This window comes from Anopheles ziemanni, chromosome 2 (assembly GCF_943734765.1).
Source record: "Anopheles ziemanni chromosome 2, idAnoZiCoDA_A2_x.2, whole genome shotgun sequence".
Taxonomy (NCBI): domain Eukaryota; kingdom Metazoa; phylum Arthropoda; class Insecta; order Diptera; family Culicidae; genus Anopheles; species Anopheles ziemanni.
Window position 1 is genome coordinate 47,279,300 of NC_080705.1, and position 113,373 is coordinate 47,392,672.

General features: G+C 41.1%; 3 protein-coding genes across 3 annotated transcripts; 1 reads left to right on the top strand and 2 right to left on the bottom strand.

Annotated features, from left to right (window-relative positions):
• Nucleotides 1–3,895: 3,895 nt before the first annotated feature.
• Nucleotides 3,896–4,723, bottom strand: LOC131282423 (iron-sulfur cluster co-chaperone protein HscB). Its single transcript, XM_058311889.1, has 2 exons — nt 4,516–4,723; nt 3,896–4,455 (listed from the first exon to the last, which is right to left on the bottom strand). Exons 1-2 carry the CDS (start codon nt 4,684–4,686, stop codon nt 3,955–3,957), a joined length of 672 nt encoding a protein of 223 aa, XP_058167872.1. The 5' UTR covers nt 4,687–4,723; the 3' UTR covers nt 3,896–3,954.
• A 17,493-nt stretch (nt 4,724–22,216) lies between these two features.
• Nucleotides 22,217–25,383, top strand: LOC131282422 (potassium channel subfamily K member 10-like). Its single transcript, XM_058311888.1, has 5 exons — nt 22,217–22,391; nt 22,463–22,619; nt 22,719–22,815; nt 23,376–23,505; nt 24,140–25,383. Exons 1-5 carry the CDS (start codon nt 22,217–22,219, stop codon nt 24,859–24,861), a joined length of 1,281 nt encoding a protein of 426 aa, XP_058167871.1. The 3' UTR covers nt 24,862–25,383.
• Nucleotides 25,384–37,774: 12,391 nt separating this feature from the next.
• Nucleotides 37,775–111,175, bottom strand: LOC131293685 (potassium channel subfamily K member 16). The gene is made up of 9 exons (XM_058321760.1): nt 111,037–111,175; nt 68,759–68,906; nt 56,895–57,037; nt 53,385–53,486; nt 46,746–46,876; nt 39,818–39,954; nt 39,604–39,727; nt 37,972–38,079; nt 37,775–37,879 (listed from the first exon to the last, which is right to left on the bottom strand). Exons 1-9 carry the CDS (start codon nt 111,173–111,175, stop codon nt 37,775–37,777), a joined length of 1,137 nt encoding a protein of 378 aa, XP_058177743.1.
• Between the last annotated feature and the right edge of the window lie 2,198 nt (nt 111,176–113,373).

Here is a 113,373-nt window from a genome sequence, read left to right on the forward strand (position 1 = left end):
TCATCCAACAGTGTAGTGGAGATATTCTATAAGATACATTCTCAGGATTTCGAATAAATCCATTTTCTAATTGCTCTACACTGTTCATTTCTGTTGGTTTTGCACCATATATACAACATGTTTGCATAGACAGAGTGTCGGTTAAATATGCCAAAAATTTTCCATCAATTAAACTCGTGTAAAATGAATAGTTTACCGCCACATAACTTGTTTCATTTAGCTGAATTGTATAAGGAACTAACCTGGTTATTTGGGTTTTGCTTTCGTCTACTGTTTGTATAACTTTTTTTTTTTACTTTTTCGCAAACTCGATCACAATTGGCCTGCAAAACCTAACACTTTGGCGTTAATGCCGATACTAGTACATCACTGTCTGATGCAGTATTTTCTCCGAAACCATGAAGCGGTTCATTGTAAATGCTATGTCCACTAGATCCGTCAATGCCCCACGAGCACAATAATACGACGCTTAGTGAATCACACAAAGAAGATGAAAGGTGCCGCAAGATTTCTGCTTTTAGTATTTAAATTTGATTTCTGCATTTGTATATAATCTACACGCAGTGTGATTGATGCTTACGGTTTGATGCTTACTTTACTTTCAATGAACTCTAACGCATACCAAATATTTTCCTTGCAAGAAGCATTGTTTATCAAAACGTTTATGATATCAAAACGTATATGATATGTAAGGGTACAAACAGAACAAAGTGTTAGTAGGGGTACATTATTCTGAGCAATTTTTTGGATAAAAAGATGGATTTGTGAGCTGTAGAACAAGTAAAAGCGACCTGATACATTCAAAGCAAACCAAACCAAATTTCATTTTTTGCCAATAACTTGGTCTTTCACCTTTTACGTGATGTTCAACCACTACCCTGCTTCACATTTGTCATTGAATGAGAATTTCATATACAGCCGCTACCGGCCAGCTCTGTCGTACGCTCCTCGAACTTTGTCTTGTAGGCCCGATCGTTGGCTTCTGTGCCAATACGTTCAGCTTTCGCTCCAATTCACTCGTCTTGTTCGTTGTTGAACAAGGTGACTAAACCAAGCTAAACAACTGGCGAAGGTTTAAAGAGCATCGAAGTCAAGGTGTATAGTTTTGGTATCAAACAAATAAAAAATCAAAGACCGTCGTAATGGCAGTAGAATTGACCAAATTGTGTATTTGTTAAAGATTTTTTCAAGTGATTAATGATGCGTATGAAAATTATTACTTCGATCAATTCTACTGCCATTACGACGGCCATTATTTTTTTATTTTTTTGACACCAAAACTATACACCTTGACTTCGATGCTCTATAAACCTTCGCGAGTTGTTTAGCTTGGTTTAGTCACCTTGTTCAGCAACGAATAAGACGAGCGAATCGGAGCGAAAGCTGAACGTATTGGCACAGAAGCCAACGATCGGGCTTACAAGACAAAGTTCGAGGAGCGTACGACAGAGCTGGCCGGTAGCGGCTGTATTTCTTACCATACACAATGTTGCATATGGCATGATGGAGACGCCTAGTAGGTGATAAACTATAAGCTTCACATATAAAGTACAGAATAACGTAGAGATGCGCGCGTATGCGCAAAAAAAACTATCATTTATTGTTACAAAACATTCTAGACTATAAGTGGGTATGCATCATATTACAATCTTTCACAATCCTTAGCAATGGCGTAAGGTTAAAAACAGAAAATTGAAAAATTTTCCGGGAGTTTTGCGAAACAATGCTTAATATTTTTTGACATTCAATTTCAATTTACTCAAACAGTCAACAAATATAAAGCATGATAATATACCTTTCCAAAACTGTGCTTGAAATCCGATTCCGGCTATTATTATAGGAGTTACAGACCTTCAAAGTTGATGGATTTTTTTCAATTTTTCACGCAATATTTTCACAAATCTTGACTTTGACGGGCTGTTTCTCAGAACCTGGAAGAACAGAGGCTCTAGTTTTTGGGTCATTTCTTAGTTTCATCTTGTAGTTTAAGAAAACATGTTTCATTTTTCTGAAATCCAAAAATGAATTTTTGATTTTTATCCCGGCTTCGCTCCATCATGACCTGTTAGGGTCAATTTCACGAACCGAAGGAGCTCACTTTCATTAACGTTTTCAGAATAATCTTTCAGGAGCTCGATGCTCTCAACGTAGTTCGGTAGATCGATTGCTAAACCAGAAAAGGGCTTTACGATTTTTAACGCGAGATTCAAATCTAGTTTGGTTGCCATTTTTGGTTTTGTATCAGCAGTATCTGTAGGGCTTATCTTATTTTTTCTGGTTGTCTTTTTGGGTACACCAGTCTTTAGAATAGGGAATTTAGTGGAACTAGACATGTGCAGATGTAGTAGTGTAAAAAGTTATTTGTCTATGTAATTGTGAAAATAGGCCATGGAACGTACTAATATTCTTTTGTTAATTTCAGGGTTTTGTCTTTTTTTGTTTTTCGCACGCGGTACTCATAAAATTGTGCTCGCATAAAATTTAGCTTATAATTTATCTTAACACTTTCGACACGCGGTGTTTTATATCTTAACTAACACTCCTAACATACACTATTGAATTTTTCTTTGCCGATTTCGGATGATCTTTCTTTTGCACGCGGTACTCACAGATTGTGTGGTTGGTGTATTATATTGTCCTCGTAGCGGGAGCTGCTATCGGTTCGCCGTGATGGTCGGCTAGTTCATCGGTAACAGCCGGGGACTGCTTCTATCTGTGCGCCGGTTACTTCGACAAATCCATTATCCGCGTGTGGCACGTGTCGGTTTCTGGTCGCTAAGGTTGCCTACTCCTGGCAGGATCGCCATGTAATGATGGTGCCGAAATGCAGGTGTTGTTCGGTGTCCGGTCGGAGAAAGAAGAGACCCGACGGAATTTATTCTACCCTTTTTATAACTTTCCTTAATACTAATACTTAAACGCTAACTTAACACTAACCTACTACAATATGCAACTTACTATAAACTAAATGCTTGTCCACACTACAGATTATTAAAACCATAAAACACATAAAAAAGGCATTTTTCAGGTGAGCCAAAATAGCGACAAAAAGTGGACTTTTTGTCGCTATTTTGGCCCGCTTTGCTTCTATTTTGGACCACCTGAAAAATGCCTTTTCTATGTGTTTTATGGTTTTAATAATCTTAATAATAATTTATAATCTGCTATTTACTTTCACTTTTCGGATATTGATAATATTTCGGATATTGACTAAAAAATATGAATTTTAATGCATGCTTAGATAGCTACTCTACATTATCATACCCAGTTTATCGTGATATGATCGGTACAATTAATGCAACGATTTATTTTGTGGTGACCCTTCCCTAAGTGAGCCAAAATGGGCACTTTTACCCTACCAGTTTTGTTTTAGGTTTAAAGATTATTTTAATGTTGTTTGCCTTGGACAACTCTTCTATGGACATAACATCTTTTACTCAAAATCTACGAATTTTTTTGTATATCTGTGTGCATCCAACACGACGTCCAGACTACAGCGCGACGTCGCCAGACAGGCGCTGAACTTCATACAAAAAAAAACCTTGCGCGATTTGTGCGACATCACGGAAGGTTTTTATATATGGAATGCAGCGCCTGTCAGGCGACGTCGCGCTGTAGTCTGGACGTCGTGTAATGCAAGCTTGCTATCTTCTTTTTTTTTCTTCAGAGAGGATTTACTCCAGCACGACTATTGAATCCATCTTCCTGGGTCTTCGTAAGCTAGCTTGACCTACATAGACCTCTTTTGAGTTTAGGACCGGCTACTAAAGCCATATATACTAATTTTCTATTATTATCCTGATTTTCTGTTTGAGTCATAGTTTGACTGCGACCATGCGGCCAGGTTGACCCTACTTCTCGCTAACCTATTTCAGGAAGCCCGTGCACTGCTAACCACACTGCTGCGCTGTCAAACTGTGACTGAAGCTTACTATCAACAATGTAAACATTGCGCTAGGTAAGACTGAAGCGTAATTTCTTTTCTTTTATAGTCTCAACAATATTTTGTAAATATTTCAAACGAATGATAGCTTGTTTTGCAGCCTCCATATCTTTGACATCAAAAAACGTCTCAAGGGCTTCAGTTAATTCATCAATGTCTTGAGCAACATTGTTTCGTATTGTCTCCAGCTCATTCGTTGTTTCTGCTTCATCGACCGATTCATTGACCTCGATCATTTTCAAAAGAAACGCTTGGTCTATAGTCGAATTATCTTCAGAAATCACAATTCCGTTAAGTTTTAACAGATATTTGCCACGGTCTGTTGTTTTAGATAGTGTTTTAAAGGCTTTGTTGATAAGGGAGCTCCACTTTGATGCGAGATCCTTTTCTTTGTCAGATGTTTGGCTGAACTTATCCGGATGTACTGCGTTTTGCGCTAGATGAAAGTGCTGCGTAAGTTTTGGTAGATCGATTTTGAACTGTTTTCTCTGGTTCAGCAAATCAAAAAAATCCTAGAAATGAAAGGATGGTTAAGAACTATTGGTTACCTTTTTTAGTCCCATGTTACCCACTTCGTTCGCAGGAATATCACGTATTACACCACATGAAGCACAAAAAAAATTGTTACTGGTTTCACTATGATTGCACTTCCAACATCCTTTGAAACTGTTTGACAAAGTCCTTAAGTTAAACTTGTTTATAAGCTTCCAATGGGTAATATACTTTGGTATAGAAAACATCATGCACGTATTTATATTTTGGTTCGTAGAAGAAATGATTGAACTTAGCAATAGTGTTGGAAGAATCGGGATTCGGAAGATTCGAAGATTCGATCCCTACACGAATTTCAAAGATTCGAATACCAACTTGACTACCCAGCCTACCATTTGACCAAGATGATTAAATACTGAAGTAGTAGGTATTTTTTTAGAAAATGGCGACCGTGGCTTTTGACAGCATGGTGATAAACAGCATAGAATGTAAACAACTATGCGAGTAACGAGAAGGTACGTGAGGTGAAACTTCGATACATTTCGTTGAAAAATCGGTGACCCACTTCGGCCGACGGCTTCTTAAACATTTTCCATGCGAACAAAACGAAAGCAATTGAAGAATCGGTTTGTTTGGTTCTCGAGCGTTGTTGTTTGTTTATCTTCTAAGGACGATTTCCGGCAAATTTGAGTATCAGCATACTGTCAAATGCTATTTTTCGATTTTTTGCAGTGAAGACGTCAAAATGCTCTACATTCCGCTACCTTATATAGTGTGTATTTATCTTGATTTTGACAGCGTCCGGAACAACATGGTGTGCGAGAGTGCGTTCAACGCGACTGAATCACAACCTTTCCTTTTCACGCTGCTCTCGTTCAGAAGAACTGACGATCGGTATGCCGGACGGTGAGAATGTCAAACGAATGATTGTGAGATTGTGTTGGTTAACAACAATTTTTTTTCTATCAAAACAAAACAGACCAGTCTATTTTTGTGAACTAGAAAAATATTAAGTGTCTAAATTGTTCAATAATATCTTGTAGAACTTTATCCAACCGGCATCGACGTACGGGAAGTTTTATTTAAGATAATCTATATGATAAGTAGTCGTGCTGAATGTTAGCTACTTCTGGACACGGGAACCGGTAAGTTTGGCAACCGGCGCCGTCATCGATGGAAGTGACCAACAGCCTGCTTGTAGTACGATCCTTGTTGGCTTTTGTTGTAATGCCTATTAATATATTATTCCTCGTTGCTTGCTTTCAGTTAACGGACATTGTCACGGGAAGGTACGTTTTCAAGCTGACGGTCTACGATGGGCAAAGACTATCGGCAAGCGATACGGTTAGTATCATTGTCCGTCCTGATCCCTTGTTGATGAACCTGGGCGAAGTAACACAACCGAAGCAACCGTGTTGACCGCGACAGAGCTGGACCCGATTGAACTAAAGCTAATCCTGCTGATCGGAGACAATCTGGCAAAGCTTCACGTACGAGAGCTGAAGGTGGAACCACGCACGAGTCAGGTTGTGAAACGGTTAAACAACAAAATCGTAAAGGAGCTGCAGTGAAGGTGATTGTCGGACTTTTGATCGTCTTTTTCGCGCTGTTAAGTTAAATAAATAATTGAAATAATTTAGAAAATTGAAGGAATGCATCGGTCATTCCTTTACTTCATACTTAAATTTAACAATTCCTGTTGTAAATATATTTATACTTTAATATTTTAAGTATGTGTTGTAAATAAAAGAGAAATACGTACTCTGTTCTCTATTAGATTAATTGGTAAAAGAGTAAATGAGGCCCCGGCCGCCATGTTTTCTATCGTGGCTACACCTCTTGTGGACGTTTAAACTGAATGTATGCAATTGGTGATACATTAATTCGTTAAATTCAACCTACGAGTAAGTGAACCGTAGTGTGTACCATTAATTTCGGCTACGCAATCAACCTAGTAGTGCGGTATGAGGGGGGGCCACGGGCCCCCCTTATTTCTCAAAACTATAACTCGGGGTCCACACTACAGCGCGACGTTCCGTCACGAAACGCGACGTCGCCTGACAGGCGGCCGAACTCCATACAAAAAAAATGTCGCACAAATCGCGCTAGTGTAGAAGCAACGAAAAACGCGACGTCGCGCTAGCTCTTGTCAAATGTCAATTCGAAACGTACACAAACCGACAGCTGGGCAGAACGTTAACAAGCCGAAACACAAACGCGAACAAAACGAGCAATATTCTTCACGAAACATCGGATTTTTCGTTTTATCACTTATTTCTAGCCTTCACAAATGTAATTCAGTTATCAAACTCCGTTTTAATTGATATTTTTACCAAAGTTTTTTCGGGTGCCGAAACGTAAACAAACTGCTCTTCAACAAGTAGGAGATGATGTGGAAATAAATACTTCCTACGGCGGGCCAAAATATCGTCGTTGTTTGTTTAAGTTAGTTTTCTCAGTGAATTTCAAATGTGGAAGCGCCAAACTCACTCAGGGTGCATAAAATACGCAGCTAAACAAATATCATGCATTACTACCTCAAAATTCAAAAAAAAATTTTAGCCGAGTTTGCGCCCCAATGTGATACATGTGAGGTAGGGCGAAAAGCAATCGAGTAGACATGGAAAGATTAAACTGTAGCAAAGCAATCGAGTAGACATGGAAAGATTAAACATTAGGATATAGAAAGGAGTAACGAGCAGTAGTAGAGGCAGTTTTAAGTCAGAGTTTAAAGGAAGAGGTTTATAGAATAAAGAAGCTACACCTTTAAATCTTACATGAAGATAAGTTGAAGCAGGAGCGTGATCTATTGAGAAGCTCGGAAAAGGATCGGCTGGCGGAGAAAACGAAGCTGATTGAGTGTGTGCCGAAAATACAGTTTTTGGAAGAAAAGTTGAAGGACAGTCAGCAGAAACAGTGTCAGTTGAATGATCGCGTACGAGTGCTATCGTCAGAGAATGGGCGACTGGAGCGAGAATTGCACGAAGCTTTTGATAAGTTGGCGAAAGCGAAAGAAGCAAGCGATGATCATGAACAACAATTGTTCGGTGTTACCAAAAATTTTAATTTGTTGAAGGGAGCCTGCAACATAACGGGAGCTCAGCTAATTGAGATGGATTTCATCGAGAAAGAATCGATTCGCAACAAGAAGTGCCCTGAGCAGATTGAATTTCTCCGAAAGCGCCGTACTAAGAAGGATAACGAAGTATTAAAGACAAACGTCGGAGGACGGGAAGTAATAGTTACACCAAGGAGCTTAGAGAATGCTGAAGATGATGAGGATGAGGAGGAAAAAGACGAAGATGATGAGGGCTATGATAGTGATAAGGAGTCGAACGAATATGGCTCCGAGGAGGATATTGTTTCGGAAATTGCGAGTAGTCATAAGAACACGAGTGAAAAGGATGCACCGGCAATACAAAAGGAGCCGTGGCCTCCACCGACTAAGTACAAACTAGGAGATAGAGGAGTGATTCAAAGAACCCAGATCACTGTAGGTAAAAATCTTATAACCGATTTTGAGAAAGTTGAGAAAGTAAATTGTGAAGTGAGCAAAGCAAGGAAGCAAATGCAAGTCTTCCGGGACGGAAGAGATAAGTCAGGAAAGGCCGTGCGGGTAGGATAATGAGTAATGTTAATGGAATAGGGAAAGTATAGGTCTTCCGGGACGGAAGATATGTCAGGAAAGGCCGTGTGAGGTAGGGCGAAAAGCAATCGAGTAGACATGGAAAGATTAAACTGTAGCAAAGCAATCGAGTAGACATGGAAAGATTAAACAGTAGGATATAAAAAGGAGTAACGAGCAGTAGTAGAGGCAGTTTTAAGTCAGAGTTTAAAGGAAGAGGTTTATAGAATAAAGAAGCTACACCTTTAAATCTTACATACATATTTCCACATACTCTCCTGCCTCTGTCGCGCTTGCCTTGCGCGATTGTTTTGCCGAAACTGGGCTACTTTTGAAACGGGACGTCGCGCTGCAGTGTGGACCCCGAGTAACAAAAGGTTCATCCAGACCAAGGTGTATAAATTAGAAGGTGAAGTCGTCCAGTGTAAAATGACATTTCATGACTTGACATAACACTTCTGTGGTGTTCATATGGATTTTGAAGGGGGGTATCGGAAAAGGATTGGGCTTTTGACATAACTCTTCTCAAATATGGCACCCCTTCCAAAGCGACATAAAGTCACCTTCTATATTTATACACCTTGATCCAGACGACAGCAATGTTTCTCGGCACAGCACGACAGCAATGTTGACAGCGTTCCGTTTGGCATTCAACAAGGTAACGAAGCTAAGCTTTATCCTGTACGAACCTTAAGTAAATTATTAATTAAAACGAGTCAGTTTCATGTGGGCAAGTGTTGGTTCAGTTTTTCTATCATGCCACTAATTAAATTCACTTTTGTTATGTTAACTAATTACCATATGTTGTTACTTTCTATTGATACATATTTTACCAAGATAACTATATGCCATGAAAAATGTTTAGAAATCTTAAACATTGTTGGAAACATTGATGAACGTTGATTGCCATCGTATGGACAGAATCCGCCATTTTTGCTAGATATACTTTTATATCTTCCTTTCCTTTCGTTAACATACCCGGTTGACAGAAATTGACATTGTTGCTGGTACTATGTAGTTCCAGCAAGAGTCCCAGCAATCTGCCATGGAAAAACTTGCTGGTACTACATGACAGCTGCAAAAAATTTGAATTTTTGTCAACCGGGTAGGCCTGGTTGTCAAATTGTTCGCGCGAACAAGTTCGCAACGTCTACGGCTTGCTTAAGTGAATTGTTTATTTCTGACAGTTGTGACAAATTCCTTACAAGGTGTGTATATACAAGATATGCTTACACTCTAAATGTTGTTAAACGCGCCTACAGTACAGCCTTTTCTATGCATAGAGCAAGCTGATCGCCTCTGTGAACTCCGGTATAGGATCGTGTGAGCAGAGTATATAACCAGTAACGTCTTTTTCAAATGGGTGACTATTTATGTATGTGTACACAATTTGCATCTATCTCGGGGTCCACACTACAGCGCGACGTCGCCTGACAGGCGCTGAACTCCATACAAAAAAACCTTGCGCGATTTCGCGCCAATCGGATTTGTATGGAGTTCAGCGCCTGTCACGCGACGTCGCGCTGTAGTGTGGACCCCGGGTATGAAACCTGCAACAAACTGCCCAGCGAACGGCGGTACACTGAAAATCGAGCAGTTTTTTGCCTTTTTCTTTTGTACCCCCCGATTTCCGCTTAACGGGGGGTCGGATTACACGAACACAACATTGAGTCAGAGGTGGCACGCACACCAAGCGCGCCAGGCAAAAAAGAGCAAAAACATAGTTGCCCTCGTATTCCGCTCTCTACTATGCCCAGCCCCACTCTTTCTCCCAGCTCGTCTTCATTTCTCACCAATGCGTCTTTTTCTACTATTTTGTCGTCATGTTGTCTCGATAGGATAAGTCAGTGCAATAATCACTCTGGGCTATTTGTCAGTTGGCGATGCCCGAGGTTTAAAGCAGCCCGTAGACGTCACATAATTATCTGTGCAGATCTTTGACGACTACAGATTTCCTTTGTTCTCTCGTACCCATCGTCTGTCAAACATCCCTCCAGATATCCCGAATATCTCGAGGGATGTTGGAAAGAGCTAAGGAAAAGCTGTAGACGTCAAACATCAGTACAGATTAATATGTAACGTCTACGGCTTGCTTAACATCCAATATTAACCTACGAGGAATGGACATTGGTTTCCATGACGTTCCATTCTCTCTCCCATCACGGCGCACGACTTTGCTCCGCTCAGTTGTAAGCACGGATGGTTTCACTCACAGCTGTTCGACGTCAATGATATGAATGGTGTATGTGTTCGATGCATGCATGGGGATTGTTTTGATTGCGGAATGAAAATGCGTCAAGGTAATGGAATGAAATTGCATGCATGAAACTAAGTAATTTCTTTATTTGTCGTTTTACTTGTTCATTTTCATTGTTCTTCGTACGTTTTACTATAGAATTGCACGAATGAAATAACTACATTAAAAAAAGAAATAAAAATGTATGAATTGCAATGGGTTGAAATATGGTGGTAATGCGTTATCACATTAGCACAACAACCTCAATAATGCCGCTGTATGCATGTTGTACGGGTTGATTAAGGTAAATTCAATTTACGTATGCTCGTATCAGCTTGAGTAAAGGTTCATTGGATTTCGGTTCAAAGAAGTGAGCCAAAGCCTTTGGTTAATAATCGTCATTCACATTATTGAAACTAACAGAACCGTACGGCGATTGCTACCAATTTCTAACGCTTGTAAATCTGGAGACATTCACATTGCTCAGCAATCAGCTGTGCCAATAACATGGAAAAAAATCACAACACATACAAACAAACAAAGGTCCAATTAGAGTGAAAGAGATAGCACATTTGATGCACGCTCTTTTTGCACACAGCAGAAAGCATTAAAAGAGAATCTTCAACACGCATACAATGCACATGCCTTCCGCTTCACGCACACCATCAACCGGTTTTTATTCCGCGTTAACCACAAATGCATGACCCAATGAGGAAGAAAGAGTCAGGGCATAGCATCAATAGCAGCTATCTCGATCTTGTCCACAGTACAGGGTCGTCGCGATGGGATTCTCCCTACCCCTCGCCTGTAAAATGAACTGATTCGAGCAAAACCGTTCGCAGGGTGCCTTACGCTTCACGCACACCATCAACCGGTTTTTATTCCGCGTTAACCACAAATGCAAGACCCAATGAGGAAGACAGAGTCAGGGCATAGCATCAATAGCAGCTATCTTGTTCTTGTCCACAGTAGAGGGTCGCGGAGGTGATATTCTCCCTACCCCTCGCCTGTAAAATGAACTGATTCGAGCAAAACCGTTCACAGGGTGGCCTCGAATCTCACAAGCCCGTAATGAAGTTTAAAGGTGCAGATAAATGACAGCAACTTTCATGCAACAGAAACTTTCAGTCGTCTTCATTTCAGTGGACTGAAAGTTTCCGAACGCATCACGCATTTATTCGACTCACAACAAATTAACTGTCAACCGGCAATGATGAGTCAGTAAACAAATTATGTAGAATTGTAAATGAGCTGTTATTTCATCTCTAAAATTACTAATAATACTCATTTAACGTTGTGAATTATGCACGTAAACATAAATCGCTTAAAACGACTTTGTTTATTTCGTTTAACGTTCATTTTAAATGGTTTTATACTGTTGACGCCTTCCAAAGATGTCAGTTGCACGAGCTGTCAAGCATGAAACTTGCTGTGAAATAAATTTCTAGCCCGGCGACGTTAAGTGAAATTTTAGTTGCACAACTCAAATTATTTGTTTATTTCGCGTTTAGACGTGCTAAGTTGGGTTTCACATAAGTGAAATGAGTGTTTGACAGTTGCTGTTAAGTGAAAGTTGGAATAGTTTAAAACGCCTTTAAAAGGCCTTAAGAATCGTATATTCGAGTGTATAGAATCATTAACGAACTTCACAGATGCCCTGAAGGATTTCAAGATGTCATATTCCGGTTCCACGATTCGATAACGGAGTTCACAAAGGCGATCAACGCGTTAAAGTTTTCTCTATCCATTGAAAAGGGCTGTATATATTTCGTCATTTACGCCGATATCTCCCAGCAATCCGTAATAATCGAACTTTGTCATGAATGTTCCACTAGCTTCTTCTTCTTCTTCAATGGCCCGCTCGCAGTTGAGCACGTCGTGCTGACATGGCCTGGTCACCAATCGTTCTCCAGGTAGCTCGGTCCATGGCTGCAGCCCTCCAGGTAGCTCGGTCCATGGCTGCAGCCCTCCAACCCCGGTCGCATCCGATGTCTCGCAGGTTCTGCTCCACTTGGTCCATCCACCAAGCTCGCTGAGCTCCTCGTCGTCTCGTGCCGGGCGGGTCGCTGGTGAGCACCTTCTTGGTGGGGCATGAGTCCGGCATCCTCATGACATGCCCCAAGCAACGAATCCTGCCGGCCTTCGCCACCGTCAGGATGCCCGGCTCGCCATACAGCTCAGCTAACTCGTGGTTCATTCTTCTCCTTCACACGCTCTGCTCGCACACACCACCAAAGATAGACCGGAGCACGCGTCTATCGAAGACTGCGAGGGCGTTGGCGTCCTCCGTGAACAGAGTCCAGGATTCATGCCCATAGAGAACGACCGGTCTTATCAGCGTATGGTATATGACACATTTCGTGTGTGGGAGAAGCCATCTGGACCGCAGGAGTTTGTGGAGTCCATAGTAGGCACGATTCCCCTGAACAATGCGCCTCCGGATTTCGCAGCTCACGTTGTTGTCCGGAGTTACGACAGTGCCGAGGTAGCAAAACTCCTCTACTACCTCAAGTTCGTCGCCGTCCACTGATACACTGCTCCCCAGCCTGACTCTGTCACTGTCAGAGCCTCCGACGAGCAGGTACTTTGTTTTCGTCGCATTGATCATTAGTCCAATCCTTGCGGCCTCGCGTTGCAGTCGGATGTACGCCTCGCACACCGTCCTAGTGTTCCGCCCGATGATGTCGATATCATCCGCGAAGCCGAGGAATTGGAGAGAGCGGGTGAAAATCGTGCCACGGATGTCGAAGCCCGCGCTTCTCATGACACCTTCCAGAGCGATGTTGAATAGAAGGCAGGAGAGTCCATCACCTTGCCTCAGACCCCGGTGAGATTCGAACGGATCCGACAGCATGTTCGAAATCCTCACCTTACACTGCACCCCCTCCATTGTGGCCTCTAGCGGGCTCGCAGTCTTTGCGGGGTCATTCCGGTCAAACGGTATGACGGCGTGAACGCCTGAAATACTGGTCTCCTCGTGGCGCTACTGGACCCCCTGGAGACAGGGGTGACGAGCAGAGATCCGGGTGGGAGGGATATCCGCCCTCCCGTCCACTATCAGAGTGATGCCCTGATGGGCCAGGGTTATGGTAGTGTGCCGCAGACGGAACGGGCCTTGTAAGGTATCTTTAATCCTGGTTTTAGATATCTAGCCCTCTGGTCTATTTAGCCTCTCCGGAGGTTAGGATGGACCCTATGTCAGTGGACAGGACCGCGAAGACGTAGGGAGTGTTTCGGAAGGGATTCACTCTCCTGGAAGATTCACGAGAAGTCGCAGAGGTCGAAGTCAAGCTGTGCTCTGTTGCTCCCCGGGGCGCAGGACCTAGACCGATGCGCGGGCTACGAGTGGACGTCCGGTTACGAAGGAGTTGGTTCTCGTCCTGGTTCCAATCTCCTGGGGTTGCTGGTGGGCGAGTATAATGGGTGAGTCACCATCGAAAGTCTACCAGCAGCAGAACGGAAGGGTCGCTCGTGGCAAAGAGGGTGCAGGCGCGCAAGCGCACAGTGTGTGGATGACAGGCCGGCCTATGGGGCGACTTGACTGATGTCGATGAGGGATGCACCGGTGAGCGCTGGCACCAAGGTGGTACCTATGCGACGGTGGTCTTGTCAAACCAGAAACCGGTCTGTCAAGGGCCTGGCACAACAAGGCCAGCGGACGAGGGCAAGTCCGACTCTGAGGAGATAAGTGATTTTGCGGCTGGTTTCATCACAAGTAGGATCAAGACAAAGTACTCGATGTTTGTGAAGCTTTGGTGATGGAGGCGTCGGGGGTGTAACGCCTTCGCCTCCGATCGCCGATCAAGCCATCGCGGATCATCATCTTGGACAGCGGTCGAGTTCAGGGCCTGATACAATACCAAACAGGCCAAGGTGGATGGCAAGTAGACCAAGCGGCGGCTTGGTTTTGCGGGCCAGCGAGGAACATCAGAAGTGTCAGATACCGGAGACCCAGCACGTAGACAAGGCAGGAGCCTAGTTTTGCGGGCTGACGAATCCGGATGGTATCGGAACCGAGAGCAAGTCCATCTACGGGTTTTTAGGAGGCAGTGGTGTCAGATAAGTCAGCTGTCGGATCGATCTTCTGAGCCGCTTAAGTTGTACTGCACCGAGTCCGTTGCTTTAGGCTTGGGAAATAGCCCCTGGTAGTCAAGGTAGTACCTGTTACACTTTTAGTAACACGCGCTTTCACCCTTCAGGAGTTAGTTGCGTGCCACTGCGTCCGTAAACTGAGATTTTAACCTAGGGACAGATGCCTCTTCCGTCACTGCTTCTACCGTTTAGGTGTAGAGCGTGACGGAAGGCGAAGGGCAAGAGGAGGGAGTAATGTTGGTTATGGTCTCACGGGGCCACGCCAATGTGAACCCTTGTCCAAAAAAAAAAATTGTGGCCTCTAGCAGAAGAACCAGCTTCTCGGGAAAGCTGTACTGCCGCATGGTCTTCCATTGCTCCATCCTGTCTATGGTATCGTAGGCCGCCTTGAAGTCGTTGAAGAGGTGGTGCGTCGGGATCTGGAAGATCTGGTCGGTGGTGGATTTGCCTCCAACAAACCCAGGTTGGTAGCTTCCGACGAAATCTGTAGCAAGGGGCGCGAGTCTGCAGAAGAGTATCTGGGATAGGATTTTGTAGACGGCATTGAGGACTGTGATGGCTCGAAAGTTGGCACAGTCCATTCTGTCACCCTTCTTGTACACTGGGTGGATGACACCCAGCTTCCAGTCATCCGGTATCCTTTCCTGCTCCCAGATTTTCACAATTAGCTGGAGCATACTGACGGCAAGCTCTACCGAACCCATCTTGAATAGTTCTGCCACCAGCCCATCGCTGCCAGCTGCTTTGTTCTGTTTCAGCTGCTTGATGGCACTAGTGACTTCGTCCAAGGATGGTGGGAGCACCTCGTCATCTACCTCCTGGCTAATGTGCTGCTCAATTCTGCCTGCGCCGCTGCTGGACTCTCCCAATTCCGCTCCGTTCAGGTGCCCGTTGAAGTAGCACTTCCACCTTTCGATCACCTCTCGCTCGTCCGTAAGAATGTTGTCCTCCTCGTCACGACACATTGCGACATTTGGCGTGAAGCCGCCTTGTGTCTTCTTCAACATCCTGTAGAACTGGCGAGTTTCCCCCGACTGAGTTAGCTGCTGCATCAGTTGTTCATCCGACTCCTCGAAGCGGCGCTTCTTGCTCTCGAAGAGCCGGGTTTGCTGTGTCCTCAGTCGTTTGTAGTGTTCCACGTTCTGACGGGTTTCGCGCTGCAGCATTCGGGCGCGCGCTGCGTTCTTCTCGGATAGTGCCCGCCTGCACTCGTCATCGAACCACTCTTTCCTCTGGTTACGTGGCTTATGGCCCAGTGTCTGCTCGGCTGTGCTGCTGATGACTCGCTCCACCATACGCCAGTGGTCATCGAGGGACATCGTGGCGGTCGCGTTGTTGTCCGGTAGCGCTTCCCCAAGCGCTGACGCGTAGCCCTCGGCAACAGCAGGTATTCGCAGCCGATCCGTGTTTAGGCGTGGGGTAGGCCGGTGACTCAGTTAGTTGACAGCGCAGAGCTTCTGCCGTAGCTTCACCATAACCAGGAAGTGGTCCGAGTACGTACGTCGATGATGTCCGAGAAGTGCCTTCCGTCTATGAGAACGTGGTCTATTTGAGAATATGTCTGCTGTGGTGATCTCCAGGTGTAGCTGAAACGAGGTTTGTGCTGGAAGAAGGTGCTACGGATGTTCATGTGCTTGGTTGGTTAGCTGGTGGACACTAAAGCTACCAATCGTAGGTTTATAGACCTTCTCTCGCCCGACCTGAGCATTTAGGTCTCCGATGACGATCTTCACATCTTGTTGTGGGCAGCGGTCGTACTCCCTCTCGAGCTGCGTATAGAAGGCGTCCTTGTCGTCATCACTGCTCCCAAGGTGCGGGCTGTGCACATTAATAATACTCAGGTTGAAGAAACGTCCACGTATCCTCAACCTCCACATCCTGTCGTTGATCGGCCACCATCCGCTTCCTCATAGCACCCATAACAAGGAACGCCGTACCGAGCTCGTGCTTACAGTGACCGGCAGGAAAAAGTGCCCACTTCGAATTTTGTTGATTTTCGCTCAATATTTTTTTCTCAAACAAACTAAATATTCTGCAAGTATTTTTCGTATATTGATTTACATATTTCATATAAGATCCACTAATGAGTAAGCGAAAACAAACATATTTTGATTTTGAGAATAAAATAATAAAAAAAAGTATCTAAAAAAACAGTGACATGAAAAAGTGCCCACTTTGAAATTTCGAGTTTTGCATAAAGTTTTGCATTGAGAGCTAACCAATTTATTGCGTTTTAATATTTTTTAGGTTTGTTAGCACTATTTCTGACATTTATACACGTATGATCACGTTTTTAATTCATGTTTGGTTGTAAATATACAATTTGTTTATATTAGGTTTAGGTATCTCATTAATTTGAGTGTTACGAGAAATTAAATAGCATAAAATATTTCTTATGGCACTTATCTACATTAAAGTAACTTATTCAAAGCACGAAATCCACAACGCAGCGGAAGGAAAATTCATAGTTACATTTTAAACGCACCGATCGGTGGAGGATCGCCCTCGTAGAGGAGACAAGCCCGAAACAGATGCGCGCATGGACGCTAAAATAATTCGTGAGGACAAGAAAAATTCAAAAGTAACTGTCAGGGAGATCATGTAAATACTTCAGCCATCAGTTTTTGAATGAATTATCCGTCGCCGGCTTGTTGCATACGAGTTAAAGAGCAGATTTGATAGGAGGCGCCCTTATATCAGCAAGGCCAATAAGGCCAAGCGTCTTAAGCTCGCTGAGGAACATGCTGCTATGCCTCTAGAGTACTGGAAAACGGTTCTATGGTCTAACGAATCAAAATTTGAACGTTTTAATCGAAGATGGTATGAACGTATACAGTGCAGATCGAAGGAGGCACAATATGCCATGAAGGAGGCAATATGGTGGTCTGGGGTTGTTTTTCGTCCAGTGGAGTGGGGCGCCTTGGGAACATTAACGGTGTTAAGACTGCAGATTACAACATAAACATAAACATCCTGCAACAAAATCACTCACTCGGAGATTTCACTGATCCTGACGGGTCTTGAAGAGAAGTTCGTTCTCCCGGTGGGGGCAAGTTTGACGCAGCCCGGCGGGGCCAAGTTCGACGTCTTGTCGGACAAAACTGTTGAAATGGCCGCCTCAGAGTGCGGAGATTAATAATTTGTGGGCAATTCTCGATGCCAGGGTGGACAAAACTGATGTATCGAATAAAAACGACAATTTTGAAGCTCTAATGCGCGCATGAGAGGAATAAAATCTCCAAAAACTAAAAATCCTAGTAGAAAGTATGCCAAAACACCTTCAGCAGGTTCTAAAAGCTAAAAGAGAACACATAAAATATCAAAATGCATTTATAATTTCTTATTTTTATGTATAATAATGAATAACTGAAGTGGGCACTTTTTCATGTCACTGTTTTTTTAGATACTTTTTTTTATTATTTTTTTCTCAAAACCAAAATATGTTTGTTTTCGCTTACTCATTAGTGGATCTTATATGAAATATGTAAATCAATATACGAAAAATACTTGCAGAATATTTAGTTTGATTGAGAGAAAAATATTGAGCGAAAATCAACAAAATTCGAAGTGGGCACTTTTTCCTGCCGGTCACTGTATCTCCACCACTCTGGTAGATCATGCAATCGCTACGGTAGGGGCGCTCCGAGACTCCTTTCCAGCGAACCTCCTGAAATGCTACTATTTCAAAGCCGCGGGCTCTCACTTCTTCTGCGAGTATTCTGGTACTCGCGGGTGAGGTAACCTGCAGTTCCATGTACCGAGTTTCCAATCGTAGTCCTTTTTTCGTCGCGTAGGTCTGGCATGATTGGTCCAAATCGGATTCTCTTTTTGATGACTGTTCGTTGCGATTTTTACAGGCGGTGGCTTGCTAGGCCTCTCCCCCCGCCTCCTATCTCGTTGGTGGAACAACGCATCCTAGCTGTTTTACGTCCCGTAGGATGCCAGGACAGGGTGTACAGCCGCCCCTAACATGGGGAACAGACGCTGGTTCGAGCCGCTCCTAACATGAATAACAGACCCGCGGGGATGAACTACTAGCAAGTAGCAGTCCATTCCACTAGCATGATCTCCGAATAAGTACGTATCGATCACGTCTCGGATTAATAATGAACACAAAGCATAGAATTTCTGGATATAAACCATGTTACCTGGACTTTCCACATGGATTAGGCTTTCCACAAGATTGACAATACTCCTTGCTAATACTCCTCGTATTTAGCAAACTGCGATATCTAGCAGTTATTCTGGCATCTGCGCATGTTGTTGAACGCTAGAACTCTTCATGTTAATTTAAAAAAATAATTCCGGTTACAAGTTGAATGTAGTATTTCATAAAGATTGAGTTCTTTTCGTAAGTTTGCTCCAGCCTTATCCAAACCGCATTCATAAAATCAATTTGGGGTTAAAATAAAATCATCCGAAATTGGCTAGATAAATTAAATTAAATTTTATGTGTCTCGGTGACCCACAATAACTGTAAGGTTATGTTTGTTGTCATATAAACTTAGGAAGTAAAAGCTACTAAAATTCACTGATCTAGAGCAGATGGTATGAAAAAGAACAATAATCCCGTGTCATGGATAATGAAGCTATCTGACGAAGGAATGAAGCAATGTAAATTTTGCTGGAATGAGCGAAACTTTTTTCTCTTGCTTCACAATGTGTACCATTTTGTGTCATCGACCATGCGCATGAGCCAACGTTAACACCTTCCTAGCTGCTGAGGTGCAGCCCCTCTATTTTTTGCAAGGGAAACTGAATAGAATTGAGAAAAGTACTCTCAATCTCTCGAATAGGTCTCTTTCAGTAGTAAAGAATGTACAGTAATACGAGATGCGGGGTGGTCACTTTTCAACTCTCAAAATATTCTCTATGTAGGACAGATAAATTAGTAATTCGCGAGACTCCATGGAAAGGTAACGAAGAACTGCTCTGTAAAACAAGCTCAGCATTGATGCAAAGCGGTGTGTAGGTCCTTGGTATTGAGTTAACTCGGTAACGATATCCCTTTAGTTCGCTCCTTTTTGCCTACAGAGGTTGATGGTTGTATTGGTGGAAAAAAGATTCTTGGGTGTATGTGAAAAAGTAAACCAGGCATGTGTCCAACTGTTGATAAATTACAAACAAAATTGTGAATGCTTATTTATACAAATTTTATTGAAAATAAAAATGGAGCGCGTTGGTGGAATAATTGAAATTGGAATATTTTATGTGGCTTTTTGTAGTGAATTAATTGCGACGACTTTCAACCGTAGCATGAATTTATTTTCAAATCGGTTCAATTCCAATCGGATGTAGTAACGATAAAGTATCAGTGAATATTTTTATCGTTCAAATAACTGTGCTGACCCGATGGAACCGCAAACTGACCGCTTGAAAATTCCGTGATAAATGAAAAGCTCCAACCGTACAGCGTAATAGTTATAGCTATAGTATGAGCTATAGAAAAACAACAGTGTCACCGTGTTTTATTGACTATATTATCGCCGTGAAAAAAATATATTCTCATGGAAACACAGTGATGAATAAAGTGAAGTTTAAATATGTTCGTTTTAATCAATTTGTTTCAAATGCAGGTTAAACAATTTCTAAAATCATCTAAATAAGACTCCAACCCAAAGTTTTCCACAACAATTGAAGCAATCCCCTACATACTGCCAGTTCCACAGATCTTGCTTAAGAGCTGTGAGAATCAAACAAGGATACTGCTCTCTGACTTTCTGACAGCATCTTTGCAAAAACCCCGGAAGAAGGATCTCTCACGGTGCAGGCGTACTAAAACCATTTCCGTTGGAGAGATTTCCTAAACCTGAATCGAATTATGGTGGTCGGATGTTTTCAGTGGATTGGTGAACGAATAATTGGTGAACGAAATTTTGATTTCTTCCTTCTTGTCCATTGGTGAAAACATTAAAAGCAAATATGAAATAAATCGGGTTAAAAGAAAGCATATTTTGTTAATGATCGAACAGTGAAGAAACCAAAGAAAACGGGAATAAAACATAAAACGAACCTAGAAGGCTCCCGAGGTATGTTACTTATGTGTTTAATATAAATATTGTACGGAAATGTATCAATATGGCTTATCATAAGTACAACAGACATAGATTGACAATATGTAGAGAAAGCAGTATTATCAGTTTATTTTAACATAATATTGATTGATGGCAAATTAAACAAGTAATGGATTACTGCTGCTCTGGTTGAATTGCACATTGAAAAACTTTTAATTTGGTAAGCAGTACGTAAAACGGAGGCTCCTTTTATGGACGTTATTTTGCATGGTTGTGTAAGAGAACTCATATGTCTAAACCGTGTCTGTTGCGTTCTACTATTTTACGTATTAAAATATTAAGTAGTTTAAATTGATTGGGTCAAACAAAACACATCAGAAGTTCAAACAAATTTATATCTACCATTGCCTTCCATTCCATTTCTTTACTACAAGCAAGTTCTCTTTCCTTTTTTCGCTATCTCTTTCTCTTTTTAATTTAGTTTCTCCTTCTCTCTTTTACTGTATTTTACTCTCACTCTTTCTCTCCTTTCCCCTCCCTTTCATTCTTTATTGCATTCTTTGTATCTCTCTCTCTCTATTTCTCTCACTCGTTCTCTCTCTCTCTCTCTCAGTTGTCCTTTTCTCTTTTTTCTGGTCAAGTATTAATTATGCCAACGGTATTTTGGCAGTTCAACCTAGCTAGGACGCTGTGGTGCATCCGGTAATGCAGAAAATATTTGAGGTCATCATCATTTTTCTGTCGGGATCTGTAAGATTTCTCGCTGCTGTCCCATAAAAATGGTAAAAAACATTTTGAAAAATGGTTAGCCATTTTGAAAAATGGAGTTCGACACGGTCAGCATTTTTTCCCTTTTTTGTGTGTGTGTCGTTTACTTTTTGTATGAGACAATGTCGAGAAAACTGACCGATCCCAACGGAAAAATCATGATGAGCTCAATCTTCAACAATCAATTCAATACGTGGATAGCCGTGTCACCCAAATAGCGGGAGACAGCAACAATGCTCATCATTCTTTTACACTGGTATAGTTTTGAAACCAATTTTGAATTCCTTGTTATGACGTTTTAGACATTCATAAATGGTTGACTATTTATGTATGTATAAACAATTTGCATCTATGAAACCCACATCATACCAACCTCTAATCTGGTAATCATCTCATATTCGTTTAAGCATAATAAGTTTAGGCATCTCATATTCGAGTTTATAGAATCATAAACGAAGTTCACAAATGCAATGAAGGATTTCAAGATGCCATTTTTCGGTTTCACGATCCGATACCGGAGTTCACTGAGGCGATCAACTCGTTAAAGCTTGCTAAAAGGATGTTATAAAAATTATTTTTCATTCGTTGACAAAACAAAATTTTGGTCTATACCACGTTTGCAAACCAATATGCAGTATGAATGTCAGCTGTTATAAGCTGTTATGTTATGTTATGAAATTTTATGTCAGCAGCTCTGGTTGTTGTGGGTGGCTGCCCAACATTCCGAGACGTACGACGACATCACAAAATGGCTTGATGGAAAGATCGCTATTAATTTATGAAACAGATAAACATCAACATGATTTTCGATTTAAGCCAGCTATAACTGTAGTTAAAGAAACCCGAGTTTGATTCACAATTATAAACATTTTTTTAATTTTTACAAAGATGTACTAACAAACCAAGCATAATAAACCCCAATTCTATTCATTGCAGCTTCACGATGAGTTTGTGAATATAGCGAAATCATAAAAATTTAATCATTTATGGTCTAAAACTGTGGATTATCAGAGGAAATTTAGCATCTTCCAAGCACCAATTTCATAATGAACCCAAAATCACCACTGCAAGTACCAAATTTCATCGGAAGCGGAGTAAGCTCACGACCTCAGAGCCCGTCGTTGTGTTTTTCAACTGCGTCATCTAAAATAGATAAAACCGAAAACATTAACCTTTGTGGTTGTCAGCATGCGCCAAAATCTCAATGCGCATCTGCTTTTGGTAAGTAAATGCATGCTAAACGCAAAGCAATAAAATAAAGCAGGATTTGGTTTTCAATAATTTTCTTGCAGGCGTTTTAGTACTTGTGCTAGCATATACCGCTCTAGGCTCGGTCCTTTTTGTCACGCTTGAAGGAGAAACTGAAGATGGAGATATGATCGAGACGTCCGTTGCGGCTTCAAAGCCATATCCTAGACATGATTTAGTTAGTGCTGAAATGCGTCTCAAGTACGTTGAGGATCATCGTTTTCTTTTTTTTAAACTGACTAATCTATCACAAACCAACTGATAGAAATAAATATCCACATTTGTTACTATCCCTGCTAGGACCGTTGATCGATTGTGGTCCATCACTGAAGACTTGAATATACTTTATAAGGAAAATTGGACACGCTTAGCTGCACAAGAAGTATTGCATTTTCAGGTAAGATAATCTCAGAATGGGGGATCCGCGATAGTCGAACGGTAGCGCCGGTTAGAAAATCGGCCCATGAGCGCCTCGACGGCGTGAGTTCGAATCCCAACCGAGATCGGACCCTCCCCTACGAGAGGACTGATTATCCACCTACATAGGGTAAAAGTCTCGTAAGTCCTTAACGGGCTGGCATGACCCACTAGGTCGTTTACGCCAAGAAGAAGAAGAATCTCAGAATGATTATATTATGCACCAGAGTTGTTGGAAAGCGTCGTCACTATGATCTAATCTAACCAAAGTTTATCAATAATTAAATAGGATATTGCAAATTAATCAGTCTTTCACGTTTGTTTTTATAAGTAAGTAAGTTCAAACAATGCGAATGTGTCCAAACAATGCGAATGTGTCCAAATACTACTAATATTAATCGTTTCCAACCATGTCTCCGTTCTGCTTTTAAATATCCAATTATAATCTATGGGTTCTGGGGACCATAAAAAAGCACGTCTAAGACACGATGTTTTTTCATGAGGAATTTATTTTTTTCCTTTTAATTGATTTTTATACAGGATACAATCCTGCGAGCGGTACGAGCATCAAGGACACAGCAGGTTACTAATGTACAGCAACATGTTCGGCCTTACAAATGGACATACGCGTCTGCATTCCTCTATTCGTTGACCCTTATAACTACCATTGGTATGTAGAGTTTCAAATACTACTTCATTCATCCATGTAGCTAGATTTTGAAATATAAAATAACCAGAATTAACACATTTTCGAAACACAAGCTGAAACAAATTTGATTTTGGTTCAACAGTGACTAATCTTCATTGTAAAATGGTGATAAACACGGGTAAATAAATTTGCGATATCCATAAAAACTCCATTTAATTGCAGTATTGATTTGGAAAAACTAAAACAAAGTCATCGTATCCGCAAAAAGTAAATTACAAATTATATAATATGTTTTGGGGGTCCGCGACAGCCGAGCGGTAGCGCCGGTTAGAAAATCGGCCCATGAGCGCCGGGGCTCACCACCTCGACGGCGTGGGTTCGAATTCCAACCGAGACCGGACCCTCCCCTGTACGAGAGGACTGACTATCCACGTACAACAGGGAAACAAGTCTCGTAAGCCCTTAACGGGGGCAGGCATGACCAAGAGGTCGTTTACGCCAAGAAGAAGAAGATAATTTGTTTTGATGATCTGTCACTTGCCAATTTCGGCTGTTGCAAAAATAACAGATTTGTAAAAGTTCTAGAAGCACATTGGTTATTGAAATATAGTTATACTTTCCCTATTACTTACTCCAATTATTGTATATTTTTCAGGCTTTAGTGGCATTTCGCCGCGAACGCAATGGGGCAGAGTAGCGGCTCTGATTTATGCACTTTTCGGAATACCGATCATATTGCTATACCTATCTGCCATAGGCGAGGGTTTATCAAGTGGCATGCGATGCCTGTTTCGGCGTCTTCGTCCGTTCCGGTCAATGTCGACAAGTACCAACAATAGCAACAGCAGCAGCTCCAGCATCGGTAGTGTAAGTGTGCCTATGACCAGCAAAGCGAATGAACTGCAAAAGCGCTCACAACATCAAAACTACCAACGGAACTGGAGCCATGGTGGACCCTTGCACGACCCTTGCAACTACACGCTTAATTCGCATTTACGAAATGGTATTCCGGGGAGTAAGCAGACTCAATCCGTGGTACCCATATCAGTTTGCATCATGATACTGATCTGCTATGTTACGCTCGGGGCAGTGATATTCCACAAACTGCAGCCTTGGGGTGTTTTAGAGAGTCTGTACTTCTGTTTCACGTCTCTTGGCACCATCGGTTTCGGGGATCTCATGCCAAAGGGCACTGTTGCACAGTACGCGGCGTCGGCGTACATTATAATTGGAATGGCGGTCGTAGCAATGTGCTTCAGTCTCATCCAAACTGAACTCATCATTTGGCTTAAAAAATTCGCCATCCCAGAATCCCTTCCTTCTTCTACGGAGGACGTTGCTCTGGTCTCCGTGACAATGGGACCTGTTAAATCCTGACATCAACTCAATGACATCGTTCCGAACGAGTACAACTCACTTCCCCGCCGCTCCAACGCATTCCATCGCAACACCCCTGCGCGTAGATCGACCGGCATCATGGAAAATCATATAGAGTACTTTGTACCGCGGAGCGTAAGTGAGTTCAATCTCTCAGGCGTTGGTGATCTCGCACTACCCCCGCCAAAACGCAGCATTGTTACACAACACGCTGCAAGCTCGACCATGATTGCTGTTTCCAAACCTCGCGAAAAAATGGTGACGTTCGAAGACGAATCCAAGTGTCTACATGGTATCCCAACGACACCGAGAAAAACCAACCTACCTAGCGATGTGTTCATATGACGAGACGAACCTGTCAACGGTGAGACGTCCACATCACACCAGTACTCCAACGATGCGATCAAAGTTTGATGCAACATCAATGAGACCCGATTTCCACATCAACAAAAGCAATGCGACAGACCAACTTTCTCCTTCTGAAGAATCAAAATTGGTTTTTCAGATTAAAAATTGAAACCACGTTCTTTATCGTACACATACCAAGCATACACCGTGTAATATCTTGAGATAAAAAAATTACTTCACAACATTGTATTTTAAATAATGATTTCTGTCGAAGACATGTGTTGCCGTTTCGCCCAGAACACTTTTTGAAAAGAGGTAACAGTAATAAGTTCACTTCTAAACTAAGTAGAACAGTGCAACGAAGATGTATAGGTGTAGTAAAATCTTCAGGTTAAATACTTTGCGAATGACATCATTTCAAACACATTGTAGGTAGAAAATAAGCGAGTGAGAGATTTGTGAGCATAATTTTCAGAAGCAATGTGGGCTAACCAAAAGCTGAACAGTAATAAACTATCTATTGGTTTACTTGAGCCACCTTGTTTATAAGAAAGTCAAAACATTTGATTATTTTTCAATTTCATTTGATTTTAATTTAGAGAAAAATTATAATTTTAAAACTATGGTAAGTAATTGTCCAACTTGCACAAAAACTCAATTTCTATAGGACCATAGTGGTTAAAGTTAGCTGCGCTAGTTTCACAATAAATTATATTATTTTAACAACTTTTTCACAGCTTTTTTAAAGTCACCGTAGCGGATTTCTCAAAATATGGATGGAGACAGTAAAAAGAAAGCAGACCAATAATGAAAGAGTGTGATAACAATGCCCGTGCATTTTGATAGCTGACTATGACCACGTTTTTTTGATCTCGTGGTGCTGGCACACTTGAACACATAACTTGCTGGTCTGCTTCAGCTGTGTGCTATTTTCTTCCCAAGAGAGCACTGTGAGACAATGAGAGATCGCAACAGAATTGAGGGGATAATCACAAGTACCGGATGTACCTAAAAGGTATGGAATGGCTGAAACAAATGCCGCTGTGTGAACCGTTTGAATTGAATGTCTCGTTAAATTAAAGATTATGGTTATACTAGACAGGATGTAAAACATGAACTCCCTCATGCATTACTAGCATGAGTGTATGAAAATTCGACTACGCAATCAATATATGGGTGCGGTATTTCACAAATTTATAACAAACTCCCTTTTTAGGTAAACCTAGCGCAGTCTGCTCGCTACGCTCGCTGCTGGCGCGCTACCGTTTCATACTCATTTTTTCACCCCAACTCATTGGTTTATGATCTTGGTTAGTTTAACCGATTATTTCTAACCATTACAGCTTCTAACGGAAATTCTTCTACCTCTTCGTCTTGGCGTGAAGGACCTTGTTGGTAATGTAGTCCCCGTTAAGGGCTTACGAGGCTTTTACCCTATGTGTACGTGGATACTCTCGTACAGGAGCGAGTCCGATATCGGTTGGGATTCGAACCCACGCCGTCGAGGTGGTGAGCCCCGGTGCTCATGGGCCGATTTTCTAACCGGCGCTACCGCTTGGCTGTCGCAGACCCCCGAAAATTCGGAAAAGCAGAACGGAAATTCGAACGGTTCAAATATCCAATATGAATTAATGTGTCACCTATTGCATAACTTTCAGGTGCATGCGTTGAATAAATAAAATAAAAAGATAAATTGGTAAAAGAGTAAATGAGGCCCCGGGCTAGATTCTCCTCTTCCTGCTGGTTCACATTAAGCGCCTGAAGCTATGCAAAGCGCGACACATGCATTCGTTTCGAATTTTTGAACGCTAACGGTTCGCTTAAAAGACCATAACGGTTTAAACTAATCACGCAGTGGAGGTTGAATGCGGGTTAATATACTTTTACATGTTGAGTTACTAGTAAGTAAACTATACCACACATGATGAACAGCATGAAACAATGAGTTTAGCCGAAGAAATGAGTTTGTTATAGTTTTGAGAAATAAGGGGGGCCCGTGGGCGCCCCTCATACCGCACCCCTAGGTTGATTGCGTAGCCGAAATTTAACGAATTAATGTATCACCAATTGCATACATTCAGTTTAAACGTCCACAAGAGGTGTAGCCACGATCGAAAACATGGCGGCCGAGGCCTCATTTACTCTTTTACCGTTTCGACTTGCCTCCTTGGGTTAGTCGAAAAGTATCGTCTCATACCTTTTCCCGAATTTTTTTTTTTTTTTTTATTTACCGGGGAGTGTTTTCTGGTCCCTTGGCGTTGGAGGGGTGATCCATCTATGGAAGTCGAGGAGACCGTCGACTTAACCGACGGCGACGGCGGACCTTTCACCTTGGTAAAGGGTAAAGGTGACTCCGCGAAGCGTAAAGCTTCCCAGCCGTTGGGTGAGACGATATCCAAGAAAACGAGTGATGGCTCGTGTCCGGAGTCATGGCAGGGAGAATATTTGGTGTTCTTCATGCCTGGACGAAAGGCGTTAGATATATATCTCATATATACTAAATATACTAAATACTATATACCAAAAAGTAACAGTTTACGGATTTGGAAAAATCTTCAAAAATAGTGAAGTAATAGCGTTTTACAAGTAGGGGTCAAAATGACCCCTAAAAAGCATTCAAGGTATAGTCAAGTTGGTTCTCAGAACCGGTCGAACAGAAAAATCTGAAATTTTTGTTTTAGATATAGCTTAGAATTTTAAGAAAAGCCTTATTTTTTTTTTGTAAAAATTTTCAGCCGTTTTCGAGATATTAAAATCGAAAATTTCGTTGGGGTCAAAATGACCCAAATGGATTCTAGTGTTAAAAAACCTGGCTGCCTTTACCTTGCCCCTGATCCAAAGCGCTCTTAAGCAATGGGTGGAGCAATGGCCTGCTTTGAAGTCGTTGGTGCGTCTAGACGATTAAACTCTGAAATGACCAACATTCTCCAATGGAACTGCATTTTGTAGATTTTTTTAAGGATCTAGCATTTCAACATAACTGCGAAGTGTTTTCTCTCTCAGAAACTTGGCTTACCTCAGATATCACTTTAACACTCTGACGGCCGGCTACATCTATACACTGCGTCCCAAAATGATAGCCTCACCCAATTTTTTCGCTCATATGCTATTTTAAATGATCGCAAGGTAAAATAAACGACAGATACATATTCCTTAATCTAAAAGAAATGTGTTTCACTTCTAATTTATCAGAAAAAAAAAAATTAATAATTACATTTTGGTCAAAAATTTAAAAAATGGAGTGTCCCATAATGATAGTTTCACTTCAAAAATCATTCAAATTAACAAAGCAACCCAGTTCCTAGCTACGCTATCAGTTGCCAAAAGTATTGGAATTAGAAGCAGAAAACCACTCTAGGAACGAGAAAATTGTTTGCTTATCGCTTTAATGGCAAGTCAAATCATGAGATTGTTGTGCTAATAAATAGATTCACATACGTCATTAACGATTATGTAAAAGATTCCAGTTAATATGGGCTTCAGAAGTCTCCTGGTCGTCTTCAAAATCTTTCCTCGCGTGATAATCGGAGGATTTTTTAAGTTGCTTTCAATTCAACCAAAGGTTGCCGTAGGAGAAAAAACGATTTCTGGTTGAATGTACACAAAAATGCTGTGTTGTGAGCTTTGAACTCATGTTCTGATATTATAAGAGAGTCCATGGAGAAAGTTTCTGCCCTCAAACTTCACCAAAAAGTCGCTAGATTGGAGTTTGCTACAAAAAATATGACATGGAAGAATGAGTGGAGAAACGTAAGTTGTCCGTTTGCAGTCTTGTTCAGATTTTAAATCATTAATTTATGTTAGGTGGATTATATTGATGAAAAAAAGTGAAATATTGATGGATCGGATAGTTACATCCATTATTGGAGAGATTTGAGACGATAGCACGATTTTTCTATCGTCGCAATTTTGAAGGTGATTCGGTCATGTTTTGGGCTGCGTTAAGCGGCCATAGTAGAAGTGAATTGGCTCTTGTACCAAAACTCGTATGAACAGCGATATGTTTATCGACATCCTGGCGAATCATTTGAAGCCTTATCTGGAAAATCACAACACCCAACAGCTCATTTTTAAGCAAGAAAATGCTGCCGTACACGCACGCAAGATAACAAGAACTCACCTTGCACGGTCGGGTATCAAAACAATGTCTTAGCCAGCCGTTTCCCCAGACCTTAATCCAATGTGAAATGTTTGTGGAAGGCTAGTTCAAGAGATTTATGAAGATGGGAGACATTACGAGACCATATAGGAGCTTAAACTTGCTATCCGAACTGCTTGGCGTTCCTTATCAGTAAATACGTTAGAAAAATTATCGGAGAGCATACCATCAAGCATTTTCCAAGCAATAAACCGTAATAAAGAACCAACTGATAACTAAATCATGGCTTTTTAATCCATTGATGCTATTTTTGTTGATAATTTGATCAAAATCCTAAGTGAGGCTATCATTTTGGGACACCACTAATTTTAGTTTTTTGGACCGAAAGGGATTGTTCATTCGTTTTTTTCAACAATATTTATGCAAAGTAGTCAGTGTATACTTACAAATATTTGTGTATTTTTTGAAAAAAATGATATGCTCGGTATTCGCCCTGCACAGAAAAAACTAGGAGAGGCTATCATTTTGGGACGCAGTGTAGATGTAATGACTCCGTTTCAGTTTGCATCCGATCACATCATTTTGGTGTGCTGTCAACGCTGTCACCTGACACGCGCCACCGCTTACTGGATGTAAACAAATATCAAATGGAAAGTAAACAAATTCCACAGGGCGCGTTACTGTTCGTTCGTAAATTCTAATAAAGATGGAAAAAGAATTATCAAACAGTGCGGCCAGATACGGAGGAACTAGTGCAAACGCGCCTGTCGCAAAGCGTTGGCCGTCAAAGTGTTAACCTTCCAGGGATACAACCTAATACGTCAAGATCGTCACGCTACAGACAGGGCTAGGCGTGGAGGCAGAGTAATGATTGGTATCAGAGACTGTCACAGTTTTTGCCGATTACCCCTCCCCTCCCTCGATGTCATCGAATGTGTCGCAATTAAGACAAAGCTAGGAGATCTTGACTTTTCTATTGTTAGTATTTACATCCCCCCGGAAGCCAAGGCTGATACAAGCAAGATCAATAAGGGTCTCCAATTAATAGCAACGGCAATACCTCCGCCGTTTTTCATCCTAGGCGATTTCAATTGTCATGAAGTGGATTGGGGATGCACACGTGATGATAACTGCGTACCAATCATAAGGGACCTTTGCGACTATTATAGCTTGACAATCCTCAACTCCGGTGAGGCAACTAGGGTTTCAACACCTATGGCACGAGGAAGCGCAATCGATTTATCTCTATGCACGGGATCGCTTGCTCTGGATGTTTCGTGGAAGGTCATCCAGAATCCGAATGGCAGTGATCACCTACCGATAAAGATTGCGATCACTAATGGATTCAGCCCGGTGGATAGATCGGACGAATATGACTTGACCCGGAATATCAACTGGGCAAGGTACGGCGAGCTGATGTCAGCTTCGTTTTCTCTTGTAGAGCCTTTCTCTAATCCCTTAGAGGAGTATCAAAAACTCGTCAGCTCCATCTACGAGTGTGCCCTTGTAGCGCAGACAAGGATTCCCCACCAAAGGCGCAAATTCAAGAGACCTCTAACCCCCTGGTGGGACAAGGATTGCCAAGCTGCATTCACTGCAAAAGAAGAGGCATATGCCCTTTTTATTACCACTGGCTCCATGAATCTATTTGATAACTATAGAGCATTAGAGGAAAAGTGCAAGAACTTACTGAAGGCAAAAAAGAGAGGTGGGTGGCAGAGATACGTCAGTAACTTAACTCCTTCCACCTCTCTTAGCTCGCTTTGGAGCATGGCAAGAAGGATGCGAAATAGAAGCGCTACTAATGAGAGCGAAAGCCTTGATACGGACTGGCTGGAGCCTTTTGCACGTAAGGTTTGTCCTGACTTCGTTCCTGTGCCAAATTTTCTCCAATGCGCACCTGGCAGTGATCCTAACATGGATGCACCATTCACAATGTCTGAACTCTCACTAGCTCCTTATTCAGGCAAAAATTCCTCGCCGGGAATGGACCAGATTGGGAATAAATTGGTTCTCAATCTACCAGACGCGGTGCGGGAACGACTGTAGTGTTTATTCAATAACATGTTTGAGCACAACATCGTCCCTCCTGAATGGAGAGAAGTGAAAGTAATTTCTGCGTTGAAAAACGGCACACCTGCATTAAGGCACGACTCATATCGCCCAATTTCGATGATGTCCAGCCTGCGAAAATTACTCGAAAGGATGATTCTACGCCGCTTGGATAGTTGGTTAGAAACAAACAACCTCCTATCCGAAACACAATTCTGATTTCGCAAAAGCAAGGGCTCTAATGACTGCTTAGCTCTTCTTGTGACTGAGATTGAGTTGGCTCATTCTCGAGGCGAAATGATGGCCTCAATCTTCTTAGATATCAAGGGCGCTTTTGACGCAGTATGTGTAAATATACTGTGTGAAAAGTTAGAAAACGCGGGATTGGGACCGCGGTTAAACAACCTTCTTTTCAATGTTCTCTCGGAAAAGGTAAAGAATTTCGAACATGGTCAGACTAAAGTGCGTCTGACCAGCTACTTTGGACTTCCGCAAGGGTCCTGTTTGATCCCGTTATTGTACAATTTTTACGTGAGTGATATTGACTCATGCCTGGCGCCAAACTGTACCCTTAGACAACTAGCGGACGACGGTGTTGTTTCAGTCACAAGCAACAGCATCATCGGACTACAACGCCCTTTGCAAACCACGATGGATAATCTTGTCACGTGGGCTGACAACCTACGTATTGAGTTTTCTACTCAGAAAACGGAGATGCTTATTTTTTCCATTCACTACAACACGGCGGAAAATAGGCAAAAGAACCTAGTAAATCCCCAATTTGATGTCCATATCTATGGCACAAATATCAAAATTTCCAGCACGTTTAAATACCTAGGTGTGTGGTTTGATAGAAAGAATATGTGGAGAAGCCACATAGACTACCTCGCTCAAAAATGCACTAAAAGGATCAACTTCCTTCGAACGATTTCGGGGTTCTGGTGGGGGGCACACCCACATGATCTCCTGAGACTATACAAGACAACTGTACTGTCCGTCTTGGAATATGGGAGCATATGCTTCCACTGGGCGGCCAAGACGCATTTGATCAGACTAGAAAAGATCCAGTACAGATGTCTTAGACTCGCACTAGGGGCTATGAAATCCACTCATACCATGTCCCTAGAAGTGATGTCAGGAGTGATGCCGCTTAAACTTCGCTTCGAGCAACTTTCGCTTCGCCTTCTCATCCGTGCCTCAGTATCGAATCCGTTAGTGATTGACAACTTTAGCCGGCTGCTGGAGATGCGCTCAAAATGTAGGATAACAAAAACTTTTCATGACTACTTATCCCTACAGGTAGCCCCTAGTAAATTGTGACAATATCGTGGATGCAGACTCCCAGCATTTTTATGGAAAAGTATGGCCACCTAGACAACCAGTTCTACACCGATGATGTTGATTATCAGCGCGAGCCCTGCTGATCACTACCATGTTTTTACGGACAGCCTCAGCGCAGTGGAGGCCCTCAGGTCAGCGAAGGCTGCTAAGAGCCCCGATTATTTTATTAAGCAAATATTGGAATTGATGGCCTCATTGTTTGATAAATCATTCAGAGTATCTCTGATTTGGATCCCATCTCATTGTGGCATCACCGGCAACGAGAAAGCGGATGAGTTGGCCAAACGGGGGGCCTTATCAGACCTGTTTTTCGAGAGACGAATTCCCCCTCTCGAGTTCCTCCGTGTCCCACTACAGCTCTGTCTCTCACGATGGCAGGGCTTGTGGGATGCGGATGAGCTTGGTAGGTTCTTATATTCGATATCACCGCGGGTTTCCCTCCGACCCTGGTTCAAAGGCTTTTCTGTGGGTCGCTCGTTCATTCGCATGATGTCGAGGCTAATGTCAAACCATTATGCGTTGAATGCGCACCTACAGCGCATAGGAATAACTGATAGTAAAGCATGCAGCTGTGGCAACGGATTCCACAACATAGACCATCTCCTCTGGTCGTGCGTGGAGTTTGAAGCCGCCAGACCCGAACTATTTGCCGCAGTCCGAGCAGCAGGAAGAGTCCCTGTGACCCCCATCCGTGACATCTTGGGACAGAGAGATTACAAGTACGCATGGATCATATTCGCTTTCGCCAGGGAGTTTGGAAATCTCTCTGACCTTCTCCTCTACCTCCCCATATATCCCTTAGCCTCCCACGTCCTATCCATTCCTACTAGTATATGTTAATCCTTGCTCGTAGTCTCGTGTAATTAGCATATGTAGTTAATGTTATACGTCTTGTTCGGTAGGGCGGTTGCCAGGCCAAGTATCGGGCACTGAGCAACCGAGCAAGACAAGCAAGAATGCTGAAGAAGCATTAATACGACCTGTCCGTTCAAACTAAACTTAATAATAATAATTTGACAAGATTAATTAGAGTTTGCATTGTTGTATTGTTGTCCATTCTAATTGGATTTTGTGAAGAGCACAAGGTGTAGATAGGTAAAGCAAATGAATTGTAATTCTGCTTAACAATAACAATCTGCTCATTAATTTAGACGGATGTAAAATAAACAAATATTAAAAAGAAACACAAATAACTCAATTGCTTTTAGATCCATTGCTTCAGGATAGTTTGATGGTGATGATAATGGAAATGAAGAGCATGATGTAACTTAATCGATCTTGGATGCTGCTTGATCGATCACGAACGGTTCGATGACAGTTGACCAGTCGACCAAATTGCCGCTAGAGGGAAACTCCTGATAAGGATGAGAGAGTAAGGAGCAGTTGTTCTCACTCTACTATCTGGTATCTAGACAAGTTATTGAGGATGCACCAGGATGCACTGGTATCAGCTGATACAAGTCAACGACCTGTGACAAATCCGAATTAGTTGCTGGATTTGAGAACGACCGTTCTTTCGTTCTGCATTGCGAAAATTTTTAAACTTTGGATCTAGTAAAATTATTGTCAATTTAAATGCGGAGAACTTTTAACACAAAGCGGAAAAGAAAGCACGAATCGATGTAATGGCACTAGATTCGAAAAATTGTTAGATATTAGATTGCGTAGCACTTTAAGGTGTAAACTGAATTATGCTTAAATTCAAACAATTCGTTATTTATATTGAATCACCAACTGGTCATGCAGAAGAGCAGCCGATAGCACAACTGGAAAACACTTCGTTCCATGGGTAAATATAAACCATCAAATGACGATAGTCAATTCTACTTGCCTTCTTTCAGGAACAATTGCACCGTAAAAAGTTTGCTCATCAATTAGAATAATATGACATGACGCTTCCTTTCCTTTCACGCCACCGCACTATGGAGCGAAAAGAGCAAATTGTCGGGATAAAAATCGTATTCAAATGTTTTGCAATTTTTTCATTGTAATATCGTGTAATGCTATTATATAACACGAAATTATGGTATTTCTGGACAATCCCACCAGGTGGCGCTGCAAAAACTACATATTTTTGGATTTTTCTATGGGTGCATTATTCTTTCAATCTTTTTTTATATTAACTTAAAGATTTGTTTTTAGTTTGATATAAAACAAATTAAATTTACTACAAACTTTCATTCAAAATATTGTAATCTGAAAAATAATTGATATTTAAAGCTCTCATAAAAATGTCTTTAATATTGAATTTTCGTTACATTTTACGGACGTGTTCTCCTCTATCCCTTCTTTATATTTTATTTCTACCTTCTGCTGCTTCCTATCCAAAGGATCCCAATGGTGCTGGGGCATTTACAATGATTTCACCTACATGCGCAAGAACTTTATGGACAGTAGAAGGTATTTTGTACCAATTGTAATGATGTATGTAAAACATGTATGTGTATTTACAATGTAGACTAATAGTTTTTGGCTATTAAAATATTTCGAAACCTTTCTATAAGTTCTGTTTCTATATGTAAAATATCGCTCAATTTTTCTATTTTTGAAAAAGCCCGCAAACATTTCCCGTCGTACTATTTCCACCCATTTCCCTTGGTTCATCTACTTTAACACCAAATTCCTTGTACATCTTTTCCAATACAATTTTTTTATCGATCATTATACATGTTTTTATAATGTCATCTACTACATATTTTAGCTTTTTTTTATGTATGGAGTTCTGTGTACACTAAAAACTCGGTCAATACTGAACCGTCGCTTCTGAAACTTTTCACACATTTAGTTTAAGTACTGCAGATGTTGTTGAAGGTTTGTTTGATCACTATTTTTTGATAAAATCATCTAAATTTTACAATTTAAACTCCGTTTTACTAACACAAACAAAACAAGCATGTAAACAAATGTCAAGGTGTATCCATAGCTACAACAAGGTTTATAGATCACGGGGAAATTGTTGAAATATCAAACATTTTAAATATGCCGTTATTGTAACTATTAAATTAAATCGAACTTCCAAGTAAAGAGTAAAACCATAACTCTTTTCTCAACCTCTTCTTCACCGAGCGACGCCGGGGCGTCAAGCTAGTTATACATATTTTTATAAGCCTTCCGTTTTTTTAAATTTAATTCTGTACGAAATATGAGGTAAGCATTCGAAAAATATCATCGGACAGTGCAGTGTAGTAGTATATAAGCCATGAGATAAATTCTCAGGATTTGGAATAAATCCATTTTATAAGTGCTCTACACTGTTCATTTCTGTTGGTTGCACCATATATACAACATGTTTGCGTATACATAGTGTCGGTTAAATATGCCAAAATTTTTCCATCAATTCAACTCATGTAAAATGAATAATTTACCGTCACTGAATTGACACTAATGAACGAAAGACGGATAGGAGTTAATGCCGAAACTAGTAAATCACTGTCTGATGCAGTATTTTCTTCGGAACAATGAAACAGTTGATTGTAAATGCTGTGTCCACTAGATCTGTCAATGCCCCACGAGCGCAATAATACGACGCTTAGTGAATCTCACAAAGAAGATGAAAAGTGCCGCAAGATTTCTGCTTTTTGCATTTCAATTATTCTACACGCAGTGTGATTCACCAACTCTTGAAGATTAACTTCAACTTTTACAGGTAAGGGTACAAACAAAACAAAATGTTAGTGTAGGATACATTATTTACAGGAATTTTGGGTATAAAAAGATGGGTTTGAGAGCTGTAGTACAAGAAAAAGCGACCAAATACATTCAAAGCAAACCAAACCAAATTTCATTCTTTGCCATTGACTTGGCTTGTCTTTCTCCTTTTACGTGATGTTCAACCACTACCCTGCTTCACATTTTTACGATACGATCATCGACCTATATTTCATTGAATGAGAATTTCATATATTTCTTACCACACATGATGGCATATGGCATGATGGAGACGCCTAGTAGGTGATAAACTATAAGCTTCACATATAAAGTACAGAATAACGTAAAGATTCGCGCGTATGCGCAAAAACAAACTATCATTTATTGTTACAAAACATTCTAGACTATAAGTGGGTATGCCTCATTTTACAATCTTTCACAATCCTTAGCGATGGCGTAAGGTTAAAAACAGAAAATTGAAAAATTTTCCAGGAGTTTTGCGAAACAATGCTTAATATTTTGTGACATTCAATTTCAATTTACTTGAACTGTCAATACCTTTCCAAAACTGTGCTTGAAATTCGATTCCGGCCATTATTTTTGGAGTTACAGACCTTCAAAGTTGATGGATTTTTTTCAATTTTTCACGCAATATTTTCACAAATCTTGACTTTGACGGGCTGTTTCTCAGAACCTGGAAGAACAGAGGCTCTAGTTTTTGGGTCATTTCTTAGTTTCATCTTGTAGTTTAAGAAAACATATCTCATTTTTCTGAGATCCAAAAATGAATTTTTGATTTTTATCCCGGCTTCACTCCATCGTGCACTGGACACATGCGATTATAGGGTATGAAAGCCTGAATTCTTTTTGACAGGTTGAGGAGGGGAATTACACGATCACGCTGGCGATTACATTTCTTTTCCGTACCCTTAAGAACACCATATATCTACAGATGTCTTTATTTTACAGCGTTCATAAAAGCAACATTCAAGTCCAACAAACTTAAATCGTTTAAACTGAACGGAAGTAAAAATGATGAAGTTTCAACGGCGTTTTTAACCAACTAATAAGCGTTTGTGACGGCATACCTCAACAACACTAGAATGGAACATCAACAGCAGTCGATTTAGAAAACGACACCGACATCTGTTTTTCTGAAAAAAAAAAAATGTTTGATGTGGTTTGAAGATGTAATATCGCTGTGCTTAGGTAGAATGATTATGGAATTCATAATATTGTATTAAAATTACATAATTTTTAATTTTGTGTTTAAAGAATAACGGAATGTTCACATATTTTTCACAAATGTATAGATTACACATCTAACTGTACGATTGACATAAAAAGTGTCTTAACATGGTACGATTAACCAAGTTTTTCATTGTCTTTGATAGTTTAAACAGCTTAGGTCTAAAATTATTTAATCTACTGGCTTTCAGATTCATCAGTCGGCACTGGCACTGGTTTAGCACATTGAAAGCATCCTCTGACACATTTTTTCAAGGATCGTATTTTGTAGATGACCTGCTCCTGTAATGAAAATGTTATTCAATTAAAGAGGGTTTGGAGTTTCATAAACAGACTTCAGTTTGTACTCGTGTACAGTTTACAGCGTTACTTACTTGCATTAGATTAAAACACATAGCAATCAATGCCATCCCGAGCAGTAGATATACTGCACACAGTATAAAGCTGATTTCCATCTTGGTCTCACTTTTATTAGTTCGTAGCTATGAGTAGAACATAGTAGAATATAAGCAGAATATTAAAATAGGTCTTCAAACTCCGACTACATTCGGATTAGAATTCATTTAAATGGTGGATGGAGAATGGAGTGTTTCACGACGATAATATGCTCTGCATGGTAGTAGAAAATACAGTTTTAGTTGTTACAAGTTAACATTCCACACCATGCTGATTAGCAGAAACACAAGCAAAACAATTGGAGGCTTCTCACTTTTGTTTTCCGACGCTATGGATACGCGCAGAAAGAAACTTAGATGTAGTGTATAAAAAATTAAATGAAAAAAAAAATTTTCAAAACAAAAGATTTTTCTTAAACGTACTAAAAATAATGTATATTAAATGACATATGTGTTTATGGATCAGTTTTTCGTCTTTATCGTTATTCGCATTACATCAAGATTGCTCTCAGTTCGATCACCATCTACAATGCTAAGGGCAAGCGGATGGAATTTGTGCTGCTTTGCCCGCACGTTTGTTTCTACTTTCGTTGCGCGTCGTTTGTTTCCAGTGTACCTGCTTCGAAAACACGTTCTTACGTGTTTGTAAACTTTTATTCATATTTTCTTCTTCTTCTTGGCGTAACGATCTCTTGGTCATACCTGCCCGTTAAGGGCTTACGAGACTTGTTTCCCTGTTGTATAGTCAGTCCTCTCGTACAGGGGAGGGTCCCGGTTGGGATTCGAACCCACGCCGTCGAGGTGGTGAGCCCCGGCGCTCATGGGCCGATTTTCTAACCGGCGCTACCGCTCGGCTGTCGCGGACCACCAATTTTATTCATATACTTGACACTAATCGGTGATATTAAACCAAATTTTTGCTTATATTTAGTAATTAATTGTTGATCACTATCACTAATAATGCATATGCACATTGACCATCATTTAACACGTTAAGCGCTACGTCGGCCCCGTGGGGAAGAAGAAAGCGGCACAAGCGCGAGCTTGGAATTCTTCATGTTGAATTTTGAACCAATATGCTACAATGTTGCTTGATGTACCGCAAGTGATTTGAATTCATCTGTGTTCAGCGGAAGCATTTGTTGGGACAAGAATCGATAAGCAATCTTGAATGCGGTGGTAATCCGGGTTCAATGGAGAAATACGAATTAACAAGGCGACGTAGTACTAATTTGAGATTCAGGATAAGACAGTTACTAGTTGAAAAGAGGTGGAGTTAGAAACATGCCCAAAATAGTAAAAAGAGTGCACAAAATGTTAAAATCTCACCGAACTGGGCGAAATTGTTTGTACCGAATCATGCACCACACCTAAGCAATTCAGTTTTTTGTTTTAAAATTCAATGTTTAGCGTTTAAGCATACCTTGAACTTAAGTTACGCATTAAGGTGGTTAGTATATACGAAAATTTAAAAAATACTCCATGCACAGCAGATTTCACAGATTATGGTTTCATTCTTTTTTGTCAAAAGTAATGAGCAAAACTATGTTTGTATTTGTACAATTTTGAACCTAAATTGTATGTACTGATTTTTCATAAGTACCACCTTACCGACAAGCCGGGAACAATGTCACCAAAACCTATGCTGCTTAGTGATATAAAACAGAAATAACTTCCGTCCAGCAAATCCCAATTTTCCCAATCAGCAAACAGACTGGCCCCGAAAAAAATGTACCTTAAAATAGAAGTTTAAATTAATTCTTGCAACATATCTAAGCGCTCCAAACACAATTGAAATAGTATGTGGAAGGTGTAAGAAGCTTACCCTATCATTATCATTATGCAAATGGTTATTGGAACGGTGACGGTATTCGTTTCGGCAGTGATTTCCTCTTCAATATCTTCATCGACGTTGGATGTGGTAACTGTGTTGGTTTCAAATCCGTTGTCTCCAATATCCACCTATCATAACAAAGCACCCAAGAGAAAGAAGGACGAAAGTAAATATTGAAGTAAATTATTTGTTTAAATTATTTTCGCATGCAAATGGAATACAGATTTGTAGCATCTAATTTAATTAGAATATTCATTAGTTCTTAGCACAACATGTTCGAACACAAAAATGTATCATGACACTTTGTAATGTAATACATTACAAAAAAATTATATAATTTGTAAATAATAAAAATTCAAGTTTGTGTTTATCCAAAACCTTATTGATGACATATAAAAATATGGCATAACATAAATGAAAGGAAAACATAAAATACTTTTTGTAGACGTCGTAAAAAAGTTATGACGGTAAGTTGTAAGCTTATTTCAAGTTTTAGTTGATTTGTTTAACCTACACCTTGTCAACCAAAGTTACAAACGTTAACGTTCAAACGGGTAGTCCATTCATTTTGTATGAGAGATTCCGTTTTCCTGTACTTCAGAGTAAATATATTTTTATTGAGATGTCGGATCGATTTGAAATTTTTTATGAAGATACTTGAGGGTGTTTTCCAAAAAATTATATAATTTTATAATTTTTAAAACTCATTAAGTACATTAATTGGCAAAATCCCAAATGAGGCCCCCTAGTTGTCGCATCGTCGTCATTTTTTCCACGTTTGCGCCTGAAAGTTATGCAATAGGTGGCACATCAATTCAGTTTGAATATTTCAACCGTTGAATTTCCGTTAGAAGCTGTAATGATTTGAACTACAGTCAGTATCCGACTTACGCGGATAATGGGAACCAGAGAAATCCGCGTATCTCGAATATTGCTTGACACATAGGTTATACTAGGAGTTAAGATATCGAGGTCTTGTGTACATGTATCATAGAATATTCAAAATTTTACTTTGTCTATTAATATGAATGGAATGCAAGCGTATTCAAACAACAAAAATTGCAATAAACGAAATAAAATGCGTAAGTTATGTAAATGTGTAATTTACATATTTATTCGTGTGGTTGTACATCTCAAGAATTAACATCGATGTTATAAACCCAATCCAACTGTCCAATTTTGAAAACCGCGTATCTCCGAATCCGCGTATGTCGAGTACCGCGTATGTCGGATATCTACTGTAATCGGTTAAACTGGGCAAGATGGACATAATAAACCAATGAGTTGGACTGAAGAAATGAGTTTGAAACGGCGGCGCCCCCGCAGCGAGCGCAGCGAGCGGACTGCGCTAGGTCTACCGAAAAAGGGAGTTTGTTAAAAAATTGTGAAATAAGGTTGATTGCGTAGCCGAATTTTCATAAACTCATGCAAGTAATGCATGAGGGAGTTCATGTTGTACATCATTTCCAGGATAAAAATTCACACATTCAATTCAAACGGTTCACATAACGGCATTTGTTTCACCCATTGCATACCTTGTAGGTACATCCGCTAACAAATGGTGTAGCCACGACAGCGATTTCGGCTGGGGAGACTTCATTTGGGATTTTACCCATATCTTTGATCTTTGAAACTGAATTACTTGAAGTTTTCAGAAATTTATTTCCAACCCGGGCTCCCCTTATTTCACAAATGTATAACAAACTCCCTTTCTCAGTAGCCGTAGCGTCTACTCGCTGTGGGTGCTCCACCGTTTCATACTCATTTTTTTAGCGGATGGAATTTGTACTGCTTTGCGTCGTTTATTTCGAGTGTACCTGCTTCGAAAAAATGTCTTACGTGTTTATAAACTTTTAATCATATGTTTGACGCTAGTCGATACAATTGAACCAATTTTAGTTTATTATCAGAAAATTATTGCTGATCATAATCATAAATATCACATATACAAACTGACCGTCATTAAAACAATAAAATCCAAAAATTTCCAGTGAACGATTCATGGCTTCGTTTCCATTTTCAATTCGATTAATCAATTTATATGAGCGCAATAGTCCAGTTGGAGTCATTAGCATAAATTTCTTAAGCAGCTAAAATTGTACGTTCACTCAACCAATGGTAGTTTCGATGCTACGGGGCATAGTTCACATAACAATTTGTGATAAATCATTTTTAGTTGAAGCGAATTGGCAAATAGTGGGTAGCAATGCTACTCATATGCAAAGTCACATTTTCAATCAACACAATGCTTTATTGTAGGTCATTCAGTTTTTGATTCAAAATTTTCCTTGCAAAAACGATGTGAAATATCTTCGGTGATGTCATTTTTATACCTATCCCAAAATCAACGTGACTTTTTATGACTGACACATCGAAAAAATCGGTAAAAGAGTAAATGAGGCCCCGGCCGCCATGTTTTCGATCGTGGCTACACCTCTTGTGGACGTTTAAACTGAATGTATGCAATTGGTGATACATTAGTTCGTTAAATTCAACCTACGAGTATTTGAATCGTAGTGTGTACCGTTAATTTCGGCTACGCAATCAACCTAGCGGTGCGGTATGAGGGGGGCCCACTGGCCCTCTATATCTCAAAACTATACAAACTCTCTTTTTCGGTAGACCTAGCGCAGTCCGCTCGCTGCGCTCGCTGCGGGCGCGCCGTCGTTTCCAAATCATTTCTTCGGCTAAACTCATTGTTTCATGCTGTCCATCATGTGTGTTAAAATTTAGTTACTAATAACTTACAGTAACTTAACATGTAAAAGTATATTATCCCGCATTCAACCTCCACTGCGTGATTAGTTTAAACCGTTATGTTCTTTTAAGCGAACCGTTAGCGACCAAATATTTGAAAAGTATGCATGCGTCGCGCTTTGCATAGCTTCAGGCGCTTAATGTGAACCAGTAGGAAGAGGATAATCCACTATGGGGAAAAGGCGGACATTAAGCGATGGAGAGTATGATAAATTCAGTTACATTTCCTTGCAGTAGACAAGTTAACTAAGACCAATCCAAATTATTAGCCTTTTAGGACTAGTAGATTTCGAGAAATAATCTGTCAAAGTCATAAAAGTGATAAAAAATGGTCCGCGCTAGCGAACTTTTATTGCTTGCTTGATGGCAATCGTTTTACAAGTATTTAAACTATGACCATGATGTTTTATACATCGTTGGAAAGGTAATATGTTAAGCTTTCATAAAAAATATTTAATATGTACATTTACCATGTCTTACTCACTTTTGCTAAGTAAAACTGTGTGGCATTATGGAAAAAATACGCTTTTTCAACTTTGATAATGCAGCAAAAAAATGTTTCGATGTGTTCTGGTCTAATTAGCGTTTAGAAACATAGTTTTACTATTTTTAAAGTATTTAGCAAAGTTTCACCGCCGGCATGGACCCGGATCAACCCCAACCGTAATTTCGAAAAAAAACACTCTGCTAATCGTTCCTGGTCTCTATGAAAAAACAATGAAAACGATTTGAAAACAAAATGATCTAAACAGTCAAGTTCTTTATTCTACTATGTAAACACGCTTATCAGTCGGTTATCATAGCTGTCAAGCTATGTGTAATCATTTTTTTTATCAATGATCACGGAACAACAAGGCATGCGTTGTCCTATTTGTGGTGCAACTCCTGTTCAGATAAGTGATCTAACTTTGCTTGAAACAGGATTTACCCCACTACCTTCCGAATTATTGCATGGCATATCCCCACTACATTGCTGGTTGCGGTTTCTTCAGTGTTTATTAAATATTTCCTAAAGAGTACCATTTAAGAAATGGAGGATTACTCATGAGTACATCGCAGAATATGAAGCGCAGAAAAAAATAATTCGACAAAACCTCTACGATGCATTCGGTGTGAGACTTGACCAACCTCGAGCAGGATCGTCAGGAACAAGCACCTCAGGGAATGTTTGTCGTCGAATATTTTTCGACCCTGCACTTGCTAGTACTATTCTTAATGTCGATAAAGATGTGATAGAAAGGTTTAGGAATATATTGATAACCATAAGCAGCCAGAAAGTTATAAATACTGACAAATTTGACTCGTATTGCAAAGATACTTATCGTAAATTTTTGTCACTATATAGTTGGTTTAAAATACCGGCCACAGTACATAAAGTGTTGGCACACGCCCGGGATATTATATTGCAGACCCTTATTCCACTTGGGTGTTTAGGAGAAGAAGCATTAGAAGCGCGTCATAAATGTTTCTGGTCAGATAGGGCAGCACATGCAAGAATATCGTCTAGGGAGAATAACTTAGAAGATACCTTTATGCGGGCTATACACAGTAGTGATCCAATTCTAAGTTGGATTTCTTTAGGCTATAGACAACATAATACGAAAAAGCTTTGCTTTCCAGCCATCGTCACAGACCTTTTTTTACCATAGTGGACAAAGAAAATGAAGATATGTTAATTGACCATGTAATAAATAAAGTAGATCATATTAAAATAAGCTTAAATGACCAAGGAAATTGAATTGAATTAATAAATGTGATTTTTATGTTTTGTAATACACATTTGTAATTTGTTTTTATAAAGAGTTTTGAAAATTGCAGGTGATTATACATTTAAAAAATCACAGATTTCTTTGTATCAAAACTATGTGTACTGTACATTGCATACCTTCGGGCGCTCAAATATGATAAAAATCGAATAATTAATTATTTACACAAGCTAAAAGCTTGTAGAATGGTTACAATGATGGCTTTGAATAAGACACGTGCCTACAATAACAAAACACCGCGAAATGTCCACCGATTCTCGTTAAATCTAGTAATGTCCGCTTGTTCCATACAAGTTCCCCATAGTGTAATCTAGCCCGGGAATTCATTTACTCTTTTACCAAATAATCTTTCTATTAAGTATAGACACTTAAGTTATTGCAGTTCGTTCATAGATTCCAGTGATTATCATGTTTCAGCAATTGTAACTGCACATACTACTTGTTCTAAAGCAAAATGAAAACACATCTCTATGTTCATGTTTCGGGCATCCTTGCTTTTGCATAATCATTTCTCTGATGCATTTAAATTATATTCGAAGTAACTGCGAATCAATAATAATCTCGGAACAGAATCGCTGCTGCAAGTTAAAATCTTGTTTCTTGTTTTTTTGCCTGCTGTGAATTCTTCAACCATTCTTCAAATAAACTGAAAATTAAAATAAAAAAAAACTGTGAAATGCACAAACAACTTGCAAACTTGTTTGATAGATTTGTCTGAACTTAAATACTCAGTATTCATATGAGTTTAGCAACCAAGCTCTTTTCTGCCACTCAACAAAATACATTCAACACCTATCAGAACCAAATATACATGATCTAGGCGATCGCTTGTTGATTACCGAGATGAAATAATTCGATTATCTGTGAATTCTGACTAGTGGTTTGTCACAACTTTAATCGCTATGAGTAAGGAAGAAAAAATCATCCGAAAACTTCGTTAAGACAGGCCAAGCGGCTTCTTAGTTTTAGTTATAAATCGTGATTTTATTGTATTTTATTTGATTTGTGATTTTATTGTATGGAAAATGCTATTTTTACAAATTTCTATTTTTCGAATTTTCCTTAGGGAATTTAAAAGTTTTCTTTTCTTTAAACCTTCCATGAATAAAACCGAACAAATATTCCGATTACATCGTCAAGATTGGCTCAGCCGATTTTTAATTTTAGCGTTAAAAACAAACAAACACTCATTTTATAAGATTACATTTTTTTTTCGTAAAAAAGCCTTTACAGAGCTTCCTAGTTTGCTGGCTTTTCCTAGGGAATTTTTTAACTTTTCATTGTTGTTATTGGGAAAAAAAAAAAAAAAAATCATCAGAAGACTTCGTTGGGATAAGTCCATCCGTTAACCGTTTTCAAGTTTTCGTTAGAGAAGGTAAATTTTATTTTTCATGTGGAAAAATCCGTTTTTACCGAATTTTCTCATTTTTCGGCTTTTCCTTGGGAATTTTCAAATTCTCTTTTTTTCTAAACCTTCCTTGGGTAAAACGCAACGAATCATACAAAGACGTCATCAAGATTGCTCCAGCCGATTTTGAGTATTGGCATCACGAACAAGCAAACATTCATTTTATAGATATAGAGATTGTGGAAAACACCTTTAAGTATCTTCAGTGAAAATTTCATATCGATCCGACGTCTCAATAAAAAGATATTTGCTCTGAAGGGCAGGAAAATGGAATCTCCCATACAAAATGTATGAACTACTCGGGTAGTCCGGTTGAACAAATATCAACCAAAAAATGCAATTAAAAATTATTCAAATTCCTTTGAAACATTGTTTTTTTTTGGGAAAATGATAGGAAATGTGTTTTTCTATGCATTCTAAAAGTTTCATGTCGTTACGACAATCCAATCAAAAGTCCCACACAACACGAAGTCGTATTAAGTTGAATAAATTGAATCTCATATTAGTATATTTCGAATCGGAATCGCATTATGCATGGACAATATACGAGCAATGTATATTCTTTGTTGCATATGATGCCGATTAAGAATGTAATACGATTTTCTTTATGCATACGTATAGATATACGAGCAATGTACGGCTGATGTATATTGTAAGTCGTATATGATGCCGACTTAGAAAATATACGACTAAACATATACATTTTGAACAATGTACGGTTAGCGCCTCCACTTTTGTACGTATAGGCATTATTTTAGCATCATTTACGATTCAATCATATTGCATAGAGGTACGATTATTTCAAGTTGATATTCGATTTACATGCATATGTGTTGTGTGGGGTGATTTGAAAATAAAATTTAAAACACTACACGGGAAGGCGGTTGAACAGGTTAACGGTTAAGAAAACAGTAACAAACAGTTTGTTATTCATACACATAATTATAAATTTGTAGAAACAGGTTGAATCCCGAGTGGGTATATTTACCGAACAGTCACGTTCCTCTGTGCGTGCTCTTCGTCTTGCACGCATTGCGCGCCTTCTTGCAACTCCTGGACATACGCGACAGAGACAAAATTTGGCATAAATCCATTTGAAAGATTTCGCTAAAATATCGCCTGGAAATAAAAGAAAAAATGATTCTATAGTATTAATGATTTAGCATACGACGAACATTTAGACAACAAGTGTTGGAAAAGTTTCGTTTGACAATTTTTTGCAAATTTACTATGTATTATCTCAAAACCGTACTAAGCGGCGTTCCGAAATGAAATCACTTTTTTCACTATTTCCAACTAATGTTGTAGTTGTTTATACGTTTTAAAGAAACTTTGAGCCTTGTTGGCTCTTTCGTTTCTAATTTTTCCAACACTAAACCGAGATGGTTCCTTGGGGCGCCTTGAAAGAGACGAAAAGCACAAGGTTCGTCGTTGTGGATCGTCCAGGCATGAAACCATGCTGATGAATACTGATCCACGAACGAGTATGAAACAACACACAAGGGTGGACAACAGATTCGAATACTTTCGCACAAGCACAGAGTAAGGAGACGCCACGGTAATTTGATATCACACTGCGATCGCCCTTCTTGAACACAGGAGACAGCCAGCTGGTTTTCCACAAAGCAGGGAAAGTACTGGTAGAGAGGCTGAGTCCAAAAATTGAAGCGAGCAGTGGAGCAAGAATCGATCGACACTTGATAAGGACCGAGGCCGGAATGCCATCGGGTCCTGGAGAGTTCGACGGATTTAGTTTGGCAAGAGCTCCCTCAACAATTTCACTATTCACAACAATAGGAGGAACATGGATAACATTCGACGGGGTAAAAGACAGTCCCCGAGCAAGATCGAGAGGATCGGATATTGGGTCCAAGAACATGGCCGCAAAATGTTCAGCGAATAAAGCCGCTATGCCTTGGGGCGAGTTAGCGCTGCGGGACCCAAGTGACAATTGGGCAGGGATGGATTGACCACCACGGCGGGAGTTTACATAGCGCCAGAAGGACCGAGGGTTTGTGTGAAAACGTAACTGCAATCTGGCATTATAGATACGATAACGCGCGCGATTATAGATTCGGAAAGCGGACGAAGCCAGCTTATAGCGGCACTTGTTGAAATGAGAGTCGCAACGCCAGTAAGCACGACGGCACCTAGCTTTGTCCTTTTTAAGGACCTTCAACCTTCTATCCGACCAAGGAGGGTTAGGAGGGGGACGATAAGGAGGACAGCAGGATGATAAGGCAGAGGACACAGAAGCAGAAAAGAATTCAACAGCATCATTAACATTATCACATTCATAGAGGAAGGACCAATCATGACGAGAGAGGATAACCCTAAGCTTATTATAATCTACTCGGCTAAAATTAAGATGATGAGGAACAGTGCCAGGAAGTGTACGAGGTACAGTTGAAGAAATCTTGATCTCAAAGCTCAAAGGAGGATGATGACAGTCAATGGGCACTAAAGGGTTAATGCCAGGAGACACCGGAGAGCACGCGGCGGCCGCTACCGAGTTACCAAGGACTAGATCAAGCACCCGGCCCATGGCATTGGGAATGCCATTTAATTGGAATAATCCATTGAAGGCCAATCCATCCAAAAAACCGGAACTTGATGGAGCCAGCGACGAAGGAAGGTAGTGCCAGAAAGAAGAAACACATCCCGGAGGAGAAGAGGTTGCCCTGGTCCAAGTAACCAGGGGTTGGTTGAAATCACCAATAACAAACAGAAAGTCACTTGGTTTGAGCCGATCAGAGACCATGCAAATTTCATCACGAATCGCAAGAGTGGTAGCCGGATCCGAATTATGCGAGGGAGGGACATAGAAAGCCCCAAGATACACGCGAGTATGCTCCAAATTTATACAAATCCACAAGCTCTCAATTCCCGAAAAATTCGATGGAATTTGATAGGAAGACAAACGAGAGTTGCATGCAATCAGAACACCACCCCCACGGGAACGGGTGCTATTAAGGCAGGAACGGTCGCAACGATAAACATTAAAGTTTGAAGTAAAAAAGAGTGAGGACGGTAAGCTAGCATCCAGCCAGGTTTCGGCGAGGACAATGATATCGGCATCGGATTCACATGAAGCGAGAAACATAATATCGGACTTTGTTCGTAGGCCACGAACATTCTGATAATAAATATCCAGGTAGCAGAAAGATGAGGATTGATGCTATTCGGAATCGACGGGAGCAGGAAGGGAACTCGACGATTGATGTCGGGCGTGATCTCCACGGGTCCTCTTCTTTGGTGCTGCCAGGCTTTCCGGGGGAGTCCGATGATTAAGTCGAGGAGTGCCGCTGGTTGAGGCAACAGCCGACATAGTCGATGCCCTGGGAGCTGCTGCTGGAACGGTGGAGGCCCCGGCAGGAACAACTGCAACGTCCGGGGCGGTCGCAGCAGCAACGGAGGCCGCCGCGGGAACGGCGGTAGACACGGCAGGCCTAACAGCAGCATCGAAAACCGGAGAAGCGTCCACAGGAATCGGGTGCGTTGGTGAAATGATGGTAGAAACGGGCGGTGCCGAAGCCATAGGGCATTCGGTAGTAGTCGGTGCGGGGCGGGGTGTAGATAAGAACTCTCGAAAAACGAGGTTGGACGGCCAGGATGTTGGTGATAGTGCGGCCGCACGCTTTTCAGCAGGCACAGCGACCTTGAAGGAGATGAAGTGCAGCGAGCTTAAATCCACGTCACGCTTAACCAGCTTGCGCACGAAAATCTCTTCCTTCCTCAAAGTCAGGCGTGAGGCAATCATATCAGCGACATTATCCTCAGTGACGGTGGGCGCAAATCGCGACATAAACAGCCAAGTGCGGTTTGGTGCGATTAATTGTGGATCGACGTTTCCCCGGATAATATCGGCTCCTTTGCATAGTGGTGGAAGTGTCCCCGACAAATCGCGTGCGTGTTGAACTGATGAGATAAGGTGTGTAGCTGGTTGTGTAGGTAAGTGGTGATCGATGAGTCGATGAGTCGAGTGAGTGGTGAGATTCGGTGTCGGAGAGGCGTTGGTTACATCCGCGTAAGCACGGGGAGATCGAGGTGTTTTGAGAGAGAGCACCTCGTCTCTCAGCTTAGAGAAAGCTGCCATTAAAGACTCCGAGACGCCGTCCATCATCTTCTGGAGCAGCATCTGCAGTTCAGCAACGAGCCCAATTTTACCATTGTTGCGGAATTCAATGCAATCACAGCACATCCACAACAAACCACTGCCGCTAGAAAGTTCTTCAAGGCACTTTGATGGCACTCCAGTGCATTCACTATGGAACGCTAGGCCACAGTACCCAGCGCAGAGGATTGGGGCAGCCTGGATCGCTTTATTGCAGCACGAGCAGGACGACATTGCAAGTTAAAGTTGCTTTTGCACCGTGTATCGCGAAAACTAGCTGAGCTTTACAGTGCCACGAGGGAACACAACTGCTTGTATAACGTTTGAACGGTTCGTAGCGTTTCGAGGAGAAAAATTGGTATGGTAAAAATACAATTTCACGCGAGCAGATAAGAAAGCGTCCAACCAAAACAACTGACAACTGTCAATCATGAATCACTACTACTACTACTACTACTACTACTACTACGATGACTACTACTACTACTACTACTACTACTACTACTACTACTACTACTACTACTACTAGTACTATCCTTCGTGATCCTCGCGATATAGGATCGGAGTAATTGTCATCTGCGCTAGTGATTAACTAGCCATCCCACGATCTCATAGGTAAACAAAGTTTACAATAAGATTATGGGTAAAATCCCGAATGAGGCCGCATCGGCGTTATTTTTTGCACCTGAAAGTTTTACAATAGGGGGCACATCAATTCAGTTTGAATATTTGAACCGTTGAATTTCCGTTGGAAGCTGTAATGATTTGAACTAATCGGTTAAACTGGGCAAGATGGACATCGTGAATTAATGATTTGGGCTGAAGAAATGAGTTTGAAACGGTGGCGCGCCCGCAGCGAGCGCAACGAGCGGACTGCGCTAGGTTTATCGAAAAAGGGAGTTTGTTATAAATTTGTGAAATAATACCGCACCCCTAGGTTGATTGCGTAGCCGAATTTTCATACACTCATGCAAGTTTTGCTTGAGGGAGTTCATCTAGTATATCATGTCCGGTATAACATCCGGTAATCTTTAATTTAACAAGATATTCAATTCGAACGGTTCACACAACAGCATTTGTTTCACCCATTGCATACCTTTTAGGTACATCCGCTCACAAATGGTGTAGCCACGACAGTGATTTAGGCTGGGGGGGCTTCATTTGGGATTTTACCTGACGCGGTAAAGCACTGACACCAGCTTAAGGTGTAAAAAAATCTCTCGCAAAAAGAGAAGCAAACACAGGCTGGCCCCGGTTTTCGTCGACCTCGGTTTATTCGTTTGACAAATCGTTCGAAGGTGGTTTATAGCAGCGTGTTTTGTTCTTTACTCATACGATTCAATGCATTTTGTATGACAGAAGATCCGAACATGAACTCATGAACGAATGGTTCAGGTTTTCCGCTTCAGATCACTTTGCTCAATCAGAAATGTATTTCAATTGAAGCACTGAATGTATTATTGTAAACCTACACGGCATGGAAACCAAAGAAGTCAAACGGAATATAAAACGTTTTATGGCAATTGATTTGATGACACACAACCAAACTTTGTTATAGTTTGAAGAACACCTTCATATCAAAAACTGAAAATTCAAACGAAAAGAATGTACACAACCAAAGTTTGTTTTGTGTCAGTCAAGTCTTGAGTAGGTATTATAAACGTAGGAACTTTAGTCCGCTAGCCTCGGTTTTCGTCACTGTTAAAGTCCCGTTTGGTGACGAAAACTGAGGCCGGCCTGTAAAATGGTTTAAGCAATGGTGCCATGCATTGCCTACGTTAAAGAAAGGAAAGGAAGATAATAAGAGGATATCTTCCTTTCCTTTCCTTAACATAGGCAATGCATGGTTGTCCAATTGTTCGCGCGTACAAGTTTGCGACGTTTTCGGCTTGCTTTAAGCGACGGCTAGACACAGCGGTATTCGCACGAATATTCCCGCCGTCCAGCGGGAATCCCGCTGGACGACGGGAAACTCCATATGAAAAAAACGGATTTCGTTCCCGCTATGTTTAAAAAACGCGAAACTACGACCCGGCGGGAACGGACGCATTTGCTTAATTGAAACGTTTCATGAAAAGTTTCATTCGCTTGCTACAACAACGTCGGTATGGGCAACGCATATGGATGCGGCCGATGTTGTTGGAGAGAAACCAAAATGCGAGTAGTCTTCGACGCAAAATTTTGGAGGAGGAACTCAACAACACCATTCATAAACTTTATATTTGAAAATGACTCACAATTCCACTTTTACCTGCCGCCAATTTAGATCATGTAAACAAACTAAAACGTAAACAAAGCTTCACTTTGACAGATCGGACGAATAAGCTCGTTCCCGCTGGATATTCTGTCGAATCTGGGCTACTTTTTCCCGTTCCCGCCACCGGGAATTCCAGGCAAGTTTAAACAGCGGTTTACACGGGTTCCACAGTACAGCGCGACGTCCCGTTTCAAAAGTAGCCCAGTTTCGGCAGAAGAATCGCGCAAGCAAAGCGCGACAGAGGTAGGGGAGTATGTGGAAATATGTATCAATTTTATCACGCAAACTCGGCGAAAATTTTTTGTTGAATTTTGACGTAGTAATATGTTGTTTGTTTAGCTACGTATTTTATGCACCCTGAGTGAGTTTGGCGCTTCTACATTTGAAAATAACTGAGAAAACCACCTAAAACAAACTTCGACGATATTTTGCCCCACCGTAGGAGGTATATATTTCTCCGTCATCGTGTTGAAGAGCAGTTTGTTTACGTTTCGGCACCCGAAAAAACTTTGGCAAAAATATCTATTAAAATGGAGTTTCATAACTGAATTACATTTGTGAAGGCTAGAAATAAGTAGTAAAACGAAAAATCCGATATTTCGTGGAGAATATTGCTCGTTTTGTTCGCGTTTGTGTTTCGGTTTGTTTACGTTTTGTCCAGCTGTCGGTTTGTTTTCGTTTCGAATTGGCATTTGACAAGAGCTAGCGCGGCGTCGCGTTTTTCGCTGTTTCTACACTAGGCATCGTCTACAAACTGCTCTTCAACAAGTAGGAGATGATGTGGAAATATATACTTCCTAAGGCGGGGCAAAATATCGTCGTTGTCAGTTTAAGTTTGTTTTCTCAGTGAATTTCAAATGTAGAAGCGCCTAACTCACTCAGGATGCATAAAATATGTAGCTAAACAAATATCATGCATCACTACCTCAAAGTTCAACAAAAAATTTTAGTCGAGTTTGGGCCGCAATGTGATACATATTTCCACATGCTCCCCTACGTCTGTCGCGCTTGGCTTGCGCAATTGTTCTGCGAAACTGGGCTACTTTTGAAACGGGACGTCGCGCTGTAGTGTGGACCCCGAGTTATAATTCCGATTTCCAATGTGCCGTATTGAAATAAAGCAATATACCATTGAATCCAACCGGATTTACAAAAAAAATTAAAAGAATTTTATGTCTGATTATTCATATTTCATCTCCTAAATAGTTTTTATCTTAGAAAATGTATAGTGAAATTAAAAATCAAATCTTACTTACCAATATTGGAAAGATATAATAAAAACAGTGGCATTCCAATGATTGTATAAAATATGGTTGCTATCTTCCCCCATTCCGTTCGTGGAACGATGTTTCCATATCCTGAAAAATGAGTTATTTTAATAAGCATGGAAACACATCCGTCGAAAATTGTAATGATAAAATATTGAACTTAGCGCTAAGGTGAAAATAAAGAGTTCAGTATTCTATAGGAACATTTTAGAAAAGGTTGTCTATTGTTCTTTACTGTTCATAGCAAGATGATTAAATACTGAATAGGTACGGTCACACGAGACGAACCTTTGATGGCGAACCTTTCGCACACTATTACAAACGAATGCCAAAAAAAGGTTCGCCGAACCTTTTAGCGTTCACACGTAACGAATCTTTGATGTAGTTTCATTGATAGTTGGCAAGAATAAATCAAAGCAAGCATTGTAAACAAATGGGGAAACCAAACGGAACTGTCAAAAAGGTTCGCGGCAAAGGTTCGTGCTATCCACCAAAATCGGCGAACCTTTTCTGCTCGAAAAAGGCTCGTGAACTCTGCTCGATTCACTAACACATTCAAAAAAAGGTTAGCCGAGCGTCCAAATTCGAGCAGGGTTCGTCTCGTGTGACCGTACCTAATAGGTGACTTTTTAGAAGGTTTTTTTTTAGAAAATGGCGACCGTGGCTTTTGACAGCATGGTGATAAACAGCATAGAATGTAAACAACTATGCGAGTGAAGAGAAGGTACGTGAGGTGAAACTTCGATACATTTCGTCGAAAAATCGGTGACCCACTACGGCCGACGGCTTCTAAAACATTTTCCATGCGAAAAAAACGAAAGCAATTGAAGAATCGGTTTGTTTGGTTCTCGAGCGTTGTTGTTTGTTTATCTTCTAAGGGCGATTCCCGCCAAATTTGAGTATCAGCATACTGTCAAAAGCTATTTTTCAAGTTTTTGCGGTGTAGACGTCAAAATGCTCTACATTCCGCTACCTTATATAGTGTGTATTTATCTTGGTTCATAGCCTGAATATCTAAAGCTGCGTATCTAGAAGATGGATGCAAGGTTCACTGCAATTGCAATATTTCGTTGTTTAACCACCCCGGTTCGATCACTGCAATGTTGCAATAGGTACGGTCACACGAGACGAACCCTGCTCGAATTTTGACGCTCGATGAAACTTTTTTTGAATGTGTTGGTGAATCGAGCAGAGTTCGCGAACCTTTTTCGAGCAGAAAAAGTTAGCCGATTTTGGTGGATAGCACGCAAAGTGTATAAATATAGAAGGTGACTTTGTGTCGCTTTGGAAGGGGTGCCATATTTGAGAAGAGTTATGTCAAAAGTCCAATCCTTTTCCGTTACCCCCCCTAAAAAATGTCATTTTGCACTGGACGACTTCACCTTCTAATTTATACACCTTGGATAGCACGAACCTTTGCCGCGAATCTTTTTGACAGATCCCGTTTGGATCCAACGTTTGTTTACAATGCATCCTTTGATTTATTCTTACCGACTATCAATGAAACTACATTAAAGATTCGTTACGTGTGAATACTAAAAGGTTCGGCGAACCTTTTTTTGGCATTCGTTTGTAATAGTGTGCGAAAGGTTCGCCATCAAAGGTTCGTCTCGTGTGACCGTACCTAATGAAATACCCATAGAACTATTGCAACGACTATGACTTTCAGCTGAAATCTCATATTTTATTTCATTGCAGTGAAACAGTGCATTTGATTCCTAGAAGCATAGTACATTATGACCATTCAAATGTTAATTAATAATCTGTTTCCAACATACACTGGGCCCAAAGTTAATCCGGACGCTCAAATAATGAGCATGCGTCCGACTTTGTGGTCGATTTTAGAGTACTTAGAATTGATAACAATGATTTTTGTTCATTGCATCTTCTTGGTGCACCTTCCTACGAAGTACGTGCAAAAAGAACGGTGAAAAAAATCGTACCCAAGCGGCGCTATAAACAATAGAGTGGAAAAAGTCAGAATTTTGACGGCCAATCGCAAAGTCGGACAGTTATATTTCATCGTAGTTTTGTTAGCTAAAGTGGTGTGTAAGTTAGTTTCGACACTTGATATTTGTTATTATCGATGCATGCGACTCTTGGGCATCGTTAGAAGCTCTCGGATGATTCGATTTATTATATTATTGAAGTTTTTATTGAAACATGCGTCACACTACTTTGTTGGAACGAAACATCATCATTTATTCATCATAACAATGGAAAAAGATGTCAAAACACATGAAATTAGACTTACATTAGCAAACTAACAATTTCAGACATCGTTAAAAAGTATAAAACTTCAAAAAGTATCGTAAAATAACCAAAGAACTGCTCTTTGCAGCACACAATTCGGGAAAGGAGAGGAAGAACCAATCGATTCAACCCATTTACTACTGCCATAGATCTAAAAGAAACTTTACTAAAAGTGTTTGTTAAGTGCTCTAACTATTAGAAACTATTTACATCGGAATGGGCTGCATGCTAGAACCCCGGGAAAGAAATCATTAACATCGGCGAAAAATCGAAAACTACGATTCTGTTGCTAGAACTGATGTCGATAAAGATAATGATTTTAGGAACAAATTATATCAATCTACGTCGAAAAGATAGCTAAAGTTAAACAATCATGATATTTTGTGCAAGTCCTGTTTACAGTTGACACAAAAATTCGCATTTTTTTCTCAGATGGATTGCGATACATATGGTGCGTTCGAGGGAAAGGGTTTAACCAAAACTGTCCGAGTTGTTGAACGTTCCTTAATAATATGAAAGTGCATGTAGGCTAAAGGAGTTGGAAAATTACATAATATTAGGGGTAGTAGATGAGAATTAGTAGACGGACAATAGTAAATGGGTTACATCAAATGGTTTTTCGAATCATTCTACCTTCCCTCTCCTGAATTGTGTACTGCAAAGAGCAGTTCTTTGGTGATTTTACGATACTTTTTGAAGTTTTATACTTTTTAATGATGTCTGAAATTGTTAGTTTGCTAATGTAAGTCTTTCCTATGTTTTTGAAAACTTTTTCTATCGTTATGATGGAAAAATGATGATGTTTCGTTCCAACCAAGTAGTGTGACGAATATTTCAATAAAAACTTCAATAATATAATGAATCGAATCATCCGAGAGCTTCTAACGATGCCCAAGAGTCGCATGCATCGATAATAACAAATATCAAGTGTCGAAACTAACTTACACATTACTTTAGCTAACAAAACTACGATGAAATATAACTGTCCGACTTTGCGATTGGCCGTCAAAATTCTGACTTTTTCCACTCTATTGTTTATAGCGCCGCTTGGGTACGATTTTTTTCACCGTTCTTTTTGCACGTACTTCGTAGGAAGGTGCACCAAGAAGATGCAATGAACAAAAATCATTGTTATCAATTCTAAGTACTCTAAAATCGACCACAAAGTCGGACGCATGCTCATTATTTGAGCGTCCGGATTAACTTTGGGCCCAGTGTATAGTGTTTGAGTGTCATATGTCTTACCTATGGTGGTAATAACTGTAAGTGAATAAAGAAATGCCCCGGAAAAACTCCAAGGGGATTCATTTTCCGTTTCGCCACCTGACCACCCTCGACGTGTCCATAGTACAATTTTCTCCTGATAAGCTCGAATTTCATCTCCAACTCTGAAATACAATAAAGTTTGTTAGAAACTGTTAGGCCGATTATAGACGGTGCGCGTCCGACGCGTCCGTGTCCCGAATGTTATCTACAATCTGTCAAACTGACATCTTCTAGGTCACTTTCGGCACGCGCTAGCCGACGCGCCTGCCTGGACGCAGAGTTGCTTCGAGCAAGCAACTCTGCGTTCCACGCGCTAGCGCGTCCGTTGACGTTTCAATATAAATGTTCAGTTATAATTAGTTCGTTGAGTGGATGTTGTATACAGCCGTTGCCAGCCAACTTTGCCTCGAAAGCGGGTGATTTTGTCTCTAACGCACGTTATTTTGAAATAGCTCATCAACTGTTTTCTCTAAAGCAACTGGTATTGAAATAGCTCACTGACAGTTGTCTCTAACGCATCTCATTTTGTCTCTAACTCATCTGACTATGCCTCTAACGCAGGCAAGGATAAAAATAAGAAAAAACCAAAGTAATTGTGGTTATGATACATTGTAAGACTCCAAGAACAATAAACATTATTATTTTGGTATACTTTAAAGCTATTTTTATGTATTTTTAAATAATTTTGCGTTTAATTTTTATACGTGCCTGCATACGTATCAACTAAGAAGCCTGCATTGCGGTGTTCAACTTGGCGGCATAAACGTACTTGCTTGGATTAATGTATGTCACTTGACAGTTAAGATAGTGCGTTTATGCCACCGGGTTGAACACCAGAATGCATAGTTGATACGTATGCAGGCACGTATAAAAATTAAACGCAAAATTGTTCAAAAATACATAAGAATAGCTTTGAAGTATACCAAAATAATAATGTTTATTGTTCTTGGAGTCTTACAATGTATCATAACCACAATTACTTTGGTTTTTCCTTATTTTTCGGCTTGAGAGGGTTGCCCGCGTTAGAGACATAGTCAGATGAGTTAGAGACAAAATGAGATGCGTTAGAGGCAACTGTCAATGAGCTATTTCAATACCAGTTGCTTTAGAGACAACAGTTGACGAGCTATTTAAATTATCGGTGGGTTAGAGCTGAACATAGGTGGCAACGGCTGTAAAAACACACATCACACCTGCCACGCTAAGAAAGAATGAGTTTTTCTTCTTAAATACTTAAAATAAAATGTTTTTAAGCTGGCGACGCGCGTCAAAAATGGCGGGTGGTTAGCTAGACGATGCGCGTCCCACGCGGGTAGATGACAATTCGTTAAACGTCAATTAGACCCCATTTTGACTGATGTTCGATAACATTCGGGACGCGGACGCGTCGTGTTCCGAATGCTATCTACAATCTGTAAAACTGACATCTTCTAGGTCACTTTCGGCACGCGCTAGCCGACGCGCCTGCCTGGACGCAGAGTTGCTTCGATCATGCAACTCTGCGTTCCACGCGCTTGCGCGTCCGTTGACGTTTCAATATAAATGTTCAGTTATAATGAATTCGTTGAGTGGATGTTGTATAAAAACACACATCAATCCTGCCACGCTAAGAAAGAATGAGTTTTTCTTCTTAAATACCTAAAATAAAGTTTCTTTAACCATCATCCGTTCAACCAAAGTTACCTACGTAGACTTCAACCGGACTACCCGGGTAGTCCATACATTTTGTATGGGAGATTCCGTTTTCCTGTACTTCAGACAAATTACTTTTTATCTAGACGTCGGATCGATTTGAAATTTTCAGTGAAGATACTTGAGGGTGTTTTCTAAAATATTGTATAATATTTATAATTTCATTACGTATGTTAATTTGAGGTACCAACAAATTTCACCCTTCACATCTATAACCCAAACCTGTGTAGCTCCAACATTTTAGATAGGAGTTTTCATTTTCTGTATTTCAGTACGCGTATCTTTGATCATTGAATCTTAATTACTTGAAATTTCCAGAAATTTATTCAATTTTTTTTTCAAAAATGATGTAGAAATTCAATGTTGTGGAATGTACAAATAGAATAGTTTCATTCGGAAACACGAATCATTTAATTCAAGCAATTATGCCTGTTACAAAGTAACACTGGCCGACAACTCAACATAAACTAGAGGTATCCACGCGGTAGTAGCACCAGAGAAAGTAAACAATAACAGATAGTGACAGGCAGAGTTTAGAGAGTAAGGGAGGCCAAGTTAAGCAGTTAATGCTTACCTTGGTTGGGCGAAATTTCGCCCGATCAAGATGCGCGAATGATTGTCCCGATGGGCATTTTGAAAATTAGCCGGCCATCGCGAAACGGCCATCGCGATACAGATAGTATAAATATAAGCGACGAAGGGAAGCGGCCCTCTTTGATTCGACTGTGAAGATAGCCCGAATAAATACCGCGATTTTTAAAACGCTTGTAACAAAAAAGGAGCGTTATTAATATTCGGTTGTGGGCATTTTTCACAATGCCTTTCGTTAAGGTCTTAAAATCTTAATCTTATATTAAATAAAAGTATGTTACACATCCTTTTCTTCAGAAAATGTGCGCCAAAAACACGGTTATTAATACGCTTCTATTCGACTATGTATGTGATCCGAGTTACAACAAAAGCTAAGTAAAAGAGAGTGTTATGGAAAAACTCAATCCTTAGAATAGATGAAAACAGAACAGACACATACAAGAATTACTAGGAACAATATTCCCGACGAATAAAGAATAAAATAACGGAAAAATAAAATGTTTCCAGTTGAAGCATGAAGCGACTGAAGGTTTATTAATTTTTACAATTTTTTATGTAACTTTTCAAAAAAATTCAAGTAGTTAAGTATCTTAGTATCCGGTATTACGAACGGCTGACCCCCGATCTATAATATACCGTCTGTCGGTCACACAAACTCTCTTCGGAGAGAGGCCTTGTCCCACTAGGGGATGTCGTGCCATTAAGAAGAGGAAGAAGAAAATATAGAAATATAGAAAACTTCTCCGCGACAGCCAAGCGGTAGCGCCGGTTAGAAAATCGGCCCATGAGCGTACGTACAACAGGGAAACAAGTCTCGTAAGCCCCTAACGGGCAGGCATGACCAAGAGGTCGTTACGCCAAGAAAAAGAAGAAAACTTCTATGTAAAATGTATGAACTACACAGATAAATGGTTATAGATGTGAAGGGTGAAATTTGTCCGCGATACGAGTTTGGGTTCCCGGGATATGGTCAAAATTGTGCCATCGTACCCTAAACACGAACCAAAAAAGTGAGTACACAGCAGAATATTTGAACCATGGTTTGAATTGTATTATGCTTTTGCTTGAATTTTTTTGTGGTTGTTTGGGGTTTTATGACATAAAATGTGAACGATTTAATCAGTTCAACCGTGATTGATAACATATTTACTTCTTTTTTGGCCCAAAATGGCCAGGAAAGGATCTTCAATGCAGAAGATTTCCGATATCAACGTATTTCATATTCATCATCTTTACACTTTCCAAATCAAGCTGGTTGCTATAGCAATCAATGCTTTGTAAGGCAAAAAGCTGTTAGGTAATTTTTGTCTAAAGTAAATATGCTTAGTTGTTTCGTTTATATTTCGTGCTTATAAAAAAGTAAAAATACTAAACATCTGTGGCAAGTTGATGACTTCAAAGCAAAAATAAATTAAATGAAAAAATAAATTTTCAAAACAAAAGTTTTTCCCTTAACACGTTGACTGCCAAGCGTTTTTAGCACACCTTTTTAGTACAATCTTTTTTAATATAATTTGTTTATTACATTTATGAAACCAACGACTTTTGAAGGCTAAACAAAAACTTAGCTTCCCAAAGAATTGATAAAAAATATAACTATAATTTTTATGTTGCATTTTCATTTATTTATAGGGCAAAAACTTTTTAGAACTGAGTTTTGCTGTCACCCACTTTTGGGTGACATGGCAGCCAACGTGTTAACGTACTAAAAACTATAAAATAATTGAGGGTATTATGATCCAGTTCCGCGTTATTGCTCGAAAGTTTCCGCATATTTGCTCGAATAGCAACCTGGGTATTTATACAAGTATTTCAAGGTATATAAATATATAGTTTTTTACAAGTTTCGAGCACTTTGATTTTTAATCAATTTTCAAAACGATCGAGTTATTGGTGTGTTTTATACTATGGCTAAATGGCTAAATAAATCAAAGTGACTTGTCTAAACACAACGTTGATATGAAAAGCGCATCCTGAATTATCATGTTCTTGGTAAATACCAAGATCCATAGAACCCACATATGCTTCGGACACATACGGTCTATAGAGATCCATCGACCAGGAGGTGCTTGAAACTGCTCGACGATAACGACGCGCGTCGTTTCGTATCCGCGCATCGTCTCGACACGCAGGTGGCGTCGTTTTGGATCGTCGAGACGCCCAGCCATTTTTTCGCTTTTTTCAAAGTGTTGTTTACCTTTTGTATGGGCCAGCGTCGAGAAGTTTATCGTTTCCGCGCTCCCAATCATAATACCCTCAAATGTATGTTAAATGACAAATGTATTTATGTATCAGTTTTTCGTCTTTGTCGTTATTCGCATTACATCGAGATTGCTCTCAATTCGATCGCCATCTACGATGCTATGCGAATAACGACATAAATACATATTTATGTCATTTAACATACATGAATTTTTATTGACCGCTACTTTTCTGTGGAGTATTCGGCTGCTTTTCCTATTAAAGCAGCTGCGTTCATTCGAAGCTGCAAAAAAGAAAAACGGGAGAGGGCCCCTTTTGTTGGGCCCTCTCTTTCGCCTTCTCTCCCATTTCTCTTGCACAGCACACAGCGGGATTCGAACCCGAGCCACTGCCACTTTCAACTCCGGTCTGTGCACGCTAACCACTAGACAGTCGCTCTTACTTGAGAATGGCGCGCTAAATGTACAACATATATCTAGCTACATGCGTTTGCATGCATCGTTAGCGATCGCTAGCGTACCAAAACGTCCCAAATAACCTTTTGCGTGCTTTAACCTCGCGATGAGTTGATATCCGTTCAAAAACCGAGGGTTCTCCGTTCAACGGATAGTTGTGACAATAGCAGCTGCATCCGTGCAATTTTTGAGAGGTGAGCGCGCGAGAGCCCAGACCCGAAAGTTACTTCCGAGAGATTTTTTCTTTCGCTTCTACGCGCGGCTGTGACGTCACAGCCCTTGCGCGAATGAATACACTGGACGAAATTTGTTGTTGCGTTTACACCTTTTTATTTCTCGATTTCTTGTGAATCCAATAACACCGAAAACTAAGTTTACATCGATGATCCATCAAGAACAGCATACACACTATACAATAAACTATTTCGTATGAAACATACACACTTCACGGCAGCGCTTACCTGCTAGTTGAGGAAGTTTTTTGCTCAGCTTCTATCGGTCAGGTGCGTTGCTCCGGAACTTATCATTCTGCGTAAAAAGATGTCTCCAACTAGCTAGGATCGTAGGTTGAATAGTTGATAGTTCATTGAATACTAGATATACTACCCTGCAATAGATGAAATGTAAAAATTATATGTAATTATCGCCGAAAAACTTTAGCGACCTTACCGTGTTGCTTAGTTTACGTCGATCTGGCAAAATCGCTCTACGCATGTGATGAACGCAGCGAAGGAGTAAAAAATATTCACGTCTCCATCGTTCTAATGGAGAAATGCAAGCTCATGCTTGAAGCGACGGAGCACGCAGCGACGGATGCACGCAGTGACTGAGACAAACGCACAACGCGATGTGCCACAATGGAAAAATGTTGAGCTCGCTGTGCTTCCCCTTGTACGGGAGCGAGCGCGATGCAGGGTGCGCGCGTTCGATCACCCAAATAAGATCTCTCCATCGAAAAATTCGAGAACGGGATCGAAAAATGTGGCTAAGTCCGCGAGCGACGGATCTTCGCCACGTTCGCGGCATCTGCGGACGGCAATCATCGAGAGTGGCATCGCAAAAATCGGCTAAGTCCGAGAGAGCTGGTTTTTTTTGTATGGAGTTTTCTTTGGCATGCTCAATTTTCAAATGGAACCCATCCCAGGCTGGTTGGGGTGTGCTCATCCAACAGCAGGCCATTTAAGGCTCTCGCGGGGTCTTCGCGTACACATTAGAGGTGAAAGAGGCCACCCGGCTCAAAGCCTCTCAAAACCATATTTACTACTACTACTCTTCGCGTACACTCTCTGCACTGCCGTACGGTGGAGAGCGTGTAATTGTATGGAGCGAATTGCGTTCTTCGAGGGCTTCGCACTTGTTTGTATCCACGCGTGCTCAGGCTTCATACAAGTTTCGCTCACTCTTCATACAAGTTACGCTCGCGGGCGGGTTGAAAATTCTCAGCCCTGCAGCGCGAATGCGATAGAGCATTAGTCAGTCGCTGCGTCTCGCTCCGATCCACGGGGACAAGCCTGAGTTCATTCTAAATGATAGTAGGGAACCCTACAGAAAAGTAGCGGTCATTTTCCATAGCGAAACCCTGGTAGCGCAAAATTCATTTTCCGCTCCCAAATTCGCTCAAATGTGGGTCAGAGGGGGTCGGAAGCCAGGAGTTCGCTTCACCGGCGGTGCGGGGAGAGTATGATGAACGATTCCGAAGGCGAACATGTGGATCAGGGTTGGAGCAGAAGGTGAACACGGTTGGTGCGGGGTAAAACGATGAACGCACCATGAACGATCCCAAGCGCCACAAGCTTCGGGTCGAGGTAGGAAATCAATGGGCAAGAGCGAGATGGTGATAGCCTTGTCTCAACACACCAACGCAGAAATTTACACCAACGCAGAAATTCCCCCGTCACGCCACCGCCAGAAATCGCGCCCATCTGGTGCCGCGGCAACCGATCCGAACTGAAAAATCGAGGTTTGTGATTGGCTAGCCGAACCCTCATGTGTGAAGTCATCAAAGTGCGCATGCGCATTGCAATACGATACGAAGTTTAAATGCCCTGCGCGATCGGGTCTTCGAAGACCCAGCGCGAGCGATCGAAAACCCAGCGCGAGCAATCGAAAACCCAGCACGAGCGATTGAATATCCAGCGCGAGCCGACCACTATATGAAGAGCAAAAACCGAAACGCGTTGGCCATACGAATTCGCTCCGCGAGAGGTTTAAATGGCTAGAGCGGGTTGAGCGCGAACGATGCATTCCCATACAGTCCATACAAACGACTACGCAGTAGATATATATTGGGCCTTTAGCACACCGTTCTCAACAAAGAGCGACGGTCTTGCGGAAACAACGCGGTTCAATTCCGCGTAACAGCTCGAGACATGAGAATGTGTAGAAGGAATAGAAGAAAATAAGAGGGAGGGCCCCGAAAGGGGCCTCCATTTTTCGTTTTTGTCGTGGCAACTTCGGTTTTTATCTTCGGCTCGAGCTGGATATAATCTGACTATACTGGCGAGAATCCAGTTTTTACCCAGCGGCGTTTTACAAGGCGCAGTGATTCTAGGGATACTTGTTTCGTTTCTTTTTCGCCTTGCCATTCTGTTGGATGGCGAACTGTTGGATGGAACACAAACAGAAACTGTTTGCAATGTTCAATAAATGCATGAAATAAAACTAAAATATCTCTTCAAAAATCAGTAGTAGGCAAAAGTAACTTTAAAGCAAAGTATAGTACTACTAAAGATCTTTGAAATACAGTTCATATCATCCCAATCGTCTTACAACTGACGGAGTTATGACGCATCAAAGATCCATGTTTTTGACCGGTTATGCAACTTTGTTGAGCAATTTCTCGAAAACAACAAGCGATACAAAGATGTTTCATGCATCAAGTTGTTTGTCTTGAAGAAACCTATCGTTTGAAATGTCGTTTGTAAAAATCGGTTGAAAAATAAAAAAGTTGGTAATTTAACTGATTAATCATTTTTGTCAATCAAGTTACAGTACACCAAAAGTACCATTTTCAATGAATGATACACTCGCCTATAACAAACGCGCTGTGCAATGTATATCAAAAGTATGTTGTTTCTAAAAATTTTCCACTGTTCAAGGTCAATACAAACAACAATTCACATGATAGATGTTTGTAATAGAACCTTTTTGTAACGGTACCAATGCACGACAATCACACAATCGAGTGTTTGATCAAACGTAACTATATTTTACTTCCACACGTAAATTTATTAATTTTAAAGTTATCCGACTAGGATTTAAATCCACCTGCGCACTTGCACGGTTGACGACAAATGTCAGCTCATCCTGGTTTTAGGTCCCCGCATCCAAAAATCTGTACTTCTCGCCCCCTCAACTCAATGATTAGAGTTGAGAATGTGTGCGTTGGTCGTTTTCTTAGGGAGAGAGAGGGTGCGAATGCTTCCTAAGCATATTCTATCCTTTGCAACCATGCAACGCCAAACTATCCCCAATATGCTTACTGTGTTACGTTATTCCCGTATACACACGTACTTACGTACGAAACCTATTTGAGATATGTGAGTATGTTTCTTTTTGGAGCAACCACAGCATCATGTATTTGCGCATTCTGGTCATAGCAATCTCAGAGTGCAGGCGCAAGTGCATTGAGCAGCAAGTGTTATTATTGTGCCATTAATACTGTTGAGGTAAGACAAAACTAATAAACTTATGAAAATGATGGAAATCTAGGTACTTTAAATCAGTAACAATCTAACTTTTTTTACTTTCAGGAATGTAAAGCACAGTTAAGAATGCGTCAAATGATGCATGAGCTGGATCGCATATTCTAATAAGAATTTGATCTTTCTGGGACGGCAAGTCTACTGCAGAGGCCGGATCTCTACACTGGTAAGTCAGAAAACAGTGTGATCGCAAATATCCGAATAATAAACATTCGATGGCTTAATTCTCAAAAAGCAAATGTTTTGATTTCCCCGCAGCATTCTGCGGGTAGAAGAAAATATCACATTCATAGAATATACCATACACACCCACACCTACACGCGAGCTAGTCTCACCCACACCACCAAGCAAACCAATGCAAATGTGTGCGGCAATACATGGGCGATCCGTCAAATCCCAGCCTAAAATTTTCGGCCACTGGCTCGGATCTCTCGCTCTAATCTCGCATTCGCTCTTGCTTCCACTCGTACGTGGGTAGAGAACACGCGATGAGAGTGTGTGCGGTGCACGGCGAGCTGAGAGCGTGTGCGTTTCAACGCGTAGAACTTGCACCGCGCCCCACTCACACACGCTGCGTCCCCACGCACCGCGTCCATAAGCGTATGTTATTTTCTATGCTTCATGCACCTCTGGATGTCCATCATTTAGGTTTTGCTCTAATTTGTTATCTTTTTGCTAGTTGTAATTCTGTTGCAGATCGATGAACCATAAATCCATAATATATAACATGCTCGGATATTTTAATTTTAGTTAGTTATACATTTTAACTTTTGAGCGGATTCAAGGTGGAAAGAACGGGATTAGAGCCGTCCTGTACGAGTAAAAACTTTCGTATTGTTCCGAACTAACATTTTGTGGAAGACCGCAAGATCGTTCCAGCTACCGTTCGTGTGTAAGGACCTTAAATCATCTTCATAAGGTCCCTGATGAGCCATCGGCATCAGAAAGTTACGAGATGATGCGCAAACGATTTTTCAAATAAAAATATGTCGGTCAAAAAAACCCCTATTTTGTGGAAAATGTCCTCAATTCATAGTGGTCAAAACACATTAAAGAATGAACGTTCTTCATTCGCAATGCGTTCACGAAGCGAACGGCACATCACATAGCATCGATTAATATTTGATGTATAACGTGTCCGTTTTCGTGGCAAGGAATAGCCCAGACATTACCGACTATTTACTTTCAGATCCCAGGCATGGCATTGAACGGAACATCGAGACTTGAGTCGAGCGTTGGATCCAACAGCGCACCATAACCACGACGCATGATTCGCGAGTGAACGGAGAGCACGTCTATTCCCTAGCAATGCAGAGTCAAGACTGTTGGAAGAGAAGCAAAAATACGTGTATCGGAGAAATAATACGCGAGGCAAACACACAGGGCGAGCAACCCACACGTAAAAGTGGCAACGTTGCCAAAAGAATCAACTTTTTGGCTTCTTACAAGAACTTTTTTAAAGGGACACGCCGAAGCGCTTGAAAACCGACACCTTTTTCGGCCGCCTACGCCGGATTTTTCGGCCGCCGAGCTTTTAATAAAACCCGGCCGACAAGCTTATCGAAAAAGCACGTGTTCGGGAGACTGGGATTTTGACTTGCTGGGAGGTTGCTGGGACTCTTGCTGGAAGTACATGACAGCAGCAAAAAATTTGAATTTCTGTCAGCCGGGATAAATGCATGTGTCATTTAAAATATTTTTTATTAGGGAAAAACTTTTGATTTGAAAATTTATTTTTTCATTAAATTTATTTGATACGTAAACGTATTACATGAACAGAGAAAACAGGATTGATCCTTTTATATGAAAATTTTCATTAAGTTAATTGAGTCGGAGTGTTATAATTCATTATCAAATTTAAGGAAGGAGTAGAAATCCACTGCTTGTTACTGCAGGATCTGGCGCAACTCGTTTTACTTTGCTGTGAACAGGATCGCGATGTCCGAGTACCAATTATCAAGGAGTAAGAGTAGGACTGCATTCTGTGTTAACGTTTGCTATGCTGAAGAAGTGCTCTCGTTCTACTGCACTGCTGCGAGAGAACACAACATTCGATCTCTCAATGTCACACAGCGCGCTCCCGGGAGATCTGCTGAAGGAGACCACTCTGTCCGATTCATATTTAGCGACATCCGGGAAGGTGAATGCATAACAACTTTTTTTTTAAACTTTTTAAAAATGATGACATTGGACCATTGCACTCATACAAATTGTTTGATCGTGTTGTAAGTGAAGACGAAGTCAAGAATCGTTTAGCAGAATTTTATAACATTCTTTGGATATGCCTGATATGCCGTGTTTTAAAGATGGATCTGTTAATGATATGGGGGGGTCCGCGACAGCCGAGCGGTAGCGCCGGTTAGAAAATCGGCCCATGAGCGCCGGGGCTCACCACCTCGACGGCGTGGGTTCGAATCCCAACCGAGACCGGACCCTCCCCTGTACGAGAGGACTGACTATCCACGTACAACAGGGAAACAAGTCTCGTAAGCCCTTAACGGGCAGCCATGACCTAGAGGTCGTTACGCCAAGAAGAAGAAGAAGTTAATGATATGTGTCGACATCACCGAACATAATGAACTTTGAGTTCCAATGCTTTGTTATTTCAATATTAGCGTATTACTAATATTGGACGAGGCGAAGTTCGTAGGATCAGCTTATTTTAATTATAAACAGAATAAAGCCAGTTTTATTTGTTCATGTAATACGTGAAAGTATAAAATAAATTAAATGAAAAAAAAAACTTTTCAAAACAAAAACCTCCCCTAACCGTACTAAAAAAATAATGTATGTTACGTGACGTATGTATTCATGAACTAGTTTTTCGTCTTTGTCGTTAGTCGCATAACTTGTAGATGGCGATTAAATTTAGAGCACTAAAGCTTGCTGTAGACGTTACATATTAATCTGTACAGATGTTTGACGTCTACAGCTTTTCCTTTGCTCCTTCCAACATCCCTCGAGATATTCGGGATATCTGGAGGGATGTTGATGACAGACGAGGACGAGGAGAGAACAAAGGAAAGCTGCAGACGTCAAAGATCTGCACAGATTAATATGTGACGTCTACAGCCAACTTAACGATGTAAATGTGATATCAAAATGTTACATGTTGATGGTTTGGCTGAGCAAGAAATGACATTTGGTACCAATATTGACGACGACCAAATACAGCCTTAACGCAAAAAAAATACTTACTTTTCTTCAAATACACTTTTGTTGAATACGTTCACCTCACAGCAAGATATTTGCCACAGCCTCATTACTGTTTCATTCCTTTTAAAGGGTATTTGAGCAAACCTTTCTAGTGCCTCGTTGCCCTCTATCGCGATGAACATGACGGCACCTGTAATTGAAATTGTACATGATTGATGAGTTTTTTTCTAGCTGTTTCCTGCGAAGTTCCTTTGACGATTAAATTTAGTTTAATTTATCACATGCTACCGATTTATTTTAACAATTGTAAACTCTCATAATTTGTGTACACCTCCAGTATCGTTACCTTATGCCAAAACTGTATCTTAGTTGTAAGTATCTTGAATTGTGACAGCTGTCAGAATAAAACCACGAGGCGGATCTCTTCTGCAACCGACCTCCGACCAGAACGGTCGAACCTACGTATTTGTCCGTGTTCCTCTTGTGTGACCGAGACTCCTTGCTTTAACCTTCTAATTGTTTGAATCGTTACAGGGTTTGACAGGCCAACATACAACTGGGGCAACGTTCCTTCTAAATCGCACCTTCTTTCAAAACAATAACAAAATTGAAGTTCTAACGTCAACTGGGTTATCGATCAGCATCACGCTGTAACTTGACACGGAGGGCGTAACCGATCAGTGTCAAAAAGGAACTTGGCAATGAAATGAGCGTTCTAGACACGGCAGAAAATCATCACGCTTCTGATGTTTCATATTGTTGTACTTTTTTCATTGGAGTTTACCGCTGTATATATTTTAAAAATCGCGCGCTTTTTTGTACGTCTGGTTTCACATACCTGGTGAATTGCAAAGTGTAGCAAAAGTGTCTTGTGAAGATTCAAGTGAGAAATTACATTGTGTATTGAACAATGGAGGGTGAGAACGAATTCAACGAGTTCCTTGAGATAGAGATGTTGGATAGCGAAGAAGAAAACGAAGGTTTGCATTTGTATGAAAGCCTGATTCTCCATGGAATTCGATTATCCGGTGTCAGCCCAGTTCCGAACAACCCGGACAAATGTTTAAAGTATGTATGTAATGTAGTATGTATGTAATGTAATTCACCAGGTATGTGAAACTTAACGTACAAAAAAGCGCGCGAATTTTAAAATATATACAGCGGTAAACTCCAATGAAAAAAGTACAACAATATGAAACATCAGAAGCGTGATGATTTTCTGCCGTGTCTAGAACGCTCATTTCATTGACAAGTTCCTTTTTGACACTGACCGGTTACGCCCTCCGTGTCAAGTTACAGCGTGATGCTGATCGATAACCCAGTTGACGTTAGAACTTCAATTTTGTTATTGTTTTGAAAGAAGGTGCGATTTAGAAGGAACGTTGCCCCAGTTGTATGTTGGCCTGTCAAACCCTGTAATAATTTGTCTCGGTTTAGTGTTTTACACAATATGAATTTTCTTTTAATGTTTTTAACGATTCAAACAAGGTAAGTTGTGTGCTAGACGTATTTAACATTAAGCTGTTGTTGGAACACGGCCAGTCACAGACAATTTCTATTTTCCACCAGTACTTTGTTTTTTTTTCTACTGCAGGGAATGATGAGTTAAGTTTGCCACATACTTCTTCCGCCGCTTTTCCATTAACTATTTGACGTCCGCACAATTCACGGTGTCGTAACGCTTTACGACCGGCGCTTTTTCACTAGTTCCCCCGTATCTGGCCGCCCTGTTTGATCATTCTTTTTCAAACTTTATTAAGCTGGCTATAGACGTTACATATTAATCTGTACAGATGTTTGACGTCTACAGCTTTTCCTTTGCTCTTTCCAACATCCCTCCAGATATCCGAGTATTTGCGATATCTGGAGGGATGTTGGAAAGAGATAACGATTTGATTTTAATAACAATTAAAACGGAGTTTCATAACTGAATTACATTTGGGAAGGCTAGAAATAAGTAATACAACGAAAAACCCGATGTTTCGTGGATAATATTGCTCGTTTTGTTCGCGATTGTTGAGCAATGTAGAGGTCTCCAGATTTAAATTCGATTTCAAATATCAAGTTTGAAATTAGTAGCAATCGCTGCACGGTTCTGTTTGTTTCAATAATGTGAATGGCGAAAATTAACACAAAGGCTCTGGCTCATTTCCATGAACCGAAATCCGATGGACCTTTACTCATGCGCACACGTGCATAGAGCGATTAACGGCATTATTGCGGTAGTTGCGTTAATGTGAAGACGCGTTACTACCGTATTGCAGCCTGTAGCAATTCATCATTTTTAATCATTATTTCAATGTTGTTCTTTCATTTATTCAATTCTATAGCAAAAAGTACGAAAAACAAAGTAGAAGAAGAAGTTAAACGACAAATAAAGAAATTAATTAGTTTCATGTATGCAATTTCATTCCATTAGCTTCATGCAATTTCATTCCGCAATCAAAACAATACGCGGGAGCGGAGCAAAGTAGTGCGCCGTGATGGGAGAGAGAATGGAATGTCATGGAAAACGATGTCCATAATATTGGATGTTAAACCTCGGGCATCGCCAACTGACAAATAGCCCAGAGTGATTATTGCACTGACTTATCCTATCGAGACAACATGACGACAAAATAGTAGAAAAAGACGCATTGGTGAGAACTGAAGACGAGCTGGGAGAAAGATTGGGGCTGGATATAGTAGAGAGCGGAATACGAGAGCAACTATGTTTTTGCTCTCTTTTTCTGGCGCGCTTGGTGTGCGTGTCACCTCTGACTCAACGTTGTGAGCCTGTAATCCGACCCCCCGTTAAGCGGAAATCGGGGGGTCCGAAAGAAAAAGCCAAAAAACTGCTCGATATTCAGTGTACCGCCGTTCGCTGGGCGCCGTTCGTTGGGTTTGATCTATCGATATGGGAAGAGCGTTCGCGGTAGCTAATTCGAGTAGAAATTATTACCGATAGATAAAGTCCCAATCTGCAAGGTTTGGCTTAAAAGACCGAATGCCTCAATTTACGATGCAGAGTTGAGGAGTTTGAATGGTTTTTACTGCGCTTGGTTTCTGCTTGTGTCCGTGTAGTTACATACTGTCAAGCGGGATTAAAGTGCATTTCGTGCGATTTTCAATCTGGTTTTGAAGGTTCTTATTTTTCTTCCTTGCATTGTATTTCTGTCACAGCAAAACAGGCACGATACGAATCGTAAATATTTGATTGTTTATTCCGTGCAGCCGACTATCGTAGCATCATAGATCAGAGTTTTTTCATCGATACAATGAACGAAAAGGGTGAAAAATTCATCACAGTGAAGAAAAGAACAACTCGTAAGAAGGTTTGGCAACAGCAGACGACACAGCTGAGTTAGAGGAAATGTTCGGATCATTGTACGGAAGTTTGACTCAACGCAGTGATCCCGCTTTCATCTTCAGACATAATTGCTTATATAACAACCTGTGCTTTTTTTGTTTAATATCAGGGGAATCTTCGAAAGATCCGGGCGCGACTCCGAATGCCGGATTTTTCCGACCAAACCACCTGACGGGCGCTACCCGTTTCATCACTGGTCGTTACCGCGAGCTGTGAGCCAGTGGTTGTGGCATGGCTCATTAAAAAGCATTGACGCCGAAAGGCGCTTGGGCTCTCGCAAAGTTCTTGCGCTAGAAAGCTCCTGTCTGGCCACATCAGCTGCGCGACATCTGTGCCGGGTGCCACCTACAGGACGACCTTCCGCCGGTTAGCGGCCCGCTATCGTCAGAGGGCTGCGGCTAGTCTCATCGGATGTCACCTCCCCATGCAGCGTGACTGCCCCTACTTCTGGAACGGGTGGTGGTGCAGTAGCCCGCCTCCTCGTTCCTCGGCTCGGCTACGGTCCTCGGGATTGGCGCGAGGCTGTGTACTGTTGCTATAGACAACTCCTTCCGCCGCGGGGGCGAATTCCGGCACCGATCAGCATGGCTGCTGCGGCTCGTAGGACGATGGCTAGTGCTGCTGCTATCGTCAACGCTACGGACAATAATGTGTGCTTGACGAAGACATCCGGCAAGGTTCAAGTTGTGTGTTTGAACTAGTTTTAAAAAAAGCAGCATTCACATAATGGATCTCTCCGGAAGAGCTACAAACATACACAGTGATAGTTAGACCGTGGCTCAGGCCGCATCGAAAAATTTGGCCAACAATCCACTCCAGAAACTGTAACAATTGTGTTTTTGTATTACTGGATTGAAAATAAATAAAAAATCTGGCTGTTGGAAGGCTGTTGGAAAGTATTGGAATTAGCCTCATTCCGTCATTATCATTTTTATGCCAAGAATCATGTCAGAAGATCAAGTATTATTAAACACCGTTCTTACGGTTTAGAACGATACATTTATTGTTTTGTAGTCGTGCGAGCGTTTGGAATATGTATTTAAAAATACATACTCAGAACAAAAAACTTGTAATAAAATGTTCTACATATTGAATTGCATGCACTTGCTCCATTTATATATGATAACTGAATGAACATAATTGTCCAATCGAATGGTCTAGTGGTTAGGGGAGCTGAACACGAAATATGCAGTCGATGGTTTGATACACATGCAGGTATGTAATAAAAATTTACTAATACATATACGAAAATCTACATGCTTTCAGAAAACGAAACTCTACAACAACACGTAGTAGTCAAAGCAATGACGAAGGACAGAGACGTGGGTGTTCGAAAAAAGGAGGGACAATTTTTTTCGTTCGAATTTTCGAAATCCCCACTTTTTGACATATGCGGTCTTTTAACCGTGTTATTTAGACGTCTTTTAATGGTCTTTTAATCGATTAAAAGACCACTAAAAGACGTCTTTTAAAGTGACGTTTGCAGCTTGGGGTGATACCGATCGATACCCAAGCTGCAAACGTCACTTTAAAAGACGTCTTTTAGTGGTCTTTTAATAGATTAAAAGACCGTTAAAAGACGTCTAAATAACACGGTTAAAAGACCGCATATGTCAAAACGTGGGGATTTCGAAAATTCGAAATAAAAAATTGTCCCTCCTTTTTTCGAACACCCACGTCTCTGTCCTTCGTCATTGCTCTGGTTGCTACGTGTTGTTGTAGAGTTTCCTTTTCTGAAAGCATGTAGATTTTCATATATGTATTAGTAGATTTTTATTACATACCTGCATGTGTATCAAACCATCAACTGCATATTTCGTGTTCAGCGCTCCTAACCACTAGACCATTCGATTGGACAATTCTTTTTAGTCAGTTGCCATATATAAATGGAGCAAGTGCAATACGTAGAACATTTTATTACAATTTTTTTCCGGTTATGTCTTTTTTAAATACATATTCTAAACACTCACACAACTACAAAATAACAAATGTATCGTTTTAAACCGTAAGAACGGTGTTTAATGATTCTTCGCATAAAAATGATGATGACAAAATGAGGCTAATTCCAATACTTTCCAATAGCCGCTTTGAGAAAATATTTTGCGGATTTTTTATTTATTTTCAATCTAGTAAAACAAGAAACACAATTGTTACATTTCGAGCAATCGAGGTGGACAAATTATTCAACATTCATATCGGCAGTCACGCATCGACATCGTTCGATATATCCTCCGCTAAGAACGCGATAACACCAATTATCAGCTCATGCAAATCTTTTGTATCAAGATGTTCCACATCAAGTGTTTCATTTGATTCCCCTGCGCATGACACAGTTGGTTGAGTCCGTTCGAAACATCCTCCTGCTGGGGTGGATTTTGCGCATTGTTGGGCAAATCGTCCTCACGACGGAAGGAGTTGACGGAGTGTGTTGTTGTTGAGTTGTTGTGAACACAGCACCATTGCACAGCACACAGCCTCGCGCCGATCCCGAGGACCGTAGCCGAAGCAGCAGGCAACCGAGGAACAAGGAGGCGGGCTGCTGCACCACCAGCCGTTCCAGAAGTAGGAGCTGTGACGCTGTACGGGAGGTGACAGTCGACGAGACTAGCCGCAGTCCTCTGACGGCGGCGAAGGAAGCGGCCGTCTCGGAGGCCTCGACGTCGGGCCGCTAACCGGAGGTAGGTTGTCCTGTAGGTGCCAGCTGATGCGTTCAGACAGGAGCTTTCTAGCGCAAGAGCTTTGCGAGAGCCAGGCGGCTTTGGGCGTCAATACTCTTCAATGAGCCATGCCCCAACCACTGGCTCAAACCTCTTCTTTCGATCTTTCGAAGATTCCCTTGATGTTAAACAAAAAAAAACACTGATTGTTATACAAACAATTATGGCTGAAGATGAAAGCGGGATCACTGCGTTGAGTTAATCTTCCGAACGATGATACGAACATTACCTCTGCCTCAGCTGTGTCGTCTGCTGTTGCCGAACCTTCTTGCAAGTTGTTGTTTTCTTCACTGTAATTAATTTTTTCACCCTCTTCGCTCATTGTATCGATTGGATGCTTTAAAATACACTGATCTGTGATGCTACGATAGTCAGCTGCATGAAATAAACAACCAAATATTTACGATTCTCATCGTGCCTGTTTCGCTTTGACAGAAATACAATGCAAGGAAGAAAAATAAGAACCTCCTAAACCAGATTGAAATTTACACGAAATGCACTTAAATCCCGCTTGACAGTATGTAACTACACGGACACAAGCAGAAGCCAAGTGCAGTAAAAACCATTCAAACTCCTCAACCCTGTATTGTAAATTGAGTCAATCGGTCTTTTAAGCCAGACCTTGCAGATTGGGTATGGACTGAAGTCTTGCGTTCGCGATAGGCACCATAGCCCGCCGCAGATGCCGCGATAGCAAAGGAGCGCCTTTTTGTGCGATCGTACGAGCGCGACAATGTGCGTGTGGATGTTTTTTCCCGTTCGTACGGCGCATTTCACACGCAGAGTGATTTTGACACATCGAAGTAAACAAAGCAGCACGGTAAGTTCGCTAAAGTTTTTCGCTGATAATTACATATTATTTATACATTTCAGCTGTTATAGGTTAATATTTCGCTGCATCAATCAACATTCAACCGATCAACATACGATTCTGACCAGTTCGCGACGTCATTCTACCGTCGGACGATACTGCATCAGGTCGACGCGCGCCTGCGTTTCCTTGCAATGAAACCTTAGCAGTGAAAACGTAAACAATGAAGTAAGCTGTGAAGTGTTGTGTTTCATTTGAAGTAGGTTACCTTTTTTTAAAAACTCTTTTCTGTTCGTACAGCATCGTGAATTTTATATGCGTATAAGGTGAGGTTTTTCCCTTTTGATTACATCAAAGCACAGCGTCCAGCTAACATGTACAAGCTACCGTTTTGCGAAGAAGCCAAGTCGTGTGTTTCGTGTCAGATCGACACGCGCATCGACCTGTTAGTTAGCAGATTAGCAGAGGAAACATTGGAAACAATCAGGTAAGCTTTGAAGTGAAAGTCTTCTTAACTGAAATACACTAACATTACATCGTTGCAATTGTCTTCTGTGTTTCTAGCTTCATGGCCGGTACAAAATCTCTTAAATTACTAGCGTTTTGCGTTGGTACATCCAGCGGTTCAACACATACGCACGATAAATCTCGTAGCGTTAGATATTTAACAACGGAACCTTCCGGAAATATACAGGTGAGCGTAAAGCGAAAGTTTGTTCGTTGTCATAATGTTGCTATTGTTATGTCTATTGTGTTCTTCCAGTTCAACTGAATGTTTTCGAATGTGCTGCGTGCAACAACTTCATATTTTGATATCATCTTAAATAAGCAGTGCTACGCTTCTTGGAACATAACTAAGCTATTCTTCGTTCAATTTTAGATCATCCACCGTGTATGACATCAACTCATGTACGATGTACCTGGAATGTTTGACCTATTAGACAAAACCACATACGATTCGAAGGATACGATAAGTATAGTAAACGAACCTGACGAGGAGATCTATGGGTAAGCTATAATTTTATCGCTTGTTTAAAATACGATTAAGAAACGGATGACTGTCTTAACCCACTATAATTCATAATAACTTTGCAACCACCACATACGACCTTGATTATATGATCCAACCACTTAGAACCTACAGTGTTTTCCTAATAAGGAGCATATTGTTTTATTTTAATTGATATTAACTTTATCAAATATTATAAACTTAATAAACCAATTAGACTTGCCACAAACAATTTAGCTGAGATGGTTGGAATATCAATGTTCCGTGATAGTATCGGAAAGGCATTGCATTGATATTTATTGAAATGTTATTCTTTTCTTTAAATTAAATGCTATAAGACTAATTGAATTGGGTAAAACTTTATTTGGTAACTAATATTTTCGAAACATTCTAGATAATTTCGTCATCGATGCGCGTTTGAAATTTTGCGAATGACCTAATGTCTGGTACTTTCAACAGCACCACTTGATGATCCTCAACATCATCATAGCGGATTGACGGGCAGATCATATGGTAAGCTATTTGTTATATTTACTATCATAGTAATAAGGATCATACCCCAAACCTAAGCTTTATAACTTTTAAAGCACCAATTTGCTAACACTGCATTTGCAAATCGTGAATATCCGATACCACAGATGATTTCGTGTATCAACTGTGTTTAGTTGATATCGTAAATAATCAATAACAACTCTGCTGGCGTTAACTTAGAATATCAACTCAATGACGATTTTTACAGATAAACATTTATGTATTCAATTGTTTTCTTTTTTTCGTTTCAAATTTACCATTGGATGCCGAAGATCGCGTAATTCAACTGTAAGCAACCAAAAAATCGGTAAATAAATTGTAAAAAAGGAAATAATTTTCGTTCAGCGTATTTATTCGGCGCATGGACTGTGACGTCACAGCCAAGCGTCGGAGTGAAAGAAACAAATACACCGCGGGGAAAAGTAACTCAAGGCCCTGGGGCTCTCGCGCGCTCACCGCTGAAATAGCCCGCGAAGACGCTGCAGCATGCTATCGCGGGGAGTTGTCGCTTCCGGCTATTATTTGCAGATAGCCGGCTATAACCCGCTCAACTCAACGTTGTATACCCTTCATGGGGCAGTTGGTCAACACGGTTGCGCCGTTGCGCCGAAAAGAAGATGGCTTCATTTTCATTGGTAAAATAATCATTAAAAAAAGGTAAAATGTTGCTGAATTGATGATGTTTATGGCCCACCTCATAACCCTGCACAGGATTAAGATGAGGCGGATTGTCTTTAAGATACATAGTATAAAACAAAAAAATATCATTAATTTATTATAAAATCAAAATAACATATTATGAATGGGTGATATGAGAATCACACTACAAAGTCTTCGTAAGGATGATAGGTTGCTCGCCTGTAGAGATCAACTCAAAACAAATCCTTACAAGGTGAGTGACAAACAAGTGCATTTGACGCGCGCGTGTCTCAATTCTGTGCAGCCTCTGACAATAAGAAAACAACCAAGGTAAAAATTTCATTAAGTTTGTTTCTTAATTATCATCATCATCTATGATTGACGAATGCTGTGTACACATATGATACTTTCTATCCAACTAACTAACGTACTCTATCCTGAACCAAACTACTTCTAACATATGCCGCACACAATCTTTTGAACTCAGGTAGTGTACTCGCACTGACAATTATGATTGGTAGTTTATTATAGTACTGAACACCTTTATAGAACAAAGAATTCTCGGTTCGTTAGCTCTCCGGGTAAAGTGAAGATGGATATCACAGCCTCGTTCCACTCTCTCGCTCAAATATCCAGGTAGATGACCTTTAAGAAGCTTATGGACGAATTTCATGGTGCGGTACAAAACTCTTTGTTTAACTGACATCAATTGCAGAATGTTAACCATTGTCTAAGACGATGTGAACAGATTACAGCCCAATACATGGCTTTATTTTGCAATACAGAGCCAAACGACACAGGCACTGAAATTCTTATTTACTGCCAACATTTTCGTATCGCCAAAAACTCGTATGAAAAGTGCCACTAAGATTCCTGAAATTCATAACAATGTGCAAAGTTCTTCTTACTCCATAGAAGCTGGGATGCGAGTGTCAAAAGTGAAGAAGTATTTGGAAATATTTATAGCGTATTTCGCGACGACCGCGATTGTCTGCATTCAGAAAAGAAGTCGGGTGGAGGAGCACTTTGGTCTGTGAATGGGGTAGGATCCGACGCCTCCTGAAGGCTATATAGATTCTCCTACCCAACTCCTATTCTGGTATGTCCAAGCCATACAGACCGTGTACATGTAGCCCCGCTTATCCGGGTCCAATCCCACCCCCTTTGGAGGATGGGGTTGCATGCCTAAGGTAGAAGGGCGGTGAGCAGTCCGGGTTGCCGGGCTGCTTGAACGCCTGGGGGGCAACCAGGCGCAACCAAAGCAGCTTTGGCAGCCACTGGGTCGCAGGGCCAGTCACCCGGCCCCAGTACCTCCGACTACAGAAAGACGAACGAATATACGGAACGGATTCAACGGTAACGGACCTATGCAACGCCCCCGGACAACGATTAAAATGGGCTCATGGAACGTACGCACAATGTATAGAACCGGAGCCTTGAAACAATTGGACGAAGAACTAGCCAAGCTAAACATGGACATCGTCGCACTACAAGAGATACGCTGGCTAGGTAGTGATGTGCAGAATAGGCGTGGCAGTAGCTACGACAACTACTACAGCTGCCACGACCGCCACCACATGCTCGGCACGGGCTTCGCCGTAGGTCAACGCGCGAAGTCCGCAGTCATTGATTTCAAGGCTATAAACGATAGGCTATGCTACCTGCGCATGCGAGGCAAATTTTATAATATAAGCCTCATTAACGTTCATGCCCCTACCGAAGACAAAGATGAAGAGAAGAAGGACCTGTTTTACGGCCGCCTCGCGAAACTCTATGAAAGTTGCCCCAGGTATGACCTCAAAATCATCCTGGGGGACTTCAATGTAAAAGTCGGTAGGGAGTCGATGTACCGCCAGTACATCGGAACCCACAGTGTACACGAGCACAGTGATGAAAACGGTAGTAGATTGGTCCAGTTCGCAGCAGCGAGCAATCTGGTCATCGGAAGTACCAAGTTTGCGCGACGGGACATCCACAAAATCACGTTTATCCCCGGATGGAGCCACTTCCAACCAGATCGACCACGTGTTGATAAATCGCCGCTACCAATCGAGTCTGTTAAACGTCAGAACTTATAGAGGGGCCAACATCGATTCTGATCATTACCTGGTTGGCTAAATGATAAGATGCAGGATCGCCTGCCCACGAGCCAACGTGGGTAGAAACAACACGCAGACACGATACAAAACGGACTCTCTTAAGGACAGTCGAGTCCAACTCTCCTACCAGGGAGCCATAGATGAATCTCTACTACTGCAAAAAGGAGAATCAGATACGAGCGGGAGATGGGATGCTCTAAAAACAACGATCACGAACTGTGCCAAAAACATTTTAGGAGAACGTCGTGGCAACACCAGATCTGGCTGGTACGACGAGGAGTGTAGACTTGTGAATGAACGCAAAACTGCGCATACCGAGCAATGCAGCAGAAACAAAGAACACGGGCATGCGCAGAAGAATATCACCGGTTTAGACGTGAAGAGAAATTAGTTTTCAAGCGGAAAAAGCAACTGTGGGAGGACGCTAAAATGCAAAAACTCGAGGAAACCAGAGTGCGTTACGGACCCACAAGATAGTTTTACCAAGCGATAGCAAGCCACCGAAGCACCTTTACTCCGAAGGTGACCTGCTGTCACAGTAAGGATGGAGATCTGGTCAGCAACCAGCCAGAGGTCCTCTCGCGGTGGGCTCAGTACTTCGATGAATTACTAAATGATCAGTTTAACGAGCAGCTGGAGGCTCCACCAGCAGATGAAATCATGCTTCAGCCACCTAGCATTGAAGAAACACGAAAGGCTATCCGTCGCCTCAAGAACAATAAGTCGCTTGGCACGGACGGAATAACAGCCGAACTGATAAAAAACGGAGGCGCAAATCTAGAGAACGAAATTCATCGACTGATATCTGAGATATGGGATAGCGAATCGATGCCTTGTGATTGGAATATTGGTATCATCTACCCCATATACAAAAAGGGAGATAAGTTAGACTGCAATAACTACAGGGGTATTACGGTGTTGAATACTGCCTACAAAATATTCTCCCTCGTTCTTCAAGAACGACTTGACCCATACGCTGAAGGGATAGTAGGAAACTATCAGAGGGGATTCCGAAGAGGGAGATCAACCACTGATCAGATCTTCACCATACGGCAAGTCTTGGAGAAGATGGCAGAGTACCAACAAAACACTTTCCATCTCTTCATTGACTTTAAAGCCGCATATGATAGCATAGCCAGGGTAAACTGTATCAAGCCATGAGCTCATTTGGAATCTCGGCTAAATTAATCAGACTTGTAAGAATGACCATGACCAACGTTACTTGTCAGGTGAAGGTGGATGGAAAACTCTCAAGTTCCTTTGCTACCACCAAGGGACTGCGCCAAGAGGATGGGCTTGCCTGTATACTCTTCAACCTAGCGCTAGAGAGGGGCATCCGAGACTCGGAGGTGGAAACTTCGGGGACCATCTTCTATAAGTCAATACAGATCCTGGCATACGCTGATGATATTGATATTATTGGTAGAAGACTCTCCTATGTAGCAGATGGTATGCTTCTGAAGGATCGAGCAAGCGGCGAATAACCTCGGACTGCAGATAAACGAGGGAAAAACCAAGATGATGGTGGCACCATCAGCGGCCCTGCCAACAATTGCCGAAAGCCTACGCGGGGGTGACGTACAAGTAGGTGAACGCACTTTTGAAGTCGTCCAAAATTTCACCTACCTTGGGTCAAAGGTCAGCACCGACAACAACATTGAAGATTAAATTCGCGCTAGGGTGCTGGCAGCCAACCGGTCATATTACAGTCTGAGAAATCTCTTCCACTCACGATACCTGTCAAGACAGTCGAAGCTGGGACTATACCGGACATACATGGTACCAGTGCTCACATACGACATCGAGACATGGACTCTGTCCAAATCTGACGAAACACTCTTAGCCGTGTTCGAGAGGAAGATGCTCAGGAGGATTTTTGGCCCCGTATGTGAGGAGGGACAATGGAGGAGCCGCTATAATGACGAGCTCTACGAGCTGTACGGTGACCTCACTGTCGTACAGCGAATTAGACTCGCCAGGCTCCGGTGGGCTGGTCATGTCATTAGAATGGCACCGGACGACCCAGCCCGTAAAGTCCTTTTAGGCTGTTCCCAAGGACAGAGGAGGCGTGGTAGGCCTAAATTGAGGTGGAAGGATGGCGTAGACGAAGCCGCCAATAAAGCCGGGACACGGAATTGGACCAACGTGGCGAGCGACCGTGAGCGGTTTCGGATGGAGCTTCGTCAGGCCAAGACCGCTCAGCGGTTGTAGCGCCACATAAGTAGGTAACTAGGAGGAGTACTTATAGCAATATTAGTCTAATTCAAATCTGAACTCATCCCCGCTAGGAAATTTGCTGAACCATGTTCAAGGTTGGGTTAAGATGCATCTTCTGGGTGAAACACATGTATTCATCTCAGTATATTTTCCACCACACACTGCACGAAAAGAGGCTTATGAACTTTTCTTCAATACCGCAGACGAAATGATGTCCAGTTTGCTTCCTGCGGTAAAAGTCCATATATATGGTGACTTTAACCAGCGCACCATTGATTTCATTCCAGATACAGAAAACGAAAGTATTCTGATTCCACTGATTGGTGAAAATGAAACACTTGAGTATTTCTTTGAAAAAACTGATAATTTTGGTCTAAATCAGATTAATCATGTTAAAAATACGCAAAATTCTTCTTCTTGGCGTAACGACCTCTTGGTCATGCCTGCCCGTTAAGGGCTTACGAGACTTGTTTCCCTGTTGTACGTGGATAGTCAGTCCTCTCGTACAGGGGAGGGTCCGGTCTCGGTTGGGATTCGAACCCACGCTGTCGAGGTGCTGAGCCTCGGCGCTCATGGGCCGATTTTCTAACCGGCGCTACCGCTCGGCTGTCGCGGACCCCCACCCGGACGCAAAATTGTTACCTAGATTTTCTCCTCACTAACATCTATGAAGACTTTTACGTTACTCAATCCTTATCCCCTCTTTGGAAGAACGAACCATTTCACACTGCCATAGAGTTTTCGTTATTTATACATCGGCCTTCTGAATGTGAATTCGAACTCGTGTATCAATATCATCTCGCAAACTACTCTGAAATTAAGCATAAACTTAAACTGATAAACTGGCAGATACTTTCAGCATCCGCAGAATCTGTTGAAACTGCAGTTCAAGAATTTTATAAAATACTTGATGATATTGTAGTTGAACATGTACCATCTAAATCTGTTAGGCGAAACTGCAGAATAAGCCAACCAGTTTGGTTCAACAAAGGACATAAAACATCTGAAGAATCGGAAGCAAAATGCACATAAATTTTATAAACAAAATAGGAACGATAGGAACCTTGCAAATTACCTTAATATTTGCAACCAACTCAATCTGGCAATCCAATTTGCATACGAGGAATACAACTCAAAAATAGAGTCAGAAATAAAAACACGACCCAAGTCATTCTTCAAATTTGTCTGAACCAAACTTAAATATAACAACTTTCCATCCAAAATGACTCAATCGGTTAAAACTCGTTCGACATCTGCAAACTTTTCTTTTTTTTCTTCGAAACAATATATACAACATTCTCTGGCATAGATCGCGATCGCGAATATTTTGATTTCTATCCCGACTTTGCTGAAATCGTCAATGTGAGTGCAGTAAAAAAAACAGGATATACTAGAAGCTATAAATAAATTGGATGCCTCTAAAGGTTCTGGCCCTGATGGGATCCCACCGATCTTCCTAATGAATATTAAAGAAGAGATTATTTTACCCTTACTTTTTATTTTTAATTCCCAACATATTCCCACAACACTGTAGAAAAAGTCTTTTCTAATTCCAATCTTTAAAAGTGGCATGAAATCTGATACCTGCAATTACCGCGGCATCGCAATAATGTCATGCATACATAAACATATTGAATCCATCATTAACAAAAAATTTTTTGATCAAACCAAACACAAATTAACCACTATGCAGCACGGATTTTTCAAAGGACGCTTAACCTCTACAAATCTTCTCGAGTTTGTTGATTATTCTTTGACAGCGATGGCCAATGCTAACTATGTAGAAACTCTTTACACAGATTTTAGTAAAGCTTTCGATCGCATTGATATAGCTCTGTTATTGTTTAAATTACAAAATTTTGGAGTTAAACCTAACTTTCTAAAATGGCTAGAGTCTAATCCAACTGATCGTAAACAAATTGTTACATTCAATGGGAAACAAGGCGATCCCATATCAGTCACCTCTGGAGTCCCTCAAGGCTGGCATCTAGGCCCACTTCTTTTCATCATGTTTGTTAATGATATTTCATTTTGTCATCCAGAATGTGAAAATGTTTATGTACGCTGATGATATGAAACTCTTTCTGGAGATCAAAGAAGTTAACGATATCGAGCTATTTCAGGAAGAAATCAATAAATTCTACACCTGGTGTAATAAAAGCCTGTTAAAATTGAATATTGGAAAGTGTCACTCTCTCACTGTAAGCAGGAAGCGTAAAAGATGCAGGCTGTGAAGCGAACAGGAAGTTTTGCAAAGATTGTTTGCTAATATTTTTTTCTAATGAAATTGAATAAGAAAAGATTACTTTAATACATAATATTCTTTGCAGATATCCAGAAAAGTCGTAATAGCAGCACGAAGTCCGGGTGGAGGTAGACGGGCAGGTTTGTCCGATTATTCGAAAAGTAATTGCGAAGAGAAGGAAGTGAATGCGGTATCAGCTGTTCAAAGCCCGTTCGTGTGTGTGTATGTAGATGTCCGTTTCGATCATGGCTTCCACCCAACATGTGACGCGGTTTTCGGTCCGACTGGCTGGAAAAACACCGGGTATCCCTTCGCTAAGCAAACTGCCGCTGCGCCCCAGGCGAGCAAGCGTTCAAAGGGGGTTAGCTGATCCGTTGTAACGACGTGGAATTGTCCGATCAAGCGCGAAGGTAGCTTGACCGTGTGCGTCAGTCGTCTCCAACGCGAACACCTTTTACTGTGCACTTGACTCCTTCGGCTTTAGTATCAACGTGTTCGGTCCGGGCCGTGACTATGCCGACACCGGAGAAAACAACGTGTGATGCTAAAACCTGGACTTGACGATAACCGAGAATTCGGTCCACGACGTGACTATGCCGCCAACGGAAAGAGATTCCAACGAATTATCGTTACGTCTTTCGGATAGGGTTAGGAAGCTGGCTTTCGGTACGATCGGTCCGCGCCGTGACTACGCCGACAACGGAGAAATCGCTACCGAGGATGGGAAGAACTTTGGATCTTTCGAGAGTTTGGTCCGTGCCGTGACTACGCCGACGCCGGAGGAGACGCTCTCGAATTTTCCTGAGTCTTTGGACTGGGATAGGAAGGTTGATTCGGTACGATCGGTCCGCGCCGTGACTACGCCGACAACGGAGAAATCGCAACCGGGTTGGAATAGGACTTGCGGATTTTCCGAGAGTTTGGTCCGTGCCGTGACTACGCCGACGCCGGAGGGGACGCTCTCGAAATTTCCTGAGCCCTTGGGGTAAGGAGGGAATTGAACTTGTGGATTTCCTGAGAGTTTGGTCCGTGTCGTGACTATGCCAACGCCAGAGGGGACGCTCTCAAAATTTCCTAAGTCCTTAGGGTAAGGTTGCTGAAAGGGTAAAAAAATTATTAGACCGATCTTCCTTTCCTCGCAAGTGTCGAGGTTGAGATGATGAGAACATCCACGAGCCTCGTACCAAGACGGTCAAGGTGACAGCCTCGGATGGATTCCCATGAAAGTCTGATTTTATTCCAAATTTCTCGGTCTTATATACCTAAATGGTTTCTATGAACTAAAGAGCGCGAGCGAGATAAAGGATCTCGCTCCAGAATCCAGATTTGTTTGCAGTTGCGTTAGATTAGCGTAAATTCCTGTTCCAACTTGTTCATTCATGTTCGTTCGAACATATTCGCAGTTGTTCTGTTGAACTTCGAAAGTGCCATTTGTGACTACATTGTTGTCTAGGCTTAGATGCTTATGTTTTGGCCTGACTCACTGACTTTCGCATGATTTGGTCATGCGTTACTATGTTTCAATTTGAATTTAGTTCTTTCGTCATAGGCTTCAATGTTGTGTTTAGCCTGCCCTTGATTCAATGTCACGTATTCGGATCTTATGCAGGCCATGTACTTGAACCCTTATGTCGATCGCGTAAACAATTGAAGATTGTTTATCGACGCGTTCTTGCTTCGCTCGATCGTTCGTTCTTTCTACAATGTTGTTTCGTTGGAATTCGGTTATCTGGATTTGTGCTTGTTAAAAAATTAACAAGTTAAATAAGTAAAATTAATTAAATTTAAATTGTAAAAATTCTTTCTACAGACTTCTCGACTTTGTGGCCTTAAGCGATCTTGCTTTCCCTGCCTTTTGCTCCCGCGCTTTGAGTAAACCATGTTTTGATTTAATTATTGATGTTTGTCGCGCCATACGTTTAGCGGTGTCGTTGCACGCATGCTTACACATCTTGTTCCCGATGAATCGTATCCGGGAAGTCAAATGTATTTTGGTCCACGATTGTACTTGGTACCGAAAGTAACAATCGTTTCCTTTACCGTAATCTACATGCGAGTTTGCATTGGTGCAACGACAGCGGTAATCGCTGTTTCCATGCTTTGCGTTTATCCTAAATTTTACTCGTGGTTGTTCTGTGTTAGACCAACAAACCTTTTCTGACCAATTCAAGCATTTTATGGCCATCTTGTTGGTTTTTCGTTCCTTCCTTTACTTTCATTTTCTTGTCTGTGTGGTCTGTGTATACATTTTATATTTTGACATGCCAATTCGAGAACCAATTTTTTAACTCGAACGAGACCTATCGTCTGCCCGTAACATCCGTTGTCCATTGTGACGCCGATTAAGAAGACAGCAGGTCACTCGACCACACAGACAATCTTGCCTTCAGCGGAGAAGAGCTCCGAGGAAACCATCATTTACCCTGCACCCAATTCAGTCTCCATTCTTACCAAGAGAATTGACGAGATCGGCGAAAAGGTTGAACTCATGGCTTCCGAATTGGACCGAGAGCGGGAATCTCTTCGGGCGCTGGAGGCGCTGCTCAGCGAGGAAATTGAACTCCTGGTTACCGAATTGGACCGAGACCGTAAATCTCGACAGGCACTGGAGGTGTTGCTCATGAGGGGTACGCAACAAAAACAGCAGCAGCAGCAGCAGCAGCAGCAGTACTTTGTCCAGCAAGAACAGCAGCAGCATCAAGAGCAAACTGACGCGGTTTACACGATCGTAAAGAGAAGGCGCAGGGGTAAGCGTAAGGGTAAGGGCAACCCATCGAAGGCTATACAAGAGACTGTCTTTCTAGCTGGCGAGAAGTTTCCACGAAAGAAACGCGTGAAACCGGAAGCGATCTGTGTGTCCCCAGCTCCCGGGGTGGGATATGAAGAGATATATTTCGCAGTACGGAACGACCAAAAGATCTCAAAGTTTATCAAGAAGGGAAACCGAACCGCGAAAGACGAGCTTGTGATGGTCCTTACGCGAGATGCGGATGGCATGGCCACTAAAAAAAATTCTAGAAGAGATCGTTCCAGTAGGGTGTAAAGTGTCCCTCTTGGTAGAGTCCGTGAGCATTGTCATCCGAGGGATCGACATGCTCACATCAAAGCAGGAAGTAACTGTGGCCATGGCTGAAAAGCTGAATATCCCAGTTGCTGCTGAAGCGGTCCGACTACGAAGATATGCCCAAGGCGATCAGAAGGCTATGGTGCGAGTTCCGAAGAGACTCGTCGACGCCATCGTCGGTAGTAGATGGAAGATCGGCTATTCAGTCTGCAGGATACAGGGAGCAGAACAGCAACGCCTAGAGGATGTCCAGTGCGTTAAATGCCTCCTTCGTGGGCACTACGCTCGTGATTGCAAGGGCCCAGACCGCTCCAGAATATGTCGTCGGTGCGGAACGGAAGGCCACAAAGCTAAGGGCTGCAACAAAGCGGCGAAGTGCATAACCTGCGGTGGGCCACCACACGGGAGCTGCACAATGTGGATACCAGCCATCATTTTCGCAGTAATTCAACTAAATCTGCGGCAGAGCCGGGTGGCTCAGGACCTGCTCACTCAGCTTGCTCGTGTGAAAGAGTCGGACGTTGCTCTATTGTCCGACTTCTACCGCTTGCCCCAAAATAACTGGGTTGCAAACACTGTGACTACGACGGCGATAGTAGCACTTGGAAATCACCCGGTACAAAAAGTGCACTGCGTGGTAGAAGGTATGGTGGCGGCTGACGTGAACGGCATCACGTTTGTTAGCTGCTACGCTTCCCCCGCGTGGGATTTGGCGAGGTTTCGGACTCTCATGGAGGCGATTGTGTCGGCGGTACGCGGATGTCCACGAATTGTTCTTGCAGGTGACTTCAACGCGTCGGCCGTGGACTGGGGTCGTCGAAATACTTGCCGTCGAGGAGAAGAACTAATTGCGACGGCTGAACTGCTCGGTGTAAGATTGCTGTAGGGTACGGCCTACTCCGGAACTTGTTAGAAAAGGAGGATAGTGAGAAGAGGAAACGGGTCCAAATATTCTGGGTTTGTCCAACTGTACCGGAGAACGCAAGTGTAGTGTCCACAGATCGCTACCCGCCAGGGACTTTCTGTGGATTACACTGCTAGGTATGTTGGGGACAGAGCCTAACAAAAACATCAGTTGTTTCTCAAGTAGTATATAGTATTATATATATTTTATAGAGGCTTTGAGCCGGGTGGCTTCTTTCACCTCTCAGTGTTGTTTCTCAAGTAGTAGTAGTAGTATATATATTTTATAGAGGCTTTGAGCCGGGTGGCTTCTTTCACCTCTCAGTGTTGTTTCTCAAATAGTAGTATACATGTATTATAGAGGCTTTGAGCCGGGTGACTTCTTTCACCTCTAGTTGTTTCTCAAGTTGGGTTTATTTGGTTTTCTGAACGCCTTTAACCTTCAGGTCTACGACCAAAAATACCTACGTTAACATACGACCGCCTACCCGGGTAGGCCATACGTTTTGTATGGGGGTTTGCATTTTGCTGTGCTTCAAAGCTAATATCTTTTGTTCTAGATGACGTAGTGAGTTGAAATTTTCAGTAATGATACTTAAGAATGTTTTCTATCACATCCCATTCAAATAATAATATTAAAAATTCGATAAGTAACTAATTTTTTCATTCAAAGAAAATTTTATCCCATGGATCTACAATCGCCAACTCTGTAAACCATACATTTTCAATAAGTTATTGTGTTTGTTTATACTTCTTAAGTTTCTGGTGAAGTAACTTCTTGGTGCCTTCAACATTTTTGCTAATAAATTGAAATTTCAAAGATGTAGAAATATTTTTCTATTAAATTTTACGTTTTGGAAATGTTCATGTTCCTCAGTAAATTCAGTGGCATATCTGGAGGAAATTCTTCATTATACATTGTTAGAACTGATATTTAAGCCATAACATTTTAAAACTTAGCTCATATACATAAATTCGATCGTTTTGTTTCAAACGATAACAGTTTCTTTTGTATTTAATTCAACCTGTTGCATCATGATTTTCTTGCAATTAATAAATTATTATTTTGTGTAAAAATTATGAAAGTTCACCTAGAATGCTTTCGTTGCCGCTGTGTGGTCCAAAATGTAGCATAATTTGCATATTTGTACATCGTCTTCGAGTTTATCTCATTACTAATTGTTCGAGGAGTTCGAGGAGTAAAACAGTCTTTCATAGTGTGTCTTAGATAAATTTGGATTGTTTTCAATATAAATATAAAAAGAAAAACCCGAGGGGCACCTCCTTTCACCTACTGGTGGTTTGTCTTGGTACAGAAAAATATAAACTCTCGTACAAAACGTATGACTTACCCAGGTAGGCGATTGTAGATTTAAGGGGTATAAATAGAAAAATGGTGTAAAAAAATACTTAGAATAAAAATAAAAAGTCGGTTTTCGGCAGAATGATAGAGAACATGTTGCTTCAGGCATTCCAGGAATTTCGAGTCGATATAACAGATCAATTCGAAGTAATTGCAAAATAAAAGGGCAAAACTTACCCAGGTAGGCGGTTGTAGATCTGAAGGTTAATTACGTCGCAAATGTTGTGATAGCGATGTCTGGTCTGGACACCGGTGAGACTGTTATCAATAAACCGTTATTTTTGAACAGCAGGTTATCAATACACCGGTACTTGTAGGGTTTCGTTAAATTAAAAAATTCCTAACTGTTCAGAACCTTGTAGAGTTCTGTGGCTGTAGTCTACCTTTAGGCGTCGCAATATCGTACAATTGCTTAACCGCGGCAATAGACCAACCTTTGTCGGCAACGGAGTAGCTGCACCGTCGATAATGGATATGACGTTCGCAAGCTCCAATATCGCGACTCCCGAAGACCGGCAGGTGCTCAGTGATTACACGAACAGCGATCATCGTGCCATACCCCAGCTTCGTTAAATAATGCGATAGTACGATCCCCAGCTACGTTAAATGATACGATCGTACGATAGCCATAGTAACGATTCGTTAATCGATGCGATGGGCAACATAACACCACAGCATAACGGCTATAACCCCAAAGGTTCCCAAACCATCCGCGTCACACAGGAATAATCAGAAGGGGCGCTAGTGTGCTCCGCGCAACACTCATATAAAAAGAGGTTGGTTCATTTAGAACAAGTTGCGTCGATCGAATAATAAAAAATTGAACGTATTTTTTTGCACTCATCGTCTTCTGCTTACGAATTGTTGTTGGTTGTGATGGTGTAAAATTGATTTCCAGTAACCTCGGTAAGCAAAACTCAACTTCGATATCACATTCAAATTCAATCTATTTATTTATTTATTTATTTATTTATTTATTTATTTATTTATTTATTTATTGTCGTCAAACAAGTAGACCATGTACAAACTTAGAGATAACTTATTTCTAGTTTAAATTAAAACAGTTAAACAAAAAATAAAAACAAAACTAACAACAAAAATTACCGGTGATTGGATTTAAAATAATTTTTAAGCATTGGCTTTGACATTGTTAGATCAATAGATTCAGAATGTTTGTTATAACTTGCCATCATTTGATTAAGAGGTCCGAATCTAGCATAATCGGTACGGTATTGGTTCGTTGCAAATAGTTCTCTGTTTCGTAATTGTCGGGATGGTACGTATATATTTAGCTTAGACAAAATTTCTGGTGCGTCAATGCGTTGAGAGACCAAATCGTTAACAAAAGATACCTTAGCAAATTCGCGGCGTTCTTTTAATGTTTGCATGTCAATTAGCTTGCAACGGGCCTCGTAGGACGGAAGGGGATATTGTGTCCAGCCTAATTTTCGAAGGGCGAATAATAAAAATTGCTTTTGGACCGATTCAATCTAGTTTTGTCGAGAGGAAGCGAACGGTGACCAAACCACACTGCAGTATTCAAGGATGGATCGGACATAGGCATTGTATAACGTTTTTAATGTATATGGATCTTGAAAATTTAGACTAAAACGTTTGATGAACCCTAACATGCTCCTAGCTCTTCCTATTATAAAGTTGTTATGTGGAATAAATGTGAGCTTGGAGTCTATGATGACCCCCAAGTCTCTTACATTCTCGCACCTACCGACTACTTGGGATCCTAAGTATATTGAACTTGTAGGGGTGTTACGCTTCCTGCTTACAGTGAGAGAGTGGCATTTTCCAATATTCAATTGTAACAGGCTTTTGTTACACCAGATGTAGAATTTATTGATTTCTTCCTGAAATAGTTCGATATCGTTAACTTCTTTGATCTCCAGAAAGAGTTTCATATCATCTGCATACATAAGAATTTTTACATTCTGGAGTACAAATGAAATATCATTAACAAACATGATGAAAAGAAGTGGGCCGAGATGCGAGCCTTGGGGGACTCCAGAAGTGACTGATATGGGATCGCCTTGTTTCCCATTGAATCTAACAATTTGTTTACGATCAGTTAGATAAGACTCCAGCCATTTTAGAAAGTTAGGTTTAACTCCAAATTTTTGCAATTTAAACAATAACAGAGGTATATCAATGCGATCGAAAGCTTTACTAAAATCTGTGTAAAGAGTTTCTACATAGTTACCATTGTCCATTGCTGTCAAAGAATAATCAACAAACTCGAGAAGATTTGTAGCGGTTGAGCGTCCTTTGAAAAATCCGTGCTGCATAGTGGTTAATTTGTGTTTGGTTTGATCAAAAAAGTTTTTTGTTAATGATGGATTCAAAAAGTTTAGGGATGCATGACATTATTGCGATGCCGCGGTAATTACAGATATCAGATTTCTTGTCACTTTTAAAGATTGGAATTAGGAAAGACTTTTTCCACGGTGTAGGGAATACACCAGATGCAAGTGACAAATTAAAAATAAAAAGTAAGGGTATAACAATCTCTTCTTTAACATTAATTAGGAAGATCGGTGGGATCCCATCAGGGCCAGAACTTTTAGAGGCATCCAATTTGTTTATAGCTTCTAGTATATCCTGTTTGTTTACTGCACTCACATTGACGTCTTCAGCAAAGTCGGGATAGAAATCAAAATATTCGCGATCGCGATCTATGTCAGAGAATGTTGTATATATTGTTTCGAAGAAAAGAGAGAACAGTTTGCAGATGTCGAACGAGTTTTCACCGATTGATTCGTTAAAGTGCATTTTGGATGGAAAGTTGTTAGATTTAAGTTTGGTTCTGACAAATTTGAAGAATGATTTGGGTCGTGTTCTTATTTCTGACTCTGTTTTTGAGTTGTATTCTTCGTATGCAGATTGAATTGCAAGATTGAGTTGGTTGCAAATATTAAGGTAATTTGTAAGGTTCCTATCGTTCATATTTTGTTTATAAAATTTATGTGCTTTTTGCTTCCGATTCTTTAGATGTTTTATATCCTTGTTGAACCAAACTGGTTGGCCTATTCTACAGTTTCGCCTAACAGATTTAGATGGTACATGTTCAACTACAACATCATCAAGTATTTTATAAAATTCTTGAACTGCAGTTTCAACAGATTCTGCGGATGCTGAAAGTATCTGCCAGTTTATCATTTTAAGTTTATGCTTAATTTCAGAGTAGTTTGCGAGATGATATTGGTATACGAGTTCGAATTCACATTCAGAAGGCCGTTGATTGCTATGTATAAATAACGAAAACTCTATGGCAGTGTGAAATGCTTCGTTCTTCCAAAGAGGGGATAAGGATTGAGTAACGTAAAAGTCTTCATAGATGTTAGTGAGGAAAAAATCTAGGTAACAATTTTGCGTATTTTTAACATGGTTTATCTGATTTAGACCTAAGTTAGCAGTTTTTTCAAAGATATACTGATGTGTTTCATTTTCACCAATCAGTGGAATCAGAATACATTCGTTATCTGAATCTGGAATGAAATCAATGGTGCGCTGGTTAAAGTCACCATATATATGAACTTTGACCGCAGGAAGCAAACTGGACATTATATCGTCTGCGGTGTTGAAGAAAAGTTCATAAGCCTCTTTTCGGGCATTGTGTGGGGGAAAATATACTGAGACGAATACGTGTGTTTCACCCAGGAGATTCACCTTAACCCAAACATGTTCAAATTCAGCGAATTTCCTAGCGGGGATGAGCTCAGAATTGAATTTCATTAATATTGCTATAAGTACTCCTCCACCCGACTTCTTTTCTGAATGCAGACAATCGCGGTCGTCGCGAAATACGTTGTATATATTTCCAAATACTTCTTCACTTTTGACACTCTCATCCCAACTAGTTTCGTTTGCTAAAATAATGGAGTAAGAAGAACTTTGCACATTGTTATGAATTTCACGAATCTTAGTGGCACTTTTCATACGATTAAAATTTTGACAGTAAATAAGAATTTCAGTGCCTGTGTTGTTTGGTTGTGTATATATACGTTCAACAACCTGGGGAGGTGTCGATTGCTCAAGATCAGCGATTTTCCGTTTACTGGCCTTATCAACTTTTTTTTCCTGCGCAACACGTCGTTGTTTACATATATCAGGCTCAGATCGATTTTCTGGTATCGATTTTAACTCATCGAGTTTGTTTTGACAGAAAAAATCTGTCCAAAGTCAGCTGTTGGACCGAAGCAGGCCTGTTTGGTATGCGGGAAGATGTATTGTTGGTGACACCAGGGAGAGAGGCCGGGGACACCAGAGTGGCGTTGACGCTCGCATCGCATGGCGAACCAGCTGAGTTAGGAATGCCGGATTGTTGGTATGGACGGGTATTGGTGTGCGGTAACCGTTGACGGTTATATGGATGATCGATGAAAGGTCTAACACGCAGACCATCGGGCCAAATGTCAGGATTAAAGGCCGCCTCACGAAATGATACCGGTATCCTCACTTTAAATGATAAAGAACGTTGAGAAGAAGCTTCAACTCCTTTCTTCAGAAGGACGAAGGACAACACGTCATCCGTATTTAAACGTCGTTCTATTGAAGTAGACACTTGATCGGCTGTTGTTGTGTTTGGAAGGCCTGATAGATGAATCCAGCAGTGACGTACTACAGATGCTAATGTTGGAGATGACGATGTATTTGTACCCGTAATATAATCATGGCGGGCGTGACGACTGGTTGGGTTGTTTTGCATCAGATTGGGCGTCTCGGTATTGGTAATAGCAGGCACGGGCGTTTGAGGTTCAAGGACCTCGGCAAAAGTTCTGCGTCGTTTGGGGACAGGAAACATTGGGCGATCCACACCGGCCGCTCGGCTGCTAACTGGACTGGAGTGTTGGGCCAACAATGCATTGCGAATCTCCGACTTCAATGGCTCAAGAATTACTGCCTTCATGGTTTCCACTGTTGACGAAAGAGCCGCTTGAATCAGATGCTATATGAGCTCGGGTCTTGTTGTTACTTGACATCTTCAAACCAAAACAAACTTGTGCGCAGCGCTTAGGAGACTCCAATCGATAAAAAATACTGTTTTTGCTTTAACAGCAAAAACAACGTGAAAAGTGAGTGTTCATTGTAAGTTTGGAAACATTAAACATGTTTTCTTTACAACAAACATGTGAATCGTTTAACATAACGGTACGGGAACCGGTAATTGAGGAATGTTTGTTTGTAGTCAAGCATTGCGCATTGCAGTCCCACTTCCTTATCCTGACATGGCAGAGTGGTTGGTAAGTTGAATGCAATTGTATTTCGGTATGGTTCAGTCCCAACAATATATTATTGCAGATTTGATGAGATCGTCAACGGAAGAGGCGCCGTTACGCCTCAGTTCCAGCGGTCGCCGTTCCGACCTCTGATGTGGACTGTATTTGTGCCGTGGAATTAAGTAAACGTTAGACGGTGGACACAAAGAACAAGCCCTCAAGTGACTCCACTGAAAGAACCGGGCCGAATCACGAGGATCACACCGTATTTCGAAGACTACCCCAGGCCGACTATGGGTAGACCACTTGCGCCGAGTGCATTATACAGAGCAAGCCGCCATTCCGTATTGCGTAAGTAGCAATAAGTAATTTATGGAAGTTTTTCAATTTTGCAGAAGACGAACATTTCTCTCCCTCTCGTCGAAGATGGTTACCAACGGCATAATATTCTTTGGGAGCTCATATACACGAAAGAAGCCGGGCTGGAAATAGCTCCATCTGCATCCAATGATGTAAAGACGAAAACATCCAGTAGATCTCTTGATGTTCATCATCTCTTCCAAGTGAATGTAATAGTAAGTTGTTAATTTACATTGAATATTTATTAATATTGATGGTTTGGAAATTGAATCATGTTTTCCTCCAAATCAGTATAGTTGAGTTCATCGAAAACATCAATTGGGTATAGAGAAGAATTTCTGTAGGAATTAGAGCGGGTGTGGAACCGCGAGAAGCCAATTTGGATTCAAATCAGCGATCAGGTGTGAACTTGTGCATGTGCCGATAAATTTTGTTTTAGGTAATATGCTCTCATGCTTTCCATATAGTTATAAAGCAACAAATTCTTGATTCTTTTTTCTTTCAGACATTTTTAGCGTAATGATAACAAAATATACCAATTTTTAATAATATGCATACTTCCCTAGAACCAACCTGCCGCCATACATATCCCAATGCAATATGAACGGATCTTCAACAATACACCGATTTTTGCATGCAAGTCAAACTATGTAAGTACTGCTTTTTTCCTACTACTTTTTTTCCTCACAGCACGTGGTTAGCGGAATAAGCTAAATAGTTTACTTACTATTAGCAATAATATCAACAAAAAATGTAAGTATGCTATTAAATTTCAGCCAAACTTTTGAAATAATATGGTGTTTTATTTTACAGAACGGGGACAATCAACAATTTGAGTGCATAGGCTATACATCAGAAACAAAACTCGTTAGTTTTAGAAAATTAAGCTGTAAATTTGTAAAAATATGTTTGAAATAATAGAAATGATAAAATATTCCAATAAAACTAGAAATGTAACTGTAAATTTGAATTTTCAATTTTTAAACCGAAAAAACCGTTTACATTTAGCGCCTACATGTAGGCAACCGCCAGGTCAAAACGTTACGAGAGCGTACAATAAGGCGTTAGTTTCTCTTCTAATAGACGCTAAATGTACGCTCTTCTTTTGTATGTTAATGTACGCGATTTGTCGCACGACACATAAATTAATGCTCCTGGGGTATGTTAATGTACACGATTTGTCGCACGACGCATCAATTAATGCTGCTGGGGTGATAACCCGACGAACAAAGTTGCGCGACGGCGGGTTTAGGTGCAACTTTTTCCATACAAAACGCCCGGGCGATGAAAGTGCTTCCCCAAGTGCTCCTCTCCGCGAGTCTATACTTGCAAGCGGTAGCACAACATTGCGAACAAAACACCGCGACGAAGCGATGCATCAGGAGGAATTTCCCCATCCCACCCCTGATGGACCCATACTTGCAGATAGAACTGCAACACGGAACGGTTCGGACCAAGGCGTGTTAAACAGGGTAGGTTTGGTAAATGACGTTAAACATTTCAAACCATAAAAACCCTGAAGTTGAATCGGAGAATTGATTCATATCAAAATTTAACCATGGCTACGATGAAGGCTCTTAAAAAATGGGTTATATTAAATACCAGTGTAATCAGTTTTCTTAACTGTCAGTATTTTCTATGTATTGCTGCGTTAAACGCAGTAAGGGACTTTCTCTCGCGCATCTCAGGCGAAATCAAACTTCGCAGGAAGTTCTTGAACTTCTTGCTTCAGTAAATATACTCGATCAATAGGTTGAAAATTGGCACTGCACTTGTTTTATCTTGAGCAGTTGCGAGAGTAAGAACGATCGCTCGCACAGCCGCCTATCGACAACGTAACGCTATTATGTTCTTTGTGTACGGCTTAATTGATTACAGCGAATGCGAAAAACCAAAACAATCGCTATACGTCACTCATACCATGATTCATCTTGATTCATAATGTAAAGAAACAAAATATTAAGTCAAAAACATGGGTATTCTACCGAGCTATTACTTTCATTCGTAGAAGTGTGGTGGGGAATTGAAAAACACTTTTTTGAGTGAATGAAAGTGAAATAAGTGAACCAGATTCAAATATTGAGCATCAAAAAGAATCAATGTGTTCAGTTTTATATCAATCATCACTTCAAACACTGCTCATAATTACCAAGCGATGAAGAAAAAATAAAATATTATTTTGACAATCATTTATGAATTTGAACCAAATGTCAACAATACAAAGTAAACCAACCTACAGCTTTATAGGCCTTGGGCAGTTTTGCCTGTTGTCAACAGAGTTGTTTTGATTTTGCCACCGCTTGCAGAGTGAAATTGCAGTTCACCAAAAATGTGAAGAAAAGAGTAATATAACGGCAGTTTTCGTTAATATTCGGTAAGTAAACGTTATTGAGATGAATTATAATCAGAAAGAATCCAAACTATGTTAATTTTTGTTCATTTTCTCTTCCAAAGTTCAACGCGAGCAGCAGCGGCACCAGAAGCTCAACCGCGGTGTCATCGGTGGAATTAAAGTTTGGTGCAAGGAGATGGCTGATTTTTGCGGTCCCAAGCTTGCAGCTCCAAGTGAACAAACGGTTTGTAAAGTGCTTAAATATATTTGAATAAAAAATGTTCGTTTAATATAAAATTACGACTTGGGAATTTTCCTTTGTATATGATGACAATATGTATATTGAAAACATCGCCTCCATTAAAACATCGCGCATTGTATAAAAAACATCGCGTCACGTCGTTTTTGTCACGCAACCTACATATTTCGCAGGTTCCATCAGGATCCTGATGATACCATGAAAAACGCCCTTTTCATAGCGCAACATGGATATTCTTGTTACTCGGGAATGCGAGCGTGCGACGAAACAATGTCGCGAATCAGCGGATTTCGTGACCGCACAAACGCATACTGGTGGACAACGGAAATTGAAGGGTTACTGTCATCATGTAAGCGCGCCGAGGCGATTCTGAAGCGCACTAGAAACGAAGCGTTACGCGAGACGAGAGTCGAGTTGCTGCGCGCAGCCAGGAAGGCACGGATGAACTAGCAGCTTCCGTCGAAGACAATCTTTGGGGGGATGCGTACCGCATTGTCATGTCATGGGTGCGGGGCGCGCGTGTACCTCAAGAGAAAAATCCCGAGATTCTCGGGAGAACAGTCGATGAACTCTTCCCAACGCATCCACCAATGATTTGGCCGGAGCCATCGATAACCCCATCGCAACCTGCCGACCAGTGACGGATGAGGAGCTGGTTAATATTGCATCCGGTATGCATCCCAAAAAGGCCCCAAGCCCTGACGGTATCATGAATGCTGCTGCCACTGCGGCGATAAGAGCGTTCCCGGAAGTGTTCTCGCATTTTCCAGGACTGTCTCGATCGCGGCCACTCTCCGGACCAATGGAAACATCAGCGGCTGGTTCTGCTACCTAAGCCTGGAAAACCACCCGGACGACCGTCGTCTTTTCGAAAGTGTTCGAGCGTTTTATTCTTAGTCGTCTCAACGACCATTTGGAAGACGACCCTAATGGTCCACATCTCTCTCCCCGACAATTCGGGTTCCGAAAGAGGCGATCCAGGAGGTGGTGGATAGAGGCAGACATGCAATGTCTTTCGGGCGGACCAATCAGCGATATCCGCGATGCTGCATGGTAGTGACGTCCCAAGTAACATTTCCAAGACCTATTAGACTTTAACAAGTTTTATCAATGTTTTAACATGGGTGTACCAAGTCCAATTGGTTTTATAGAGATTTCTCAGCAGGCAAAATAGTTTTAATAATTTTGACATCCTTAAAACCTTTTGAGGTTAGCTATAAAACCGATCATTAAGTCTAAAATCTTAGTAGACTTGAAGAGTCTGTAAATACGCTGTTAACTTCTTCTTCTTGGCGTAACGATCTCTTGGTCATGCCTGCCCGTCAAGGGCTTACGAGACTTGTTTCCCTGTTGTACGTGGATAGTCAGTCCTCTCGTACAGGGGAGGGTCCGGTCTCGGTTGGGATTCGAACCCACGCCGTCGAGGTGGTGAGCCCCGGCGCTCATGGGCCGATTTTCTAACCGGCGCTACCGCTCGGCTGTCGCGGACCCTCCTATAATACGCTGTTAAGTTCTTCTTAAAACCTTCTCTTAAAACCAATCAGTGATTTTTGGTCTAGAAAAGGTTTTAAGGGATGGTTTTGACAACGTTCTGTAGAGTGGGCCCTCTTACACTTAAAACGGGTTTATGAAGGTTTTATCACAGCCTTTAAGATATTTTACTCTTAAGATGAGACTTAATGACGAGCATGAACAATATCGTTAGAACCATGATAAAACTTAAAATGTTACTTGGGGTTAGACGTACGAAATGCATTCAACTCGGCTAGTTGGAGCGTGATCGGAGAGGCTCTTTACAACAAGCAGACACCCGACTTCTTGATGCGGATCCTCCGAAGTTACTTTGAAAACAGAGTGCTCCATTACGCCACTGATACGGGGACCAGATCGCGCGCAGTCACAGCTGGGGTGCCACAGGGCTCGAAATTGGGTGCGACGCTGCCAGCGGGATCATCCATCGTGGGATTTGCCGACGACCTTGTGCTGACCGTCGCTGGTCGCACACCAGAGGAGGCAGCCAATGAAGCTAGTCGTGCTATCACCTCGGTGCAGGGTAGATATGGGATCACTCGTTATCGCTGGCGGTTGACAAGACCGAGATTGTGATGGTGAGTAGCCTGCGGCGTGGACATCCGCGCATTCCTGTTCGTGTCGGTGACGTAGTCATCATTTCGCAGCGCAGTATTCGAAACCTGGGAGTCAAGATCGAGGACCATCATTATACACGTCACGGAGAAAGCCACCAAAGTAAACAGGGTTCTTCAGTATCTACTGAAAAACTACGGTGGCCCATCTAGTACCCGAAGGCGAACATGGGCGAGCGTTGCTTTCTCCATAATACGGTATGCGGCGCCAGCTTGGCGACCGGCTCTGGCTGCCCGGCTTCATGCAATGGCGCCTAATGCAAGAGTAGCCTGGAACAGAGAACATCGAAATCTACTCCAACGCATTAGACGGCTGCGGAACAGGACGGCCCGACGAAGAAACGCGCGTAGAAACGAGGCGATGCTACGCGTGCTCGAGGCGGCCAACGAGCAGGAGCTGGAGGATGTCAGACGCGACCTCGCTACTGCAAACGCACAGCTAGTGCCACCACAACCGGCGCAGTGGAACCGCTCGCAACGACGCAACCATGTGAGGCGTCAACCCGAACAGGTCCTTCCTCCAACTCCGAGATAAGTCGGGAGGGAAAATGCTGGGAGCTTCCAGCGAGTGCTTCGGGAAGGTTTTTAGCGGGTAGTTAACGGGAGTAAATCGATTGGTGGGCAACCATGTCAATTGTATCCCGTTTGAGTCCATCGTCGAGAGCAGGATAACTTTGGTCTGTTGATCCAAAGGTTGTCTAGAAGTTTTCAGCGACATTCGCTTTCCCCCTTCAGGGGATCGTCACGTGCCACAACGTCCGTAAAAGGAGATTTTTGTCCTTCCGAAACCCTCCCATCCTAGCTCTACCTTATTGGTGCACATGCGGGATGGGGACAAAGGGTCAGAGAGGTGGCCTTCGAGGTCGATCATACAAAAAAAAAAGCAGGAAGCGTAATACCCCTACAAGCTCAATATACTTAGGATCCCAAGTAGTCGGTAGGTGCGAGAATGTAAGAGACTTGGGGGTCATCATAGACTCCAAGTTCACATTTATTCCACATAACAACTTTATAATAGGAAGAGCTAGGAGCATGTTAGGATTCATCAAACGTTTTAGTCCACATTTTCAAGATCCATATACATTAAAAACGTTATATAATTCCTATGTCCGATCCATTCTTGAATACTGCAGTATTGTTTAGTCACCGTTCGCTTCTTCTCGACAAAACTTGATTGAATCTGTCCAAAAACAATTTTTATTATTCGCCCTTCGAAAATGAGGTTGGACACAATATCCCCTTCCGTCCTACTAGGCCCGTTGCAAGCTAATTGACATGCAAACATTAAAAGAACGCCGCGAATTTGCTAGAATTTAATTTGCGAATATCTTTCGTTAACGATTTGGTTTCACAACGCATAGATGCACCGGAAATTTTGTCAAAACTAAATATATACGTACCGTCTCGACAATTATGAAACAGAGAACTATTTGCAACGAACCAATACCGTACCGGTTATGCTAGATTCGGACCTCTTAATCAAATGATGGCAAGTTACAACAAACATTCCGACTCTATTGATCTAACAATGTCAAAATCAATGCAAAAAAAAATATTTTAAATCCAATCATCGGTAATTTTAATTATTAGTTTTGTTTTTAGTTTTTGTTTAACTGTTTTAATTTAAACTAGAAATAAGTTATCTCTAAGTTTTTACATGGTCTATTTGTTTAACGTCAATAAATAAATAAATCTTTGTAGCCTATCAAACTCTGTGTGGCCTGTGGGTCTGTGTGGCAAGAACCAGGATCGGCGAACAAAAGTCAAGGTGTGGCATAATCAGATAATTATACAACTGAATCCTACCAACCAAGCTTAGGTCACTCCTTAATCTCCCCAATACACCACATCGGTTTGCTATTTTCTCGTCAATAATTACTCCTAGGTACTTAGTCTCCTGCACTACATTAACTGGAACACCACCTATTCTCACTTGCGAAGGAAGTACTTCACGTCACGTACCAGGAACTACCACAGATTCTGTCCACGTGGTGAGGAAACTACCGCTCATTATGGACTCATTCACGATGTCCTGTTTAATTTGGGAATTAACATTATACAATCCAGCTATCATCCTCAGGTCAAAACATATTGTTTTAAGTTACCTAAGACCGACTGGATGAAAACGAAACTCATGTACTACAGGGCGACCGGCTTGACCTCATGGTCAATACTAAGATGGACACTCAAGACACTGTCTACGGAATACCGATTGAGCATCCACACAATACAGCCGTTGCCACCTATGTTCAGCTCTAACCCACCGATGATTGAAATAGCTCATCAACTGTTGTCTCTAAAGCAACTGGTATTGAAACAACTGACAGTTGCCTCTAACGCATCTCATTTTGGCTCTAACTCATCTGACTACCCAGCCTAAAATTTTCGGCCACTGGCTCGGATCTCTCGCTCTAATCTCGCATTCGCTCTTGCTTCCACTCGTACGTGGGTAGAGAACACGCGATGAGAGTGTGTGCGGTGCACGGCGAGCTGAGAGCGTGTGCGTTTCAACGCGTAGAACTTGCACCGCGCCCCACTCACACACGCTGCGTCCCCACGCACCGCGTCCATAAGCGTATGTTATTTTCTATGCTTCATGCACCTCTGGATGTCCATCATTTAGGTTTTGCTCTAATTTGTTATCTTTTTGCTAGTTGTAATTCTGTTGCAGATCGATGAACCATAAATCCATAATATATAACATGCTCGGATATTTTAATTTTAGTTAGTTATACATTTTAACTTTTGAGCGGATTCAAGGTGGAAAGAACGGGATTAGAGCCGTCCTGTACGAGTAAAAACTTTCGTATTGTTCCGAACTAACATTTTGTGGAAGACCGCAAGATCGTTCCAGCTACCGTTCGTGTGTAAGGACCTTAAATCATCTTCATAAGGTCCCTGATGAGCCATCGGCATCAGAAAGTTACGAGATGATGCGCAAACGATTTTTCAAATAAAAATATGTCGGTCAAAAAAACCCCTATTTTGTGGAAAATGTACGTTCCTCAATTCAAAGTGGTCAAAACACATTAAAGAATGAACGTTCTTCATTCGCAATGCGTTCACGAAGCGAACGGCACATCACATAGCATCGATTAATATTTGATGTATAACGTGTCCGTTTTCGTGGCAAGGAATAGCCCAGACATTACCGACTATTTACTTTCAGATCCCAGGCATGGCATTGAACGGAACATCGAGACTTGAGTCGAGCGTTGGATCCAACAGCGCACCATAACCACGACGCATGATTCGCGAGTGAACGGAGAGCACGTCTATTCCCTAGCAATGCAGAGTCAAGACTGTTGGAAGAGAAGCAAAAATACGTGTATCGGAGAAATAATACGCGAGGCAAACACACAGGGCGAGCAACCCACACGTAAAAGTGGCAACGTTGCCAAAAGAATCAACTTTTTGGCTTCTTACAAGAACTTTTTTAAAGGGACACGCCGAAGCGCTTGAAAACCGACACCTTTTTCGGCCGCCTACGCCGGATTTTTCGGCCGCCGAGCTTTTAATAAAACCCGGCCGACAAGCTTGTCGAAAAAGCACGTGTTCGGGAGACTGGGATGTCTCTTACTGCGGGCAACCCACTCAAGCCGAAAAATAAGGAAAAACCAAAGTAATTGTGCTTATGATACATTGTAAGACTCCAAGAACAATAAACATTATTATTTTGGTATACTTTAAAGATATTCTTATGTATTTTTGAATAATTTTGCGTTTAATTTTTATACGTGCCGGCATACGTATCAACTATGCATTGTGGTGTTCAACCCGGTGGCATAAACGCACTATCTTAACTGTCAAGTGACATACATTAATCCAAGCAAGTGCGTTTATGCCACCGAGTTGAACACCGCAATGCAGGCTTCTTAGTTGATACGTATGCAGGCACGTATAAAAATTAAACGCAAAATTATTTAAAAATACATAAGAATAGCTTTAAAGTATACCAAAATAATAATGTTTATTGTTCTTGGAGTTTTACAATGTATTATAACGACAATTACTTTGGTTTTTCCTTATTTTTATCCTTGCCTGCGTTAGAGGCATAGTCAGATGAGTTAGAGACAAAATGAGATGCGTTAGAGACAACTTTCAATGAGCTATTTCAATACCAGTTGCTTTAGAGACAACAGTTGATGAGCTATTTCAATATAACGTGTATTAGAGACAAAATCACCCGCTTTCGAGGCAAAGCTGGCTGGCAACGGCTGTAATCAGTTCGTCGTAAACTATACTACATTCGGACGTCGATTATCCGTGGCCGAATTAACCGGGGGGCGGATTATCCGGGTGTCTTGCAACTGACAACTGCACAACCGGGTTGAATTGTTTCCAAGAGTATCAGGTTGGTTCACTACATTTTTTTAGGAATAGTGTCAAATTTAATTTTTTCTGATCGAAATTAGCATTTAAAATTACCATAAAAAAATAATTCAAACATGTTTTATGAATAATCAAATAACTGGAACTGGCCAAAAGTGAACTAGCCAAGACGCAAACCAGGTATTACAAACGTATTTTAGTATATGTTCGATTATTCGTGGAATTCGATTATCCGGGGACCTCCCGGTCCCGACACCCCCAGATAATCGACGTTCACCTGTATTATCAAATTTAATGTAGGAACTTTTAATTTCATTACAAGGCTTCAGTAGTGCAGCTTCCTAATTTATTTATTTATTTATTTATTTATTTATTTCCTAATTGCATGGCACACGCAGGAGCCTCAGCAATGCTTAATGCTATGCTTAAATACAACAGAACACGTAACAAAAGCGATAATACTAATCATTTCACTAATCATCAAACAGACACATCGATTTAAAGACGGCTGACGATACATGGAGGTCTCTTCTCTAAAGATTGTAGACCTAGGAGGAGACTTCTGGTTTATACTGGTGGTTGCTCCATAGGCCACCTTAAACATCTGATTGCCAACTTAGTCAATTTCCGCTGAATGCTTTCTGAAGCAGACCAAGTCATAGTGTGTGGCGCCCAAGTTACAACATTAAACTCTAGGATGGATCGAACAAGCGCGACAAATAATTGTTTCAAACAAATAGGATCTCTAAAGTCAGTGGTTAGTCGATGCAGGAAGCCTAGCTGGCAATATGCTTTGTTGATAATAAACAAGATGTGATCTCGAAACGAAAGAGGGTCAAGTAACGTACCAAGATCCTTAAGTTACGTGATAAAACGCGCGAGTTCAGCCTGTAATCCCCTAGAATCGGGTTCTATCTTGTCGTAAAGCTAATGACACAACCTTTCTCTACACACAATGACAAACAATTATCAGAGCACCATGTGCTGAACCTGTCGAGACTCTCTTGAAGCATATAACATCAAGTTGAGATTTTATGATTGAGTAAATCTTAATGTCTACGAACGGCTGACCACCGATCTATAATATACCGTCTTTCGGTCACACAAACTCTCTTCGGAGAGAGGCCTTGTCCCACTAGGGGATGTCGTGCCACATAAAAAAAAAAATCTTAATGTCATCAGCATACATAAGTAACGACTGATTAGGCAGCGCAAATACCACGTCATTAACAAACAGAATGAACAACAAAGGGCCAATATTACTACCCTGCGGTACACCAGACAAGCTAATAAACGTCAGGGTCGGACAGCGAATTATTTAACTTCACACAGTAAGATCTTTGGTGCAGGTATGACTTGAACCAGGCTATTAAATTAACATGTACTCCGAGTCGGTTTAGTTTCACTAGCAGAATCTCGTGGTTGATGGAGTCGAAAGCTGACTTAAAATCAGTATAGATTGTATCAGTCTGATATCTTTTGTCCATAGTTTTGACACAATCGGACACAAACGTAACTAGATTAGTCGAAACGGATCGCTTTGGGATAAACCCATGTTGACTAGAGGATAAATATTGAGTTGCATGTCTACTTAAAGCTTGTTGTACGATCCCTTCCAGGACTTTAGCTGTAGCACATAATGAAGTAACACCAGGATAATTGGATACCAAATGCTTATTGCCTTTCTTGTACACTGGAATCATCCAACAGAATTTCCACGCAGTGGGGTACGAACAACTAAGTAATGATAATTTGAAAAGGTTCGCAAGAGATTTTGAAAGAACATCAGCACACTTATTATTAGGTTCTTTATTCAAGATTCAACAGGTGAATCACCCCAATGAATCATCAGTTTTAATACAGTATACAAAACAATCTTCACTTAACATTTATAACTAATTACTACGCCAACATTGAACAAGTGATTCCTTAACAGTAACAGAGGTTCGGTTAAAGTCTATTATATTGCTAAACTTATTCACAGAACGACACATTGCGAGTATCGGAGCATTTTCAGCGTACCTCGTTGTAGTTGGATTCACATATAGGAACTCATTATTGCGCGTGGAGTACACAGGAACACGAACAGGACATTGACTCAAAATATATGGTGCATCTATTTCACCAGTCAGCAGTTTGAACATAAACATGGCTTGAGCCACACCTCTCCTATGTTCAAGGGGCTGCAGACCGAGAAGCAAGCAACGAGTCTGGTAATCAGGCAGAGGGCCGCTAGTCCACCAAGGAAGCCTACGTAAGGCGACGCGAGTAAATTTACGTTGAATGGACTCTATCCTCTGGTTCCAAACGTCGTAGTAGGGAGCCCACAAAACAACATTAAATTCAAGTATTGATCGTACCAGCGCCGCATATAAAGATTTAAGGCACACAGGGTCATAGATTTCCGTAGAGTTCCTTAAAACAAAACCTAACGATTTGTTAGCCTTACTAATAATATGCTCATAGTGCTCACGAAATGTCAAACTAGCGTCAAGTATGGCACCAAGGTCACGTACAGTAGTACACCTGTTAATCTCTTGACCATCAAGCATATAAGTCTGAGTGTACGGATTTTTACGACGATGGAAACTAATCACATAACATTTATCCACACAAAGTTGTAGCTTATTAATATGGCACCAATGAGTCAGTTTATGTATCACAGATTGAAGGCGGTCAGTGTCGCTAGGGATTTGCACTTCGTTGAAAATTTTTACGTCGTCAGCATACATCAGCACAGAATCCCACTGAAGATATCGCGGCAGGTCGTTAACGAATAAAACAAAAAGCAAAGGACCCAAATTGCTGCCTTGGGGCACTCCAGAGTCCGCAATAAAGGAACGTGACATAACCTCCCCAATCTTTACCCTATACACTCGATTGCACAAATATGACGCTAGCCAAGAAATAAAGTCGTTGGCAATCCCTAAATGACGCAGTTTAGACAGTAACACTTGGTGATTAACCCGATCGAACGCTGACTTGAAATCCGAGTACACTGCATCAACCTGGTTTCCTTGCCCAAAAGCCGCAATACACTTATCAACGAATTCAACCAAATTCGTCGACACTGACCTCTTCGGAAGAAAGCCATGCTGAAGAGGTGAGATAATACTTTTACACGCATTCATCAGTGCCTCGTGTATGATTAGTTCGAAGACTTTAGCGAGCACACACAAAGACGTTATCCCACGGTAGTTTTCGACCTGACCAATGTTACCCTTTTTGAAAATGGGTGTCATCCACGAATATTTCCATGCGCTGGGAAACTGGCTTGAGCTAAGCGACAGGTTCAAGAGCGACGACACAGGAGCAATGATAGCGCTCGCACAGTTGATAATCACAGAAGAAGGGATACCATCCGGTCCAGGAACATGTGAAAAATTTAAACGACGTATAGCCTTAGCAACAACTTAGCAAACTTAGAGAGTACTATGGCAGGAAATCCATCGGACCCAGGGCTAAGCGACGGCTTAATACAGCTAATTGCTTTTTTTACTATTTCTTCCGTTATTAGAATGTAATGTACCGATATGTCAAGCACGTCAGCCGGCGAGAAACGTAACGCAGCTGGAACATTAATCGGAGCTAAAAAATCGGAGCTTCCGAAGGTCCTTACGATTATTTCTGTTTTCATAAATTTTGGAGGCGTAACATTGTTTTCTTATATTCTCTATCTCCTTAGAATACCTGTTTCTGAAAATTACAAACAATTATGTGTAATTCTGAACTCTAGTTTGAAATGCTAATTTTTCATGCAAGCCCATGAATTTTCAAATTTGATGTTGAACTGCTAGTACTAGTAACTAGAATTAAAAACATAAATTAAACTTTTACCGCGTGATAGTGAAAAGCGCATCAGGATTGGTTCAAACCCTCGAACACTAGCAGCGTACCTCAATACCCTTCTTAAACGAGGGATTTTACTGTCATCTTTGCCCAGAATTTTACTGTCAAAATAGGCTTTTGACATAAAAATGCTGTTCGCTCGTGAAATAACGCAAAGTCCAACCAAATGGGTTTTGCAGTTATTTGGTTATTTTAATGTTTGAATTGGGGGTCCGCGACAGCCGAGCGGTAGCGCCGGTTAGAAAATCGGCCCATGAGCGCCGGGGCTCACCATCTCGACGGCGTGGGTTCGAATCCCAACCGAGACCGAACCCTCCCCTGTACGAGAGGACTGACTATCCACGTACAACAGGGAAACAAGTCTCCTAAGCCCTTAACGGCCATGCATGACCAAGAGGTCGTTACGCCAAGAAGAGCGAGAGAGCCAATTGAGACCATTAGGCGTTTGGCCATTTGGCCATTTGGCCGCGACCACACTTAAGTTAACTTAACAGTAAGAGTAAACGTTTCCGGAACATCCGCTAACTTGCTTACGCACCGTTGTTGTGTAAACAAAACTGGGAACGATTGTCAGAAATCAATTTGAATATGGCTGACACGACTAGGCTTTTGAGCTCACCTCTCTTAGTACCCACCTTGATGAAACGAAAAAATAAATTTTCAAAACAAAAGTTTTCCCCTAAATGTGCTAAAAAATAAAAAATAATGTATGATAAACAAGGTGACCCAACGAACTTCCCCTCGTCGCATATCAACAATACGCTAGTATTAGAATAACAAAGTATTGAAACTCAAGGGAAGCCCCATAGATTCGTTTCATGAAGATGTCGACACATAACAATACCAGATCCATCTTTAAGTCGCGGCATATCCGACAAATGGAAAGAATGTCTTAAAATTCCAGTGAACGATTCACGGCTTCTGTTAAAGACAATCGTCTTCGTTTTCATTTTCAATACGATTAATCAATTAAAATGAGCGCAATTGTCCAGCTGGAGTCATTAGCATAGATTTTTTAAGCAGCTAAAATTGTACGTGCACTCAACCAATCTTAGTTTCGATACTATGGGGAATTCACATAAACATTTGTGATAAATCATTTTTTGTTGAAGCGAATTGGCAAATTGCGGGTTGCAATCGTTGCTATTCACGAAGCAGAACATTTTCAATTCGAAGATTGCTGCTGGCATTTGAATTTCAGCCAATAGAATGCTACTCATAAACAAACTCACATTTTCAACACCAATGCTTCATTGTAGATCATTCATATTTTTATTCAAAATTTCCCTTTGAAAAGCTATGTGAAATATCTCCGGCGATGTCATTTTTATACGTATCCCACAATAAACGGGACTTTTTATGGCTTCATCGAAATAATCTTAATATTCAGTATAAACACTTTAGTTATTACAGTTCATTCATAGATTCCAGTGATTACCATGTTTCAGCAAGTGTAACTGTATTCTCGCAAAGTTGCACACCATACTCAGCGCTGTCCGCGATGGCTCAAACAAATCGAAGGTATACTGTTAAAATACTAAGTCTTACTAAACCGCTTAGTAACTTTTAACTTTTTATTTAGGACTTAAACCTTAAATACTTTTACACCAGTTTTAAAATTTATGTAGTCCTTCCTCGGCGGTGGCACAGTTCAAAAGAAAGCCTTTCTCCGCACACCACCGAGGAAGGCTTCACTTCTAGCATCTCTTTCTCTTACTTCTATCTTTATCTTACTTGGATTCTGGTGGGTCAACGTGCCTCGATAGCTTATCAGCTTCGATCGAGAGCTATCAGCTGATCGATGAGTAATGGATAAACTCATCGACCGCTCTCGTTCTCCTTCCTCTCATCTCGCTGACCGCTCTCGTTCTCCTTCCTCTCATGATGGGACGTTGACCCGACCGTACTCCTCGTGCTTCATCTAACCTCCTAACTCACACACTGCTGTTCGTTGATTTGGCAACAGTATACGTTTTCGATAGATTGTGTAAATTTGTTCTAAAGCGAAATGAAAACCAGGTACCGGGCACCCTTGCTTATGCATAATCATTCCTCCGATGCATTTAATGGGGGGGCCAAAGTCAATCCACTGGGCCAAAAGTTAATCCGGACGCTCAAATAATAAGCATGCGTCCGACTTTTTGGTCGATTTTAGAGTACTTAGAATTGTTAACAATGATTTTTGTTCATTGCATCTTCTTGGTGCACCTTCCTACAAAGTACGTTCAAAAAGAACGGTGAAAAAAATCATACCCAAGGGGCGCAATAAACAAAAGAGTGGAAAAAGCCAGAATTTTGACGGCCAAACGCAAAGTCGGACAGTTATATTTCATCGTACTTTTTGTTAGCTAAAGTGGTGTGTAAGTTAGTTTCGACACTTGATATTTGTTATTATCGAATAGTATCGATATTTATTATTATCGTTAGAAGCACTCCGATGATTCGATTTATTATATTATTGAAGTTTTTATTGCAATATTCCTCACACTACTTTGTTGGAACGAAACATCATCATTTATCCATCATAATGATCGAAAAAGATTTCAAAACATATGAAATTAAACTTACATTAGCAAACTAACAAATTTAAACATCACTAAAAAGTATAAAACTTCAAAAAGTATTGTAAAATCACCAAAGAACTGCTCTTTGCAGCATCGAGCTGAGAGCAACCTCGATGTAATGTAGTACGTAATTTAACTATTTCATCGTCACCATCGTTCTGATGTAGGAGAAAGGAGTAAGAAGCTTAGTTTGTACAAAAGTCTAGAGTAGACAAAGTAGATATTTCTACGATTTTGATTCACAGTTTTACTACTAACTATCATTATTATTTGAAAAGTATATGAATAAAAATGTTATTAATTACCTGCAATCATGTATAGCACCACAAGGAATATAATGCCCACATTGCTGAACATAAATGCGGTGAAATTCCGGCAATGATCCTTGGCTCGTTCTGCAAACGGCGGCTTTTGACGTCGCCTTAACGATCGTTTGCGTTCCATTTCGATGAACGGTAGGAAAACGTATAATAAATTTCAGTTGTTTCTGTTTTTTTTAACGGAACCAATTTTCACTGAACAAGCAACTATGAATAGCGTGCTCAAGCTGCAATTCACTACTCTCTTATATGGTTAATAAAAATGTAATTTATACCAATAACACTTTCTACACGCTCCAACTGTAACTCATCACTCACTGCAGTGGGAAATGATTCTAGATTTCAAAAAATTGTTTTCAGATTTGGTGCTTATGAATGTCCGGTGCTTTCAAATTTAATTGTTTGGTAGTTGCAATTTATTATTTATGCTATGTTAGAAAAACAGACGTAGACACCGTATCGTGTTAATGTAATATTTAGAAATTGATGTATGAATGGTCGTTGACAAGTTTAGATCAATCCTAGCGCTCTTTCTGAACGATTTGAAAGAAGGTGATGGTTGAATCAGGTCGTAGGATTCAGACCGTTTTTGGAAGCGGCGTGAATGTCGTGATAACCGATGTTAATATAATTGAAACTTAGTTGGTATTGAACATAACTTATTCTTGCCACTACGTCCGATTTTAGAAATCGACTGTTCATGAGATTTTCACAGATAATGCAAATAGCACACGAGGTGGTCGTGTTTATATTTATAGCAGCGCGGTAGATAGCGTATGAATAACTTCTGCTTGATTTATTATTTGGAATGTTTCGCATTCATTGAAATTCACATTGATTTTGATTACTATGCTGTATGGGCCTGTGTGTGCGTCAGTTGATGAAAGAAAGAAAAATAGAGACAAAATAAGAGAGACAAAAAGAGAGAGAGAGAGAGAGAGAGAGAGAGAGAGAGAAATAGAGAGAGGAAGAGAGAGTGGGAGGAGGTGAAGAAAGAGAGAGAGAATACAGAAACAGAAAGAGAGAATGGAAGAAAAAGAAAAGGAGCGGGTGCAAGGATGATTGCGTAGGCGAGGGGGAGGTGGACTAGACCAGAGAAGGGAGATTCTGAGATATCCTAATAAAACTTCACAGATGAATCACATCGAAGGTGAAGACGATTTGCGATTAGATTTCCATTTTCTTCACTATACACATTTATCAGCGGCGCGGCAAATGTATCAGTAGACAATCTTTCTGTGGATACGAGCCAATCCCGCGATGCAATAAGGTCATTACTTGTCATTAAACATCGCGAAATAGCACGAAACGGCACAGTTTTAATCCGACCGCACAGCACGATCCTCACACCGCAAATATAACGTTGTTACTAACTTTTGAAAACATTGCCACAAATGCTGGGCCACCACTCGACCGTGTTCGACAAAGTGTAAAACCCATACTAACGCTAGTGGTACAAATATTTTACGACTCTGATTTTTTCTCCAAGTGTACTACTCAGGCGCTGTCACGACGGAACCTACAGCTTCTATCCATGCGAAGATCATACGGTAAGATCCATCCAAGGAGAGAAGTTAACTCTGTAGTGGAATATCGATTGTCAGCCAAAGCAACTGGTGCGTAGTCAGTTGTGGAGTAGCGGCTTGTAAAAGTAGGCGACGATCTAGGAAAATGTCTTGTTCAGCATTATGGTGGCAAAATCATCATGCTTTCTCTTTCTGTTGGTATCAACTGTCAATTGGATAGAACGAGAAAGCATGATGATTTTGCCAGCGGGGGAATGTGCGTGCATGTGTTTGAGAGAGAGAGAGAGAGAGAGAGAGAGAGAGAGAAAGAGAGAGAGAGAGAGAGAGATAAAGACATATAGAGAGAAGGAGAACGTGTGTGCGATGGTTTTAGTTTCTTCTGATTTCCTTGTTATATGTTATCCACAGTGCAACCTTATATTTTCTCTACAGAATAAAACATGAGTGAAGGATTTAAAACTGGCTTCGAAGGTGAAAATCATTCGACCAACAGTTGTTACAATATGTTTAACCAATTTTTCTGAAAATTTACAGTTTACGTTCATACACCGTGTGTGTTACGGTCTGCGATAGTGGCCAAAAATAAATATGACCGTCTCTTCATCGTTGCCGGTGACTATGTGGTTCCGTTGTTTCGTTGTTGATGTTAAATTATTTTTCTGTTTCAAACTATGAGCAGACTGCGGTGTCCTATTCAAATGAAATGTCATGTACAATTGCCTTTTGCCATTCGGAGGGCATTCGACTTACTAGATCGTCCTAATTGATCCTTGATCATTTGCAAAGATCACTGAAT

Bases quoted from the DNA above. Each gene is read 5' to 3' on its own strand.
- LOC131282423 (XM_058311889.1), bottom strand. From the start codon at position 4,686: ATGATGTTTTCTATACCAAAGTATATTACCCATTGGAAGCTTATAAAC. The intron at 4,456-4,515 runs GTGGGTAACATG...TTTCATTTCTAG, and splicing joins GTGATATTCCTGCGAACGAA to GATTTTTTTGATTTGCTGAA.
- LOC131282422 (XM_058311888.1), top strand. From the start codon at position 22,217: ATGAACCCAAAATCACCACTGCAAGTACCAAATTTCATCGGAAGCGGA. The intron at 22,620-22,718 runs GTACGTTGAGGA...TATCCCTGCTAG, and splicing joins AGTGCTGAAATGCGTCTCAA to GACCGTTGATCGATTGTGGT. The intron at 22,816-23,375 runs GTAAGATAATCT...ATTTTTATACAG, and splicing joins AAGAAGTATTGCATTTTCAG to GATACAATCCTGCGAGCGGT.
- LOC131293685 (XM_058321760.1), bottom strand. From the start codon at position 111,175: ATGGAACGCAAACGATCGTTAAGGCGACGTCAAAAGCCGCCGTTTGCA. The intron at 53,487-56,894 runs GTAAGACATATG...CTCATTTTTCAG, and splicing joins TACAGTTATTACCACCATAG to GATATGGAAACATCGTTCCA. The intron at 39,955-46,745 runs GTAAATATACCC...TTGTTATGATAG, and splicing joins CAGAGGAACGTGACTGTTCG to GTGGATATTGGAGACAACGG.